General features: G+C 39.5%; 3 long non-coding RNA genes across 7 annotated transcripts; all 3 read right to left on the bottom strand.

Annotated features, from left to right (window-relative positions):
• Positions 1-23,828: 23,828 nt before the first annotated feature.
• Positions 23,829-61,519, bottom strand: LOC120408633. Of its 4 annotated transcripts, none has more exons than XR_005600835.1 (4): positions 61,389-61,519; positions 60,051-60,272; positions 26,383-26,507; positions 23,829-24,750 (listed from the first exon to the last, which is right to left on the bottom strand). It is a non-coding gene; the product is annotated as an uncharacterized LOC120408633 (long non-coding RNA). The 4 variants fall into 4 exon arrangements; XR_005600837.1 differs by lacking the exon at positions 61,389-61,519 and adding an exon at positions 61,153-61,226; XR_005600834.1 differs by lacking the exon at positions 61,389-61,519 and adding an exon at positions 60,815-61,163.
• Positions 61,520-68,719: 7,200 nt separating this feature from the next.
• Positions 68,720-88,084, bottom strand: LOC120407482. Of its 2 annotated transcripts, none has more exons than XR_005600022.1 (3): positions 87,958-88,084; positions 87,225-87,289; positions 68,720-68,974 (listed from the first exon to the last, which is right to left on the bottom strand). It is a non-coding gene; the product is annotated as an uncharacterized LOC120407482 (long non-coding RNA). The 2 variants fall into 2 exon arrangements; XR_005600021.1 differs by lacking the exon at positions 68,720-68,974 and adding an exon at positions 76,378-76,441.
• A 9,307-nt stretch (positions 88,085-97,391) lies between these two features.
• On the bottom strand, positions 97,392-127,738 carry LOC120407481. Its single transcript, XR_005600020.1, has 4 exons — positions 127,698-127,738; positions 104,476-104,654; positions 100,705-100,772; positions 97,392-97,577 (listed from the first exon to the last, which is right to left on the bottom strand). It is a non-coding gene; the product is annotated as an uncharacterized LOC120407481 (long non-coding RNA).
• Positions 127,739-144,179: the final 16,441 nt, after the last annotated feature.

Genomic DNA, 144,179 nt, shown 5'->3' with positions numbered 1-144,179 from the left:
GCCACTTCCCGCAGTGCCCATTGGCTGGGAATGGTGAACTGCAGCCACTGGGAGGTGCGGGCGACCATGCCTGCGGACGGTCAATGTAAACAAACTGTCTCGCTGCCTGCCAGCGGATTACCCTCATGGGCCACGTGCAGCCTGCGGTCCGCAGATTGCCTATCACTGAGCTCAAGACATCAAGGAAAATCAATGGCTGGCAGAGTTAAGGACAATAAGGAGTGTTTTTTAAGTATATCAGGAACACAAGAAATCCTAACAATGGAATAGGCTCATTACTAGATGAAGATAGTAAAATTGTTAATAATGATGCAGAAAAGACAAACTTGTTCAATAAATATTTCCATTCTGTATTTGGAAAGAAGCAGGATGTTGTACTCATTTCACCTCAGAATGATGAAGCACATTACAATCCATTAATAATTAAGGAGGATGTTAAAAACAGCATCTAATAAAAGTGAACATTTTAAAGGAAGCAGACCCAGATAACTTGAACCCAAGAATCCTAAAAAAGTTGGCTGAGGAGATTTCTGCCCTGTTGATGTTAATTTTAAATAATTTTTTTAATACTATGAAAATCTCAGCAGACTAGAAGTTTGTTAACGTCATGCTAATCTCCAAAAGGGCAAGAGGGATGTCCAGGATAACTATAGGCTGGTTAGCCTGACATAAACCATGGGTAAAATAATGGAAAAGATTATATGGGTTTTAATCAATAAAGAAATAAAAGATGGGAATATAATAATTGCCAGTCAAAATGGTTTTATGGAAAATAGATCTTGTCAAACAAACCTGATTTCATTTTTTGACGCGATTACACATTTGGTTGATAAATGTAACTATGCAGGAAGTCCTGAAGCCTCCCCATAGAAGACTAAATCTTAGGAGATGTTAGCCACCAAGATCAAACAAGTCTCTACTGATCATGAGTGAACTGATTTTTTCAGGTTTCAGAGTAGCAGCCGTGTTAGTCTGTATCCGCAAAAAAAACAGGAGTACTTGTGGCACCTTAAAGACTAACAAATTTATTTAAGCATGAGCTTTCGTGAGCTACAGCTCACTTCTTCGGATGCATTCTATGTTCCATTCTATGCATCCGAAAAAGTGAGCTGTAGCTCACGAAAGCTCATGCTTAAATAAATTTGTTAGTCTTTAAGGTGCCACAAGTACTCCTGTTTTTTTTGCTGATTTTTTCAAAGGCTTATAACTTGGCCAGACTTTGGCAGATTTTTACAAGGATGGTAAAAAGCCAGTCTCTGATACAAAGCTCCCCTCTCCCCTTATCCCCTGGTCAAATTTCAAGTCTCTGCTCCAAAGCATAGAGGTGCTAACACTTTTTAAAGAACAGATCACCAGAATTTACATTGGCAAGACAATATATTTCCCCTAGCTTCATTTTTGAAAACAGCTGAACTGTTTGCACTGAAATAATAGTTTGTGATCATGCAATTACAGACTTTCATTATGCATATGCAAAAGAGGGATGAATTAAGGTTGCATAGGAAGCCATAATTCTGCCATTTCCTCATTTGAGTGCTTAACACTGCAACTTTAATGATCTGTTAATGTAATTTTTTTTTGATGCAATGGTATGTACAGTATAATACAGTTCCTAGGGAATAAGATGTGTTTATTTTTATATAGGTACACACTCTGTCTGTCCATAACTACTAAGATATTTTATAATGAAACAATATTTTGAAATCTCAAATCTGAATCTTTTATAACTTTGCACTGTATTTTGATTTAATCAAATCTTAATCTGGAAAGGGCCTATAGGGTGTTTCCAAATCAAATTCACTCAAAATATGTTGTCCTGAGATTTCGATCAGTGAAGAGGACAGAAATATTGCAAGAAAAGTTCACAAAATTTTGATGCATTTTAATCAGAAGCCTGACTCCTAGACTTCATTTGGTGTCACATTTTGGTCCTAATCTGAATCCAAATTTGCCTTTCAAATGTACTGTTTTAAAAATCTGTCCACTGTTCTTTTAAGGAATAAGAGCTTGGATGTATAAAAAAATAAATAAAACCAACCAAACGAACAAAAAACAACCTAAATCACTGACTGCAGAGTGCCACTATACACAGACATTTGTCTAAACAGATTTTAACCTGTAATAGTGCTGAAAAAACTCTCTTATGATTGGAGAATGGAATCGTTTAGCTAGGTTTGACGGCTCTAGAATGTCACTCTTGTACATATTGATTTTAGTTTCAAATGAATCATTTTACCTGAATTTTACTTAAGCTATAAAATAGAACACATTCATAAGTAAGAAAAAGGTGACTATCGCCTTAGGTCAACAACAACAAACCCTGAAATACAAAGGACTAATGAGGCATGAGGCAAGAATTTCTAATATAAATACACATACAGTTTTGTAAATAGCAATACCAAATATATTTTAGAAAATTCACTACTATGTGCTAAACTTCTATACAGTTTTAATAAACAAGTGGTTTTGCTTTTGTTTAAACATGAGAAGAACACTGAGCTTTGAAAAGCATGTTATTGATAACAAAACTGCAGCAAAATCAATAGTAAATTTGCACACACACTTCTCTGCTGTATGTATCCAATAAATGACATTCAACTATAGGGCAAGATTTTGTCCCATATGTATGAGTTCCCTTTGTCCTACCCATTTCTCACCATACAGTACAGTTTGCTGTACTTCGGCTTTAAATAAAGCAGAGAAAATCATGGCTTCACACAGTTCTCAGTGACTTCATTAGAGATGTTATGCTTATTTGTATGAGAGCAGAACATAGCTAAGGAGCATGAGCTTACAAATGAAAATTAAGGACAAGGTCTTCGTTGTCATCTACTGATCCTGAGAATCACAGCTCCACTCACATTACTTGTGTTATGTACCCTTGGCCAGATCTGGCAGGTGCATATTGTGGGGAGGAAAGGAAATAAGAAACAGCCCCATCCTTGCATAGCCCAAGTAAGAGCCAGACAGAATTGCAGTTCCTGTGCTCGTAAAAAGCATGGAGATTTTTTGTTTATTTCAGAAATGATGTTCCAGCTGTGCATCTTTGGGAATTGGTATGTAGTTGTGACATAAGAGCCAATCAGAATGGACAATCAGCATTCCCAGTCAGGTTCTACTTTAATTTCTGTAATTGCTGATCCACAAACATTTGCTTTCAGGAAAAAACCATCATGGTACCATCTAAACTCCAGCTGGGTGACAAAGTCACCATAAGCTAACACCACCCATGAAAATACAGTCAGTAATAACACTGAATCGTAGTAGACTCCACTTGCTGAGAGATTTCCATGGAATGTTAGGCCAACATTTTCAAAAGTGACCTTGGAGTGAGTGCACCTCTTTTTGTGTGTCCAGGCCTGAAGTTGGGCATCCATAAGATAAGGCAGATAAAATCAGAAGGCACTTTTGACAATTATAGCTTTAGTGTATTTGGGTGATATATAGGATAGCAGCAACAGAGTATTCAGAGTTGCCCCCATTTCTAGAACCGGCTGAGAGTAAACAGTTTGCAGCACAAGGGTCTGATCCTGCAAGGTTCAGAGTGTCTTCAGTTGTCACCAGTCAGAGCTGAAGGCACAAGTATCTCATACCATATGCTGAGCAACATGCTGGATTGGACCCTTCCTAAGCCACAATGGTGTTAGTTCTCTTCCTATATCATTCCTATATCATTTACTTCTTTCTTGTAGTGTGCTTTCTATCACAAAACAAATTTTAATTAAAGGCAAAGTAATGAAAATCAGAAACACACACAATAATAAGAAATATAAAACATGTTATTCTGTGTACAACCTTCTAGAGCAGCAGAAATATTAACATTAGTATTCAGATCTATGGAACAGAATGCTATTATTAAAGCAACTGAGGAGTTTTAATATTATAAATATGTATGACTATGGAACAGTAAGGAAATATATTCCGCTCAAAGTTCTCCTAATGCTGAATATTTTAATGAAACTTATTACATTTTTGTACAAGTGCTCTAAATTATCCACTTTAAAATTAGATAAAAACTATTTAAGAAATAATTATGAGTATATGTTCATTAGATTGGAGTTGGAGAACTGAGGGATAAGGGCATTAGGTCAAGTCCTTCAATCTGCCTCCAGATACTCATTTCCACTGTAATGCCCATAAGCACATTGTGGCAATTGAATCTCAATATTTAGAGAATTCTAATTCACTTTCACTTTTCTCCACAAAACAGATTCATTCATAGAAAAAAGCATGTGAAAACACAAAAATAATATTCAAGAACATTCAGATAGGAGTGCTCCTCCTCTCTATCCTGCCAGCCAAGCCAATCAGAATGCATGAGTAGCAGTTTGTAAATGTTGGTTTAGATTGTAATATTTACTTAATAATGGCATTGCTTTATCCTTGCTTTTAAGTTAATCACAAACAACCCTCCTCCCAGTCCTTGCCAGGAAGCCTCCCTTAAATCCATTGCAAATCATCAACATAATCTGTGTAAATAATTAATCTGCTTGAATCTTATTCCAGCAACACCTGCACCAACACTGATTACCAGATGTGTAATTGCATTTATCTTGCATTTAAATAGATTTGCCTTTCCATTCTATTCTGGTGACCCTCCCTGTGATCCAGGACAGGCTTTCTTGACCTCTCTGGTTCCCTGATGGAAGTGGGTACTGAGATAAACCAGTGTTATGTTAAACCACAAGGATGTAAGTTGACCAATTTCATCCAAAGTCAGAGGTCAATGCCAGTCAGTGAACTGACCAGCAGGGGACAAAATAAATCTCTCAAGCCCAGTTAATCAAGAAGCTGGACAATATATGAATTCAACTCTACAGCTTTTCCCACTGTTTCAAGGATTAAGAAACAAATTTACTCAGATAAAGAACTCGCCTTAGAGCTACACAGTTTTGATATCTTGACTAATACCTTGAATGGACAGAGATTTCTTCATAATTTAAAAGCGATCATAATCTGTGCTTCCTACAGTACAAGGATACTACATATGGCATAGGTTAAAAAAAATAAAAAATCCATCCTCATGCATAACTCTTACTTTCTTGGGCTATTCCCCCGCCCTCCACCCCCAACAAGTAGCAATACACCATCAAAGAAAGTTACATGCAAGTTGGAAAATAAATGACTACATAAAAAGCTTGTCTACTGAGTCTACTGAGACTAAACAGCAATTGTTAAAATTTGCCTAGCTGTTTATTTCCCCAAGAAAAGAACATCACACTTTTCTTTCCTTTCATTGCATTAAAGGATATGCTGGTTAAAGCATAGTTTAATGCTAGAGATGATAATCACTATTTGAATTTTACAGATCATATTTCACTAAAGTTTAATAAAAATATGAACAAAGAATTCATGTAAACATAATTCTTTTTCTCAAACTTAAATTATTTGTGACATAAGTTTGAAACTGGTTATCATTTGCTTACAATCATCATTTATACAGAATGAAATTCACCTTGTGCAGAAGGCCAGCACAAAGTCTATTCATGATTAAGAGCCATGTAAGCTCTGTTTTACGCATTTAAGTGGGACTTAAGTAGTGTATAGGCTTCATGCTGACCCTTTGCACAGGGATGACTTTCACCCATACCATCCACGGTGTGTTAAGTGCACTCATATATCTTTTTTGTATGATGGACTCCAAGTACGGTCTTTCCCCGCTGGTGTCTAATCTCATCCTTCTGGAATTAATCAAGAATGAAGCAGCCTCTCTGCTCCCTAGAATCCAATGGAAGCAGGTAAGGAATATTCCTAGCCTTTTATATAAAAAGGGAATAACAAGAAAAATGCACATCATCATATTGGGAACAACTAGCCCAGGTCACATATCTCCTGACACCATTGCTTTCTCCCTTTACAGCTTCTGGAACAATCTAACTAACTTGCTTAGATAAGTTACCTTTGGAAAGCGCTGAGAATTTGCACTGAAAGGCAGAGACCAACAAGGCACAGCTATCTCTCTGTAATAAACATACAACTGTCTTTACTGAACACAGGAAGATTTTAAAAATAACTAACATCTGAACACCCTGAACTCTGACGGTGTTCCAGAAGCAAATGTTAAGGTTTGGGCCCATTCCCAGATTTAACTCATAGTGTTATAAGTTACAAAAAACTGGGAATATAATATCAGTTATATATTTTTCATATTAGCATTGTACATCTTAAGAGTTAGGAATATTTCACACGTATAGTACACATTTTTATACTTGGAGCCTTAAAACATTAGCTACTTATGCTTCAAAATGAGGATGGAAACTAAGACCCATTTTATAAATGGGTAGTCAAAGACACAGAGTGGTTACATGAATTGCCCAAGGTCACATGGTAAGTCTGTTGCAGAGCTGTGATTGCTATTCCAATTCTCAATCACCCCTTCTAACCACAAGCCCACATTCCTTCTTTGTTGCTAACTGTACACACCATCTGAGCTATGTTGGCAAACAAATAAAAAGGAAACTTTCTTCTTTAAAAGAAAGCCATAGAAAAAGGAGATTGGGATAATATTTAAGATCCTCTAAAAACAAGTTACACAAGTGCAAAAATCTTACAGGTAAATTCTTGGTCCCATTGAAGTCCATGACAAAACTCCCATTGACCTCAATGGGTCCTGAGTTCACGGGCGGCTCCAGACCCCAGCACGCCAAGCGCTCTGCCGGTCACCGGGAGGGTGGCGGGCGGCTCCGGTGGACCTCTTGGAGGCGTGCCTGTGGAGGGTCCGGTGGAGCCGCGGGACCAGCGGACCCTCCGCAGGCACGCCTGCGGGAGGTCCACTGGAGCCGCGGGACCGGTGACCAGCAGAGCGCCCCCCACGGCATGCCGCCCTGCTTGGGGCGGCGAAATGTCTCAAGCCGCCCCTGCCTGAGTTTCATCCTACATTGTTAGGAAGTTTGTGTACTCTGTAACTCCTTTCTCAGTGCTCACCCTCCTTTACATTAATGGTATGTTAAAATAAGAAACATAGTACAACTGCCTAGTAGAGTAAAATTGGTATAATTGCATCACTTGAAAAATAGAAAAGCATTTGCAATGAATTACTTGATTCACATCACTTACATTTTCTTAATGCAGTGCAATGTAGACAAACAGAATTTTATACAGCGTGCTGTAATATACTGCACTGGACAGCTCACAGTCATAGACACTAGAAGTCATCAAGTCCAATTCCCATCATGAGGAGAGCAGGATTGAATGGCTAATGCATTGGTATGTGAGTAGTACCAATTTAGTATACTGTAGTGGACACATTATATGTAGGGCTGTCAAATGATTAAACTAAAATGAATCATGATTAATCACACATTAAAAAATTAATCGTGATTAATCCCATGATTAATCATGCTCTTAATAATATAATATTTATTTAAATATATATGGTGTTTTCTACATTTTCAAATATATTGATTTCAATTACAACACAGAATACAAAGTGTACAGTACTCACTTTATTTTTTTATTATAAATATTTGCACTGTAAAAAAGAAAAAAAATAGCATTTTTCAATTCACCTAATACAAATACTGTACTGTAGTGCAATCTCTTTAACATGAAAGTTGAACTTAAAATTGTGGAATTATATACAAAAAAAAACCCTGCATTCAAAAATAAAACAATATAAAACTTTAGAGCCTACAACTCCACTCAGTCCTACTTCTTGTTCAACCAATCTCTCAAATACGTTTTTTTACATTTGCAGGAGATAATGATTCCCGCTTCTTGTTTACAATGTCACTTGAAAGTGAGAACTGACATTTTCATGGCATTGTTGTAGCCAGCATCACAAGATATTTATGTGCCAGATGTGCTAAAGATTCTTATGTCCCTTCATGCATCAACCACCATTCCAGAGGACATGCATCCATGCTGATGATGGGTTCTGCTCGATAATGATCCAAAGCAGTGCAGACCAACACATGTTCATTTTCATCATCTGAGTCAGATGCCACCAACAGAAAGTTGATTTTCTCCTTTGGTGGTTCGGGTTCTGCTTCAGAGTGTTGCTCTTTTAAGATTTCTTAAAGTATGCTCCACACCTCATCCTCTCAGATTTTGGAAGGCACTTCAGATTCTTAAACCTTGGGTTGAGTGCTGTAGGTATCTTTAGAAATCTGATATTGGAAACTTCTTTGTGATTTGTCACATATGCAGTGAAAGTGTTCTTAAATCAAACAACATATGCTAGGTCATCATCCTAGACTACCATACCACAAAATATATAGCAGAATGCAGGTAAAACCATAGAGCAGGAGACATACAATTCTCCTCCAAGGAGTTCAGTCACAAATTTAATTAATGCTTTTTTTTAAACAAGCATCATCACCATGGAAGCATGTCCTCTGGAATGGTGGTTGAAGCATGAAGGGACATATGAATGTTTAGCATATCTGGTACATAAATACCTTGCAATGCCGGCTACAAAAGAGCCATGCAAACGACTTTTCTCACTTTCAAGTGACATTGTAAATAAGAAGCGGGCAGCATTATCTCCCGTAAATGTAAACAAACTTGTTTCTCTTAGTGACTGGCTGAACAAGAAATAGTACTGAGTGGAGTTGTAGGCTCTAAAGTTTTACGTTGTTTTGTTACTGAGTGCAGTTATGCAACAAAACAAAAAAACAAACCAACATTTTTAAGTTCCACTTTCACGATAAAGAGTTTGCACTACAGTACTTGTATGAGGCGAACTTAAAAATACTATTTCTTTTGTTTATCATTTTTACAATGCAAATATTTGTAATCAAAAGAAATATAAAGTGACCACTATACAGTTTGTATTCTGTGTTGTAATTTAAAATCAATATATTTGAAAATGTAGAAAAACATCCAAAAATAGTTAATAAATTTCAATTGGTATTCTATAAAACTGCCATTAATAGTGATTAATTTTTTTAATTGTGATTAATTTTTTTAGTTAAATCACATGAGTTAGCTGTGATTAATTGACAGCCCTAATTATGTGTTTTTAATAGTATTTATTTTGGTGCAAATTGTCAAACCTAATAAATTGTCCACTGTGGTCTTCTGGATATGCAATTAACTGTCATACCAGTGGCCCACATATTATGACTATGTGAACATGATGCCTTTGCTCTTTCAAAGCAGCAAAGAGACCTGTGGCAGCTTATAGATCAGGGGTAGGCAACCTTTCAGAAGTGGTGTGCCGAGTCTTCACTTATTCACTCTAATTTAAGGTTTCACATGCCAGCAATACATTTTAATGTTTGTAGAAAGTCTCTTTCTATAAGTCTATAATATATAACTAAACTATTGTTGTATGTAAAGTAAATAAGGTTTTTAAAATGTTTAAGAAGCTTCATTTAAAATAAAATTAAAATGCAGAACCCCCCAGACCGGTGGCCAGGACCCCGGGCAGTGTGAGTGCCGCTGAAAATCAGCTCGTGTGCCACCTTCGGCACTCGTGCCATAGGTTGCCTACCCCTGTTATAGACTAACAGACTTATTGGAGCATGAGCTTTCGTAGGTGAATGATAGAATTGAAACAGAGACCAGAGCCTTTTCCCATTGGTCTCTGACCTTAAAGTCAAAGACAAAAGTTACACACACACACACACACACACACACCACCCCCAACTTCACTGGGAACAAGACTGAGCCAAATAAAGTGGAAACTGTAAGGAATGACTAGTGAAAGCATCCATGTCAATTGTGCCACAACATATGCCATTTTTTACACCTTGTTATTCATGGATTTGGCATTTTTGGTATGCTGTTCCAAAGGTACAATGTACCAGGATGCCTGAGAACTAAGAGCCAGATCTTGCTCCACTGAAGTCAAGGGGAATTTACCACAAACTTCAAAAGGAGCAGGAAAAGGCTGTCATTGAAGCTGGAAGAGTCTTAAAATGCAGCCCACAGCTATCTTCCAATACACCATATTATAAATATGGAGACACTGTTAGTGGAGAAAAATGATTAAAATTACAGTGTGCACTACAAAACCCATTCAATCTTAGGAGTAATTTAAAAAAAAATATGAAGTCTACATTTCTGATTGCTCTGGATACATCTCTGGAGTCTTAAAAAGAAAAGTAGCATCAAAGGATTTCTAAGTGGATCCTTTTTTTTTTTTTTGGATGGTGGGTAAATTTATTAAGCGGAATTAAGAACCAATCTGTGAGCCTTTTCCTGAACCTTCACTCAAAACTCAAATGAAACCTTTTTGAAGTGAAAAACTAATTTTTCTTCACACAATTCTGCACTTCCAGATTCTAGGCAGGACTAGAATTGATAACATTTCAGTTCTGAGGAAAAAGCTGTTGCCAGGATAGTTCTAGCCTAAATAGAGGTAGTAAGTGATGTCTTGTTCTGAGTACATTTCTCTTTTCAGGACAAACCTCAAGCCTGCAAAGGAATCCATGTGAGGGGACGCTTCTGTAGGATAATGAACCAATTTACTTAGTCAAAGTGAATCAGATAATCACCACCTCAATTTTTGGATGTTTCTCAGATCAAAACCACAAGCCATTTTAGGTTCATCCATCCCCCTACTTGAATTCCATCCATCATCACTTTGCATTTCACTTCAATGATAGCATATTTGTCTTTATTTCCTCATGTGCTGTAGTTAGTGAAGGGTAACTATGAACTTTGCCTGATGTAATTTTATTTTACAGCATACGGAGATTTTAATTACATAATTGTTTAATTTCTATACATCTTAATTGACATAATTAAGTAGGCATTTGGGAAGTGTTAAGATTGTTTTTTCCTTCCAACAGATTAAATTTAATTTTTTACTAATACATTTTTCTTTGATTTTATATTGTACCTTTCACCTCTTAGAATTGTCTCCTTACAACTGTGTATGTACCTATGCAACTATTATGATTTAGTTTCCTAGTACTTCAGCTTTAAATTTCTAGGATTCTGCTGTCTGTTGGAAGCTGCCATTCTGTGTTCATTTCAGATACAGCTTTTTACAGAGTAGATACACTGTGCTCTCTCGTTGATACTTTACTTTTGTTCTTATTTCCAATAAACTAGAATACAAATCATTTTGACTGAAAGTACACTGTTGCTCTTTGTGTATGGAAAACGTCACAGCTATTTGCTAGATGGTTCTTTCTGGTGGTCTTACATATTTCACCTGATTTCTTAGGCATTTTGATGCCAGCTCTCTTCAAATCCTTCACCCATCACATCACTTTTAAATATCTCTCTGGTCTCATTTCTTTACACTCCCCCTCACCATTTCACTGTGTTGTCAATGGGAGCTGTTGGGTGCTGAACGCTTCTGAAAATCTGGCTGCTCATATAGATCTCTAAATTGCTGCTGAGCTCTTTTGAAAGTCTACCTTAAATGTTTATGTTGTTACTTGAAAATAGCATGATTTATCTTCCAAGCTTATTTTCATTCTGCAGTCTGCCGTCTCATTCTGCATAAGATACCCACACTTCATTTTTACAGAGCATTGTCCAACTCCTTCTGAAGAACTTGCTCCAGTTTGTTGTGCTGAAACCTTTTAGGGACGGGGACATCAGGCCTTTTAGTCAAGGTGCAGTCTCATCTGTGTTTTGCAATAAATTAGAGATGGGCTATTGCTGGATTATTGAGTGAGAGACTCTTTCAACTTTGGGGAAGTTCACATCCAGATGAGGATCTAAACTTTGCAGTTTGGGGCCATCTCTAGCAGGAATGATCTGATGCATTACATTTCTGTGCACTTTGAAGCTATACACTTGCTGACAGCCAAGTCAATAACTTTGTGCAGGATACAACTGTTTACAAAGTTTAATGCTGCTTTCCTGCTACATCTTCTTACCACGTCAGCATTCCTGAAGATCTAAGTTCAATTGTACATACAAATTCCTGGTCTAAGGGGAAAGTAACATTTTGTTTTCTGCTTACCAAAACAGACAAAAGCCTTACACTCTGATTCTAAGGAAAGGCAAGAATAACAGGGCTGTTTCTGAGGCACTTTCTTTTATTATCTATTCTTTTTTCACAGTGGTTGCTATTACTTTGAAACTATTGGAATTCTGCAGTGAATAAGATAAGCAAGAGAACTATGTTTGGGTTTTTTTTGGCAACTCCAATATTCCCTTAAATCACATGTTTACTCAGAAAGAAGATGCTTCCACTGTAAGCTAAATCTTGGTCCAAAAGAATTGCAGGGTCACAGGAATTGCAAAGAAGGACAATCCATGGCTTTCATTCTTACTTGATAATAGGTCATAGAATGATGGGATTTATCAGTCACAACAGCAAAACACAAAGCAAGCACACACACACCCCCATTGGAAAAGAGGGTCATTATTGTACAGAAAGTGTTATTCCTTTATGCAGCGTAAAAAGAGCAGTACAACATACGCCTTCCTTCCCCACACATTAATTTAGAGCTTGTCTACACCACAAAAGAGTTGCACAAATATAGTTTACATTGATTTAAAACCAATATAGTTTAACTACCCACACAGCTGTGTGGACACACATTTTGGTACGATAGTGAGGTTTTTTGGTTTATTTAAATTTGTTTCTAATCAATTTAAGTTAAACCAAAATGTCTAAGCCAGCTAAACACATATTTGAATCAAAGATCTTCAAAATAAAATCTTGCTGATGGAGGAGGGAAAAAAATAGAAAAGATTTTTGTGTTAATATCAAGCATTAAACTTGTTACACTAATCCAGCTTGTTACCATTAAGAGGTCTGTGTACTGGCCAGAGCTTTTTAAAGATGAGTTGACTAGCGGTTGTAAGAAGAGAGGTAGTGTAAGAATAAGGGCAGTGAAGAGACAGGGACAGAGGGCCATGCACCCTGATAGCAGAGTGGTCTCTTGGGTGACTATGTAATTTAGAGCAGGATTATGGCTGCTCTAAATTATTCTGAGGATTAAAGGTTTCATTTGCATTTATAAGTAAATATCAAATTAACCACGTATATGTCCCTTTCATTTTCACTTTTCATGGATGCTCAAGTATTCAAGTTTTAAATGATTTTTTGAAATATTTTATAAAACAAATTTTAAATTGTATATTTGATTATAAAATTTGCAATTTGTACTATGATTAGTTACATACATTGCATAGCATGAATTGCAAATATTAAATTTCACAACTGAATATACAGTTCATCAATGGTGCTGTAAGGCATCAAAGTTAATTTAGTTAACTAAATTACAGCACAAGATGCCAATAATAAATTTAATTGTAAACCCTGAATTTCAGTATAAGTGCAATTCACCTTTAGGTATAACATGAGGCTTTTCCACCCCAGACCCTATTTTTAGGTCTTATATGGGACATAAATGGTACATAAGCTATTTCCTGGCATTCTGTGGAATACTGAATTCCATCCAATTTGAACAACCTGCAAACTGACAATTAGTTGATGAGGAAATTTGTGAATTACAAATAATGACTGAAAGAAAAAATGTGATTTGATCATGGGCAATTTGTGAAGAGAAAAAAGGTGAAATTCATCTGGTAAGTTATTTATTGTGACTTATTTGCTCAGCTCTATTAACTAGCTAATGAAAATCATGAGCAAGCAGATGGATAAGTGCTAAATTAATAATGTCCAGAGTCTAACCCCACTGAAATCAATTTAAATTTTAGTTGTGAACATTACAATGAAATCATTGGACTCCTTATACCAGTCAGATCCTCAGATATCAGTCAGATCCTCACCTGATACAAATTAGTGTAGCTCCACTGACTTTAGCAGAGCTCCATTGATTTCCATCAGTTGAGGGTACACCAGCTGAGGATGTGGCCCAATATGTGAAATTCACCACTGTGCAGAGGGGCAGCACAAGACCCAGGCATTTCAAACAACTCCCACTAACATCAATGACCTTTGGTTCAGACACTATGAGTGAGATTGTGTCTCGTGCTTTTAAAAGGCATGGGGCAGAACTCTCAGCCCAAGGGCTGACTTCATTCCCTACTGATTCTGGGGTACTGCAGGGGCTGGAGAGGCTCCCAGTGTAACTTAGACAGGCCCCCAGAGCTTCTAAGTTGAGATCCAGTGCCTGATGGGGCAAAAAATGGCAGATGCCATGCATGGCAATCATGGGAGCTTGTTTGCCGTTTGTGACTCCATGACAGCAGAGATGGTTACCCATATTGCACCCCCCAAACCCTTCCATAAATTGGAACTGAGGATGATCATGGCTACCAGTCCTTTTATCTAAAAGAATCAGTGCTGCCTAATAGGCAAGTGGTGTACTAGAGAACCACCGTATCATAGAACAGAGAGCACAGCTGCTCTGTGTCAGAGCCTCCCCTGTGTGTGTGATTAAAAAAAAGAAAGAATGAGATAAGACACACTTGTTTAGTGAGAAATGAGTGGAAGGCAGCCTCCAGCTGCTATGATAGTCCAGACAGGACATTAAGCAGCTGATGGAGCTCAGCCCCTGTTGCTATGATGATGATGTTTTACAGCCATATTGCACCATCCATCCACCAGAAAACAAGGATTTGTGTGTGAGTGCTGCACTATCGGCGCCTATCTGCAGCATTCAGTAAAGATAGGTGACATGTAAAAGAGTCAGAGGATTGTTTACACTGTGTGTGACCTAGAAGCATTTTTGGCTCAGCCAAGAATGCAAATACTTTCGGAGGCTGCAGGAACTGTGGATAGCTTCAGTCCTCCAGTCCATGAGCATCGCTGCAGCGCTGAGTCCCTGCTATGGCGCCTGTCTGGAGATTTTTAAAAAGGATTCTGAATTTCATCTTCCACGGGCAAGGAAATATTCAAAAGTTTGCGGGGCTTTTTCCTGTTTACCACCACACTGCATCGAGTTCAGATTAGTTATGGCAGCCTCCCCAGGCTGCCTAATGGACCACAGCATTGCCCAGGAATCTCCATAGAGCTGCGTGATGTGGCTCCACTTCTGACACAGATCTCCAACCCCAGCATGCCTTCTATACCAGAGGTTTCAATAGGGTCCCTTGATGTCTTCCATACTGCTAGCACCAGGAGAATTCTGCCCCAGCCAGATCTAGGGATTTTAGGTACCTTTTATGCTGCTACAGTCCTGTTACCCAGTGCAAAAGAGCTGAAGCAAGACTGAGGATCTTACCATTAAGTGCTTGGAAACTCCATTTTAAATGTATGCAGATATAGGTAATCTATGTAAGAAAATGCTAGAATCTGAGGGGCTGGAGGATTTGGGAGACTGGTAGAATAGGTGTTATCACAAAAATACCCAGTACAGACAGAATTCTTATTGGAAGTCAAAACATAGGAACCAAGGATTGAAATGGACTTAGAGACTGAATTACTTTATCCCTCCTAGTAGGTGATCTCTGCAAAACGTGGTTAGGTCACATTGATGGCTGATGCGAGGAAGCCTGAACTTTTGCTGCCCACTTTGTGGATGAATAGGGGCTCTTTTGTTAACTCAGCAACTTTCATAAACACCGAATCCACTTTAAAAGGTAGAAAAATAAAAGCATTAGCTTCTGATGTGGTTTCATTTCCCTCCATTCATCACAAATGTATGGCCTTCTGTCTTTTCAGATACATCACATTAAAACAAGAAGCATTAGCATGGCTCTTGAGACTGCTGCTATAGTAAAAATTCACCACAGGTATTTAAAGTCTCAACCTTAGATTAAGTGGGTTTTTTTATAGGATTTTTCCCCCCAAAGATAGGGTGACCAGACAGCAAATGTGAAAAATCAGGACAGCGGGTGGGGGGTAATAGGCACTCATATAAGACAAAGACCAAAATATTTGGACTGTCCCTATGAAATCAGGACATCTGGTCACCCTGCCCAAACACATCTGTTCATTTGTTTTGAAATTACAAGGCATTAGACCTTCCATAGTTTTGGGGTGGTTTTGTACTCCTAGGACTCAACTGAGATTTTCCTGGCTGTTGCTGATAGTGGGGACATGGATCTTTTGCCACATCCTTCACATTTTAAAACCAGCTAGTGTGAATGCTCCATACAAATATTGCATACTAACATCATACAAGCTCTGCACTACAGACCAAGAGGGCATATAATAAATCATCATGTTGAAGATCCAAATATCATCTCACAAGAAAAAAAAATGTTGCAGTGAAGTGGGTCAAGATTTTTTTATATTTATTTTTTTTAAAAAGGGGCTGGAATTGTTTATCTCTGGAACAGACTGACCCTTGGATACAAACACATGGCTCTCATCATCTTCACTGGGAACCCTGAGCATGCATCAGATGCCAGAATTAGGCCCGAAAGAGGGTTTCAGGATGTGATATTTAGTTCCACTACTGAATCCTACATCTTGTAATTTCAGGCACATTCAGATCCAGATTTTTAGTTCAGACCACTGTAAAGATGGGACCATGTAGGATTTGCATTTCAAAGACCCCTAAAATTCAGGCATGTTAGCATTTAAGGTTTAAGGTTCTCCAGCCTATCCAGATCAGCCTGAAAAATGTGGAGGGGGGATTCCTTAATGTTACATTTTTATATTCTTAATGAGGTATATTTTCAAACCAGGCTACGTCCCTTTCCCTGGGAACAGCTTTAGACCAAAACACTATTGCATCTCATGAACCAGTAATTAGATAATTATAGGAGCAAATGAAAATTTCATTTTGCATGCACAACCTGCAGGCATACGTTTTTGCGGGTGCAAACTGTGCCTGCAGAAAAGGGAGACTAGGCTCTGGCTGAATATACATCCCACTACATATTCCACCTGTGCCTCAGTACTCAGATACATAAGGGATTTTGCCTTCACTTCCTTGCCTTTGTGGCTTCAGATCAGGCCCTTAGCTTTTTGCAGACACATTTTTTTGTGTGTATGCTTTCCTGCCAATGCTATTTTTGCAATTTATCTCAGTTTTAAATCTCAGAAAAGTGAAAGTGGAAAAGCCTGTAAATCCAACTGGCAATGGGATGGGTCTACTATGCTCTTCCTCTTTGGCTGAAATATTCATATATGCACAGGCAGAGACACAAGGACTTGCAATCGTCTCTTCTAGTGACAGCACATTTCAAAGACAGTTAAAGGACAAATTTGAGATTTAGAATTAGTGGTAATATATTAAAACATGTATGGCTCTTTGCCCAGATTTCTACCATAAAGTGAATTGATTATGGTAGTTATGATAACGCTTTACAACAGTTCTGCTGTAATTTTATATTTAGCTAAAAATACAATACAAGAATAAATGATGTCTTGTATAAATCTATGTGCATGCAGACACACACAAGTATGAGGGCATTATTCAGAAGACACACGAAGCATAAAATAAACATCCAAAATATATTGAGGTCTCCCTCTCCATTACCTATAACCAGCTTTTGCTCTCTCTCCTTGCAACTCAACACAGTCGTTATTTATATAGCGTGAGTGTCCGGTACAGCCAATTAAAGGAGATGGGTTTCCAGCTTCAAGTTGCTTACCGGAGGTATGCAAATACTGATTTTTTTTTTAAATCGGTCAATTCACAAATGTTAATGAATATTCACAGATTATTTGCTCAGCTCTGTAGACTTGTGAAAGAGGGGAAGGGGAGTATTGCTAAATAATTTATTTTTAAAATATAGCAAAAATTATTTAAAACTATTCACTGAATATTATTTGACCAACTAACAATCCAAGTAGATAATGGACAGATGAAGAGTGGAAAACGAATGCAAATAAGTAATTGAAAGGTGAAGCTTAATATGCATCTTTTTAGTTGCATTTTTTTTCAGTTTCAACAAACTGGCATTTTCCAGTGAAAATGGTTTGTGGAAAATTCCTGCCCAGTTCTAATCTATACACATTTACCAGTTGTACATTACATTGGTTTAGCCAACTACACTATTTGAATTTGGTATGTAGCAAGGATTCTCTAGTTTAGAGTTGGTTGCCTCATTAAGCATCGGGTGCCTCTGTTTCAGTAACTCTAACTTTCCATTTTATGGAGGGGATGCTACCAAACTACATAATTATTGTGGAGAGCTGTTAAAATGGAGCTGGTCTAAAGCGTTTCTATACCCCCACGCCTCTTATGCTGGATCCCTGAATGGTAGTATAATTAAAGAATTAAAAAACAGGATGAAATATACATTGATTAACGACTTAAAAAGGTTAATTTGGTGGTGGGTGATGTATTTTGATTCAGACTTGTCTAGACTTTTTTCTAAGCAGTTTGTGCATTCCTGATTTGAAGACATACCCATATGTCAGAATTTATTCCTTAATCTGTGTTTATAATTCATGTTTTTGTTGTTTAATTATACAGAGGTAGCTGCATATTCCTGTGTTTAATGTGTCACTGGAGTAGTTCTTTACCCTGTACATTCTAAATAATGTCTACTTTTCCCAGTAAAGTAAGTAAATGTGACAAATGTGAAAGAGAACTGTATTATTTGTATTAATATTATATGTACTTCTGTCTTTCTGATTATTATCATGTCTGCTTCATGGATACAAAGAGTTAATGTAACAAGGGAAGTTACTCAGCTGTAGGAAGGCACACATTCTGTTCAGATAAACCAACCACTGATACTTAACTGAACAGAGCAGGTGTGAAGAGCTGTTGTCCAAAGAGAGACTACCACAAAAAGGCTATTGACCTGCTAATGACTCTTTTTCTTCCTTTGAATGGCAAGAGAGACGATTAGCAACTTTCAAATACCCAAAGACAGATTAATGAACCAGTGACTAGCTTCAGAAGTGGCTTGGTGTAAGTCTGAGGCCAGGTCTACACAACAGACTTATATTGGTATAACTACGTCACATCAGAGATGTGAAAAATCCACACCCCTGAGTGAAGTAGTTATTCCAACCTAACTCCCTGTGTAGACAGCCCTAAGCCTAAGGGACATAGCTACTGCCTCTAGTGGAAGTGGTTTAACTACGCCAACAGGAGAAGCTCTCCTGTCGGCATAGGAGCATCTTCACTTAAGTGCTACAGTGGTGCAGCTGCATTGGTGCAGTGTTATAAGTGTAGACCTTCTCTGACATGCCACCGGCAAACCATTGAAGCAGACACTGATTTACAATGTGGTCTTTAGTTTGTGGAGAGAATTGTCTCTCAATTCCAGAGGTGTAAGAGATGATAGTATCTGTCATGCCACATTCTGAAACAATATCATGTGGACCATTGTTTCTGGGGTAAGTGAAGCATGTCCGGTCAGTAATCGAGTGTTTGTTTTGGACATTAACATTAATCTCAGAATTCTTTCCAGTCCTCCTCAGGATTGAATGAGGATGCTTCAGGAGTTTTAGCCCAATCCCTAAAAGGCTTTTAAAATTTCAGACCTTTTTCAGAAGATTCTGGAGGTCCTCGTGAATTGGTAAGTAACTCACAACTTGCCCATGATTCGACTGTACTCATGAGTTCTGTCCCTCTTTCTCTCCAGATTTCAGGTAGTGGATATATGTGCCAGGGTGGACAACCATTGAACAGGTGTTGATTTTAATGTTCCAGTTATCATTCTCATCATGAGAATTAAGCTGCATGTCCAGATATTAATTATGTGAGCTGCCTGCCCAGACTGGTGCACAATATCCAGCAATTACATATACCAGTACTAAAGTTGGTGTTAGAAGTGCGTGTGCATCAGCTCTAGTGACTCTGATCCACCGTAACAAACCCATAGGAGAGAAGAATGGAAAAAAACCCAGAAAAAGGAAAGAAAGAGACAAAACTGTTAAAATTTGCTCTTAAAATGGAGGCTTACTCCAGAACAAGAAGACAAGACTGGGCAGCAGGAACAGGAGTGCCAAACAATCTGGGACTTTGCAGAAGATGCTAACATAGAACAAAAGGACTCTCGGGAGTACAGTAGTAAGAAAAGTGAGATATGGCCTTGAGTGCAGCTGTTCATTATTTTTCTCTAGATATGTATATCTCTGGTGCTTTATCTGTAGACAAAGCACAAGTGTTTTAGAAGGACCTTTGCAACGTCTCTGCATTACTTGCTTTAACTGTCACAAAGTTTCCAAAGTGTGAAACAGTAATGCAGAGGGTCCACTTCTTTTGAGGAATTCTGGGAAGCATCCATTAGGTACTGGGGAGGGCCAATTTGGTAGAGCCAATACTAGTTCTAAGGCCAGGGTAGTTTGACTGCAGAATCAGAAAGGGGTGCTAGACAGAGGAGCTGCACTCGCAAGAGAGTGCCTAAAAAAACAAAGTTTGAAACTAGAGCTGGGCAGAAATTTTCTGATGGAACATTTTTCCATCAGAAAATGTTGATTAATCAAAATTGACCCTTTGGCTTGAATCAGTTGATTTTGACAAAATTCTGATGGAAACCTGCCTGGGTTTCTGTCTTCCCAGCTCTTAAGCAGCCTGGCTGGCTGGCTTCCATGGAGCCAGGGGTCCCAGGCTCCCAACTCATTTGCATCCCAGAAGCACTGGGAAACCTGATTCCCAAGCTCAAAGGCTTCCTGAGCTGCCCAGCTTCACATCTGGAAAGTTGTCAGGGCTCTGTGTAGCTGTGTAGGACCCTTAGAAATTCCTGAAAAGGTTGAAACAAAATATAATTTCAACTTTTTCAAAACAGAATTTCTTCATTCCCATTCTGTGGGAAGTTTTGCATTTAAACATTTTTGTTCTGTTTTGGAACAACATTTTTATTTATTTTTAATTTCAGAAGTTCCAGACCCAGCCAACCCAAGCACGTGGGATTGAAGGTCTGGGTCTATTACAGCAGCCTGGTGACTATCCACAAGGGGGAACTCAGCCAGGGCTGTTACAGTAAGTTTTTACTGTTTGTTTACTCTTGTTAGCTATACAGAATCAATACAATCATGACAGAGTGAACTGTATCCTGTTCTAGTTTAGGTGTAAAAACTGTTTATAAATTTTCGTTGACATTGAACAGGAACACCATACCTATCTGAACTTTGTACCTTTGAAAATCTCGTCCAAAATTGTTAGCTAAACTCTGAAAATCCCAGAAAAATATCTGAAGATAGAAGTACTTAAAGGAGATGGATCCCCAACTTTCAATGGAAACTTGGCACCTAGCTCTGGAAGATGCCTTCAAAATTCCCTGCTTCCATTACGAGTGGAAGGCAAAGCTAGAAAGAACTCCATTTGACTTTAAAATCCCAAGGTGAGTGATCATAGCTGGCATTTATTTAACCACTGTCTCCTTCATCTTTTTCCTTGTAAATTGAAAAAGTTGAGATATGAAACCTCTCAATGCCAATCGAGACTATAACCACACTATTCCACACAGAGCATTATAAGTACATGAGTTTTCTTCACACATACTGTGCAATGTATCACAGGATTGGAGAAATAATGTATTATCTGCAGTCTGAGATATTAATCTTACTTTTCGTCAAGCTTCATATAAGTGCTTACTTTCAGGTGTTTGGTGAACATACTGTGCTGTCCCATAGAAGTTAAATTAAAAGACAAACGGGGGTAGGATATTCAGCACTACAGGTGAAAGGCTATGCTTTAATTTGGCAAAGTGAGTTTAAATTAGGTCTTAGTCTAGGTTGGTTCCCTATTATTTTGTACCATTATCTTGGCTTTAGAGAATACTTTCAAACACCTATACTTGTCAAATCTTCCATAGCAATCTGATTGTCTCCTTAACAGAAAATGAGAGAAGCAAAATGTCAAGAAGAGCAAGGATTATCTTAACCTTGTACTACACTGATCAGAACTCTGTGCTAAATCAATGATTGCAGAACTTGTTCAGAATAGCCTGATGACTCAGTCTCCCAGAATGCTAATCTTCAAAATCAGTGCAGCAAGAGGCAAGAGGATTAAAGTCACATTCACTTGTAATGAGACCCATCATTAAAGGCAGACCACAATCCATTGACATGAGATGCCTAGAAGGTGTAATTACTTTTACTTTAGAAGTCACTTTAATATCCAGAATTTAGAATCATTGTTCTCTCATTACTTTTTACCTATTATTTCCATTCTATTCTCTTACAATTTGGCTAAGCTTTCACTTTGCTGCAGATACTTGATTCATGGCTTTATGTTATATAGAGACCTTTCCCCCCCCCTTTAAATGAGATGAGCAACTTGGTCATCATACAGGTTCACCTTATTCACCAGATACTTTTTAATAATCAAAATGAAATTACTGGGTTATTCTAAAACATGTTTTTTCCACTTTTTTCACTTATAATTCCCTACTCTCTAAGAATACTAAAAAATGGGAATTATCCAGACCTACCAAATATTTGTCCTGTTTTTCTTTTCTCTCTCTTTCTTTTCTAATGTTAGTGTATTTTACCCGCAGCCAAACAAACTGTTAATTTATTTGAGGGCGGGAATAGGATAGGACACTCTACATGATTAATTAGCCAAAGTATATGTGCTAAATGCAAATAAAGACAGAAAGAACAGTGCCAAATTATGCATGCTTCACATTCACTAAGGCTGAGCTGAAAAATACAGTCTGGAAATGTACAGATTTCTACCAAGTCCTTCTTTTATACTCAAGGGACTAATTCTCATTTCAGCCACACAGCATTTTATTTTTATCATTGAAACTGGGAAACAAGCTGGCAAACATTTCTGAATCTTAATTAACCCGTTTAAAAACATTTCACAGCCACACACTTGAAACATGTTAATTCTGGATTTTTATTTGGTCTAATCTCTCTCTCTCTCTCTCTCTCTCTCACACACACACACACACATTTCTGCTGAAATGAGGATCTTTTTGTCTTCTAAAAATGAGTAGTTATGGCTCTTGTGTGAATCAACGGGAAAACAGGAGCAATATTCTGAGAAATCATATCTAACTTGCATTAAATACTATATAATTAAAGTAATGAAGAGAGATTTCCAGACGGATCATCACACACACACACAGACAGTGTATTGTTTATCAGAAACTCTGATATTTCCATATATGCAGGTTGGTACACAAACAAAAGTGAAGCCTATTAATTCCTGTTTCTTTTCAGACCTAACTCTACTCCAGTGTGTTACACTGCAATTCTGGATTTATTACCACTAAATAATAGTACAAAATTACTGTAATTACAATTACCTTCGCTTTCAATTTTTCCCTGTCTCTCAGAAAACTCCCTTGAAGGCTTTAAAGCAAGATAGCTAATAAAATAGATATCTGAATGCTTTAACATAGATGTCACAAGACAGGTCTGTAAGCATCAGCAGCAAATTGACTATTGGGCTATATGGCTCTTCTGATATTCAATGGATCAGACAGTTTGTCCTGAGTTACCCTTGATAGAAACATACACAATTCAGAGTGGTTTTGGGAGGAGAAGGTTGGAAGGGAGAGGTGGAAGACTTAATTGATCATTATAAACCATAAGTATTTTTTCAGTGTAAGTCATAGATTCAAAAGAGAATTATTTCTTTTCTTTTTGGTACTTATTGGATTTTATATTTGTCACGAAGTCTACTCACAACTGAGAACTGCGGTGTCAATTGGGGAAAAAATAAGAAGCACAAGAAGGCATATGCCAAATACTCATAATGCAAAACAAAGGCTCTTGCAATAATGTCATAATTATCAGCTGGAAACTTGCCACACAATGTGTAAAAATAGCCACGCACCATCTGGTAATCATTTTTGAGGCAAAATGGAAATTAAGGGCTACAACAAAATTAAAAATTCCTGTGAGCAGGAATGTGGCAGCATCACCATAGGGTGCACAGACCACTTGCTGTCGTAGCTGTTTACCAAGCATGTATATAATGCATAAATAACTGCTACTTTCTATAAGGTGCCTTGTTTAGGTTTCTAAAGCAGTTTACAAATTAATGGAAATACATAAATATTTTAAATAAAACATAACAAGACACACACTTGACTTACAGACATGTAGATATTTCTTAGGACACCAGCATTTATTCTCTGCTTTTTTGGAAGATACAGTTATGAGGACATTAACTGTTACTAAGTATATAAAGTAGTGTGGAGAACTAAAATGCCATTTATTAACAGGAAAATCCTGAGTTTCAAATTTCAGTGCTCCTTATTTTTAAAGATACTAATTTGATGATGTTAATATATGCAAATTACTCTCTATAGTTCATGTTTATAGCACTGTATCTCATACATGTTCCACTATATCTAAGCAATAGGCCATTTCTTCATTTTATAATAATACACACCCTGTCAAAGTATCTTTGTTTATATTTACACATTTAACAATGCATGGGGTATTAGAATTTGATTTGTACACTAATTGATTTGTACATTTCTCTTTCATTTGTATTCAGGTGAATAGAACATGAAGGCAGGCATGAATAACAAACAAGTGATGCAATATTTCTTTCATTAACAATACAATTTATTACCACAGACTATGTATAGAATGCACCAGAAAACCATTTACCAATGTGTGGTAACCCTCAAATAATGTATCGACAAAATTTTCCCTCTGCACAGGACAAAAGTTTTCAAAACGTTCACATACTACATTTGAATAAGTAATTGCCATGATTACACATGTAAATGGATGCTTGTTTGGGCGCTCAATTAATGCACAAACTATGTGAAGACAATTTTTTAAAAATTGGCCCCTGTTGTCCCTTTGACCTGAGTGTTAGGCAATATTTGGGCCTTGCGAGTTTGATTCCTTTAGAAGGAGAAAGTGGTGATAGGAGTAGTGCATTTTTCTGGTGCAATCGTGCTTATTTACAAAGTATGTCCACCAAGTCCTGTTTCCCTGAACACAGTAGAAGCAAAAAAGAACAATCAGGCAGTTTCCTTGCTCACAATTTTCAACCCTGCCATTCCAGTGAGTCTTCTGCACCAAGGATCTCTGTCTCTGTTGTTCCCAGGGTTATTCTCACAACTGCTTCTCTCATGCTTTGCTGGCTTTCTCCTCTAAAACACACACACACACACCTCTCCCATTAGTCCTTTTGCCCTTGTATTTACAACCAGTCCCAAAGAAACCTCTCAGAAGGTAGATACCCTGTCCTGACCCCTTACAGCTTTTGCCTTGCACAATAGCTGGAGCTAATTGAAACTATATTGTTCCAAAAAGGGGCTTAGTTGCTTCTTCCATTTAGCCTGAAAAAGTGTGATGCACACCCATCAGCTTTAGTGACATCTGTGATAGTCTATAGATCAAAGACCTGTTTGATGGTAGCCATTAAACACACAAATGTCTGTATGATCAAGTGAAAACAGTACTTTACACTAATTATTGCCTTGTATTTCTTCCTCAAACTCATGTCATTAAAATGCATTTTACAAACATGCACTATGTGCAAGATAAAATCCTCTGACATTCACATATGCTGAAAATATTTCATGAGTCAGACAATGATTTACAGGTTCCCCATGGGGGGAAAGGGGACCCAAGGAGGACTGTAGGAGTCTTATTGCCCTCTTTTCCTTCCCTGTAACTCTGCATGTCAATGCGATTTGTGGGTGTTTCATCACTCAGGATCAGGCCCATTTCCTGTACTCAATCTTTTGGACCATCTAGGACACAGTGCTGCTTCCACTGATGTCAGGGACAAACCTCCGTCTTCAATTAATTTAACTGATATGGACTTTTGTCAGTTTTTCTACTGCCTCTCTCCTCTATTTCTTTACTAAAGTACATTAAAATCGAAACTGAAGAAAATATTACCACCTACAAAGATATCAGTGGGATATTGCGTATCTGTGGCATTTCAGATGGTAATACTATAGTAGGAACCAGTTTTTCAGGCTTCATACATTGTAGCACAAGCCAAGGTCCCCACAGATCTCTCTGAAGCTACAGTTCCATGCTCTGCTCATTTTGAAAATCTCACTGTTGGCTCAAGTTCTCACAAGATGGCAACATCATCTGTTATTTGTATTATGCATTAAATGAGTACCAATAACTGCTCTTTGATGTTCATTTGAATAACAACAAAGTTAATTACTCACATCCTAAAACTGTGTGACCATTTAGTTGGTTGATTGGTAAACCCTGAAACTTCTACCCCCAAATGCATTTTACAGTTGTTATAGGTCAATGCACTGAAAACACTGGAATACAATATGGGCTTCAACCAATGCCCATTGAAGCAAATGGAACAACTCCTATCCCTGAACCTTAAACAATAGACACCCCTCACACACATACTTTCTCTCAAATATGGCACTATTCCTATGCACAGAAAGACATGTCTATCAGCAAAATAAAAAAGGATAGAAATTTATATGAATAAGAATAATTGAAGGTACATTAGTGAGGATAAAATTACAGTCCTCATGCTCCAAGGCAGAAACTAATCATGAGCTGGGTTCAGGAACACATTTCTGTCTCCAAACTATAATAGAACAACATTGCACAGTTAACTTGATTATAGGTGTTTTCTGCCCTTCTCTGATGTATCTGCTTTGGCCACAATCAGAAAAAGGTTCTACAGCTCGATAAACTAGTCAGCATTTTTTTTTTTAAAGGAGTGAGCTAGTATCTCCAAGGATAATACTAATGGTGCACTATTGGGATTACTTTTTATCCGTCCACCTTACCTTGATGTGAAGACGGACATTTCTTTTTGCAGCCTTAGTTCTACCCAGCAAGGCAGGGAAGGCACCTCATTAACTCAGCTGTTTCTGTGCGATAGCTTTGCCACTAAGCGGAGGTATTAGTAGTTCTAGGCAAATAGATGCATTCATTAGTAGTACTGTACTTGACAGGAGTTTTTCAGTGAAATACTGTTTTAATCAGAAAGTGTCAATTCATTGAAATCAAAATTCCCTGCAGGACTTGGTTGATTCTGACAATTTCTTTTCCTTTTGAAAAATACTGAGAAAATAGTTTTGGAATGAAACATTTCTATTTTTGGTCTGAAATGACTTTGTGTTTCAAATTTTTAGTTAATTTGCAGCTTTAACAGTTTTGCAAGAAATTGAAAGAAACTGAAATCAAAACAAAAAACTCTTAATTATCAAAACAAAACATTTTGATTGACCTGAATGAAAATTTTTCATATAATCCTTTTGTGAACATTGTCTAGATTTCAGACTTTTTTGTCCTGGTTCAGGATAGGCAATTTTGTCAAATTCTCAAAAATCCTTCCAGGACAGGAAAAACGTCTCCTGCCCAGTTCTAATACATTTTGTGTCACAAAGCAAAACAAACATATTCCATGCATTTTATGTAAAGGGGTTAATTTGGGTCAAATTTCTTTTGGCATGCATATTATTTTAGTTTTGAAGAAGTGTGTGTAACATGCTAGGAAGTGTTTCTTTGTCGCTCCCTGGTGGTAGAGCCACATATACAAGTTTATGAGTCTGTTGTTATCAAGGTCATTCATCAAATGCAATAAAGGCTCATGCTTTTACAACCAGAGGCCCAGGGTTCAGTCCTTGCAGAGAATATATCCAGGGCCATAATTACAGTCAGTGGCTTTTAAAGGGCTTTGACCTGTTGTGGACCTCTGAAGCTCAGGGAAAACTTCCCCACCAGGGAGAGTGTGTAAAACACTGGCAAAGTGATTCTTTGTTCTTATTCTAATTACTCTTTGCTGACAATGGGATTTGTGTATTCAGAGACCATGAGGTATCCTTGGAATATGTCTTTTTATTCAGTCAATAGCATTTTTAAAGTTATGATCCCTAAGGGTACTACAAGTCGGGGCATATATACAGTAATTAAACTGAAAGTCATGGATATACATCATAGTACCCCATTAACAATTACAATTAAAGAAACCTCTTATTACAAAGCAGTAAAGTTTCCTTATTCTTTCAAGACAGGGTATCTACCTTAGTATGATTCTCCAATGCTACATAATTTAGTTGAAATTCTTATACTCATTTGTTTAGTAATGGTAACAATATATAGCAAGCAGAAGAGTCAGAATTTTGGAGTTAGACATTTGTACAGAGCCGTAATTAGGCTTTAACTTATTAGTGGCTTAGTTTTGAACACAAGGTCACTAGTCAATGATTTATGACCAAGTTAGTACAAGAATTAGAAATCGTAGCCTGAAATTTGCAGAAGGACAAATGGCTATAGCTTCCTGGCGAGAGAAAACATAGAAGCAAGGGAAAATCCCTTTGATATGAAGACACGTATTTGTACTCTTCATGGGTCCAGTTCTGCCACCTTTTCTCTTACTGATCTGATTCATAGATTTTTAAGTCCAGAAGAACCTTACTCTTCAAGTAGCCACACAGAAACGGAAAGAAAGGTCCATTGGTGTAAACCTAATTTCTTAATCCCAGTTCTGCCACCCTTACACATGATGAGTTATAACTCATCACATGAATAGTCACATTGATTTCAATAAGACAGAGTGAGTAATGATGGTAGCATTGAGTCCTTAGTGCTGTGAAACACAACTAAACAAAGAAAAGGGGACAAAATTAGATTTTTCAAAAGGAATAATGAGGCTCGGGAAGTACATTACTATCACTTTTTACAAGGTATTTTAGTTCATACAGAAAGTTGTCAGTCACTAAAGGGTGCTTTGAAGGGATTTGGGTGCACATAGGGAGAGAAGGGAGTACACTTTCCTTTGAGGATTTCATCCAGTCTGAGTGCTGAAGACTACACCACACTGGTAACAAACCATATGCTTCCCAAAAATAAGTTTTGTCTTTCTCCCCCCACCTCCCCAGCCTTCTCTTGCTCTTTTTGTTCAGAAACTGCATCAAAGTGCTGAAGAGCTTGAAGACTCAGTTTGAGATTAATGACTATCTGTTGGAATGGTTTGAGAGATCCGTAGAATCGAACATAGTATCATACTGCAGCAGTATCACTAAAAACATAGTATCCTGATGTGAAAGCCTGTATTATTTTAAAATACTTATGTAGGTCTTAACTTTGGTTCACAAACAATCCTTCAATTTAAAGCACACATTTGAAATGCTAAAATCAAATTATATAATTTCTATTTCTGAGCATATTGAGAATAGAACAGTATAGGCACTCAGAAGTCATGATAATAAGCATTCTATTAAAAATCCTAGATACAGAGAACATCTTTATTATATGTAATCATGTTAAGAGATATAGGCAAGTCCCCAAATGCCTGGTACTAACCTAATACATTAGAAAGGTTGTTTACACCAGATAATTTAATTATGGCCAGAGAACAGTTTCTATTGCATTTCCCTTCAATAATGTGGGGAAATTTTAGGTCTGCATGTTTATGAGGAAATTATATGAACAAAGTCATTCTGATCATGGAACAATGGAAAGTCAGACATGCAATAACCAAAACTAAGGGCTTGATCTTGCATGGAACCAAGCAACTTGAATTCTCATCTCATTCAATGGGAGTTGACGGTGATCAACACCAGTAGGTCAGATCTAATTTGGACGATGTAGGCCTCTAAACAAAATCTCTGCAAAGTTTTGGGGGCACCTCTTGATATTAACTGCTGCTTCTTTACCCCTTGCATAATTATTTGTAGCCCAGCCTGTTTATATTATTTTCCCCCAAAAATATTGTTTTCGGTCTCAGTGGGCATCTTTCCCGCTATCTTTTTTTCTTTATTTAGCTGGCTATGCTTCAGTGGAATTGCACCAGTCTGGTCCTTTGAATTCTTGTTGCAATGTCTCAGGCTCTTTTTACGTTGCATGAATACAATTTACAGTGCACACCGATGTAGTTACACTGATACAAAACAGTGATTTATGCCAGTGCTGTTTACTTGGGTAAATCACCAGATTAAGATGTTCCAGCATAAACCCCACCTTTCACTGGTGTAGCTAGGGGGTTGTGTTGGTGGTACTACAATAATACAGGTACACTGGTGTGAATTTCTTTAATGAAGGCATGGGCTGGTAGGCTATTCTGTACTTATCTCAATATTGAAACAAATGTTTACACCTGCACCCACTCACTGACCTACATAGTAAAAATTCACACACGTCAAATCCAGGCACATACTAAAGAAAAACCCTATGAAAAGCATATAGTCTCTCATGCATGACAGCTATGGCAAACACTTTGACACTGTGTACTGCGCATGCTCATATAAAAACAGGGCAATCTGGGGGTTTCTGTCATTTCTGCTTTGTGTATTCAGAATACAAAACCAAACACTACAATTTTTTAAAGATGCTGTGTCAGATCCTATAGCTGTCTGTATCTGAAATAACAGATTACTAAGGGTCCAATCTAGCAGTCTTTTCTCAGACAAAAGTTCCATTGAAGCCAATAGTCATATGGGGAATTTCATATGAATGAAAAAGAATAGGATCAAGCCCCAAGTGAACATTATCACCTCCTCTGTTCCTTAGAGTCAAACACAAATTAAGAACATGCGAGAGGATTCAGCAAAAGAACTCTAATATTGACAAATCCACAATGGATATCTGGAGACTACACTGTAGTTGTGCCAGATAAGCTCGGAAGTCATTTTAAGGTTGGATCATCAATCACATCTTTCCTCAAGTGTTCCTTTTGAAAATCATCCAGAATACAGTACCATTTTATACCTGGTCTGAAACTCCCCCATTGACCTAGCATTACCGATTTTTTAATATTTAAGGTGACAGATAGAGTGTTGGGATCTGAACCAAATACTGACCTTCTGTTCTCATATGACTAGTTCTGCCTTCACTGAGAGAGTTATGGGAGCAGCTCAGTGCTGGTCAGCTACTCTGAGACACTGTTATACTTTATCAGCTCAGAGGAATGGAAGTCATTTCCTCAGCATTCCATACCAAACTCCTAAGCGTTACCTATAATAGATTCATCATCCTCTGAAGAGATTTACATGATTATCTAACTAATGCATCATTATTTGTATGATCACTAAAGGCCAGTCTGGAAACCCCTTACTCCCATTAGTGAGCTGTTACTGGCATGAGTAGTCCCACTGAAATGAGTTGGATTATTTGAGGAATAAGATACTACTCAATGCGAATAAGGCTACTAGAATCTAGCCCACAATGACTTTTTAAGGGGATTAAAGGAAAGGTAATCTCTATAAGGACAAAGAAAACCTAAATAAGCTTTTGCTTAAGGTGAGTAAACTAGAACTTCAGAGAATATTTCCTGAAACTTGCAATAGCAAAATGATAGAAACCATCATGTTCCAAATGTATCCCTAGTGCTGTTCTTTGATGTCTCTTTGAACAGACAGCTAGGCAAGAACCCCTTTTGTTATCATTCATCATATTCAAAATGTTCCAGGTGTCATGCAAAACCTACAGAACTACACAGTCAGCTATTTGGAGCCTAATAAATGACTGTAATTCCAATATTTATGAAGGCTCTATGACATAACGGAAAGGAGCTTATTAAAACAATAGCTGGAGAGAGATAAAGTGGCTGGCAGCTAGTGAGCACTCTACCCCTCTCCCTCCCGTTTCCTCTTTCCCTCGCCTCTCATAAGATGTGTGCCGAAAGGGACGAGTGTAAAAGTAGAGCAGGGAAGCTTCCTAAATAAGGACTCAGCACAAGTCTAGGGGCAGGGATTTAATTCAAGGCTCCTTTTGTTGATAGCTGCTCACAGTACACTCTGAGCATTTAGTAACTTCATGCCTGTCATCAGTCCTTTAACAAGATTGCAGAGCTTTAAGCAGAGCCAGACATCAAACTTTAACAGCATCATAGGATGTAGATTAAAACACTCAAGTCTTTATTTATACTCAAGAAACAGACACCTAGTTCTTCACCTACATGAAAACAGAAGTCCCTCTTACTGGCTTTATAGATGCACTTGTACTCTTGATTTTCCCACAGATCTTCTGTATGGGTCAAGAAGAGTGTGCTAGTGCTTGTGTATTCAAACAGGGCAGGATGGGATGGTTTTATTTACATGGTACACACTAATGGATTTTAGAAAGATGGCCTACAGGGTCTTTTCTGCCCCTGCAGGCAGAAAGGGAAGAAAATCCAATTGATCCCCAGCCTAGGGATGTTGAAGATGAGAGTAGCCCATCTGTGGGTATCTATCACATTCTAGGGTGCAGTTCAAACCAGTGAAGGGTCACCATCTGCCCTGCCACCTTGAGTGCCTTGCAATGCTTTGCTGCTGTTGCTCCCAGCCTAATGTATGCAGGTCACACTGAGTGTCTATGTATACCTACAGCTTTGACCCTAGCAGCCTACTAGCAACACAGCAGGCATACTCGGGCTTCCAGCAGCCTTGGCTACTATTTGCAGGGTGACCCCAAGACACTCCCAGTCCTGAATTTTCCCCCAAAACATGTGTTCTGCAGTGTCCAGTCCTCTCCCAGGGCAGGCAGTTCAGACGTTAGGGGTCTGTTGCCCCTCTAAGGGATCAGTATACAACAGTTTGTTTCTTTAATTGGAATTACCAAACAGTTCCATTTAAACACAACACTGGCTTAATTTTGATTAAACAATAAATCATGTTTATTTAATGACAAAGAGATTTTAAGTGAGTACAAGCACAAGGTATTGAAGTCAGAAATGGTTACAAGAGAAATAAAGATAAAATGTTTTCTAGTAGCTAACACTTAACAAGCTAGAGTTGGTTCAAGGTAAAATCCGCACCACAGATTCCCAGTAACATCATTGACCAAAATCTAAGGGCTGGTTCCTTTGTCATCTTTGGTAAAAAGAGAGAGAAAAAGAGAAAACCTGGAGTGTTTTTGCCCCATACATTTATAGTCCAATCACCCTTTGAACTGCATTTTCCTGAGGGTTAACCCTAAATAAAGTTCTTTACCACTGTGAGGACAGAGACATGGAGTCTTGTACAGAGGTTCCATGTTGTTGCTTGCTAAAATACAGATCAATCTGTTCCTCCCCTCTTTGTTGCCAAAGAATGGCCACTTAACAGGTGATTGCCAATCAACTTTGATGACACCAGACTTGAAGCATCAGCTTGTCCTTTGCCTTTGAGAAACCAGTTTACCTTCTCTTGGGGCTTGGCTACTTGCATGCGCTGCAGTGGCAGCACACACAAAAACACACCTGCTGCAGCGCTGCTGGCGCGGCGCAGCGCCCAGTGTGTAGTCAAGCCCCAGCGCTGAGCGCGGCTGCTGTGCGCTGTCCGCCCCCACAGGGACAGGGGAGGGACAGCGGGGGGGAGCTTTTTCCCCGCTGGCTGGGCTGACACACTTTAGCGCTTCAAAGCGCTGCCGCGGGAGCGCTGCCGCGGCAGCGCTTTGAAATGCAAGTGTAGCCAAAGACCTTGTTTACTACGTATATGTAAATTGAAGTAAACACACATTTCTTTGTTTAGGATAGACCTGTTGAACAACTTCTGCTTAGGCAGAGCTATGAGAGTTTGAATATGTGCTAACAACATCATGGGGAAATCATAACTTTACATATAATTTATCTACTCATCTTTCACCACTAAATTATTAGTTTTCAAATGGCACCTCACAAGGCACATTTTGTACAAAGATTATTACAATAGTGAATAGAGGGGTGCATTGGGTCATTGTATCATTTCCTCCTTCCCAAAGACCATAAGGAAGCTCCCCTCTGGAGATCAAATTCTGCAAGAGGGGAAAAGGGTTGGGCTAGCAGAACAAGTTCTCCCTCTACAAACCTTCCCACACCAACCCTCCAGGGATTCCACTCAAGATGTAATACTAACAGAATCAGCATTAACTATGGTGCATACACCTGCCATGCTGTGAAATCCCTGGTTAGGTACAAAGGGAAAAAGTGAAGGTCCTGGATGTAGATACCCTGAATGCAGTGACCTGAAAACAGTGCAGGCACGGAGAGCTTTTGTTGAGACATCCCTGGTCTCTGATGGCCCCGCCTCAGATCTCTGTGTGTAGGGAGCTCAACTGTGTTTGTTTTGTGAACTTGTGTTGGCAGGGAAGGGTAATCCTACTTCTCTTAAGGAACAATCTGGTGGAAATTTTGCAAAGGAGAGCTCTGTGAATTTTGAGTCTCATAAGTGTGTGTTTCATGTACAGTCAACAAAATGGCTCATGGATAGACAGTCCCTATTTTATTACCATGTAAGCCTGAAACATATTTTTATGCTACTATTTTAAAACCAGGAGGAAAAGATATCTAAGTCAGGAAATCTAAGTCCTTCACAGGAACTGCTGATAGAGGAAATGGTGTAGCATCTAAACCTGCAAAACCAGAGGGTTTTTTGTTTGTTTTTTAATTGAATATTAATAACCTGCAACATCAGATACTATTGCTAGCATTTGAGCCCCATAGCAAAGTGGTGACATTCACACCAGCGAAGCTGAGCACTTCCCAAACTGAGAAGCAAAGCATAGGTTGTTAGTGTTGTGATTTTTTAAAAAAGCCTCCCACACACCCTCCTTATCTACTGAATAAATGCTTCTTGGAGGAGAGAACTATGAGGTGTATAAAGCTGAGGTGTTTATTCCCATAATGTTTGACAAAAATTGGTTGAGCCACTTTTGAGTGATGCAAGCATAAAAGATGCTACTTTTGAGATCATATAGCAGAAAATAAGCTAGATACTAGTGCAAGCTAGAAATTTCAAACCTGACTTATTCTATAGTTCTCACTGGCAAAGAAAAACAATTCAAGTTTGAAGAACGTTGATTTGGTATTTTCAAACATATGAACACTTTTGCATTCGGCATGTTCACCTGCATGTTAGAACATTTTCTATTTGTTTTTTGGCAGTGGTGTAGTAGTAAAAGAAGAAGTGGATAAACTAATCTAAACTCTACATTCCCCAAATGAGAAGTGGGTAAGCTCGGTTTACCTGAGTTTACTCTTGAATGTACTACTGGCTTGCATGTCACTTTGGAGCTAAAATAGTTTAGAATGTTGAATGCATATTGAACCACTTCAGCTTGAATGTTTTGAATGTCTTCAGCATTTTGGCTCAATCCTGCATCCACTGAAGTTAATCTGAATATTGCCTTTGACTTAATGATGCAGTAGAAGACCTTTTACTTATTAAGGTATATTTAAACGACTAAGATCACCTTTAAGCTGTATGCTTTCTTCATTTCCTTGATTTTTCTTGAACCCCTCACCCCTCTCTCCCACAAAACCAGAGAACGTAAAATGCAAAAAATAAATAAATCTCATAAATGTCAAAATAATCCCAAAGTTAAAGACTAATTCGAGTACTATATAAAAATACATATGATGTAGGTGAGCTAGTATTCTGAAAACCATAGCTTTAGACATTTTCATACTTGTGTTCTTAATTTCTTGATCTTAATATTTTAATGTTTGTTTTGGCAATGAATTTTAGTTTGCTTTAATTTTGTGATCTCCACAATTAATAGTGATGAATAAATCATAACTAGGACTTTATTTTAATTTTTCCTCTTTTCCTGTTTATAAATTGTCCATAAAAACATCACTATTTTCCGGAATTAGAGATGGCTAACAGTGTTTTATTCAGAAATGTTCACCAAATTATTTCTGTAGAAAATTTCAGGCCTATAGAGTGTGTCATTTATTGTGAGTGTGCAATATTTGAAAATTTCTATTTGATGGTTAAGATTTGATTGATCACCTTGTCTGTGTCTCCTCTTGACTGGAGAAAGAGAACTCTTAGAATTAGTCTTCCAGTGTGAATGCTTACAATTAAGTAAAAAAATTCTCACACTTTCCATGATAGTCTCGAATATTCAGTTGAAATTCACTGTTTCAGCAACTATTTCTCATTTACTAGAAAGTCTGCAAAAACTGCAAACATGGGCCAAATTAATTAGTATAAAAATGTGAGTGAATATTCATGGACAAAGTTTTCAGCTCTCGAGGTGCATCTTTTGCCACAACTAACGATAGTAGCATGGATCCATTGAGTATGCACTTACTTACTTATGCCAAGGGATATTTGTTATCCCTTGATCAACATTACATAACATAATCAAGGTAACATCCATATCATAGATAGCTATGGCTCAATGTGAAAAAAAGTTTAGACAAATGCTGCCTTGAGAATGATGAAGTGAACAGAGACATCCACTTCAATGAAGAGCACTTTTTTTTCCATAAGGGGCTGTCAATGACTTGCTATCACTTAAGATAGGTCTCAGGAGGTAGCTGGTGGCTAAGACCTTAAGATTCACAAGTTTATTTTCTCCATCTATTAGAAAGAATTTAAAAAAGAATTAGTATGTGATACTATAGCTGACACATTTGATTACATGATAACCAATCATATAAATCCTCCTGATTGAACCTGGTCCTTAAGAAGTTCATAGAGGAGTATGGACTTAAATATTATACCAAGGAGGTAAATCAGTTATTATGTATATGAATAATTATATGGACATGACTCCTTATTTCCTATATGTCTTTGAACCAAGCTATTATTGAATTATTACAGGAATTTTCATGGCAAGTTTGATCTAATTTAAGAACTGAAATTTGCTTGAAGTTACAGAATCCAAAGAGTTTTCATCTAGTGGATTTTAGGTTTTTGTGGATGACTCATACTTATAGAATGAATTGGGGCTTATTTTTTGAAGTTATTTAATTCTTGCTGAGGGAAAAGTTAGTCTTCTACTTAAATTACTTCTTTTTATAGGCCCACAGAACAATAAAACAACCAGGTGCTTGCAAGCCTTCCTCATAATCCTCCTCATGAAGGAAAAACAAATTAGAAGCTGAGGCACCAATTCTGAATTTGATAAAGTGTCACAGCTAATGAAAGTAATTAATATCACTTTGAAACAGAGTCATAAAATGGGTCAGCTGACCTTTGAATTTAAGCTTCATTATGTTATTGTTCCCTCTTTAACCTGCCATGGTACTTGGTTGAGATCCACAATTGGGGTCAAAAAGTCATATTTCATTAGGGTAACAAGGCATCCTAGAAAGGTGGAATTTTTTTTAGAATGTTCTTTATGGGAACTTTTAATTCATTTGATGTTTGGCAACTGGAAATGGTGACCAGCAAGGAGCGACAACACGTTATGGACATCTTAGGTAGATATGATTGAGACACACTGGTATGCTGAACAATGAAAACATAAAATACTATACAAAATGTTTCTCAGATTCTGTGGCACTGATAATTAACAGTGAAAAGGTCTGAAATCAGTGGGGTATCTTTTGTTCTGAAACTGGGAGTTCTGATTAGGTAAAAGAAAAGCCAGTTTATTATCAGGAGCAATGCTCAATTTATGGCTAGAAAAGGATGTATACTGACATATTGATCTGCCTGTCCTCTACTGCCCCAAGATTTCAGCATCCTTCCACAGATAGGGCCCAGTCCTGCAAGGTATGAGACCCCTCAACTTCCACTGATGTCAGTGGACTCTACAGGCACCATCACTGTAATTTCTGAGCACCTTTCAGGTACCTGTAAGTCCCTTTGCCGTTTAGAGCCCTCAGCATCTTGAAGGACTAGGCCCATCATGGGTACACAGATTTCCATTTCTCTTTGCCTCTACTTCTGGGTGACACTACACAGAATATCAGGGTTGGAAGGGACCTCAGGAGATCATCTAGTCCAACCCCCTACTCAAAGCAGGACCAATCCCCAATTTTTGCACCAGATACCTAAATGGCCCCTCAAGAATTGAACTCACAACTCTAGGTTTAGCAGAGTTGAGCCAATGCTCAAACCACTGAGCTATCCCTCCACCCCTTCATATTATTTTTTCGAGTAAATGGCGCCAGTATATGGTAGGCCACAAATGTAATAACAGGACAGACTGCTCACAAAAAAAAACAAACTTCTGTAGGCCTCTGGGTACTTTTGTGGACGGAAATAAGCTCAGTTTAAAAATTAGTTCTGCCAGATTCTAAAACAGAACAGAAGATTTTCCATAGTGAAGAAATTCAAAGTTCTCCTCTCATTAAGAAATCATTAAGCCTCAGGTTCTCTTTCGGAAGCCAGGCTAATTAATTTAAAGAAATCTTTGTCATATGCAATACAGATTTCAGCAATTGTATAGGTGGGTGAGTTTGCAAGATCTGGGGATGGGTGTGAAGGAGAAAGACTTCTTTTGAACTAGTTTGTGATTTTAAAGGACAAAACTAAGCATGAGTCTCTGTTGCAAGAAAATTAGTGCAACTCTTTTGTGCTTTGATTTGCAAGTGATAGGGAGTTGCTACTGCAGATAATGTTTTTGCCTTTAAACCCATAAGAACTACTGTGAAAGCAAGCAGAACTCATGACAGACCAGGGGGTTGAAGTGGAGGAACCCTTGCAGTGAAAGGAATCAAGGATTGTCTTTAGAACCCATGCTACCTGAGCAATCAGGTCAAACAAGTTTCCTATAATGAAGATCCATCCATTACCATGACATGCAGGCTGGAGGTGTAGATCACTTTCATGGTCTCCAAAGAAGCTGAGCAGTTATCAGTAACATTCAAAAATCCACTGGAAAGTCATTCATTTCACTTTATGGTCCTAATTAGCCATTTGTATAGTTCTATAATTAAATATGTTCCTTTCTCATCAAGTTTTTCACTTTAGTAATGATACCACTGTGCCACAAACAGGCCCCATGCTGTTTGGTTTGGGACTTATTCATAGCATTTAATTGGTCACCCAGTGGTTAGCCAATAACCCCTTCTATGGGAAGCAACACTCTGAATGCTGTTAATGGGCTGGAGGCACAGTGATTGCCTCCTGGTACCCAGCAGTACTGGGAATAAAGCAATTTCCTCCACTGTGTTGTGTGCCCAATAGCTAATCCTCTCCACTCCTGAAATGCACACTATTTGGTTATAAGTATTTGTGCTGGCTTACTTACCGCTGGGTTGTTAATAGGCAGTGATTCTTCAATGCTCCTTCAGTGAAGTTACAGTCTGCTTGCTGACTGCTAATTAAAACAAGTTTGCACTCTAAGACTGCAACTAAAAGGTAGCAAGGTCATATTATTTAATGCTGCAGTCTTTCATTTAACAATGTTTATACAGTTCTCATATGTGCATAATTTTGCAAACATGCATGGCTATTATTATTGAACACATCAATGTAGCCAAAATCAGCCACAAACTAATCTCCTAGCCTTTGAAGTGTCATTGTTAAACTTTCCCTTTCTCTGAGACTGAGCAGCAAAGACAATTCTTTCCTCAAGAAGTCTAGTGGTGTCTATTTCTTTATCTTAAAAACATTAAAAATAAATAAATAAAAAGGAACAGGTAAGCCAAAAATGTTCAAAACATTACACTGATCATTTGACTCAATTTACCAAGTCACCTTTGTCCGGCTTGTCCTCGTCCGTCCCTCCACAAAGGCAAGTCGACGCCACACCATTCTATTTTGTTGTGAGCATGTTCTTTTCATTTCTGGCCAAAGAGTTTTGTCATTTACCAAATATTTTCTTAAACGTATAGTGTAACATTAATTAGAATTGCAGCTGTTGTAAAAGGTTGCAAGTTTAACAAAGCAAACGGGTAGATGGCAGAACCAAATCATATGTATTATATACATATTTATTGTATATACTCTGTTTAAAAACAGATTCTTATACAGATACCCATCACCATGGTATCAGAGTGCCTTTCTGTAGTGTACTGAGTGACATGACTATCTGTCACATGTAGTTGTCCCTTTCTTTTTCTCTCCGCAGGGAGGAAACATTATGTGTTGCTTTGTTTTTTTTAATTGCTTCCTTTTTCATTGACTGCAAGTTTCAGAAATATTCTTTAGCCATGATTCTCCTTGTAATATCAATAGGAAAGATAGAAAAAAGAAGTAAAAAAAAGTTGTTCAATTATGTTTTGTTCCTAAAAGCTTTTCATTACTTTTTTTTAATTGAAAAAATTGTTTTTCTACAGCCTTCAGGATGATGTAGGATTCTGCAGCTTTCAACAGGCTACACCATAAAGCTTGCATCAGTGTTAACCATGTAGATTCTGCTGATCTATTCCAGAAAAATGCTGTACCTTGGAAAGGAATGCAATATTTCTGAAAAAGCTAGATATTAGATCTATTTCCCCCCTTACCCAGGGTAAGCAAATTCTCAGCTGGGGTATATTGACACAAGTCCACTGAAGTCAAAGTTGCACCACTTCACACTAGAAGAAAGGCCCAAAGCCTTCAGTACTCAATATCAGGATAAAAACAACAAAACACCATGAGGGGCGGAGGGAGAGGAAACTGAACTGATTTTGTTTCCAAAGTGCTGCCTTCTCTTTGACCTTGTAGTGAGGCAACTTCACTTTCTGCCACAGTGTGTGCAGTTCATCTAAGAACTGCTTTTACAGAGTGGATTCATGCTACCAAACATAACAAGAGGGAGCTTTTCCTTAGGCTCTGAAGAGTGGATATTTACTTTAATTTATACGAATTAGCTCTTATTGAATATTTGGTATATTTGAGCATTTAACTTCAAGAGCGTACATGAATGTAACAATTCTTGTTTCTCTCTCTCATTTTCAAGTTCACTTGTCTGCATTTTTTTTCTCCTCTCTCTTAATTTGTTTTACAAACCAGCAAGACCTCCTTAAACTGAAGTCCAAACAGAGCAAATATTGCCTGACCTTCAAGGCAGACTGGACTTGATGACTCCGGAGTTCCCTGCAGTCCTACGTCTACATTGCAATAAAACACTCATGGCTGGTCCATGTCAGCTGACTTGGGCTCACAGGCTATAAAATTGATGTGTAGACATGCAGGCTTGTGCTGGAGCCCAGTGTCTGAAGGTCCCAGAGCCTGGACTCCAGCCTAAGACCAAACATGTGCACTGCAATTTTATAGCCCTGCAGCCTGAGCCCCACAAACCCAAGTCAGCTGACACAGAGCAGCGGGGGTGTTTTATTGCAGTGTAGGTGTACCTTAGTGCTCATGTACCTCTCAGGGCTTTGGGTGAAAACTTGGGTGGTCAAATGGATGTATGTCCAATTGACTGACTTGTATTTTGTTGGGTGGGGCTATATATTGCGCCAGACTTAATGGCTCTGAGAGTAAATTTACATACATTGAGTCCCATTCACAGAATTACACACATGCATAGGTGTTTGGAGGCTCGGTGCCTGATTTTAAATTGGTATGTGGTATGTAGTAAATTCATATACAAGTGTCTAGCACATCAGGAAAAATATCCTTTAAAAATCAATTTGAATTTAAAAAATAAAAAGCCCTTCTTCTATAATTAACACTGCAGGATATTGCAGATTTGTATAGAATATGATATATATGCACACTGTGTGTGTATATATATATATATATATATAGTACATAGCGCACAGATATGTATTATAACAATGCTATTATGTGTGTGTACAGCATTGATCATATTATAGAAACCATAATTCAGGGTGTAGAACACACATATGCATAAAGTCATTCTGATAATTTGTATTACATGTGACAAAGTTCCTCCTCTACCTTGGTGGGTCCTGTGCTTATTGGCGGATTTGCTCACCTCAGAGATCTTCCCCTCTTGGTGGAACCCACAGTCCAGGTCAACTCCTCCTGTGTCTGATCAGGAGGTGAGAGGTTTGGAGGGAACCCGGGCCTGCCCTCTACTCCGGGTTCCAGCCCAGGACCCTATGGATTGCAGCTGTCTATAGTGCCTCCTGTAACAGCTGCATGACAGCTACAACTCCCTGGGCTACTTCCCCACTACCTCCTCCAAACACCTTTTTTATCCTCACCACAGGACCTTCCTCCTGGTGTCTGATAATGCTTGTATTCCCCCTTCCTACAGCAGCACACTCTCAGCTCCTTGCGCCTCTTGCTCCCAGCTCCTCACACGCGCAACACAAACTGAAGTGAGCTCCTTTTTAAACCCAGGTGCTCTGATTAGCCTGCCTTAATTGTTTCCAGAAAGTTCCTGATTGTTCTGGAACCTTCCCTGTTACCTTACCCAGAGAAAGGGGACCTATTTAACCTGGGGCTAATATATCTGCCTTCTATCACTCTCCTTTAGCCATCTGGCCTGACCCTGTCACATACAGTAATGGCTAATGTCCCAAACTCAGATCAGTGTCCTATTGCATTAACTACTGTACATTCACACTATATGGTTCTTGTCCTGAAGAGCTCACAGTGTCTAAAGACAAGACAGATACAGTGTTGGAGAGAAAAAGAGAGATTAAGCAAATTGCACAAGGTCACATAGCAGGTCATTGGTAGAGCTAGGAGTAAAACCCAGATCTCCTGATTCCCGTGCCCTATCCATAGACTACACTCTCTCTCAAAAAGAAAAACCTAATTCACCATCTGCAGGCTCCTTGTACTTGTATTGTTTATTACAATAGCAAGGTTATTCTTCTAGTTAAATTTATTAAAAAGTGCTTATGCTGAAGATCTAGGCACTTGTACATATATTTACAGTAAACAAACTAATCCCAAAACAACTAACTTCTGCAGATCATCTCACAAAGTATAAACTGGACAAAATGTCCCCTATTCCAAACACAACAAATAATACACACACAAATAATATTTAGCACTCGGAGCTTGATTCAAAGCCTATTAGGGACAGTTGGAGTCTTTCAACTAATCTTAATAGGCTCTGGAGCAGGTTCCTGTATAGCACTTTTAATTTGTAACTGTAAACCTCTCTCTGCAGAAGAGGGGGGACATTATTATATACATCTTAGAGCTGGAGAAACTAAGGCTCAGAAAGGTGAAGTGAATTTCCCAGCGCCATGTACAGGGCTTCAAGAAGAACCCACAAGTCTAGTGCTCATCCAGCATATACATACTTTAAAAACAAGTATTTTCTTTATTAATGCACTCTTATACACATTAAAAGTGTTACTGTAATAAATATTGTTAGGCTGGAAGGTGTCAACAGGTGCCATCAAGCAGGTTTTTGATCTATAGATGACAATTGCTGACCTGTTTAAAGTCAATGGGTGTACTAGGCACCTTTAATTCAGGCTAAATAGAAGGGGCAGGTAACCCCTTATTATATAGTGAGGGCTGGAAACAATATAAGTCACTATCCAAAGCACTGGGTCACATGGCACGGCCTGAGTAAAGACTAAAGGAGGGAGAATAAGAGAGGTTTTCCTGGGACTGGTTGCAAATGCAGGGGCTAAGGGATTGTTTGGCAAGTTGTGTGTATGGAAGAGGCAGAAAGCCCAGAAAGCCAGGTGAAAACCAGAGTAGCAGTTGTGAATGTGGACATCAGAGGAAACAAAGACAGAGTTCCTAGGGTACAGAACATGCTAAAGTGGCAGACAAATTGGAGATTTTTGAGCAAGCAATCTGCCTGATAATTTTTATTCCTACTGTGTTCAGGGTAACAGGACTTTCTATATATTCTTTGTAAGGAAACAGGATTGCACCAAATAAATACCTGACTTGAATGGTCAATTTCTCCTCCTAACAGAAACTACCCAGCAAAGCCCCAAATAATGGCTAACTGCTCAGGTCAAAGGGGAAAGAATAATATAACCACTTGTTTGGAAAAGATAATCTAATATGCCCTGAATCATGATTTAATTATTCCTAACTGATCCTTAATAGATGGATGTCAAGTCTATCCTTGTTCTGCTTCAACTACAGCAATTTCGCAACCTCTCTTTGTAGTAGAGCTGGGCAAATCATTTGTAGCAAATAATTTGATGAATTGTGCCTCTTTTACTGTTTTTGTCCAAGCACGTTAAGATTTTCTTGAATGTTACTAGAAACTTTTATGTATTGTATAATTTCTGCAAATAATTTTGCATAGATTGTGAACACTCCATTTTATACCAGTATTCAAGCTGTGTTGGTTAGTTTTGTTTGGATACGTTGAGTCAATTGATGTTGTTTCTGTTCTATGACAGATTGAGTGTAGCACAGTCAGAATAATCAACTTTATGAGTTCAGTACCAATTCTCATTAATATTTTCTAATATTTGCTTACAGGTGACCTCTACACGGAGAAAAAGTAGGTTTCATGTTAATTTTTGCTCCTTTTATATCATAAAGAAAGGTCTGAAATGTTTGGTTTTGTGTTATCATGCCTTTAAACCCCCCCATCTCCCCAAAAACAATCCAACCCAGTTCAAAGGACATATCTAGGTTGGTTGGTTCTAAGATGATAGGAACACTAGTGATATAAAATGCCAAGATCCAAGAGAGGGAAAGTTGAACAATTGAGGAGATAAATGATTTTAGTCAAACTATCTAATTTTGTTTTTGTCAATATCAATTTAATTTCACTGCTTAATTAACTTTTTGGAGAAAGGATTTCTTTGCTAAACATTCAGCACTCCTTAAAAGCATTCAATTTAAGTGTCAGAGCTAACAGTATACATTCTCCAAGACCTCCAACAGTACTGTGCGTGAAAAAAACTAGACAGATCTGTGTGTTAACCCTCCATTTGTCCAGCTGCTCTGCAACACAAAGGAGCTTGTCAGACAGATTCAGCTATGACCAATGTTTATTGCAGCCAGCTTTCCTGCAAGTGTTCTCTAGATATAAGAGAGAGAGTGCTTCACCCACACAACACCCTAAATGACTGTCCTGGTGTAGCTGCTGTAGACCGTTCTAGTGCAGTCATTTGGAAAAGCCTATTTGTATGTAATCTTTTCTATGTAGAGTTTCATACCAAGTACAATCATAACAACACAATTCAATAGTAGTTCAACATATACTTCATTATCGCCTTTGCAATAACAATACTTTTGTTGAGTTTAAAAAAGCTTGCAAGTGATATTTCTACTAAGACAAAATTATTAAAATGCATTAAACATATTTATAACCAAGAAGCAAAATTAAAAGAATATGGGATGGGTTTTCCTCTTTGCTGTTTGATTGCTAAGAAATGTTTTAGGAATCACCACTTCTAAATTACAGACTCCTCCTCATAAAAGAACAAATATAGCTCTGTTTAATATACAGAGTATGAATTCTTTCTCCTTTGAGAAAGCATTTCTACCATAACCAGAATGATGAAGGATGGGAGGAGAAGAAAGAGATTATAGATCTACACCTATACCAGAGAAGGAGCTTAGCAGAAGACTTCACAAATAAGTACTCCACCAAATTTACTAGGGATCCTGCCATGTATATCTAAATTTACTTGGGAAGCACTACAGTGACATATGCTACAGAAACCCTAGAAAATAAAGACACAAACCTCGCTTGTTCTGCTGCCAAGGGACCCTCCATGGCTGTTAAGGAGCTGAATTTGCCTCTCAGTGACTCATTGGCACTCTATGTGCAAAGTGCTTGCAGGACCCATTTCTTACTGTAATATATAATGCACATTGATTGCTGGGGCTTTTTGTGTCTGTGTGTACACTTGAGTAGAAGTTGGTCACAAGAACTGCAGTAAATATGCTTAAACATCACCATAATATGACATGGCTATTCTCAAACATTCCTATTACATTCTTACAAAGCTTTGTATCCTTTAATATATATTTGAAACATATCAAAGCTAACCCTCAACACTGCAGGGTTTTTCCCTATTATATTCATTATGCCAGTGAATATGAGGTCTGTTGTATTATAATTACAATGTGTGTTACACTTAAAGATAGCCATTACAGAGTGGGTCCATCAGCTGATGATGCTCAAAGATAGGCTGAAGTACCTCCTTACCCAAGCATCACAGTGCAGTGGTTCAAATGTGATCTGCACCCACCAGCAGACAAACTCCCCCGTCCTCACCTCCTTGTCCCCCCATGAGCATGCTGTGTATCTATTCTTGCCCCCCCCAGTGTTCCCTCCTCCTAACAGCTGTTTGGCGGGGCCTAGGACTTTCTGGAAGGGACGGGAGGAGCAGGGACACAGTGCACTCAGGGGAGAAGGCAGAGAAGACGCGGGGCAGGAGCATGGACTTGGGGGAAAGGGGACGGTAAGGGGGCTGGGGTAGGAAAAGGCAGGGTGGAGTGGGGACTTTGGGAAAGGAGTGGAATGGGGGTGGGGCAAGGGCGGTGCATGGTGGGAAGAGGCAGGGCAGGGGCGGGGCCGGGGTGGAGAGGGGATTGAGCACCCACTGGGCAGAATGGAAGTCGGCGGCTATATCTGTAATAATGGCTCAGTATGTATCCTCTTCATGGGTCACCTCAAAGAAGACATTCTGGACAAATGCACCATGAAACCAATGATATACCTGGGATGCATTGATGATATTTTCATCCTCTGGACATGTGACCTAAACTCCCTCACAGATCTCTACCACAACTACCACCACCACCCCCCATCAACCAGACTTTCTTTAGAACATTCCCACACCAGCATCAGCTTTCTGGACACCATGATCAGTTTCAACAATGGAACCCTTCAGACAACTATATACAAAAATTGCACAGATCACCACACCTATTTTCACAGATCCAATAACCACCCTAAACACACCAATAATTCTGTTATCTACAGCCAGCCACTCAGATATCACAGAATATGCTCTGAGGAGAAAGACTGAGATACACACCTTAACACCCTGAAAACCACCTTCACCAAACAAGGACACTCCACCAGAGAAATGGATCGTATCAATTAATGGGCCACAAATATACCCTAGGATAACCTGCTTCAATACAAGAGAAAAATAAACCTTTTGACCTCACACCATAGTTGTCACCTATCACCCCAACAATCACTTAATATCTGATCTTTCATGGTCTCTTGCAACATGTGTTAACTCCTTATCTGTTTGACCTTGTATGACGGTCTGCGTATCTTCCCCAGACCTGAGGAAGAGCTCAGTTTAAGCTCCAAAGAGCATCTCTTTCACCAACAGAAGTCAGTCCAATTAAAGATTTTACCTCACTCACCCACTTTATCGCTCCTGTGTCTCAACTACAGCATTTCTAGGAATTATGTCACAATATGGTGCATTATTATTCCCTCATCTACTACATTCAGAATTACTATCTGTAGTACTGATGCCATATCCGCTATGCAGATGCAAAAGTACAGAAAACAGATGTTGCAATGTTTGTAGATCAGAGTTTAACAAAATGTATTATCAGTACTGCTAACAGAGGTCTACAGTGGCAGAAAATCTGTTTAAGGAGGAGAAGGAGTGCTTTGGGTGCTGGTGGGATGTGATTATTCAGTATATACACAAGGCAGCTTCAACCAGCAGAACTCATCTGGAGCTTGTGGCAGAGATTAATGCAGCCTTTCTGTAGGTAGCAACCTGCCCATCCTCAGGTAATTTTGCCTGGAGCACAGCAGGCCAGGCTAGTGCAAGGTTCTAATCATTTGACACTTGTTTCACCAGCACCTTTGTCCCTTTGGCTTAAAGACACAGGGTTTTCTACATCTAAGAACTAGCGGGATGAACTATAACGCGTGTGTGATTTAACTAAGATATGATGCTTTCACTGAATATCAAGTTACCTGACAGAAGCATAATTATCAGATCTCTTTGGAGAAGGGGAGGATTATAACAGGAGAAGGGCAGACAATACATGTCCTTTTTTTATTCAAGTTTCATAAGGATTTCACTTGAGTATTTGCACACATTGCATCCAACAAGACTTCAATATTTTCAGACATGTGGCATTTGTCATTGCTGAGAGCAGACAAGTTGCTTAATGCACTTCTATTGTTATACTGCCAGAAGAGTTTATATCTGAAAGAACGGCACATACTTAACTAAAAAAAAAGCCAAGAAAACCTCAGCAGGCAGTGCACTCTGGCTGTCAGTGAATTAAAAAAAAATGTACCAGAGCTGAAATATTGCAACCTGTTTGCACCTGAAGGTACGAAAAGTGATTTACAGTTGACAGGTTTACCCACAAATATTCATTTTGAATGTTTACTGGGTACTGTACTAGTGCTAGCACGTCTCACGGGGGAATAATCTAGCTAGCAATGCCACATAAAACAGTGACTGAAAAGCAGAGTAGAGGCAAACCCTCCCTTTTCTAAACATGTCCCATGTGAAACAGCGTTAGGAGGCAGGCATCTGGCATGGAGGGATTTGCCATTAATAGAATATGAAGAGACATTGGCAGAAGAGATACACTGTCTGACAATTATTCTTTTTATGACTCTCCCTGCTACAAACACATCCTGCTATGTTGTTGCCTTGCTCATTAATTACTCTTTATAACCTTTGGGTAAGATAGGAGAGACAGTGCTAGTACAGGGCACAATTCTGCTCTGTTTTGTGCTAATACACGGGGCCACACCCAAGAGGGTTCAAGGAGTTTCTTCCCAATGTTCACATAGTAGTAGAACCAATGGGAGGCAGAGGTGTGGGGTGGAAAACATGCTCTCCTCACCAGCTTGTAGGTGTATGTGTGGCACCTTTTCAAGCCAATAGGTATAACTAAAGATATCACCACCAAGGACCCATCATCTCTACCAACCTCCACCTGCGGCTCTGCCACTGCTTAAAACCTGGGTTTGTTACTCTATTTGCATGCAGGGAAAGAGCAAAATACAGCCCTGGCATTCTGCAGAGTGGTAGATTGTGGGGGATGGTGGGGGTTGGGCTAATGCAGCCAGTAGCATTGCATGGCCTTAATAAAGTTGAGATCCTGACTGACCCAGGCACATCAAACTTGATGCAAAGCCCATTACAGTCCGTGGACAGACTCAGGGCCATACTGCAATCCTGTAGCGTGGTCTGGAAGGGAAATGTGGGAGGATGAATGCACAATGATCCTTTATGGAGCAGCTATAAAGAATGCTGCTATAAATGTTGAACCCAAATCTCCTGAGCCATCGTGCAAGCAGGACTTGGGGAAAATAAAACTGTAGGCAAACATCTCGCATTTCTATTCATTTTTTTAATTAAGAAAAGTGAAAAATAAACAGAGGGAATTCCTCCCCTCCCCCAAGTTAATTTTTATTGACCAGAGCAGACCTAATATGAAATCCACAGGCAGAGTCTTATTGCTGACTAGCATCTTGTTAGTACCCAGAACCTCTGTCATAGGGAACATAGGACTTGCAAGACTAGACCAATTATTTATCTCCTCAATATAATCTTCCTACTTCTGACAGTGGCTAGTACTGGAGATTTCAGATGAATCATATAACTCCATAATTCATCTAATTTGTAGTACTATACAATTGCAGGAGGGATTCTGTCCCCAGTTAGCAATCAGCTTACGCCCTGAAGCAGGAGGATTGGTAGAACAGGAGATAAAAGCAGTGGGGAAAAATAATGTAACTTATTGGAAATATTGCTTTGGACTGTCTCTCTAATGGATTCCCCTACAAGCTAATTCTTAGTAGTACAAATGACCTGTGGTAATGTTTTGTAGTGCAGATAGGCATATGCAACTGTACATACCTGGTACCCAGATTTTAGCTTTAAAAGGGATTATTTACTAGCTAGCCAGATGAAGACCATTGTTTAGGGATGGGTGTAGAGGAGAGGTGGGAGAATTTATCTTTGCTTCACAGGAAATAAGGGTGCTTTCATTCTTATCTCTGCCTCATTTTCACTCCCTGAGCCACTAGTTGTTCTGAGCTTCAGACCGCTATTCCTCCTCTAGTCTCTTAATCACCCTCAAATTATAATACCAAAGGCATCTCTGGAGCCGAAGTGGTTATTTTTGTTGGGAGTATGCAGGTTCAGAATGGAAATATCCAGTATTTCTTTCTATCTACTGGGAGTTCTTTAACAGGGCGAGAGGAGAAGGCAAAGGGAGGTAGAGTGGGCTCTTTTAGTATTGTCCAATCATATCACGGGCACTTTCAGACTGATAACCATTATGCTCTCCTTTAGGCAGTCATTTTCCTGGATGGTACCGCAGTGGTGCCAGGCACAGCAGTAAACACAGTACCAGCAACTGTATGCCCCTTACCATCTGTTTTGTTTATATTTCAGAACCAGCAGACTGACAGAAATAGGTTTGGCCATTAGCTGGCTCTTTTATCATGCTACCTCCTTTATTATGTTTGAGAGATTTTTTTTCCCAGGCTGCAGCAGGTAGCCTATAGCAGTAGCCTGGGGAGAGGAGACTTCACTGAGATATGGGCAACAAAGATGAGTGACAAATTGCAATGACAAGTTTGTGTTGACAGTATCTTGTGAATGTAGTGATGAGAGGGAGGGGAGTCATTGCCTACTGCGCTTGGTACCCAGAGAACATTTGTCCTGAGGCAGAGCCTGTATTCTTACAAAGAAAGGCAAGGTGAACAACATGCATCCTAGAAAGCTATCCACTACAACAACTGCTTTCTGTGCCCGAGCTCCTGAGCTAATAATCCTTTATAAAAGCAAACTGCTATCAGAAACAGAGGATAACAGAACAATGATAAAAATATATAACTATAGGAGATGGGGGGGTGACATTAGAGATTGTGACTAAAGACTGTGGAATGAAAAATACCTTCCTGGTCTTCCCAGAAGGAGGACACTATCTGTGCTACTGCACTTTGGTGGACAGACAGAGACTTTGCTGCACTGCCAGCTGTCTAATCAACCCTTTAAAGCAATGTAAATAAAAGCATAGAAATACTGAGCCTACAGGTCAAGAATGCAGTATGCAATTTTAGTGTCTCTACAACTATTGGATAATATGCTGTGGTACCGTGAATGTCAGGCTCCACCTATTCACAGCCAGCGGCAGGATCAGGGCCAGCGTGGCCTGGGACATGTGATTATAGTAAGGACAATGAAAGGTAATATATAATTGTTAAGTGAAAAATATTTTATTTGTCCTGATACTACCAGAGTTACACAAAAGGTGAATTAAAAGATGACTTGCACTATGCCTCGCTGTCCAAAGGCTGTACTGTCTTCCAGTTAGCTTCATGGTACAGCTGAAGAGGTTGACTTTAAGCTAGAAAGCACTTTGTGGGTTGAATCATGAATCTTCTATAAAGACTACCTCTCCCTTTGTGGGGTTTGGTCCATCAAAAAAGATCAGGTGGGATACTTGATGGTTCCATGGTTTGTATATGTGGGAGCTTGGTGAGCTATATCCTCTGATGGTGTAAATCAGCATAGCTTCATTGACGTCAATGGGGGTATGCAGATTTGCACCAGAGAATCTGGCCCTGTGTTCTCAGTGGAGGGTCTTGCACTCTAAAATCCACTACTCCCTTGGACAAAATGGAGGCCTCTAATTTAGGTTATCTGAAAAATTAAAGGGCAAACTTTCGAGAATCACATTCTCTACCAAATACTGTCTTGCCTGTCAATTAACTAAACAGGATTTCACCTCTAATGTACATTCACCCTTTGTTTTTATTCTGATTGATTGAGCCTCTGGTCATTGTAATCCAGACAGAGCTATTGATGAAATTCCAATTCATGTCCATGCTTGGTTTTATTTGTGTTACATTCTGCACACTTAGCCAATGCTTGAATCATGGATGGGAGGGAGTATATATATGAATATACCACTCTCTTTACCTCACAGTTGCTGGTTGGGGAAAAAAAAGAATAAAGCATCTGGGGGAGGTGGGGTGGGGAGGACTGTGAGGGGAGGAAGGCAGAGAACAAGGCAGATGGGAGAAGGAACATATGTTACCTACACTTTTCTCTCCCCAGTTAAAGTATTGATTTCCCCTTTGGTTTCTACACTTCTGAGATTAAGTAGGAAATTGGAATGAACTCTCTTCCCCACTGCTACTCTCCTATGCTCTCTCATGGCTGGAAAAAAGCAGATCCTCCCAAAAGCTCATTTTCCTTCTTTTTAATTAGACCATTAAAAAAAGATCACTGACAAGTGTGTGGTTTTGGTGGTTTGCTTTGTTTTGTTTATTCATCAGCAGCTTTGAATAATTTGAAAGCTGTTGAATTGTAAAATATAGACATCCCCTCATTTGAGTCTTCCTCCACCAAACTCTGTTCTCCATTTGATACATGTGTGAAATAAAACATGATAACCATGGATAAATCTAATTTAGCTATGAGTGAGAACATTTTAACTTCAGTTATATATTATACACTGTCTCATGCCACATTTAAATCACTTCCCACTACAGCTGGTTGACAATAGGTCAACAAAATCTTTTTTTGCCAGGAAATGCTGAATCATCAAAAATTTGCATGGAAATGTATCTGTTTTGATGCAATTTTCATCAGGAGATTTCTCCGATCCAGGATGGAATTTCTGGTCAGAGAGAGAGAAAGCAAGAGCTACCTATCATAGCCAATAGCTAGGTCATTCAGCTGGGATATGGGAGATTCAGATTCAAGTTCCAGCTGCAATTCAGGCACATCCCAGTGACTTAACCAGCAGGCCACCGAGTCAGTCTCTCTCTCTGCCCTAACTAATATTTAGTTATTTATACAACATGGAACAGTTCCAACAGGAGAGACTGAGATACTGACTCTATAGCCCAGCTTCAGTCCCTGCTCTGAATAGGCAGAACAAGGACATGAACCCACCTCTCCCACATCCTGGAAGTGGTTAACTGCCCTGGGCAATTGGTTGTTCTGGGGTGGGGGCGTCTCTCTCTCGCTCTTGTGTTTTTCGTTCTGATATAGAATTTCAAATCCTCAGTTTTTCACTAAACCAAATTCTTGTTTTCTAGCAAGTCCTAGTTTCCACAGACAGACATCTCTTTCTCGGCTTCAGTATGGATGGCAATTTATTCATATCTCTGCCCATATCTGGGATAACAACTATTGTCTTCTCTAAGATGTCATATTAGGAAATAAATTACTCCCTTCCACAGTTTTGGTTTTTTTAAAATTACACCTAGTAATCTTGTTGCAAGTATTTTCTCCAGGCTCTAAAATACATTTGCTACATATCTCACATATCACCTTATTGAAACTGATCCTGGAAACCAATTTTTTTGAGGGTTTTGTGCAAGACGAATGTTATGATGATACTCATTATCATCATGAGACCCAATGTGCTTTAGAACCATCTATATAAAACAGAGGGAGTTCTAAATGAAGGGTTTTAAACAAAGCAGTTTATTCCCTGAGATTACGATAGGAGATCATTTAAAAATGAATTAGACATAAAAGGAGTGACATGTGATTTAAGAAAGAATCTAATGTAGTAGAATACAGTAGAAGTCAAATGGAGGTAGTTTGCATTATTCAATATGCAGCTCCTCACATTAATCAATGTTGTTAAAACGAATTGAAAAATTAACATTTTTTGATATTCTTTCATAACAACAAATGTCAGTGTGAAATTCACCCTTTTACAGAGTGTCAGCACAAGACCCATGCATCATTTAAATCCCAAGTGTGCCTTAAGTTAAAGGCTGAAGAGGTACATAGGGTTGTGGTAGTCCTTTGTTCAGAGGCCCAGATCCACAAAGAGACTTAGGTGTTGCAACATGCAGTATTGCAATGCCTATCCTTTAGCTACCGAGAAAAATCACTGGGAAAAGAATGGGGTCCACAAAGACTGGGTTAGATACCTACAATGTATAGGGAGGGATCGTTACCTAAAAAGGAGATCCACAAAAGCCAGCACGATAAGCAGTGTGCCACCTAGGCTAGCCAATAGGAGATGCTGAATACAGGTGTGTATCCTAAGCCGCACGCCTCTCATGGAGCTAGGTGTCTAAGTCTGGGCTTTAGGGAGGCGCCTATCTCTGCTTGTGATCTATAAATGAGAACCCCTCTCCTGCAGTCAGATGGCTTAGGTGCTGATGTTTCTGAATAAGTTAAGCACCTGCCTCACTCCACACAAAATGTGCAGAGGAAGTGGTTGCCTTCTAACTTTTATCCCAGTGGTTACAGCAGTCATTTGAGATGTGGGAAGCTCAAGTTCAATTCCCCCTCTGCTTAAGAGGGAGAAAGGATATAACAGATGTCTCCTACACCTCTCACATACATGCTCTAACCTCTGGGCTACAAGATAGTCTAATGTGGGTCCCCTTCACTCTGTCATTTTGAAGCTGTTCCACTTGGGATAAATACTTAAATAGTCACTGGGTGAGGGTCACAGTGGGAGAGAGTCTGGCACTTAGCTTACTGACCTGGGATGAGGGAGTCCTAGGCTCAAGGCCCCCAACTCCTATGACTAATTATATAAAAGTGGAACAAACTTAACCGGCGAGATTAAGGAAGCCCTATATCAGAATAGGCCACAGCTCAGTGGTTAGAGAACTAACCTGAGGCATTGTGGGAGGCCTCAGGTCAAATCCTCTCTTCCCGTCAGACAGAGGGGGCCATTAAACCTGGGTCTCACACATCTGGGGTTTAGTGCCTTAATACCTTTCTGGATCTGGGCTTGAGTGAATTTCACTCAGAAGTGATAGGTTGTCTTCTAGTCTGGTAACATTATAAAGTGAAACATATAAAAATCTGTTTCCCCCCACTTCTTATGGGTCTATTTATTTACCAAATGCAAGTAATTTATATGGATAACTCCTATCAATGTGAATAAGAGTTATGCATATAATTATCTCAGAGAACAATAAGAATATAGCCTCACATTCTGTGCTTCCAGTTCCTCTAATACTATATTAAAATAATCAAATGTCATTTCAGTGGGAAAAAAAGGTCCAGAATTTGGCCTATTAACACATTTCTTCCATCTCCAATCTCTATGATTCTACAATGTCAATTAAAGATCATTTTGACAATGTGACTCAGCTAATAGATTACTTTCCCACATGTTGACTAAGAAAAAAAATCAATTTTAAGTTGAAAACATATTAGTCCTTGGAGACAAACTGATATGATAAACTACATGAATGTATTCAGCTGTATGTGCTCTCAAAAACAGTTCTACATTTAGAAGATATTTTATAGAGATTCTGCGATGCAGAGATTGCTATTTATTAGTACTCTCATATAGGACCTGATTTACCATTGCACACACTTTATACTGGTAAGATGGGCAAAGTGGCTATAATATGCTGATTTGGTAGCACTTTTCACAGTCATAAATGACTACACAAGGTGCCAGGCAATGGAGAATAAGGTCCATTGTCCACTTGTGGTAATAAACATGAGAATTCACAACTTCTGAAGATCCTACTTTATTTTTTCTTTTAAAAAAATAGAAAGCACCATTTCCTGAGCATGGTAACTTTCCCTCCCGCTTCTGTACTTATTCACGAGTGTTACAGAATGGTCAACATATGTGAAAATTTGATAAAGAATCTGATTAATTGAAATAATGTAGACTTTTGTAACATGGCCACCTAGCTACTAGGAACTTGCCTGACAGACTACCAATTCATTCTAAGTGTAGTTGAGCACCAACTAATCATGGTGTGGTAATGATTTCCATGTATTACCTGGAATGGATTCATGGTAGTGACTTAGAGGTGAAAGACTACGTATTCCATTACCAATTTCCTGAGTCATCCAATTCCCCATCTGAGACACTAATGTTCCTCTTTTATTGCATAACTAACAACGCAAGTACATTTTTGAATAAACTGTTCTCCATACAACTAGAGGAGCCTAGGGATTAAATACAGGTTTGAAACAAAACTATGTTGAGGCAAGCTAACATTCAATTCATATGGTATATTACTTTAAATAGAAGGAGTTATTGCTTATATGAAAGAGGCAGCTCTAAACAGCTATCCTTTCACCACAAATAGGTTGCTGACATTAGTAGAGTCAGTGGAAACTACTTATATTTCAAAGGTGAGAAAGTGAGAATGAGATACAGTAGTTATTCACTACTGCTCTCATTTCATTTGCCTCAAAATTGAAAACATCAATAATTGCCCCTTATGTAACCACTGATTAACAGGTCGCTTGAGAGGGTGTAAGGCCTTGCTCCAAAGAATTGTTTACACATAAGTGAACAGATGCCCCCCACCCCACCCCAAAGTTCTAGAGACTTATATGAAGGACAACGCTCTAGCCCATGCACAGAAATAGGAGTTTGAAAACTGGATTGCTCTAGTGAGCAAAGAGATGCATCTTTCTTTATACAGTATGTTAGGAATTATTAACTTTAGTTACACTTCTCTTCCTGATACAATTTTATAAATGAATCATTTTGCATATAGCCCTTGCTGTTTGCTTTGCCTCATAATTGTTACTTTATAGTTGTCAGCATTTGTCACACCACATTGCCAATGCATTGCATTCCTGACCTGGAATAATAACCCTCTCATATGATCAGGGGACGTTTAAAGTTCCTCTCCTCATATAGTTCAGTCTCTTATGAACAGAACAATCAAAATTCATTGCCTAAAGGACCTTCTATTGTTGGACATTCAGACTCATTTGCAGTCATCACTGGTTTGGGCTAGACTTAAGTGCTACAGTATCCTAAGAAGCTACAGTTGACCCTGGTCTGTGTATCATGCCTTGTCCTTTGGACATTGGAACATAAAGAGGATAAAAGCGCACTGCTGAGAGCTTCATTTGCACAAAGTACCATTTTGCTGCTATGAAATGAGGCTGTATTGTAACTGAAACATACTCAACTTAATAACCTCTGTTACATAGCACAATATTTCATTTTCCCCAATTAACCTCCCCAGAAAATGGTGAATATTCAGCATAATTATTTTCAAGTTAGCAAAACATTGCCTCCATAGCTAATGCTAATGGCATTCAATGGCTAACTATTTAAGAAGATAAGTCATGAAGCCAGTTCCCCGGGCCATACAGTAGAGTACATCTTGAAACTAACAACCTGATGAACCCCATAAACAATAAGGCAATATTGTACATTTCAGTTCACTTGCCAAAAGCATAGAATATTCAAAAGACTAAACTATAGTTCTTGTATATTCCATATCATTACCTTCATTTCCTCAGCATGCAAATAGTTAATTTTGGATCCACTGTACCATATAAAGAAAGGCTTCAAGACTTTATCTGCGTATAGAAGCTGATGGGGCTTGGTTGGTGTCACATGTGGCTCTCACAGAGGCTCTTGTAACCTACACAAGACTATGAACACTATATGTATATTAAGCTTGATTTCTATTGAAGGGTTCCTTCTTGTTGCACTGTCCACAGTTACCTAGGGATAGCTCCATTAACGAGAGAAAAAAAATTACAGTATAAGGAGATTCAGGCATTTCTCTTACAGTTGTTGCTGCTTCTGAGGTTTCTTACTAAAAGAAAAAGTCCTGTTTTCCTTCTGATTGTCATATGATGTGACTGGCCTAGAAAACTAGAGATGGAGCCTCTTGTCTGGATTATTTTTTGACAGAATCAGGGCTGGCCTTATGAGTGGGCGACTGCCCAAGGCACCGTGGTCAGGGGGTGCCATAGTCCAAGAGGCAAGGAGTGTGGTGGGCACAGGGTGTAAGGTCGCCAAAGGGAGCTTGGGGCAATGAGAGGGTGGGGAGCCTGGGGAGGCAGTGGGTGTCAGGGGGTCTATGAAATCTTCCCTGTGGTAGCAGCGGGTGTCAGGGGTCTATGAAATGTTCCCTGTGGTAGCAGCATATCCCAGAGGCATATACACAGTTTAATAAAAGTTTATCATCTTTTCTAAGTGCCAGGCTTGAAGGGGAAAAAATGGAACTTAACAGCTTCACCATGCCCTAAAACAATGGTTTCTAGTGTTTTTTATTATGTGGATCAGACTCTAGCAGGGATATCCTTTTATGATCACCTTCCTTCCAATTTGCAATTATGCAGATCCTTTGAAAACCACCAGCAAGTGCTTCCAGAGCACTATTTGGGAACCACCATCCTAAAGATGATCAGACATGAGCTCTGTCAGACCAGTGCCAAGAGTCAATTCTAGGCCAGAAAGGACACCCCACTGAATACTCTCTGGCACCAATGCTGAGATTTTCCAAGATATCTAAAGGATTTAGATACATATCTTCCATGTATTTTATCATAAGACAAGAGTTTAAATCCACTAGATTGCTTTGAAAATGTCAGTATAGGAGTTGAAATCTGGGGCCTGGTGATTTCAAATACAATAATATATACCAGAAGCAACCTGGATGCCAGTGCAATTCCTGAAGAACAACATAGCAAGTTCTCTATAGTTAATAATGCCTAATGAGTCCACAGCTGACTGGTTTCAAAGGTAACTCCTGGTAAGTTCATTGCAATATGCATTGCAAATGTAGAAGTCACAGATTCATAAGATATTTAAGGTCAGAAGGGACCATTATAATCATCTGGTTTGATGTGCTGCATCACATAGGGTACAAAATTTAATGATGTGATTCCTGAATCAAGCCCCAAAATCTCTGGTTGAGCTACAGCAAATCATGCAGAAAGTCATGCAATCCTGTTTTAAAGATTTCAAGTGATGAAATATCCATCATATTCTTAGATAAATTGTTCCAATGGATAGTTACTGTCATTGTTAGTTTGAATTTATGTACCTTTAGTTCAGCTTCCAGCCATTCCACCCACATGCATTGTAGGTACTTATAGACAGTGATCAAGTCATCTCTTAACTTTCTTTTGATTAAACTAGACTGAGGTTTTTTAGTCTCATTCTAAGGCAGGCTTTACAGACATTGAATCATTCTTGTAGCTCTGCTCTGAACCCTTCACCGTCTGTTAACATCCTTTTGAGAAGCACAGACACCAGAACTGGGCATAATATTGCAGTAACCACCTCATATCATACACAGTAGTACCCCCCACCCCACTTCTACTCAATATTCCTTTGCTTGTACATCTAGGAATCACATTTGTTCTCTAAGCCACCCACATGCATTACTGGGGTGAGGTCTAAACACAAAAGTCACAAAAGCCTAGCTAGGCAAAAATGGCAAAAGATGCTCTTGGCCACTAATGGCTCCAGGGATTCCAGAAGCAACCAGAGTTGTAAGAGTAACCTCTAGATTGACAACTTTAAGAATGGGTGTACATTCCCTCAGTATACTAGATATATGTGAAGCTTGTATCTTCATAAGAGCTGATATCTTGTGTTTCTGTTAAATGCTTCCTGAGATGGCCAATGCCAACATTATCCCTTATAAACACTATAAAACTTTAACTTTGTCATTATTTTTCATTAATCTGAGTGTGGTATGGAAAGATGATTTGTGTGCCATGGCCATAGTGTGACAAATACAACAAGTAGTAGTGATATTCAAAAGTAATAAAACAGGTTAAGTACTAGTTTAGAAACCTTTCTAATGTGTTTGGAAGGTAGCTGTCTTTCCAGATGAGCAAGGCTTTGGGCCTGATCCTGTTCTATGTGGATGCACTACTTTAATAAGGTAGCCACATGGAACCATCCACACAGAACAATTTGCAAGATCAGGGTCTTAAATTGTAAGTGGCTTTATTTTTAAGGGGTGTCCTTCACAGTAATAGACAGAATAAACTCCCAGACTAAGATTTTCAAAAGTAAATCTCAATGTGAACTGCTGGGTTATCATGACTGTTGAAAGCCTGGCCACTTAGTTGTCTAAATATGGATTTAGGAGCCTAAAATTAGGCTTTTTTAAAAATCCTGGTCATGGTGTTCAGAGTACCAATTCTCTTTGGCCCCATTTATACCAAGTTTGAAAAATATAGTGAAGCACCTTTTTAGCAAACCATGCTTAAACATGTTGTATGTCACCTGTAGGTTGATTTCCACTAGGGAATAGAAATAGAGTCCATACCAATATTTGTAAAATATCTAAGCAAGCCAAAAAAACAGAGTTTCCATCTTTGTATCAGAAGATGTGTTTAAGTACAATTCTCTAGAAAGGTACTAATCAGGGTTTCCAAAAATCCGTGTAGACAGATCACTAGAGTCAAAACAAATCAGTGAGTCTGTTTGTATTGCTGGCTTTAATATACAACATTCTTTCAAAATCACTGAACAAGTAAAGAGAGTGTTCTTTCTTTTCAATTTTTCTAGGAGCATCATTACCTGTAACGTGGGATTTGTCTTCTCATTTGGAAAACAAAATCAATAAAAGATGGAGACACACCAATAGTTTTGCTTATTTAGCAACAGATTTGGGTATATTAAAACATTTTAAACACAGAAAAGGAAACATACTGCAAGCTATGAATTTCAATATTGAAAAATTCTGTTTCTCACTCTTAACACTCACTGAAACGTTTGGTATAAAGGATAAGGGATCTTTTCACTAATGTGTTGTCTTGAACATCAGGTATAGCAGAGAATTCAAGAATGTACATAAGAAGTTGAGTTACACAGAAAGATATATTAAAAAAAAACTTAATATTTTCTTATTCACAAAATCCTACCTCTTCCAAAACAACAGTTTTCCCACCATCAGATATAAACTTAATGGATGAAAAGACTAACAAAAACACTCACTTCAGGGAATATTCTACAATTATTCATGATAAAAACACGGCAATATATTTTTTCCAGAATGTAGGTGGATAAAATATTCCAGCTATTGAATGTATCAGTGTTTTTAGGGAAGACACTGGTTAGGATTCACAAACGGATTATAGCCACATTTTCAATGAAGTCTCTAAATTTGTGGACACACCAATTAAGAAAAAATACATAAGATATATCTCTGTGTGCTCCCAGATATGTGTATATAAATACCAATTTGCATGAGGGAGCAGATGTGCTCATAGGTTTTACTTACACATATTCAGAGGTCTAGCTGAAACCATGACCCTATTCTTGCAGTTGTTACAACAATATATAGCAGTACTTACCATTGGTGAGGATTTTGCTGTTCTATTGCTCCTTTTTGTTTTCTTGATCCACCTTCTTAAACACTTCCTCATGCAGTTCATATGCTTGAAAGCTCTCTGTTAGTAAGGAACATTATTCCACCTTTCTGAGGTTTCCATCCTTTCATACACAACCCTCATCCAGGAGAGAATTACATGTACTTGAGATTTAATGTCAATTCATACTTGGGAACATTTAAATTCCTGAAAAATAAAGAGTAATTTTTTTATGAATGATTTAATGTTATGACATTAAAACAGGTGTTAACAACAGTAAATACAAATAAATTCACACCCAATGTTTTTCTGTATTTTTGGCAAAAATTTGACCAGTTTCACTTAATAAGATATTACAATCATACAAGGTACAGGTTTGAACAAAGGAGATGCATTTCCAGGGGGGCAAATCTGTCCTCCTAATATATGTGCAGAGCTCCCTGACATGGCCCTGGATACTTACAAAAAAGTGAAAGGAGAAGACTTTGTGACTTAAAAGCATGCAAATGGCTTTTGCAATAAACTGTTGAGCTTGGGCAGCTGTTTGTACAGTTATGGAATGTTAATCATCAATGAAAGATCATTCAGATGGCCTCAGAAATATAGCAATGTTTCACTTTTCTATTCAGATATATTATTGTGTACAATGATGTTCTGAAATTTCATAGTGTTTGGAGTAGGGCAGCCAGCTGCTTTGTGAAGAGATTTTCTATTCCTCCTGATGTCTGCACTCATTAGGAGATAATTACCTTGGGCTAGATCAATCCCTTTAACTTCCCAGGAGAAGAAGGGGTCTGAGATCTAGTAGTCCCCTATAGAGGGAACAGAAAAGTCTGAGCCATGGCTAACAGCATCTTCCTTTTTCCCTTGGACACTGAAGAAGCTGGACAAGCTCTTTTCTCTTCATTAGCTTAGGAGGATGTTTAAATTAGGAAGGGGTGGAGCTTGGATCCAACAACTTTTCACAGTATCATTCCCAGGCAATTCTGCAAATATCTGATCTAGAGTTAATACTGCCGGATACTTCTATCTGGTCCCTTCCTCTTAGTAACCCCTTCCCCACCTCCAAAAAAACCACTCCTCCCACCTGAATAAATGATCATCTGGAAACACAATGACATCAGTCTCATTCCTGGCCCTTCTAACTCTCTCTTTTAAAGGATTTAGACCCAGATCCATAAGAGGACTTAGGCATCTAATTCCCACTTTAATGCCTAAAGCCAAAATGTAGGTGCTCTCAAGATCCTCAAAACCCCTGCTCAGCTGCTGCCACTTAACTCTGGAGGTGTAAATTTTCACTGTAAGAGTCCCTGAAGTACTTACCTTTCTGCCTCTAGGCATGTGCACAGCAACCTCAGGCAGGTACCTGGACACCTATCTCACACCTAAATCCTAGTGAGATCTTCAAACCAGGTGAAGATATGCAGGGGAATGCCTGTTTTTCCTGAAGGGCCCAGTTCATTAGACATTCTCAGAACATGCCTGATTTCACACAAGAGAGCCAAGAAGGGGGCAGTAGCCTGTGTAACTTTTAGCCCAGTGATTAGGGCACTCTCCCAATTCCTCCTCTGCCTGATGTGGCAAGGGGCACTGAACAGGGGGTTTCTGCTTCTCAGTTGAGTGCCCTAACCAGTGAGACAATGGAATAATTTGGTATGGGCTTCTCTCAGGCAAAAGCAATTGATATTTCAACAGCAGCCACTCTGCTTGTCAATACAGCCCTTCAATTTGCCAACAATCAGGGCATAAAGTGGGCAGCAAGCAATGTGCACACATTTAGGCCTCATATCTGCAAGTGCTTCAGCATATTCATAACTCGTGTAGCCCTATTAATCTCAATAGGATCCCACAAACAAAGTTACAAATATGCTGAAGTGTTGGCAGGATCAGTCAGACCCTGATCCACAAAGGTACTTAGACACCTAAACCCTGAATTTACATGCTAAATCTCAGTTTAAGTTATTGTGTGCCTACCTCATTTCACAATAAATAAATCAGAGACCTAAACTGCCTAACTCCAGGTTTGTGAATCACAAGCAGCGATAGGCACCTCTCTGCAGTCTGTGCTATGTACCTAGCTCCATGAGAGGGGTGGGGCTTAGGACATACTCCTCTTGTCAGCATCTCCCACTGGCTAGCTTAGGAAGTTCCCTACCTAGCATAGTGGCTTTTCTTAGATACTTATCTCCTGCCATTCACTGCATAGGGAACCTGGGTCCCTCACTCAGGTTTTGTGGCTCAGAGTGTTATTCCTGTGATTGACCCTTTGTGCTTTACTGTCCCTGAGAAAACAGGGAACCTCACAAGCTCTTATCTTTCTTTCAGCAGCTCAGGGAGAGGTCTTGTCTACACATAAACATGCACTGGTTGAATTAAATCAGTTTAAAAACAGCATTAGTTAAACTGGGTGCAAGTTTGTTTATAACCAAGGCCAAATATGACCCCTCTTCATTTTGTTGCATTCACTTTTGACCTCTAACCCAAAGCTATTATTTAGACTGAGCCAGTAACAAGTGTTACTGTTTACACCAAAATACTGATGTATTAATCATTATAATGCAGGAAATATTATATCTCCAGTTAGATTCTGGAGCAGGATGATTCACAGTGTTTTTTTCAGTTCAAGAACAAGGCTTATGGTGCAGAACTGTATAGGGATGCTTGCACAGTATTTGACTGGGTTATAGCTGACCCAGGGAAATACTATTAGCCCTCTCACTTTCCTTATACATTAAATGAAACCATAATTTAAAAAATAAACAAATCCCAAAGCAATACATGTTTTTCCTATGTAGGTTGAATTATGCTGATTTACACATGATAAGAATCTGGCTCATATTGTGGAGTGTTAATGTATAAGGGATTATTCTACTGATTTTTCTTTCACAGCTGTAGAAAAATAAAATATTTTTAAATGTGCTACTTTTATTTTTTTTTCCTCTTCCTTAGTAATTATCTCTAAAATGACTACTTTTAAATATAATTTCTTTTCTGGTAGAGTTTTCACTACTCTTTAAACAAAAAGTCTTTACAGTGAATGTATATTTCCAGAGCTTTGGTCCTAAAACCAATTAGGAATGCTATCCTTTTCAAACAATCTATATTCTTTTAAATGAAACTAGTTTTACCCTGTATATAATACTACTGAAGACAGCACCTGAATGCTCTGTGGTAAGTCCTAATTAAATCAGGGTAATCTGTAATGTGATTCAGACCAAGGTAAATTAGGTGCCATAGTTTCTGTTTGTTCTAGATTCATGAACCATTTCAAAACTTATTTTCCCCTCCTAATGAGCTAATGAATGTTGCCTCATCATACATCTTTAGACTGAGTGTGCTTTACTTTGAATTATTTCCATATTCACTAAAGAGAGGTTAGGAGCAAAGTTTTATCTTTTTTTCTTCTTTGGGAAAGTAAGGCATGACTGATGATCTAGTTAGAAATTATCTCCTCATTTAGCAACACTTGAAACAGCCACAAAGATATCTGGTTTTAGCAACAAATTACTATGGAGTACATTTCAGGGAGAAATAAAGAGACAGGACAAATGACAGAGCTAAGAGACCAAGCACTTTAGACAGGTAGCTTAGAAACAAAAGCAATTAAGTTTCTAAATGTGCCTTTGCCGGCTAAAATTCTTGAATTTGCTATTTGTTGAATGAAATCTACTACTCTGATGAGATTCAGTGAGGTGCTCAGAGTTCTTAGTGCACTGAGGTGTTTAGAAAGGACACTGCAGGGTTAGGCAGAGCAAGGTTTGGCAATACACTTATTTATATAGAGATTGTCACCTATTAACATTGTTTGAAATACTGCACAATGAATAAGTATCTTTATTGTTTTCTTACATGCTGTAACACTAATGTGGCAGTGAGAAGAAGTGGAGGTGAGTTACAAAATACACACCACCTTCGCATAGCACAATCTGTCTAGTACGTGCAATGCATACCATTAAAGTTAATGTGAGCCTGAATCTCTTTGACAGACAGATACCAAAAAAGAGACTTAATATCCACAAACATGACTTCCAATCCATGCACCACTTAACACTCTTGCACTTGTGACATTTCCCTACCACACCTTTGTATGCCCACATCATAGCCTATTGGCCTTATGTTCATGCTCCCCTGGCCTTGTTCTAGTGGTTGCTATATGGGCTAGAAGCTCACCTGCATAAGTATCTTTCCACAGTCCGTTAATAAAATATCTAGGTGATGTAGATATGTGTTTTAGGATGAATTCATTATCGTGTCACCGGTTGCTTTCCTCCAGTTCCAAAAAAAATGTATTGTCTCCTCCACTCCTCCAAAAAGCGATAAAGAACAAGAACTAAACCCTTTGCAATTTCCATTCATACAATTTCAAATGTGACAGCTGCTCTCTTGACTGACACTGCAGGCACTGAGCCGTGGACTTCCAGAGCTAAAAGTTTAAATTACAACAACTTGAGCTAAAGCGCTCCTGTAGGGCTGTACCATTCTCATATCCTCTATATGACTGGGCATAGAGTGGGATCTGTAACACGTACTCACTAATCGGTTACATCTATTAAAAGACTCTCATCCCAAGTCGCTGAGGCCAACAGCAATTTGAAACCTGGATGAATATTCATTATTTTGGCCCAGCTTACAGGGACTGAACCAGGGACTTCCAGAGCTGAAACACATCAACTACTGTACCTTGAGCTAAACTTTTTTTGACATTACACATTCATATAATCTTCAGGTCAGGCACTGACAGGAACCTACAACACACTCACCAGTGGGTTACACAAACACTTCCTGAAGCTTTATGAGTGAGTTAGTGCCTTCTCTTTTTGAGCTCTTTCTCTCTATAGTTGTGAAAATTGTCAAGCAATAGGGCTAGATTCACAGGGAGGGGAAAAATATAAACTCAGTATGTGGAATTTATTCTCCCCCAGCATTTTTTCTCTTCTATGTAAATCAAATATTTGTTATATTTTATTAAATTAGGTCAGCATTTTAAGGGCTGGTAATGATGCAACACAAATTATAATATAGGTAAAATTCTAGAATCCCAAGAATATGAGTGTCTGAGAATATGGTAGGACTGATCAGATTTTGTTCACTGTGCGATATTATGTTTCCTCTAATCCTTACTTTTTCCTTTTTCATCTTCTGTCTTTTTCATTTAATCTTTCTAGGTTTCTTCAATTTATGCAATTTTTTAAAATCAGTCCTGTTTAAAGTTATGTGAGTGAGAAGCTAATGTCTGAAAATCAATATTTCTTCAGTTTGCTGTTTTTGTCATTTTAAAATAAAACTCCCCCTCTTCCCTTATGTACTTCCCTGTGCCATCCAACAGTTTTGATGCAGCAGTTTCATCTCATGAAGTAAAACTCACTTTTGCTCATGAAAATCACCTATCATTTGAAGGAAGGGAACAAAATTGCATTGGAGTATTTGTGCTTCTAGCTACTTGATTTTTGCCTGAAATTATGACTTGATCCAAAGACTTGCATTGACTTCAATGGAATTTGGATCAGGCCTTTGGCAGAAAAAGGCACAGTTACTATGATTTGAACAACATTTGAAGTGTGGGAACAACAGTATGTGCAAATTTTGAAAATATAAATTGCTCCCATAATCAGAGAGGTTGGGCCTTTTGAAATTCTTTGTGTACGAAAATTTTCCGTGAAACTCTGAGGGCTTGTCTACATGAGAAAACTGCACCAGTTCAATATAAGGTGTGAATTTAAACTCCTTGTTGACATTCATATTTCAGTTTAGGAATCACTTTAAATCAGTTTTTAAACAGATTTAGTTAAATCAGTGTAAACTTCCCTGTGGATGCTCTTCTTTTGCTTTAAGAGTGGTTTAATTTGGTTGATCCTAAACCTGTTCCTCATTCACTTAAGCTTGGTTTAAAATCACAGACAAAACACTTGATTTAACATTCATTAAAACTTCTCTCATCAGAAAACTAAACCACAAAAAAATAGAAAAAAAAATTGAAGGATGAAAAAGGATTAAAAGGTTGCAAAATCAAGCACACTCAGGTTAGGAAATGCTAGTACAAATGTTGCCCAGGCAACCTTAATATGGATCTCTTGTACATTACAATACAACCTTTAATTACATGCCAAAGTCACTATTTGTGAAAAGTTTGGTATAAGTGACTTGCTAAGAACCACATAGGAACTTGGTGGCAGATGCAGGGATAGAATCTAAATCTCCAGGGTAGCAGACAACTGCCTTAATGACAAGACCATCCTTTCTCTTCCAGCTGTGCCCTGCCTCATTTACTACATGCCTTCAAGCTTCTGTAAAAAAAAATAAGTCAGGAGTTCTATAGACAACAGACTCTTTCATTACACAGCTCTTATTCATCCCCAAAGCAGATGAACCAGGGATCCTGTGTAAAAATAATATGAGATCATGTAATTAAAGACTATGGATAATGCATATGCACAAGTGAGCTGAATTAAAGTTACGTGGGCAATGTTCATTCTGGCATTTTCTAACTTGAGAGTTCTTGTCTTTGCAACCTTTTTAATCCTTAACTTTGTGCTTCCTAATTTTGTATGGTTTATTTTATTGATGAGAGCTACCTTAACTAATGTTAAATCAAATTTCTTGTTTCTAAATTTCTGTAGGTTTTTGTTTACTAGAAAGAAAATCTTTTATACATATGCTGTTTAAATAATAAATCACTTACACACTTATTGTATTTAATGTATATTTTACTGCCACTGTTATCTTTGTTAAGCTCCATATTTCACCATTCAATGCCATGTCATCTAATATATTGAAAGTGATTAAACTGTATTCAAACAAAACATATTTCAACTTTTAATGAATTTTTTAAGATTATGTAACAGAAAACTGATCAGGGACTCATAGCTATAATTTCCCACTGTTTTAGAAGGTAACTGTTCAGAAAGCCATAGGCCCCAGTTTGTAAGGAGCCTATAAACAATATACATGAGAATGAGCTGGAGTTCTCTACCTTACTGTCATGTAATCTTTTTTGAGAAAAGTAACAAATAAATTGCCCTTTGAAAAGAAACAGAGTAACTCACCCCAGGACAAACCCAAAGGAGCACAGCAGGAACTTATCAGTACACAGGCTGCTTTCATTGTAATGGCTCCTTTGTAATAATAATAGTCATAGGTAAATCGGTTATCAAAGTTGATTGCCATGACAACCCAGGGAATAGTGATTCTCCCCAAGTGTGCAAATGAACTGGAGGGAGGAAGTGACGAGTGGCTGATTATCTCTGATGTCACAATTTTACTGTTCACACAGCAGCACAGAACACCAAATATATACCATATGGGGGGAAAAATAAGGCTTTTCTGGTATTACGGTTTCCCCAAATTTCCTAAAATAACACAAAATACACATTGAAGATCATTCTACTCCCATATTAATTAATGGCTGGAATTTGGTTCAAATCCCTGTGGCAAAACAAACAAACAAAAAAAGATGAGACATTTATTGAAGCAACCTGAAGTATGCTCTTGCTACTGTGAAACCACAAAGAGACACTTTTAACCCAAACTATGGGTGTCCACATAGTAGGGTTTTTTTTTAAAATGATTTTAAACCAATGCAACTTTCCTGTGTAGACAGGATCTAATAGAGAATGATGTAAGAGGTAAAAAGACACAGTTGTTGCCCTTAAAAACTTTCTAATGTTACCTTTGCAGCCAGTGAATATTATCATGGTATTCCCTATAATTTAGTGCAGGGAATATCTTAAGGATGCATACCATGAACAATGATGTAATTTAGTTGCAATGGGAACAGAAATGTTTCTACAGGTGATGACTTTAGGCTCTCACTTACACCCTTTCTCTCTCTCTGTCTCACCCATGAGTGACCCCACTGCATTTAGTGTCTATCTGGTTTGGCTGAGTCTCCATGATGTGTAGAAAATACCTGGATAGGAAAGCATGCGCTTTCTTATACCATTAGTGAATGTCATATCTCGGCAGGTCTAGGTCTCTTCTTATTATGTACATCCCTACTTACAATACTACACATTATACCAATGTTGTTTTTGTTCCCATTAGTGTTAAATTGATAGAAGCCTAGTTGGTCTCAAAGGCTGCATCAGATTTTATTTTTAACTCTCAATAATGTTATCATCTGGCTCAGTCTCAGGGCAAAATGTGTAAAAGGCATTTACAAAGAATCTATAAACAACAGTCCTATATTCTTTAATTAAAAAAACCTGCTGCATGAGCTCTACAAAAGTTTTGTCAGTTCAACTGTATTAAACATTTGATGAATTTCCGTGTACAGATGGATATTTATTATCAAAGTATTCTTCAGTATTACCAAAGGCAGTTAATTCTCTCTAGACTACCTTGGTGCCTGCTTTGATGCTGTGTACATTTCCCAGGGGTTTGGATACACCCGGAAGTCACTCTAGGCTAAGAATGAACACTATCTGTAGATGATCTAGCCCTTTCTGCAGCCACTGAATTTCTCTCTTTCTGTCTTGAAAAATACTAAAACAGGAAAAAGGAAGATTATTTCTTCTTGAAAGGATCATATGTATGTATTCATTTTACATACATTTTACACATAGCACCTTTCATCCTGAAGGATCACAAAAGCACTTGCAAACTAAAATAGCCTCTGACAACATGTGACTATTCAGACAGATTCTTCAATTCTTGCTCATGTTGAATCAATGGAACTAGTCAATATGAGTGAGGGTTAGAGAATGGGGCCCATAATGATGCCTTTAATTTCCAGCAGCATCCTTGATTAAAATCAAGGACACATTTTAAAGTTGCCTCCAATTTGTCTTACATACTTTTCTTATTGTCCATCTAAGATTATATGTTCCTTGGCTTTCTTGGATTTTACCAGTAGTTGAGAAAACAGAGGGTGGGACTGATTCTTATTTGGTCTTCTTCACTCCAGATAGAATCTAAATAAAAGGCAAGTAAGAAGAAACTAATAATAAAACTAGCACTTTTCTGCCAGCCCAGAAAATAATGTGACACCTATATGCGGGGGAAACAGGGAAAATCCCAAAATTTCATTGGAAGAGACAGGCCCTCTGCCATTTATTTCATCCAAATAACATCCAGAAGCCCCGTCAACATTTTCCGGTGGACTAATAAAACTTCACGGGTTTGGTCTGAACTTTCTCAATTGTGTGTGAGTGAACTGGGTACATGTGTGTTCTCTGAAACTGCATTTTATTTATAAACAAACAGATAATCCAGCACCAGATTCTTCTTCAAATAAAAATGTTTGTTGTTAAAATCAGCCCCCGTGACTGCCTGAGTTGGATAATGGACTGGATGGACTACAGCAACTCAAGCTAGACAAGCAAAACAAATTTGGGGCCCTCTGGATGCAAGTTAAGATGCAGCACACTGGCTTGAGGCTCACTCAGAAGAGTCCAGTTGTTTCTGAGTGGAAACTTGCATTGGCTTTTAGCTAACCAGAAAATAGTTTTTTCATATAACGATAAATTCTTAGCTTAGTGAAAACAAAAATATAGATATATTTATTCATACATAAATATTGGGACAAAATCTGTGAAACCAAATGCATTAATGTAGTATACATTGTATAAAACTCTATGACATGTAATTTATTATTGCTTTGAACTGTATAAACAGATCATTGTGAATGAACTGCAGTTCACTTTAGACAGTTCAAAGCAAGAGTCTATAGCCAAAATTATGACTGATTTGGCACCAACATATTTTGTAAGCCTTTTGAAGCCAAGGACGTCTTGAGGATCAACTCCAGATTGGATGTTAAGATATGACACTTCATAGTATATGTATTGTTAAACAGTATATTTTTATTCTACAAACTATATTTTTATTCCAATAATTACATACTTGTGGTCATCGGGAGAATGCTGATTTTAGATGTCAGGCAGAGGTCACTGTATTTGACAAAGGCTCTGATTATCAGAATGTATTGCACATTAGTTTCCCACAGATCTAGCTTCAAGGTACTATATGTTATAGCCTCTTGAATCCAAAGGAAATGAGACTGCAACCTACATTATATTTGTGGATCTAGTTCTTTCTCTCTGCTCAGAAACACAGGCTGGTCATATACCGTTTGCCTTCAAACAGTTTTTCATTTTGCGAGTTTGCATACTGATAAGAATCCTGTCTTTCTTTAGTTTTTCTGTAATACTGTGATTCAATAAGTAAAACAAGTGTATTTGGCAACAGTTTGAGCACATCTGAAAATACTGAACTTCAGGAAAACAAGATACACCTCTACCCCGATATAACACTGTCCTCGGGAGCCAAAAAAATCTTATCGTGTTATAGGTGAAACCGCGTTATATCAAACTTGCTTTGATCCACCCAAGCACACAGCTCTCCCTGCACCCCTCTCCCCTGAGTGCTGATTTACCGTGTTGTATCCAAATTCATGTTATATCGGGTCACGTTATATTGCAGTAGAGGTGTATATGTGATGGATGGATTTGTTAAAAAAATCTTTGTTGAAAAGTGGGTTTTGACCAACAAAGCTTTTAATTTTACAAACCTACAAAGTTTATTTGAATTATTTTTTTCCCTTTAAATGTTTAGAACCTGCAAAAATTTGGAACAGTAGTCTGTGTAGGAATCTTTATGAGGTTGGTAAATTCCCATCTTAGGTGCATACAGGACACAGTTTAAGTTCTATTCAAAGCAGCTTTGAATATAGAGAAGGCTGAATGGTGAGCAACTAGAGACATGATGGGCCAGATTCTCAGGGAATCGAAATTTCCACATCACCTCAGAAACTAGAGACACAGCAGAACTGGTTCCTATATCACTCCCCAATACTGTTGCAGCTTCCAGCATAGTGGGTAGTGATGGGTAAGATGGAAACATGACTATGGGCGGCAAGTTATATACCTACATGGTGCCTGGGCACCAGCAATATTCAGAGCCCAGGGCCCAGCTCCACCAATGTTTGGGGCTGGGTTCCCCCCGGCCCCACCTGCCACCCCCTTGCACCACCCCAAGTGTCCCCCAGCCCCTCTTTGCTGGCCCCGGGCATGTCCCCAGGCCCCGGAGGGAGCAGAGCATCCCTGCCTCTTCCATGCAGCTCCATGCTGCCTCCCTGCAACAACTGGTGCCGCAGGGTCCTAGTGCCCCCCATATCGACTGCCTGAGCCTGCCCTTCCACCTCAGACCCTTCCCTTTTCCATTGGGACCCTCCACCAGCACAGACCCCCCGCACCCGCAGTCACCACTCCTTCCCCATGCTGGGCAAAGAGGCAGCCCCATCCCCCACCCCCAGTGAGGCTACAGTCAGGGGCAACAGCAGGGGAGGAAGCGCACGCAGCACCCCCTGGCACTCACCATGGGGGAGGCGAGGGAGATTCCTGGGCCTGAGAGGGGCCTAGGAGCACATGCAGTGACAGTGGTGGGGGTGAGTGTGCTCCCCAGGGGGGGAGGGGAGAGGGGGCTCCTCCCCCGGAGCTCGCTGCTGCCGCCAGGGAAAGGGCTGGGGGGAGTCCTCCTCTCTGGCTCCTGTCCTGGAGCAGCCTGCCTGCACCCCAAACTCATCTCCAGCCCTGCCCCACTCCAGAGCCCTCACCCCACCACCACAACCACAGTCCTCTACCCTAGCCCTGAGCCTCTCCAACACCCAAAACACCTTATCCCCAGCCCCAGCCAGAGCCCTCACCCCACACACTCCTCCTCTTGCCCTGAGCACCTCCCACACCCCAAACCCCTAAGCCCCAGCCCCAGACAGAGCCCTCATCCCCCCGCACCCTAACGTCTGCCCCAACTCTGAGCCCCGTCCTGCATCATGAACCCCTCATCCCCATCACCACCCCACAGCCCTCACCCCACCCCTCTGCCATAGCCCTGAGCCCCCTCCCACACCCCAAACCTCTCATCCCAGCCCCACCCCTGCACCCCCTTCCATCTCCAAACTTCGTCCCAGAGCCTTGGGCAGGTGGGGGGCGGAGTTTGGGGGGGCAGAGTTTGGGGGGGGGCAAGTTCTGGGCACCACCAAAATTTCTACAAACCTGCCGCCCATAATTGACTAGACTGTGCTGCAGTCTGACTATTCCCAGCTGGCAGCATGGCGAAAAATACAGGTCTGTATACAGTTTTATGGTAAACTTCATTTAATTTAGCCTGTAGATTGATATAAGATTAGCAAAATTTAACATGCCCCAAATTGAAAACGTTTGGGTTGTAGATTGCAATAAAGTTTGTTTTTCTAGTTTAATTGAACAAACTGCTGCTACTTTCTTAGTAGGTCGCTTACGCCATACGGATATGTATGTATTGGGAGATGGAGATCAGAAAGGGCTCATGGCGCTTAGCCATCTTTCCAAAACTAGTACAATTTAAGAAATGTTCTGTTGTAACTTCTTGTAAAACTAATACATTGTTCACTGTGTGTTCTCATTTAATGTCTCTCAGCTTGCCTGCATAAATTCAAAAGGACAGAATTGTGGGGCTCACTATATTCCAAATATTTGTGCAGTTCAGAATAAATTCACATTTAACTTAGAGTCAACATACTCACATTTTCCATTTGAATTGGATATTGGTATAATAGTTCCAGTGAAAGAATAAATTACACCTAAGAATTTCTAAATGCATTAGTTATATGAATGTATATAATAGCCACACACATATGATAAAGAAATATATGGAAAATATATTCTATATATTCTTAAATAAAGATTCTTGCTTATTCACATATAATCAATTGTCTACATGGATATGCATACTATCCATGCGTGTATATATAATGTGTGTGTATGCATGTGTATTTAAGGTGGTATATGTGTTTTTGACACTCTGTTTAAGACATATGACTGGGTATCAAGACTTCTGGGTTTTGGTTCTAGGTCTGTTACTGACTTATCTTGTGTGCTTCGGCAAGACACCTACCATCTTTATACCCCCATTTACCCATCTGCAAAACGGTTTTAATAGTATTCATCTACCACATAGAAGGGAAATGTTGAGAGGTTTGTTGTAATCCTCACAACAGAGACAAGGCAGGACTCAGCTGTAGCAAATACAAGGGGGAGAGGGTGGACAAGCAGAAATACACTTTAGTTCTTAGCTCACAGACAGAGGACCCCCAGACTATTTTGCACAATATTGTGACATAGGTTCTGACAATATCTTGGCTGGAATTCAGTTATCATGAAATGGGTTGATGACTATACTAGAGGGTTAATTCACTAATAAATGTAAAGATCTTTGAGAGTCTTGAATGAAAAACACTATCCCACAAATGCAATTTATCATGCAAACAGGGATAATTAATATTTGCTTAAAATAGTGTTGTGCCCCCTCGCCCCCTCTCCCTGTCACATTCTTGGCAGTAAAATTGTCAGCTTCTATGTTTGCAGAAAGCAAACGGGGTGCAAACACAACTGAAAATTTGTACATGAGCCAATATTTGCAGAACATTTTTAGAGATATTCACTCAACTCTGGAAAAAGGTTTGGTTCTGATTCTACAGCTGGACAAAGATTCAGTAGGATTCTTATTTTATCCAAATTCTCCCTCCTTATTATTGACAAAGTGATGTATGCATAGAGTTGCTTTTCATAAAGTACCACAGCTCAGGTGAGAAAAAGAGAGAGGAAAACTAATAGCAGGTGAGAAACAAATTCATGCTGTTGCCAAGACTACCTAAAGGATCCTTATTCAGTGTTTCCAAGGAGGATCCCTTTCATAGCTACAGTCAGCACAATAAACAATTGGCAGTGCTTTTGTAAGGATTGCTTATCTCTTGCACCAGCCACTTAATTCCTTTAAATACTGAAAATGGGCTCTCTCTTCTCAGCCTGGGAAGAGGCAAAATCTGACTATTAACCTATTGTCTTCCCTGAGGATCAAAAGAGGCACCAGAGTTTTATAAGTGATGGCAGCAGCTTTGTCTTAATTTAGCAGCTGCAGTATGTGTTTCTAAAGGCAAAGCAGTGGCAGACACAAGCACAACTAATCTTTTACATAACATTGTTTTGGGGAAAATATCACTTTGCACATTAAACATATAAAATAGCTGGTTCTACAATCTTGTATTGTTTGTAAAAAAAACCAGGAGTACTTGTGGCACCTTAAAGACTAACAAATTTATTTAAGCATGAGCTTTCGTGAGCTACAGCTCACTTCTTCGGATGCATAGAATGGAACACACAGACAGGGGATATTTATACATACAGAGAACATGAAAAGGTGGAAGTATGCATACCAACAGGCAGAGTCTAATCAATTGAGATGAGCTATCGTTAGCAGGAGGGAAAAAAACTTTTTGAAGTGATAATTAAGATGGCCCATAGAAGGTGTGAGGAGAACTTAACATAGGGAAATAGATTCAATTGGTGTAATGACCCAACCATTCCCAGTCTTTGTTTAACCCACAGTTGATAGTATCTAGTTTGCATATTAATTCAAGTTCAGCAGTTTCTCTTTGAAGTCTGTTTTTGAAGTTTTTTTGTTGCAAAATTGCCACCTTCAAGTCTGTCACTGAGTGGTTAGAGAGGTTGAAGTGTTCTCCCACTGGTTTTTGAATGTTACGATTCCTGATGTCAGATTTGTGTCCATTTATTCTTTTGCGTAGAGACTGTCCGGTTTGGCCAATGTACATGGCAGAGGGGCATTGCTGGCACATGATGGCATATATCACATTGGTAGATGTGCAGGTGTACGAGCCCCTGATGGCGTGTCTGATGTGATTAGGTCCTATGATGGTGTCACTTGAATGGATATGTGGACAGAGCTGGCATCAGGCTTTGTTGCAAGGATAGGTTCCTGGGTTAGTGTTTATGTTGTATGGTGTGCGGTTGCTGGTGAGTATTTGCTTCAGGTTGTGTGTGTGTGTGTGTGTGTGTGTGTGTGTGTGTGTGTGTGTGTATCAATAACTGTATATCTACATGGAAATATATACAACCACATTAAAAATATATATACAGCACACAAATGCAGCATATGTAGTTAAAAAGATTTTTCACTTTTTACTGGTAGGTAAGATATTTCCAGCAGTATTCCCTATTATATGGACAAGGACTACCTGCTCAAACTGGCAAAAACTCACACATATAGATTTTGATCTCAATTACATAGGTATAAATCCGTGAATTAAGAGTTACGCGGTATGTACTCCAGTGTAACTTGAATCAAATATCACAGCTACAGTGTATATAGTCTATTACATGATACTGTACTACTCTATATGAGTGAGCTGTATGATTATTTAAAATTATTTGTATGCAGAAGCAGATTTTAGGTTACTTGTCCTGTAATCTAATATAAATATCAATCCTGCAAAGAGATGCTTCTATGTAAATAGGTAGTTACTTTAGCTCCTTTCCAGAAAGAGTTCCAATTCTCATTTATGTCCATTTATAGTTCAACCCACAGCAGTGGAAAGGGGTTTTAGCGTATATGAGAATCAGGATCTATCCTTCTATAATGCACTACAGCAGGAGTTCAAAGACTAAAAGTTCAAAACCACAAAATAGCCAAGCAAAAAGGAAAACTATTTTTTTATATTTAGTGTTTCTGTTGGATTTTAAATGATGCTCCAATATCCTTCCATGCTTTAGTTACATAAGCAGTCCAAATAATTATTTGAAAATAATTCATAAATAGTCAAGTCAAATGACTGGGTGATTTTAAAATATCTTTTCCAGATATGAAGTAGTAAAGTAAAAAAGAATGAGAATGTACAAGCAAGTAGAAGTAGTGGTGGCAACTATTTAAAACAATAAATTCAGGACATGGACTTAAAGAAAAGCCTATATAGTGTTACTTCTTTTGGCCTGAGCATTAGCTGAATTTGGGGGTCTTGTGGGTTTTTTCAGTTGGGATGATAAACTGATGATGACATTTCTTTGCTACAATCCTGTTTATTTGCAAAGAATGTACAAAATTCTGTTTCCTTGAACATACTAGGAATCAAACAGCCTGGAGTTTCTTTGCTCACAATTCCAAGCCTTTTTCCAGACAGCACTCTATCCAAAAGCGCGCTCATCTTTTTCTCAGGATCACACTACAAGTGCCTCGCTGGCTGGCTGATGGGCTTCCTTGTTGCTTTTTCTGTATGCTTCTGTGGTGTTTCTGATGTTTTCTTCTTAGACAGAGACACAAAGGTGTAAGCAAATCAATTTCTCCATTCCTACATTTGTTATCAGACTCCTGGGAAACCCCTTGGACTGCATGGGCCATTCACTGCCCAGGCTTGCATGCAGTCTAGTCCTCGGTGATGATTAAACAAAGGAGCATTTATTTGTTCTCTCATTTATCCTGAAGAGAAGGCAGCTGTCACACCCAACAGTTTCAGTAAGATGGTGCAATTGTCCATCCCCCAGAAAAACAGAAGAGGAGATCATGTATAAAACCCAAGCAAAGACTTTTCCATAATGCTGAACTGCAGGTGTCTATGTTGGAAAATTGGATCCAAAATACAATTAATAACAAGTAAAAGAGGATTCAAATTAAAAAATGTAGATAAACTCTCCCCGGGTTAGAACTGCTTTGTGTCAGTTACTAGTGTAAAGCAGCTAAGAAATCAACATGGCCAATTATGTAAATTAGGGCTGTCCTCCCATGGCTGGCTATTGATCTGGGGAGAACAATGACAACTTAAAAACCACCTTTGAAACCTTCCAACTTCTCCTTCTGAGTTGCACTGTGGACTCCTCAACTGCAGTCAAAGATCAGGGCTATTATGTTGATATAGGAGAGAACCAGTTATATTTTTATGTCTTTCATCCCACCATGTAACTTTACCTCTGCCCCATTTCACTGCCACCGTAAGAAATGCCTCAAGGTGATTTTGGTGTCAGACTCCTCTTTAAGATATTTGAAGGTCTGTGGGTAGGGTGAAAAACAGTAATGTTGGGGCAATACAGAAAAAGTTTTATGAATTGCAAACATGTTGCTTATTCCATTGGGGGTGAAACCCACCTCCCAAAGTAGACCGGAGTGGGGAAGAAGAAGCAGAAAACCTGGAATGAAAATGTCATTGAGTGAAGCTTGGATTAGACGACATACATTTGCTGCATGTGTTCATTCAAATATAAAGTGAAGTTGCATCAGCCTTCCTCAAATTTTTGTCCGGATGATAATAGTTATGTTCCTCCAATCAAGGAAGAGAAAACTGTATCATGTGATTCATGTGACCAATTGCAGCTAACCAACAGTGTGAATTTTGCATATCAGATACTAAATATTTTCAGAGTAAAACTGTAAAAATGGCTCAATAAATTTGAATTATGAATACATCAGAGGAAATTAGGAGCTGCACAAAAATATTCCACAAGCAGAAAAAGAGGCTAAATTTATTTGGTGAATTATTTGCTTTATATTATTTGCTCTGCTCTATTATTTGTCACACATTTTTAAATAGTAATGTGTATAAATTCTGAAGGAGAAAACACAAATATGGTGTTACTTTGAGAGCTTGTAACCATGTCATATTCACCATATGTATTTTTATTCAACAGTTGCAATTACATCATGAAACTTAATTTGCTCTACACATGAAATATCAAACGATATTTTTGGTTGCCTGGTGACACTGCTTTCTTATTTTACATACCACAGAAAGTCTTGTATGGTACATATTCCAAATGTAGCTTTCTTATAATTATTATGCACTACCAGGGGGTTTAAGATAATTGGTCACATGACTGATGATCAAATGATGGATGGGAGGGTGAGAAGTAGTAGTGCTCCTCTTCTGGTCTTTTTTTACTTTATATCTCCTATTTTCTCATGTTTTTATATATGATAGAGGTGCCCAGAGCTTTGGATGGGTGCTTTTTTATTTGGAGTTTGCATCAGACTGAAATCCAAATAAATATATTTATATATAAGGATTAGTGCATTGTATACACTGAAGTTTTAGATGCCTTAATAAAAAGAATGAGTCTGTGAAAGTTGGGGGATGCTTTGGGGTTCAAAAGTTGGGATTATTATTTTTTTTTTAAAAAGCTCATTCTGTGCAACATATATAAAGGAGAGCCAGACCAGAAAAAATGCTTTTTAGCATTTTGCACATCAGCAGTTACCCAGCATCAATTTGATTCTTTCCTCCACATGTTGAAACACAGCTCAGAGCATTAAACCCATTCTCCAGTGATTGGGACAAAAGTAGGTTAGTAGAGTGGGTTGCTAGGAGACTGGTGTCAGCGTCATCTATGACCTTGCAGCGTACAAAGAAATTGTATAGATTTATTGAGCTCTGTGACACATTGTCTAAGTCCTCTGCTCTGGCTGTCTTACTCCATTTCTATCTGCCTCAGCTCACACACACACAAATTTACACACACACACCCCCTAGCCACACACAAGAAGATGCAACTCCTCTTCTCAATCCCCCCCAATGCCTCAACATTATTACTTTGTTTCATTTAACTCCAGTATATACTCTGAGCTAACAAGCCGCTGCAAAAGCAGCATCAGCAAAACTTCATCCTTTTAAAAGCCTATTTCTTCATACTGTTGCTGTAAGAAATATAGGAATCAGTTCTACTGGGAACAACATTATGAAAAATGTATAAACATCACAAAGTAATTTTGCTGTCACATCCAAAATGTTTTCTCAAAGTTGCACACACCGTTTTTACAGCTGAAGTGGCTTAAGGTTAACCAATCACATACTATAGGGAGCTCTGGCATTTTTGTCATCTTTCTGGCTTTTTGGTAACAGCTGAAGTTATCAAATACAAAAAAAAATAGTACTTGCACAAAAAAATGAATGTTTAAAATTTCTCCTCAGATGTGCCAACCTTTTTGTTAAGAAATTCCCGTCTTGTCACGCAGATTCAGATGCTTACTGCTAAATGTTATTCTTTCTATTTTTAAAAAATGATGGATAATAAAATCCATGGAGGGCTGTTTTTGTGAGATTTGTATTTACACTTGGCAAAATGACTGCAAATAAGAATTTTAATTAAAATTTATTATTTTATGTTTTTAGATTTATAAAAGGAGCCTTTGCATAGCTCAAACCACACATGTGTTATTTTTTGCAACAGATAGACATACATATACAGTAAACTTAAGTTCTTTCAGGAAGGAAAGGATTACCTCCTATAAGTAAACAATTCCCTATATCCATTCATTCCAACTCTCTTGGCAGGTCCCTAGTGAAAAAGGTAAAATCCTGCACTGTTCCATAAAGGCCAATAAACTCTGGTTGTATCTAAGGTGACCAGATGTCTTCATTTTATAGGGACAGTCCCGATATTTCAGGCTTTTTCTTATATAGGTGCCTATTACCCCCCACCCCCGTCCCAATTTTTCACACTTGTTATCTGGTCACCCTAGTTGTATCAGACCAGCTGAGAAAGGAGTTCCAGAATTAAAAGCCCCTCACTGAGAACTTGTCTACACCGGGATGTTAAATTGGATTAATGTTTGTTAGTTCTCCTTAAAGTGCCTTGAATCCCCACACAGCCTTTTTTGAAGGAAATTATTTGGCATCTGAGGTCACAATAAGTAATTTTCTCTGGAAAAGGAGTAACTCCACTTTGCAGTGAATTTGTTTGTGTGGATGCATTCCTAACTATTCTATTCTGGCAGTCCTCCACCTACTATCCCACACTGCATTGCTTCATACATGGATCAACTTGTCTTTATACCTAAGTGCCCCACACTGCTCCAGGGCTATCTTGACCAGATGTCGCCTCTCTGTTTAAATGCATGATTTCAAGTAGGAGTGAGTTCACATACACATTATAGCAGTCATTCCTCCCTGTGCTTATGCTTGGGCCGCTTCATAGGTCCTGAATTTGACTGCTCTCTTTAGAGAGCTGCATGTTCAGTCTCATTTGGAAAAGAGTCACCAGAATGATATCTGCAAGACAGACCAGGTGGGTCAGGTAGTATTTTTTATTGGACCACCTATAGTTTAATTGCTGCATTTAGAGCAGAGAAAATAATCTGACCAATCTTTTGCTGGTCCAATAAAAGATATTACCTTACCTGCCTTGTATCTCCAATATCCTGGGACCAACACAGGTACAACACCACTGCATATGACATCTACAACACACTGTCAGAACAAATAAAGAAGAGTGGGCATTCAATAAATCCCTATGCAGTTTAAGAACCTATCTATTGAAAGCCATCAATAACTCCTCTCCTGTGCATTGCCAAGCTTTAGCCCACGGCATAGCAGCACTTTACTCTTAGCATTACAAACCTCCATGACAACAGCCCCAATAGTTGATTTACCCACACCAAACTGTTTAGCTATTGACAGGTAGCAATGAAGGATGGTGAACTTCCAGGTGGCGATGACAACATGCTTCTCCATGCTGAGAGGAACTTTCATGTTAGTCTTCTGCTACTGCAGCTCCAGGGTGAATTGTGTGTATATTTCTAGGAAAGGGGCCTTAGTCATTCTGAAGTTCTGCTGACACTGCTGGTGTCCCAGGTCTGCATCTCTACCCTGCCCCACCAATCCATTGCTAATTGGCTGAGCCCAGAAGTAGCACTCCACCAAGCACAAAGGCTGCAGATAAATGCCCTGCAGAAGTAAGTGCTTGATTTCATCCTCTGCCGTATCACCATGGCATCAAACAGCCTATGAAACTGCAGAGCCAAATCCAACCACCTGCATGATTGCAAATGCATGTGCATCATCCTGTTTGCATGAATGACTGACCACATCACTCAGCACTGGATCCTCCATGCTGCTGACAGCAGGTTGAAAATGGCACTGGCAAAATTAATGTATACCGGGAGAGGGATCATGGGAGTTTGTTAGTTTGGCCACCAGCCCCAAAATCCTTTTAGTTCCTGGTAGGCATTTCCCAATACAACATGAGAATAATCACAGAGCATACAGCTGAGTGACAGAACATTGCACCTCTGCCCAGAATGCTGAGTGCTTAATTTAAACAAGCACAGAGCTATGCTGGTACCATGATTAACAAGGAAAGTACCTTAAACTGGCACAGTAAAGCAGTGTGGATGCATGTCAGTTCCCTATAGTTTAATTGCTGAACTTAGAGTGGATAAACTAATCTGATATCAACATCCCTGTGTAGACGTGGCCTGAGACTACCTTGCCATTAGCCATCTCACATTTAAATCTGTGGACTGTAAGCTAGAGCATCTCAGCTGACTGCAATTGTCATAGAGACACTGACACTATGGTGAGGACCATAGAACTGAAAACTTATATTACAGGTGGCACACACAGTGATGATGTCTATAGTTAAGGTAGCTTAGACATTTCCAATATAAAAAGGGATTTTGAATTGCTTGCTATTTTCTCAAAATTTTACCGTTTTGGCTGAAAATCAGTGTGCTTGTCCTCAGACTGGAGGCACATTGTTTGAGAAAGTTTCATTAAAAATGTCTGAGCCATTTTCAAGCATAAAAAGGGCAAAGAACTGCAGGTTTTTTACAATTTGTTTTTTAAAAGATCTCTATTCCCTCTGCAGGTGGTGACAGAATCTTGACATGAGACAGGGACATAGTTCCTAAATTGTTGAATTGTCTTCTATTGCCCTGGTGAAAATCCAACTTGATTTGGCTGTGTTAAAAAAGGTTTAGAAAATGTACTTTCACATGCCCATTTGATTATGTTAAACAATTATAATGAGAATCTTCCAGGATTCTATTGGCCCTACATATGCAAGCATAGGTACACTGAGTAAAAATGTCTATTAAATAGATAATGTCTCAGAATTTCCCTAGGTATACAGGGCATGCTTAACAAAGTGAAGTGAAAGTTTATGAAATATGTTGTATGAAAATACATAGGAAAAGAGGCAAGAATCCAAATGACTCTAAAATCTTCCCTCCCTGAATGGAGTAAATGAATGTGGTCTAGAAGAAGCCATGTGATATATGCGGGTATATGTGGAAGGCACTGAAATGAGTCAGATTAAGGCTACGATTTTTTTTCATGGAGGTTGCGGAAGTCACGGAATCCATAACTTCCAGCAAGTTTGTGAATTCATCCCTATCGACCAGGAGCTGCAGGGTCCCCCCGCAGCTCCCAATTGCCGTGGGCAGCAAGGCCACAGCTCATGGTGGCCATGGCCAGCAGAGGCCCTCCCGCAGCTCCTGGATGGTGGGGGGCTCTCTGCAGCTCTTAGCTGCTGCAGGCAGTGTGGCCACAGCTCCTGGCCACCTCAGTAAGCAACCCCCTCCCCCCGCCCCCCGCAGCTCCTGGCCACCGTGGGCAAGGGAGACCCTGGAGCTACGAGTCGCCACAGGCGATGTGGGGTCCTGAAACTCCCGGCTGCTATGGGCAATGGGGGTTCCCCAAAGCTCTGAGCCGCTGCAGGTGGTGGGGCCCCCCAGAGCTCTGAGCTACCACAGGTGGTGGGGGTGCAGAGGTCAGAGCAGGCCCCCACAGTTGCTCAACCTCTGCAGGTATTGTGAGGATCTTGCAGCTGAGCTCCCCATTTTGTCAAGGATATTTTTAGTAAAAGTCATGGACAGGTCACAGGTAATAAAGAAAAATTAGCGGAAGCCCGTAACCTGTCCCTGACTTTTACTAAATATATCCATGACCAAATCTTAGCCTTAGTCATAGTTTCTTCCATAGGATCTAGAAATGTACATCTAGAAATGGAAGGAGGCAAGAGCGCCTGCTGCACTGAGCGCACTTATTGTGCAGTGCAGAGTGTACTACTGCTGTCTACCAAATAGTAGCACACGATGGAATTTTTTTGTTTTATTTTTTCCCTCACAAAATCACCCCTCAAGGGAACATTTAGGTTGAAAAATGGAATACTCAGATTTTACAAAATGACAAAGTCAAGGTTATCTGCAAACTTAACTCAATCTAATGATTAGAGCTAGCTGGAAATATTACAGTGGAATAGTTTTCTGTTGTAAAATGCCATTCTGGTAAAATCTAATTTCATGGGTACCTGTTGATTTTGACTAAATTGTTTTGATTTTATTGTTTCACTTAATTTTGTTTTGACTTATATATAAAATCAATATTTCAATGTTATATTGACATTGTTAAAACAAAACTATCAAAATTAATGTTTGGATTTTTCCACCTTTTTTTAAATTATTATTTTATTCTGCCATATTCAACCTCTGCTCTGAATAATGTACCTTTTGTTTTTGTGGGGTTTTTTCCTCTCTACAGGCTTTATCATCACAAACATTAATGGAATTATATACACAACACCATTGTGATGTGAAGAAGTAGCATTATCACCCTTTTACAGAAACAGAACTGAAACAGATTAAGTGACTTGTCAAAGGACTTGCTGAAATTCCATGGCAGAGGCAGAAATAGAACATAGATCTCTGGAAAGATCCCACTGACACCAATGTGCCTTGGTGTTCACACCCTGACTGTTCATTGGAGCAATGCTCATAGTATGAGGTAGGCATCATGGAGAAAATAATGTAAATAAAGACTACATCATAATACATACACACAACAGGGTAGAGTTAAGGTTGAACAGGCAACCTTAACTGTGTCATTTCCTAACTTCTGAATGTTTCACTTTGCAACCTGAATGATCATTTAATGACTTTATAACGGAACAGATAAAGTATATGAAATAAGACTAGATCAAAAGGGAAGAGGCATTTTTTTCTAACACCCAGTGCTCCAACCTTTAGAAATAAGAGTCAGCAGCATCAACATACTTATCAGAACACCTATTATGTTAATAAAATAATTAGAAAAGGGCCTAAAGCAAAATCCTAGGTCCTCGCCCTCTGAAAACTTTGAGATAATCTGGACCTATAGAAATATAGCAGGATGTTAATTTAAAAATGTGTTCACTGACATTCTATTTGATTAAACATATTCGATTAGGTCCTCGGGGGATGTAAATCATCATAGCTCCATTGATCTGGCCCACCATTTATTAGTAGTGGATGAAGCTCAAATGATGGGCTTTGAGTAGGTTTGTCCAATAAAGATGAAAATGAGTATAAGTTTTCTAACTTATTTTGAACATCAGATAAGGTTCTTATTTTATCTGAACTGGTTTTCAACCTCTCTAATAGTAAGGGCCTTGTACAACCAATCTGAGTCAGACAGGGAAGTAAGAAAACTTCTAAATCAGAGATATAAATATGGCAAGATTTTTTATTTTCCTGCAATTTAAGTTTGTCACTTAACTTTGGAAGAAAGTTTTTGATTTGCTAAGCAAACACTGTGCCACAAAGAGAACTTCCTTGCAACTGCATATCACCAGAGGCTGTAGCTTATATGCAAAATCAAGGACTATATTTTCCCCAGAACTAGGCAATATAAAGACACACATGATTTAGGAATGCTGATTTATAAGCAGAACAATGAAGAGTCTGAATAGTGCAGTTGTGCTGCTGCTGGTCTGCTCTGTGCTCCATTGCCTTTTAAGATTACAAAAAAAACCCAAAATCCACGGTACTGAAAAATCAGTATTCCCCTCTTATTGTGACAAATTGTCTTGCAGGGTAAAATTAATTTCAGTGTAGAAGTCTAGTCCAAGACCCATGCACTGCTTAAGTCCCATTTCAGATTTATTTGGAGGGCTGAAATGGTGTCTGGTGCTCTCTCGCTGTACAAAGAACAATTTTACACTATCCCCAAATGTGCAATTTAAAATATGTGGAAAAATCCCTGCACACATTGTAAATTGCAGGATCAGGGTCTAAACAAGCACTCTGTGGTAGGTCATAATGAAGCAATGTGGAAACAGCATTATTGGCCTGATCTAATAGCCATTAGTCAGTCAGTCAGTCTTTCCACTGATTTCACAGGGTATTGGATCAGGTCCCATATCGACCCCAAACTTACAGCCCCTATTCAGTCAAAAGATCCATTTCTCTTCAAAGGGAGAATGACTGCTTTCTATTATTGTCTTACCCCCTTCCCACCAAAACAGAGAAATGATACAAATATTCACAGAGCTGAAAATACACTTGGCCACAGTATCTCACTCCGAGGCTTACTCTACCTGATAAATCCAAACCAAAGCTTCCATTCACTTCCCACCATAACAATATATAAATACAGAGATTTTTTTGTAATTTAACCAAAAGTAAGTGAACACACCTAGAGGAAGAGGATGTGTTTTGTTGGAGGGGAAGGGGAGTGGTAATATCTATCTTGGTTTGACAAGTGTTAGCTATTGATTATAGTTGCGGTCCCTACTAGAGCTGATCAAAAGGCAGAAAAATAATGTAGCAAAACATTTCTAAATTTCAAAGTTGTTTCCATTGCACATGGATCAAAATGCACCAATTTGTTTATTTTTGTGAAGGTTTCCACAAATATTTTAACTAAAATGTTTATCAATGTGGTTGTCAAACATTTTCATGTACCAAAATGTTTGCTTTCATTAAGAAAATAAAATTTGACTTTAAAAAATGGTAACATTTTAAATAAACAAATCACAGAAAATGTGGCAAACCCCAGAAAATGTAGGTAATAGATACTATTGAAACATTTACCCAAGCAACTTAAGAGCCTAAATCATTTATATACTTTTGAAAATGTTACCTACTGCCAACAATTTTGCACTAAAGGCATTTTTGTACGCCATTTTGTAATGAAAATATGTATTAGATGAAAATAGGCTTTACTATTGCAGAAGGGAGTTAGCAGTTAGAAATGGAAGAAAATCCATTGAGATCATGGGCCTATGACATAGGACTATGTCAGTATAAACCAGCTAAGGATTGGGCCACTGAATTCATCTGCCTTCAGAAGCATGATACAGTCCTTCAGCACAGGATACATCAGATATTACTGTACTACACTGATAGCACAGTGGATATTTGCTGTGATTACATGGCTCTGCTGTTCCCAGATAGCTAGGATGAAGCAAAAGTATAGACGTTCTGCAAGGTGGTGGTGGTGGTGGGTATTTTTGGCTGGAACTAGGAAGTATCAAAAATGTCTCCTGTGAGTTTTCTAGCCTGATTTCTAGACCATGGGCCTTCAGATAAGCACAGATAAGATTCACAAGGATGATTTCTGTGGGTATTGCAGTATATTCATAGAAAGAATATCTGCACTACAAACCTGATTCTAATACTTATGCTCATCCAATCAGAGAATAGAAACATTCATGTGGCTCCTGTTTCCTTTAGAAAAGTCACATTATTATGATTGAATCTAACAATAATCTCCTCATAAACAGGCTAAAAAGTTATTCACAGAAATTATTTGGTGAATAATTTTGAATAATTAAACTATCTGAGAAAATTGACAAAATCACAGACATTTTATGAATAGAAAAAGATGGTAACTTACTCACTCAGCTCTAAATATATATAACATATGCGGACAACACAGACACACACACACACACTAGGGGCCACAATCATTGGTACACTCTGCTTTGGGCCATTCCAGTAATCCAAAGCAGTCATAAACCTACCTAAACAGATCACTTAATTAAGCCAAGTTTACTGAGGTATCTCACCACCAGAGTGGTGCAAAATAATGAGAGTGTTTCTACGGATCTGGCCCTAATATAGGGCCCTAATATATATGTGTGTAAGTATGCATATAGGTATGTATATACATGCAAATATATACATGGGTAGAGGCCTCTATACATAGAACATGTATAATATCATTCAGTTAGATTTCTAGAGGCATCTACATGCACAAATATTATTTGCATATATAAGTACTTATACATACATATATCATAAAGGCCTATACCTACATATCCAAAATCAAGCATACCTGAAATTTTCCTAATTAGAATTTTATATATTATTTTGAGAGAGATCCACACAAATTCTAGAATCCAATATGCCACATTTTTTAAGATATATATTTAACAGCACTATCACTGTTATCTATCAGCATCATCAGCTTGCTGTATCAAAGCATCAAGGCCATCAATAAGCCATTTTTCTTTTCTCTCTTTCTTTCATTTTTGGACCTGACATAATCATTCTACCTGGAACAATGCTAGTGCAGCTGGGCTGCTTTGGAAAGCAGCATTAGCTTGAAATGTGCAGCAGCATGATGAGCTCAAGATGGATAAACAGAAAAGAGCACTGATCTGGACAGCAGCTTTGAGAGATCCAAAATTCTGTCCTTCCAATGTCATTGTTAGCAAAATGTAGCTGAGAGTTTACTGGTTTGTTTCCTTCTGTTTCACCATAAGCACATTCAGCCCTATGCAGTTGGGAAATTGGCTAAACTTCAGCTACTCTTCACACCTATTATTGTGGTCAAGCAGGAACAAAGTGCAATTTTCCAAACATTACCTTTGGCAGGGGTTCCTCTTGGAAATCTATTCTCCTCCAGAAAAGTAAGTCACTGCAAGGTTTCTCTAAAGCAATTGGATCAGGATAATTCAGCTCAGTACTGGAATCTGGGCCACCATCTTTAACAACAACACATTGACTTTTTTTTTTTTTTGGTGGTATAGTATTAAAGCCCCCAGGGTGCCACACATTCCATTTTGGTTACATGAGCATTGTTAAATAAGCAAATCAGTTACCTGTAAGCAAAAGAAATAGGTTGTGTACATGCAATGCATTAGCACCTTTGCTTTAGGAATATGTAGCTTTTTTGCCGTAGATTTGTTTTATATTAGACAATTAGTTATACTGAAGATATATAAAGTTATTATGAAAATACATTATGTCTGCAAATGTAAATGACTTCAGATTTGTTTTAAGCCAATGCACAAAATTTCTATCTTGTTTTAGGGAGACTAAAGATGATAAAAGCATGATCTTACCCTGCACTGTGCAATCCATGGCCCATAAATATGTATTGCAATGTACAAAGAAACAGAGACTGGGCACAGAGTACCTTGTAAATGTCTAATTTGAAGATTACAAGGAGGAGAACCATTGAAGTAGGGGAAAGCTACAACAGTTCTGAAATAAATTTCCATAATTTTGTTGCTAAAGTAGCTGAGGCAAGCAGTTTAAATGTGCTAGAGCTAAAGTTTAAAGAACTCCTTCCATTTCACTCACGGAGCTACATTACCTATTCAAAAGGTGCTCAGAGTGCTATCCATGGAGAGCAGTGTAGGAGAACTGGTCCAGGGCTCAGCCTTAAAATGCTCCCAACTTAGGAAGGAGTGGCACTTGCATTGAGAAGCTCAGGCTAGAAGCATTTTACCTGCAAAGTCAGCTTGTTAGTAGATTTGTGCTTTCATTAAGGAATCTGGTATCAAAACAGCCTCCCAAACATTTACTAATCATCAGATCCCTCTGTTGGGAAGCTTAACCAATTCATGTATGTCCAGCACTTTGACATCCTTTGATGAAAGGTGCTGTAGAATTGCAAAGCAGTATTCTTCCTGGGTCTGATCTTGCACCAATTAAGTCAGTGGAAGCAGGAGGCGGCTCATTATTAACAATAACAATGAAATCTAGACAACCCCCATCACACACAATCAGGATAGATAAGTGAAGTCTATTAGGAAAACTAAGATGTTCCTTCTTTTGGAATAGCTTATCCTTCAAACCACTTTCTTCTAGGCATGAAGTTTAGTAATGAAGAACACCAGTGAGGGCAGGAACCACTGATGAGCCAGTGGGATTCAAATCTGCCAATGCCAGGGGGATAAGAGCCAACTAAACCTGTGGCCAGTATAACCCTCTAATCTGGAGAACTGGGGAGGGATCCTGATTCTCTCCCCCAGCAAGCCTGTCTAACCCCCTTCCCCACTGTGGAAGAGTAGACTGCTTTTTCTGTGGGGGGGGGAGGATCAGGAAAACAAACAAAAGTTCAATTAAAATAACACAAAAAGAAAAAATATGCAAGGACTGAAACACCAACAAGTAGCAATTAATAATGAGGTCAAATAAATGTAGGGGTAATACCTTACATTTTATCTCTCCCTCCCCCCTGCCTTTTTTTTTTTTTTTTTTTTTTGTAAAATGTCAAATTAGACCCTGATGCTGCAAGGCCTAATAATGCATGTGCTTAAACTTATGCCCAGGCTAACCTCTTTGAGGTAGAGTCTGTGAAGCACTTTTGGGTATTACATAAATAATAATAGCAGTAACTATAATAAAGTTTGCTTCATTAAATAACTCAGACAAATGGCAACGTTACAGAATTCCACTAACATTTTCAGTTTTACTGAGGACATTTTGTAAAGTGAAAACAAGATATTTCTCCCCAGGTTTTTTGTTTCATTAAAATTTCATTAGGGAAGCAGGTACTAAGCAGGTAAAGGGGGTACTGCTTACCTGGACAGCCTTTCATAAAACACGTTTATAAATAAAAGAATCAAAGACAGAGAAAGATGTCAGACTGGTGTGGTAATAATGGGTGCATGGGTGAGGACGGAGGTGTTGTGCTTAAGAATACAGAATGTGAAAACTTGTTTTATGAGTGTGGTAACTGAAGAATATTACAGAGCTCAACTTATTTACAAAGAAGACAACCGTGGAAACAGTTAAACTTATTTTACTAATATAGAGCCTACAGAACACAGACGACAATGCTGATGATGTAAATCTGCAGAAGAATGTCACATAAATAGGAGCAAGAAGGAATGATTTGAAATCCAATAGAAATGTAGTATTCTCCCCTAATTCCATTTTAGATATAATGGATATAGGTATCCAACTTGCCCTGTGACTTTTGGCCACCAACTATCTATTTTGGTCAACACGGAAAAACTCTTATATGCAGAAACAGGGATGGTACTACACCGAGCACTGAACACATACTTAAATAGATACCATTTCTTTGGCTCTTGAATTTATAGCATGTGTGTGCCCTATTCCCCCTTTCTAACATTTCTCTTATGACCTATCACCAAATGAATTAATACTCTAATATATCTTTCTCAGGGAAATAAATATATATATCAGTTCCCTTAGCATTGCATACATAAGAACAGCCCAAATTATATGCAAAGAGGAAAATAAGATATTGGAGTTACACTCAGCTTTATTCTTGAACAAATTAGCAGCTTGTAGCTAAATATAGACTATGGCTTCCAATAAGACAAGATTTACATTTAGGAAATGGCAACACAGTTCTTCAGCAGCTGCAGTCTACTCACTTGGCACTATATTTTACCACTGTTGGCTCTGTGGCACATGGCTCCCTTCAGCCTTACCCCTTTTATCAGCTTCTGCTCAGGAACTGTGTCTACAGAAATGGTCGGGTAAGCATGGAGGATGAAGGACTCAGGTGGCATTTTGGTTTGCATTTCCCCAGCAGAGACACGTGGGTCCTTCATTTGCCAGGCTCTCTGTCCGCTTCCCCCAGTGAGTGACCAGTGAGTGAGTTTGGCAGAGACAAGACCCTGGTGCCCTTTGGTTTGTTCTGCTGCAGTAGAGGCATCTGCATCCATAGTTGACCTTTTCTGGCTCTGCTGTAGGCTATTTAATGCAAAAATATGTTAGAAAATTGTATAAAAGATCATACCCAGAAAGGGAAAAAAATTCTGAATGAAGGCTGAAAATCTCTCCTTACCTCACCCCCAATGGGCCAAACTTTACTCTCACACCAGTATAAATCTGGAGTAACTTCCATGACGTTGGTGGAGTTACTTTGGATTTTATACCAACGTAACTAACAGATGAATTTGTCGAACGGTGTGTAGTCATTGCAGAGTATAATCCTCTAGAAGGAGTCTCTGAAGCACTGCAGGACCTATAATCTTACCTTTATGTCTTAACATGTAAGGTTGTGTGGCTGATAAGCCAGCTTTACAGCCCCTTTGAACTAAAAGAGCAGAGCCAGAGAGCTTTAGAAGGAGGACAGGATCTGGCCAAAGGAGTTCCCATAGTTCCAATAAGCATCCATATTTTCACTGTCTGGGCCAAATTTTTTGAGATTCGTCCATCTGAATTATGTGTGGTGGAAGAAAAATCCAGTTCATCCTTAAATCTACATACATTATTCAGAGAGGAGATTCACACGGTGTCAGATCGGTACACAAGAAAGTTTTTCATTGTGAAGGGTGGAAATCACATAATAACTATGCAACACAGATAATACATAAAAAGGTAACAATCCTTAATCTTGCTGTCACTTTAAATTTAAAAATCAAAACAAAAATATTACTTCAAAATTAATTTGATGTCTTACAGTGTTATACATATTACATTAAAATTTGTGAATATTTCATACAGTATTTGATTAAACTACAGTAGGCATGTTAAAACTCAGTTGTGCCTTTAAGTACCGAGTCTGTATTTGGGGCAGTGAAGAGCTGAGTCCCCATGCAACCACAATCTGGTTCATGATATTTATTATCTACCTTAAAGAAACACTACAGGCAATATATATGAAGTTAAAGACATGAGAATTAACAAGTACATTCTGACTTAAAGCTCAGAATGTAATAACTTCAACAACAGCTATTGAGCCACATTTACAAATTAGAGATGTCACTTGAAAACATGCCCATTACTGCTACCATTCTGCTTTATCAGAGCTCTTATTAACACTGCTTTGAAGAAAGAAAGGGGCATACTTTAAAGTGACTAGTCTAAAGTGCCTCACCATTTCAAATTAAAGCATTATTTTGAAGGTTGTGCTGTGCTCTCTAGTCTCATCTGTCTCAATAAATTTATCAAGATACTCCCACAATACAAAGCTTACTCACAGGAGAAAAAATGAGAGCTTAGCAAGATATAACCAGGATAGAAGCCTGATTTGGACACACCATTAAAAATCCACCAGATTTGGATCAGAACGGTCAATCCACAGGTAAAGGCATATGGAACTTTTAAGCTCTCTCTCTCTCTCTCCCTCCCCCCGCCTCAGCTCTGGCTTGGTCTAAATGTCATTTCCACTCTTTTAATATAGGATTTCCCAAAGCTCTCGGTGTTGGCCTAACTTGGCTCCATTGCTGATTGTAACAGGAGCACAGTTAGGCCAATGCTGGGTGCTGTTTTAAAATCCCACCTGTATTGCTTGTTTTAGCAAGAGACGAAGATTGAATAGGCTTGGAAACTGAACTCCTACATCACCTTTAGGCTAGACTGCATAGGCGAGAGTTAACACATATTAGTGGGTAGTATGGACAACATTGAACTACAGCTTCTCATCCATAAACACAGGTACCCTTTGAATTTGTCATTGTGACAGACTCCTCAGGACACTCAGAGCTGTAAGCTACTGTGTTAGCCCTCTGCCTCAGCAAGGGAGAGCATCACTGGGCCATGAACTGTGTGTCACCTCACTACCACACCAGTCTGTCCTCCTCACCAGCAAACCTTAAGACTGATGTCTTAACCCCGCCTTGCATGTAGCAGCCAGTCTGAACCCTAGTCCCCAAGGTGTCTCCCTGCAGCGTCCAGTCCCTTTCACTGGACATTCACAGAAATTGTTAAATTCATTGCCTCCAAAGAGACAGAGCATGCATCAGCCAGCTAAGTTAGCTGACGACTCACTCTTTACTTCAATACACCACCACCAAGATCGTTTATAGTAAAACTAAGTTTACTAAAAAAGAACAGAGATTTATGTGATACTAAGCAGGATAAAAAGAGACAGGCATGATTACAAACAAAACCAAAATAACACACTATCTAGTGCCTAAAACTTATTCTAGCAAGTTATGTCTTTGCCTAAACAGCTTTCCCACTTACAGCATACCCAACCCTTCCTGGTAGGATTCAACGTTCACAGAATCAGAGGGTGCTGCTCTCTTCATTCCTTAAGTGATGGATAACTAAGGGGTTCTCGCCTCTTCTTTTTCTAGTCCAGTAACTGTTTGAAATGTATTCTTTTGAAGCATATCGCCAGATAAAGTTTTTCTACCCTGCTCCTTGTACTCCAGGAAGCTGGCCCCATACTGTTTTCTCATCCTCCTGATAACTGGTGCTTACCTCAGATGAAAATGCATTTCCATTGTCTCTGCCTGACAAAGCTGGACCCAGGCAGACTGGCAAATCCACATTCCTTTGTCTAGGTCAAATTTGTTTATCAGCTTTCTCCACAAGGTATATTATGATCATATTTCCAACATACATACACAACTGTTTGTACATCATCCACACATACATCACACAATGATATTCATGACCAGCATGTCACCAGCTTTCATGAAAGATCTTACTCAATACACTTTTTATAGTACAATAATATTGTATACTATCAGTTGATTCAATTGCTTATTCTTTGGTGTTCAGATTCCCTGTTCTCCTCCAGTGCTGTCTGGACCTCAATTGCCACGGTCACCTTTCACCAACTTTATACTGAACTAATAAAAGAAGCGGGAGGGGCAGGCAAGAAAAAAATGGATTCAGCTTTTCATTTATTCATTAAAAACTTGTGTTTCTGGGGCTGGGAACTTATTTGGATATCTGGTAAAATAGTTACTGCAGTTCCAAAGGCCCAAAATTGTACTGCCATGAAAGTTATACTCTCTGTTACAAGTATTATAGAGCATGGTGTCTATTTCTCAGGCTACTGCTCCTACACTTAGAATGGGACTGGAAAAAGCACTTGACAATGCACAGTGGGGAAGAACTATACTGAGCTCTGAGTAAATTAATTTTTTCCCATCCCCAAATTTTAATTCTATGGCTAATAGCAAATATATTTTAATAAAGATATTATCCCTCAATATTGTTTGAATACTGACTTTTAAAAAGCACAGGCAATTGGCTCAGTCTTGGAACATGTTCTCTCCCAGTGTATCTCAGGGAAGAACGTTGGTGGAGAATGGATAAAGGTGTTCTTTATTGACTACCAGGCAAGAAAGACACTTCTGAGTGACCCTTGAGTCTTCTCTTTATTTCATGAGAGAACAATATCTCAATAGAAACACTAATACCTTGATTGAAAGCTCGTTAGTCCTAGTTGCACAAAGTCATAGATGTAATGGACAAGATGAATCATGCTTCGAAGGACTTCAGTGGGCTCAGCAGCAGTCCCAGTATACATATATGTAGGAGGAGTCACAACAAATTGTTTCTTCAATTCTATTTTACTAAAAGGCTAAGTGAAAAGACAACTTACATATGGATTCAAAAGTACTGAGAAAAAAATTCCACAAACAACTGGCCTTCTTTTAAATCTTATATCTCTTTGATATCAGTTTAATGTCATTGAGTTCAATGGAATCACTCCTGATTTAGATGAGTTTAAGTTAGATCAGAACTGGATACCTAATGTTGAGGTTTGTTTATTTATTTTTAAAACTCTAAGGTGGAAAAAAAATAAGGGAAAATGTACAGTTTGCAAAGGAAACATGGTTGTCTAGTTTAAAGGTTGATTTTAAAATCAAATACAAATATAATCTTAGATAGTTTATTCAGCTAGATGTATCTTCCAGGATTCTTTACTTCAACAATCAATTTCAGCCTCTGCTTTCTTTTTGGGGTTTCAGTAGCCAGATACCACTGGGATGGATGGTGTATTAGAACAACAGAGGGACGTAAAAAAAACAGATTAGATGAAATAGAGTGGAGGGAGAGAAAGCACAACCCCTTGCCACTGAAGCTAATGGAAATCTTGTAATTGACTTCAGTGGGAGCAGGATTGGTCCCAGATGGAACAGGGGGGGGGAAAAAGTATTGTATAGGGATTCTTCTCCAATGAGTGACAAGAATCAAACTGAAACTTAATGGATAATCACATATCTCATTTATATCTAGGAAACTTATCCTCAGCTATGACAGTATTTGCACCAAAACAGAAAGAAGGTTATAGGGGTGCCAGTGAAAGGGTTAACAGAGAGCAGCATTTATACATTTCAGTCCATCTGCAAATCCCACAAGCCATGCAAAGAACTAGTGTGCAGCCCAAAAAGTGGATTCTCCAGAGGGCAGTAAGACCCATATTACCTTTGGAGAAATGATGGCAGTTAATAAACTACTCAGTTTCTATTGTGGAGAATCTGGACTTGAGATGATTGATGAGACCATTAAAGCTTTGCTACCTGCTCCCTTTCCACATGTTTGTTTCAGATATGATCCCATATATACTAATACTAAAGACAGGAAGCAAATATTCATTTTCAGTAGATACATTGACCCAGAAAAAAAATCACAGTCTTTTCTAAGTCTCACAGCCCATTGGATCAATCCAGTTTCAGAAGAAGTTGAGTGGCTCTGCATTCTGCAAACAACACGCACGTATTAAGAACCATCCTAGATGCTTTTTTGAGAAGACTCAAAAACTGAACCATTTTTGCATGGAAAGGTTCCTATTTTGGAAAGAAGCCAACATAATTTTCAAAACTTTGCAGATACATGCCAACAAATATCAGCCTTGGCACTAAAGCACATGCCATTTTTAAACGAGACATGTTGCAGTGCAAACAAACAAAAAAAAGAGGAACTATTTAATTTGGTGAAAAATTAAAATCTTGAAGCCATGAAATGGTCCAGAAGCAAATGACATTTTTTCATATGTCATGAAAAAAATATTCCTAAATTTTGCATAATCTTGCTGTTAATAACTTTAGCATTACACATGTAAAATAGAAAATCAGAGGTACATGTAAATCGGTTTGTAACACTATCAGCATTCCATATTATACAAAGTCCACTATGTCATTCACCAGTCAAAGTAATATTCATTTACAGACAAGTTTTAACTGTGCTGCTCAGGTGATGGTGTTTGACATGTGATGCTATATACTTCCCAAAACAATGCAGATAGGACTTTCTTCTTGACAGGGATTCTGCTCATAATAGATTTCCAGTACAAGGAACTGGTTCATCTCTCTCTGATCCCTATGTGGACAAATCTTTCACACAGAAGTGGAGAGATCAGCTGCTTCTGCAGTATGCCAGCCCTCATCCTGATCCTGGCAAGTCCCTCTTCATGGGTCCAAGTTCTGCATTGGTGTTAGGAGAGGAAACTGGATGGACTGGTGGAGAGAAGTAGACAGGCTGGAGATCTGTGGCCCTGTAACCCCAATGCAGATTCTGTTGGCTGCCATGACCTCAGTGGAGCTGTGCCATCAGAGAGCTGGGGCATGCAGATGCCAGGAGACATAGGACTTATGTGCCCTGGCCTCCCATGGATACACAAAGATCTGCTGGATTTGGGCAAGCATCACACTATTGCCCCCAACAGCATGAGGGGTGGGAGGAAGAGAGAATCCTTGGGGAGAATTCTCCCTCATTAGCTCGTTCGCTAGCATGGCAGGGGACTAATCATTTGAGTAAGTACTGATGGATTGGGCTTTTGAATATATAGTCTCAAAACGATCTGTCATTTCATCATCAAAACATTCCTAAATACATTCAATAAAGCAAACCCCAATGTTCCATTTGCCAAAAAAATTAATCCACAATAATCAAGTAATCCACAGAATGGAGATCACAAACATTTAATGGTGTTTTACCATCTATATTGTGGTTGTGCCCATAATGGATTGAGGGTTTTCAAATGTATAGAAAGAGATATGAATCCCACCCCAAAGAGCTTACAATCTAAAAAGACAAAAGACAAATGAAAAATTAGGGGAAAAGAGACTAGAGAGAAATGGTGCAGTGACAGTGATGATTAGATGCATTATTATTCATATTATAAAAATTGGGGGATTTGGGAGAATGTATGTGAGAGTGTTAAAATGGGGGAGAGAAAGGCACTGTGGGACCAAAAAGAAGGAGTAAGTGAAGGAAGAGGGAAAACTGTATGGGAGGGAGTGAGAAATGGAAATGCAAGGAAGTGAGGTGAGTGAGAAGGGCAATGGCCACTGAGAGTGAGGATGGGCAGCTGCAGTAATAAGAGAGGAACAACCAATGACAATACAGCAAATGAGAAAAAGATATAGAGAGTCAAACTTTCAGAGCTGCTTGATTTCATGTGACTGAAGACCACCTGGCTGCTATTGTTTTCCCCCAGGTAGATAGATAGGGAGGGGAAATCTGCTGATTCTGATAAATAGAAGAGGACCCTTCTGGATCCAGTGGGAAGGGACAGATTGACATTCTCTGCCTCCTGTAACATTAGCTGTAGTTGGTGCTGGTGGCTGTGGGGAAAGTGGCCTGGAATGTGAAGATTTTTGCAAGCTCTTCCCAGCTGCTGCTCTTGTTTCCCATGTGGCAATCCAATCTATTTTGTTACCAGTCACGATTGAGATGTAACTAGAAGTTTAGATGTACAAAACTACTTTTGGACTTCTTTGAGAGCTTGCAGGCAGTTAAGTGCCAAGCTATGTCAGATGATCATTCAATGTGAATAATCTGAAAGGCCGTTGTGAAATAGGGATGGATGAGGGTAAACATTCAAAACAATCAAGCTGTCTGCTGGATTTGAGCCTCCACTAGAAAGAAGTTGGCTCTTTGAATTTTCTGAATAATAGCAGCTCTTATCTCCTGACTGTCTAAATCAATTGTTTCTTCATGAACTGGGTATAAAAGACAGGATAACGTTCCACTTCCAGTGCTAACTTATCTAACAATATGAACTTTCAGAAACAGCAAGTAGCTAAAGAGAAAATACTAAAATAACTCTTATTGTGTGAAAACAGAGGGTTCATTATCACCTCTAAATGGCAATTCCTGTGTTGACTATAGCTCTATGTCAAGGACAATTTGTTTTAAACATGCTTCTCTTTGCCAGCAGAGAAATTGCAATGAAGAGTTGCCTTAGCTTGGTAACAATCAAAGTCCTGTTTGCCTTTGTCCAGCAAATCCAGTAGCAGATGTTAATATCCTGTTGACCACCTTAAGAAAAGAAAAAGAGTATCCACAAAGTAACAAAACCCCTTTTAGCAAAACTAGACCCAGCAACCACTCCAGAGCCAACTCTCTCTTTGTGGATGTCTCCCAAGAATTTCCAGAGGCAGATGAAGAGTTACATTCTATCCCATCAGCCATTCTTTCTGATATGTCAACTATACTTCCCTCGGAATTTTGAAGTATGTTAGAGCTTCATTAGAGTGAATATATATATTATCCTACTTAGCCGGATTATTAGTGTAATTAGCATTGCTGCTGTGCTGCTTTAGCTGTCGCTAGGCATTGGTGTCAGAACGGAAGTCTGGGAATTCGTTTCACATTGTGATGTGTGCTGACACTAGATGAACTAACACTTAAAGTTCTTAATCCTCACTACAGGAAAAGTTTCTGAGTGCAGTCTTGGCACCCAGCTGATTATTTAACATTGCTGGAAGTTGACAGTTTATGCATATACCTTATGAGACAAAGCCAATTTCATCAAATTCCTCTAACATAAAAAAAACCTCCCCACCACCTGCCACTTTCTTCCTTCGGTTTAAACTGTGTTAATTTAGGGCTAAATCCTAAATCAGTAGTTTTGTCTGAGCATGAACTGAGCACTACAGCATTTGGCACGTGGTGCTTATCATGAGCGGTGCGACAAGCAAATATGACTTTAACAGAGCTACATCATGAGGGAGGTATCTTATTGTTACAGCAAAAAAGTAAATCCAGATTCTACCATGACTACTACACCAATAGGTTCCTTTGTCCTATATTACTAATAACAACATATGTTGAACTCAGTGAGATTAGTTCAAATGAGTAAGGAATGCAGGACTGAATCCATGGCTAGTACTTAGTATGTGCACTCAAATTTTACTCATTTAATTCAGTATCTTGAACAACAAAAATATCTTATTTATATTTGCCTTAATTTGGGTCTGCTTGTGTTTATAAACTGCCTGATAATTATTGTAATGGCCCCTGATAGCACCACTCTAATTATAGTTATATAAGCAGTTTCATTAAACCATCTAGTTTGAGGGTGTAGCAAGCAAATAATTTTTAAAAGTTCTCTTCAGGCTGACACTAGAACAAAACAGCCTGTTTTCAACGTGATGCATGGGGGCCTTAAGGACATAACTCAGAGTAGTGGGAAGGGATATTGCATCGACAAATTCCTACCCATAAAGAAAGGAGGTTATCCTAAAGCATTCACCACAAAGCAATATTTGTTTAGTAAATACCCGAAGTAACCCTTTTTGTGAGTTGGGTGAGGATTTAAAACTAAATGAATTTACGATTGTTTCCAGATCATATTTTGCTTTCAGATAACATACAAAACCATTTTGTCATAGGGCAAGCCTCCCTCCCCCACCCCACCACACCAAGCCTTCTCCTGGCCAGCCACAGCATGACAGGCACTACATATGCATCCTGCCTCGGTTTCCTCCCTCCTTCCCCAGAAATAATCAAACCAGGTTCAAGTGTGTGTGTATACACACACACACAAACTATAGCTCTTGTAGTGTTTGTTATAAAAATCCTGTGCACATAAATCATAACAAGAGTCCCACAACTATAATCCAGAACTCCTCTCGCATAATCCCGACAGTACATGAAACGTATTGCCTCAGCATCTTTCACCATACCTTGGATTTCCAGCATGGTCCCAATGTTCCTCACTGGACCCCAGCTCTCCAGCACAATCCTCTCCTGTCCTTATATTAGGACAGTCACTCCAGCCCTTTCTACCTAGAATGCAACCCTGCTCTTCCCAGCAGGAACCCCCACAGCTTCTCTGATGAGGAGCCTCTTTCATTCCCCCTGGACCTCTCACAGTTCTTCTGGGTCTGGCCCCAGAGATGTCAGAGGGCAAATTTCCCCACTGCTCCTCTGCCTTCAGCTCTCTCACACCCTGGGCTCTGGCTCTCCAATTCATAGCCAGAAGGCAACTCCCTCTGCTGCTCCTTCTGCCTTCACTCCTTTCTGACCCTGGCGCTCTGGCTTGGGGACACTAGCCAGCAAACCCCACTTGCTACTCTCCTGCCTTCAGCTTCTCCCAGGTCCCAAGCATAAAGTCTTCCTCTGGCCAATTCCTCCCTCTTCCCACAAACGGCCTGTAGAGAGCTTTCTACTCTCCGCAACTTTCCCCCAGAGATCCCCTCCAGTGTCCTGACTTACTTTTCCTGACTGACTCTCACCATAGCTCTTTCTCACTAGTCTCTCCCTGACCTCCAGATGATATCCTACCCTCTTAACTTTCCAAATGGTAGCACTTGTTCTGACACAGGGGATATGGACCTGCTTTGGGGCCAGCCAACTTGTGACATGTTTCAAATCATCTTTTGAAATGAATTAATCTCTCATGTAAATTGAACACTTTTGTTTCCTTTAAAAAACCCTAATGGCTGAGCTACTGAACTTCAGTGAACAGCTAGAGTATATATGCATCATGCAATTTTCCCCACAAGGTATGAAAAGGGTCTTTACAAGATTATTGGATATTATAATACTGTAATTACATATATTACCTTAATTATGTACTTAGACGTAATTATACTATACATGACATTTGACTAAATATTACTTTGAAAAAAATCTAAGGAAATTCACTATAAAACTAGCATAAGAAGGATGGTAAGGTCTTCAGACAGACACACAAAAGAAGGAATTTCAAAAGAATAACCTCCATTCCTCAGACACAATGAGGGTGCCATCATAATGGCATCCTGCTGTGCCTCATTGTGTCCCAGTATTGTTTAAATCCTTACTTGTGAATGTCTCACTTTTGTGAATCTCTCTCTGGCCATCTCAATACTGATGTGGTTTAGGTTTTCTGAATTAATTTAACTGGAATTACTAATGCCACAGTACTAGAGTCTTTATAATTTAGTTAACTACAGTATCACTCCAGTATTTCTGATAAAAGCTGAATTGCCTACTTGTTACTGAACTTCATAAAGTCTCTTTCTATATTTATATTTTAAGTGACTAGCGCTGGTGAAAGATGGCAGACTGATACCAGTGAATGCTGAATTCCTCTGCTTAGCCATACAGACAAGAACAGCATTGGCAACATCAGTGTAAACCTCCCCATGCTACCACACCAAAATCCCTTAATGCTGACCTGGAGGGCCGATCTTCTACAGGTGAGATGGTAGTTCACTCTTCTTGCCTGGCCAATCCTTGGCTTCTCTTAAGGAAATAGAATTATAGGAGTACAGCAAGTGCCATAGCAGATTAGACCAGCAGTCCATTTCATCTGGTATCTCTACCAGTGATGAGTACCATATACTTTAGAGAAAGGTGCAAGAAACTCTGTAATAAACAATTATGTAATAACCAGTCTACAGGGGAAGTTTCTTCTTAAATCCAGGCACTTAATAGATGGGTCATGCCCTTAAGCATGTTTTTTTTTGTTTTTTTTGTTACCATTTATACATGTTTTGTCTTATATCATAGAATTACGGAGGTTCTCATTATTCATATTAATGCCAAATCCTTTTTATGAATTCTGTTGGATGTCCACTTCAGTGATATTCTGTGGCAATATATATATATGAGTTCCACAGATTAAACATTGTTTAAATTTTTTATCACTTCCTCTGTAAACTAAACAAAGCTTTAAATGTCTAATTATACAGAAGTCTCTTCGTGTTCCTGATAATTTTTATCACCCATTTCTGAACTTCTTTTGTTCCTGCAATATTTTTAAGATGGATTGACCAGAACGGATCACAATATTCAAGATGATGATGTACCAACAAGTGTGCCAGTGGCATTTAAAAAATGGATTTTTATTCACAAGGAACTGGGTTGAGGGCATGTCAGTTTACTTTTTTTAATCTTATGTAAAAGTTTAATCTTTATCTAAAACTAGCTCAGTTATTTGTAGGTTTGATACCAAACAATTCTTTGCAATTTCAGTAGAATTTTGTCTTATTTTGTATGCAGACACCTTATTTTATGAGATAGTTATAAGAGTGTGAATCTGTTGACCTTTCTTGTGAAGTTATTCATTATAATAAAAATATTTTTAACAATGCATTTTCATTTTGCATGGAAGAATGAGGGATGAAATTCTGGAATTTTTTTACTTCAATCTTTGGATGCAGAATTCAAAACTGATTTATATCTGAATGCATGTGTTAAAAATAGCAGCACCAATGTGTCTTTAATCAGTATGTTTAAAGAACCATTCTAATATCAGCTCATCAGATATTTGCAGCAGCAGTTGATAATCAAAATGCTAATCCACAGAGTCCATTCATAATCGAGTTGCGCTCAAAATAAAGAAAAATAATTTGTACATCTGATTTTCAGATATTCCTTGTATTTATGTTATTGATGCTATAGAAATAAATGGCTTTTAAATGTCTCTTGTAAAACTAAGTAGCCCCTTCTCCTTGTTTGTATTCTCGTCTCATAAATCCTAAAAACACCTGTTGTCAGGTGTATTTGTCACTGTACAAGCTGTCTCTTGCCAGTTTTTTTGGCACGTTGTTAGACGTGATTTATTGTGTGCTGTCAGTCCTGGAGTTTCTCTACAAAGAAGCAAATCTGACAACTGTTCCTGAATAAAGAAGTCATCGGAGTAGTAATCACAAGTGTACAGAATTTATCTTGATGTTTACTTGATCACTGTTTTATTACTCAATTCTCCATGGCTGGGCACTTTGGGTTAAAAAACAAAAAAACACATACTATAGTATTTCAACTTGAGGGAGAAAGTTATCACATGGTTATATACACACACACTCACACACACACACACCAATATTCTGTATACTGCTAAATAAAGGCTGCACTTTTATTGTGTCTTTTTAATGCCTTTTATAACAGTGGAAGTGAATCTCCTCAGGCTATCAGAATGCAGAACTACTGTCCAATTATCACATCATGCAACTGTTCATAGGATATAATACATCGGCAGTGCATAAATCCTGAGATTATATTCATTGTCACTTCATAAATCCAGATCAGGCAAAATAAAACAACATAGTCTAGTTGTTCATTACACATTCACAGTGAACAACTGTGTTCCTTTTACATACACACCATCTAGCAAAACCAAAATAACTACAGGAATACCAATACCAATTCATACAAGATCAATAACTTACCACAAGAAAGGAATTTTGTGATGTGTTCACAACATTTATTTCCTGAAAATCTTCAGTCCCCAGCCCTAGGGTATATCTCTAGCTCCACTGATAAACAATGCTGTGCACTATACACGTTCCCTATGATATTGCTATATCTTAAGTATCCAATAAAGCAAACCCACTTCAATAGTTCAAAATACTTTTCACAACTTTGTTATGTAAAATGGTCATATACCACAATTTACATTAACACAAAGCAAATCAGTACATATTTATGTTTATAACACGATAGCATTGTACTTGCATACAGTATATAGTTCTCTGAACCCTTGTAAATACAGAATCCACTGCTATGGGCCTGCAGATGACTAGGTCAGAATGATGCAAAGAGCAATACAAATATCACTCATGTCTTCAAATGCTCACGGTTATACTGTGAGGAAGTTTCTGCATTTTAAAATTGACAAAAGCTGTTTTATCCAATTACTTAATCTTTCATGGCTGCTATCTTTTTCCACTTTCCTCTAGGAATTCACTCCAGGGCTCCTTCAAAGCTAAACATCCCTGTCTCCCTTTTTTATATAGAGTCTTCCAAGCTTCACTCCAATAACCCACAGATGTCAAGGGACAAGAAAAAGGCAATGGTACATGATCCAGTGTCACTTATTCTCACCACATTGCTTCACTCATTCACATCGCATAGCCTTGCCATCTGCACAAAATGTTAGGCTCCTTTTCAATTTGAAATCCATTAATAAAGAAAAACGAGAGACAGAGTGACTTACTGAATAAGTACTGATCGATCCACTCACATATATTACAGGTGGAGCTGGTAGCACCACCTATTGTTAGCATTGCCTATGTTGTTTTGCCTAGGTTAAAAAGGGAAGAGTTTGAGCAAAGTGAAGGGCAAATTTGGAAGCTAGTTCTTATTTTGGCTGACCTGGTTTCGCTAACCCTATTGTTTACGACATATTAAATATGGGGGCCTGATATATTTGGACCAAAGGGCTAGTCTTATCAAAGTTGTTATAATCACATTAACATGATTGTTGACATTCAACTTAGAGGTCAATAATATTCTGTTAACTACAGGAAACAATTCATGTCCCCTTAGTGCTCTCTCATTACAAACCAGAGAAATGTGTATGCATATATGTATTTATTTGTAATGTATTTACCTTCCAGTACAAATCTCTGACACAGCATCTGCTTTCGAGGTTAACTACTTTCCTGCTGTATCCATTGCCAAGACAAGAAAGAAACTGCAAAAGCATTAATTCAGTGTCTATTCATTGCCCTGCCCTTGGGAGGTTATACTGGCGCAACAGAGAACACTTCTTGAATGATCAAAAAATGCCCATTTTCTAAAAGGAAGTGCCCAGATTTGAATGGCTATATGTTGATCACTCATAGGTGTCACACAGATTCCACTTGCTGGATGGGCATACATCCCAGAGTACTTGAGGAGGCATCATACATATTTCAGAGCTCAGGGGATGAAATCCTGACCCTATTGAAATCAGTGGGAGTTTTGCCATCGACTCCAGTGGAGCCAGAATTTCACCCAAAGAATTACAAGCCTAAAGTGATGAAGTGCAAAGGGTTGGTTCAAATTAAGAAGAACCTGGGCTGCTAATTTCAGTCTCCCAATCCTACACCCTAACCACTAGAAGAGACTCTCTCCATACAGTTAGGGCTTGTCGTCACTACAGGGGTAAGCGAACCTATGTTACGCTAATCCAGTTACATGAATAGCATAGCGGGAGTTGATGCATCTTAGGTCGACTTACCCTGGTGTCTTCACTGCACTCTGTCAATGGGAGACACTCTCCAGTCGACTTCCCTTATTCTTCTTGGAGAGCTGGAGTACTGGGATCAACCAGAGAGCGCTCTGCTGTTGATTTAGCAGGTGCTCACTAGACCCACTAAATGGATCACTGCTGCATTGATTGTAGCAGCATCGATCTCCCTGTAGTGAAGAAAAGTCCTAAATTGTAAATTACACCATCTGGTTTTGTGCAGCTTCACTGTTGGTAGTGTCCAATAGGTCTATACCAGGGCAAACTTTTTGGTCTGAGGGCCACATCGGGTTTCCAAAATTGTATGGAGGGCCGGTTAGCGGAGGCTGTGCCTCCCCAAACAGCCAGGCGTGGCCAGGCCCCTATCCGACTCCTCCTGCTTCTCACTCCCTGATGGCCCCCCTGGGACTCCTGCCCCATCCAACCCCCCCCCCCTCCGTTCCCTGTCCCCCGACAGCCCCTGGAACCCCCGCCCCTGACTGCCCCCCACCACCTCATCCAACCTCTCCTCTCATTCCTGACTTCCCCACCTGGACCCCTGCCCCATCCAACCACCCCTTCTCCCTGACCGCCCCCGGAACCCCCACCCCTGACTGCCCCTCGCCACCCCATCCAACCCCTCTTCTCATTCCTGCTCTCTGACCATCCTGCCCACTATTCACACACCCGTCCCCTGGCCACCACCCCGAACTCCCCTGCCCTCTATCCAACTCCCCCTGCTCCCTGCCCCCTTACTGCGCTGCCTGGAGCACCGGTGGCTGGCGGCGCTACAGCTGCGCTACCCTGAGCACCCAGACAGGCAGCTGCAGTGCCCAGCTGGAGCCAGCCATGCCACCGTGCAGCACAGAGCACCAGGCCAGGCCCGGGCTCTGCAGCTGCTCTGCCTGGCAAGAGCTCGCAGCCCCGTTGCCCAGAGCATTGCGCCAGCAGTGCAGTGAGCTGAGGCTGCGGGGGAGGGGGAACAGCAAGGGAGGGGCGGCTGGCTAGCCTCCCAGGCCAGGAGCTCAGGGGCCACAGGCCGGATGTGGCCCGCGGGCCATACTTTGCCCACCTCTGGTCTATACACATATAATCCTAAGGAAAACAAGATGGTGACATTTAATTTACAAAGGAACAAACTAGATGAACAAATAACACGGCTATAAAGTCCTCATGAAAACAGCGAGAAATAACAGTAGATTATTAGTTAGCCCAGGTGGCCTGTTCCATGAATCTCTGGTCTCCATTGACAACAAAAACAAAAAACTTTCATCCTTTTTAGTTTGCTTTTGAATATTTTGGACTCCAAATGCTTTGTATCTTACTCACATACAAAGCAACCCTATTTAATATATTTAAAAGGTCCTGTCACATCTGACTCTGTTATTTTAAAAGCTTCCAAAGATGTTTTTTGAAGTTTTGTGCAGCTAACTTAAAAGATTCTGCCAGCAACATCCTAATGAGCTTCATGTAATCCTAGCAAAGGAAAGGAAGATGAAGTATAATTTCACGAGTGTCAAGTACTGCATCCAACTGCACATATGCAGCTGCAGTGGAGTTGGCAAAATAACAGAAAAAAATATGCATGACCAAAGTAATTCCAAGTGACACTCTGTGGCAAATCCAAGTAAAAATGGCTTGTTGGTATGCTGGGAAAGAGAGAACTACTGAGGAATGATTGACTAGAGAATGCTGTTTGGCAGTATATTCAGCTTGCTGCACTGACAAGAAGTTCTGTGATGTGTGTCAACTTTATTTTGTAAATTATTTCAAGAGGAAGCAGGAAGAAAAGCTGAAGTTGCATTTTGCCCAGTACATTAGTGAGCCTCCAAAGATAGTAGCTGACTAAAAGGTGGGAGACTGTTAATCTTTTTTTGTTTTAAACATGGTTGTTTAGATTGTGCCTGCCCTAATTCTGCTCATTCCCCTTGAAAACACTGGGGCACATCCTCAGCTGTGGTAAATCGGCACAGTTCCATTGTCTTCATTGCAATTCCAAAGATTTACACCAGCTGAGAATCTGGTCTACTGTGTGCATGTTGTCACCTATCATATTGTCTCAGAAATAACACTTTGCCAGTAAACTCTCTGTTGTTCTGAATTCCGGTTATTCCTCTGTATCCCTAATAAAAATACTTCTTCCTGGTAAGTCACGTCATAGAATCATAGAACTGGAAGGGAGGTCATCTAGTCCAGTCCCCTGCACTTGTGGCAGGACTACTTAGCTAGACCATTCCTAACAGGTGTTTGTCTAACCAGCTCTTAAAATCTCCAATGGTGGAGATTCCACAACCTCCCTAGGCAATTTATTCCAGTGCTTAACACCCCTACAGTTAGGAAGTTTTTCCTGATGTCCAACCTAAACTGCCCTTTCTGCAATTTAAGCCCATTGCTTCTTGTCCTATCCTTAGAGGTTAAGAAAAACAATTTTTCTTCATCCTCCTTGTAAACAGTTTTCAAGTATGTGAAAGATTGTATCATGTTCCCCCTCAGTCTTCTCTTCTCCAGACTAAACCCTTTTTTTTTTTCAATCTTCCCTCATAGGTCATGGTTTCTACACCTTTAATCATTTTTGTTGTTCTTTTCTGGACTTGCTCCAATTTGTCCACATCCTTCCTGAAATGCAGTGCCCAGAACTGGACACAGTACTCCAGTTGAGGCCTAATCAGAGCACAGTAGAGTGGAAGAATTACGGTACTTTTCATGTCTTGCTTACAACACTCCTGCTAATACATCCCAGAATGATGTTCGCTTTTTTTGCAACAGCATTACTATTGACTCTTATTTAGCTTGTGATCCACTATGATCCCCAGATCCCTTTCCACAGTACTCCTTCCTAGGCAGTCATTTCCCATTGTGTATGTGTGTACCTGATTGTTCCTTCCTAAGTGGAGTACTTTGCATTTGTCATTATTGAATTTCATCCTATTTACTTCAGGCCATTTCTCCAGTTTGTCCAGATCATTTTGAATTTTAATCTTATCATCTAAAGCACTTGCAACCCTTCCCAGCTTGGTATCATCTGCAAACTTTATAAGTGTACTCTCTATGCTATTATCTAAATCACTGATGAAGATATTTAAAGAGAACATGACCCAGAACTGATCCCTGTGGGACCCTACTTGCTATGCCCTTCCAGCATGACTGTGAACCACTGATAACTACTCTCTGGGAATGGTTTTCCAACCAGTTTTGCACCCATCTTATAGAAGCTCCATCTAGGTCGCATTTCCATAGTTTATTTATGAGAAGGTCATGAGAGACAGCATCAAAAGCTTTACTAAAATCAAGATATATCACGTCTACTGCTTCCCCACTATCAACAAGGCTTGTTACCCCGTCAAAGAAAGTTATCAGGTTGTTTTGATACGGGATCTTAACTACCTTCCTGAGTTTTCTAAAGTCTGCCTTCTTGAAATCCATTCTTTATTTTGCTGTTCTCCCTCCTGCCATTCCTTAGAATCGTGAACTTTATTATTTCATGATCACTTTCACCCTAGCTGCCTTCCACTTTCAAATTCTCAACCAGTTCCTCCCTATTTGTCAAAAATCAAACCTAGAACAGCCTCTCCCTTGGTAGCTCTCTCCACCTTCTGAAATAAAAAAAAGTCTCCAATACATTCCAAGAATTTATAGAACAATCTGTGCCCTGCTGTGTTATTTTCCCAACAGATTTCTGGGTAGTTGAAGTCCCCCATCACCACCAAGTCCTGTGCTTTGGATGATTTTGTTAGCTGTTTAAAAAGACAGCTTCTTCTTCCTGCTTAGGTGGTCTGTAGTAGACCCCTACCATGACATCACCCTCGTTTTTACCCCTTTTATCCTTACCCGGAGACTTTCAACAAGTTTGTCTCCTATTTCCATCTCAATCCCAGTCCAAGTGTATACATTTTTAATATATAAGGCAATATCTCCTCCTTTTTTTCCCTGCCTGTCCTTCCTGAACAAGCTGTACCCTTCTATACCAATATTCCAGTCATATGTATTATCCCATCAGGTATCTGTGATGCCAACTATGTCATAGTTGTATTTATTTATTAGCATTTTGAGTTCTTCTGCTTATTCCCCATACTTCTCGCATTAGTATACAGACATCTAAGATGCCAGTTCTGTCTTGTCTCTCCTTTATCCCTGCTATAACAATCTATGCTCCCCCTAAATTCCAAACCTTCTCCCAGGTCTCCATGTTCTTGATTTACTTGTGGGTTTTGACCACCTGCCCCTTTTGAACATAGTTTAAACCCCTTCTCACTAGGTTAGCCAATCTGTATCCAAATATGCTCTTCCCCTGCCTTGATAGGCCGATCCTATCTCTGCTTAGCAGTCCTTCTTCCTGGAACAGCATCCCATGGGCAAGGAAGCTGAAGCCCTCCTGGTGACACCATCTTCGCAGCCAGGCATTCACCTCCAGGATGCATCTGTCTCTGCCTGGGCCCCTACCCTTGACTGGAAGGATTGAAGAGAACACCACCTGTGCTCCCCAATCCTTCACCCTCACTCCCAAAGCCTTGAAGTCACTTCTGATCTGCTGAAGGTCATACCTTGCGGTATCATTAGTGTCCACATGGATTAGTAGCATGGGGTAGTAGTCAAAGGGCCAGATGTTCCTCGACAATCCCTCCATGATGTCTCAGATACAGGGCCCTGGCAGGCAGCATACCTCCCAGGATGCCATGTCAGGGTCCTCAGAAGAGAGTCATGACACCTTGTTCCATATTGTTCCTATCCAACAGGCCTCACCTTATAGCCATATTCTCCATAGGGTGAAGGCTGTGGCTCCATTTTAAAGCTCAGCTCACACATGTTCACAAAGATGAAGAAGATAGGACTCAAACTCACGTATTCAATGAGGATGAACATGTTGCCGGGGGCTATTTCTCCTGACAACTTTAATGTTTAAATAAAGCCATTTACTGGTGTGGTGGGGTTGTAAAAAATAGTCATGCCTCTCACACAAACTACCAAAGAGGAAATAGGGAATGGGCCTGTAGCGATGTGAAACACACTGGCACGGCGCCTCCTGCTGGTTGTCCTGGGAATTAGATCTTTACCAGCTCTGGAGTGCCCTCTGCTGGCCGGTGGCTCACCTGCCTCAGGCCCCCGTGTCCCTCCCGGTCCCTGGTGCCCTTTACTTCAGGGTTCTGCCCCAGCAATATCCCCATGCTCTGGGTCTCCCCTCCCTTGGAACACCCAACCCTCTAAACCCACCTTGCCTCAGTGGCTAGTGCCAGTCATCATCTAGCCTCCACTCCCTGGGGCAGACTGCAGTCTGTAATGACCACTCATCATTGGCAAGGGGTTAGGACCAGCTGCCTCTGCCTAACCCCGGACTGCACCTCTGCAGCCCCAGTATCTCTGTAGGCCTTCACCACAGCCTAAAGCCTGGGGTTTTACCAGGCTGGAGCTCCCCAGCTCCCTTTACCCTTCCCCAGCACTGCTCCACCTCAGGTACGTTGCTCCCAGACAGCTAGCCCCTCCCACTCCAGGGCTCGAGTGACACTCCTTCAGCTCCTGCCCCCCAGCCCTCTTATAAGGGCTAGCTGGGCCCTGATTGAGCTTGCCACAGCTGTGGCTGCTTCCCCAATCAGCCTAGCTTGGCTACTTTAATCCCTGTTCTTCAGGAGTGGGGCAACTGCCCCACTACAGGGCCTCCCAGATTTGTAACTATATTGCTTAGCCACATGCACCCAATAATGATTTGGAAACTCCATTTGAGGCAATGCAACTTCAGCTTTTCCTCCTGCTTCCTCTTGAAATAATTTACAAAATTAAGTTGACACACATTACAAAACTTCTTAGCAGTGCTCTTGAGATAGAGTCCTTTATTCCCGACAGATTGGTACATGTTACAATGACTTGAGACTCTCACCAACTCATATTTAGCAAATTCCGTATTCTGTCCCATATAAAATAATGTAAAGCTTAAATTCATTGTAAAGACAAATATTAAAATATAAGGATACAAATGTATATAAGGTAAATTATTTAATTTCTATTGACAGTTGGATACATTCAGTTTTTTATGCAAACATTATCACCTGCCTATATCATCTGGCACTTTCAATAACAGTAGTTATATAACAGTTACTAGGAAATATGTGAGAAAATAAATAAATGTCTCCATTACAGGATTTTTTTAGAAAATAAACAATAAACATTAAGTGTTTCATTCCGGCAAATGTAAAGTCATACATTAGGAACGTATCATGCAAGCTTTACTTAGGGGATGGGGAAGCCATGACTCTGAAAAAGATTTGTGGGGTATGGTGGATAATTGGCTGAACTTGAGCTCTCAGTGCACCTAATATGATCCTTATATATATTAACACTTGAACACTGAATAGGAGTTCTACCTTTGCATCTGGCACTAGTGCAACTGCTGATGGAATAACTGTGTCAACTTCTGGTAACCACAATTGAAGAAGGATGTTGAAAAACTGGAGATGGTTCAGAGAAGAGCCATGAGAATAATAAAAAAAAGATAGGAAAACCTGGCTTAAAGTGATAGATTCAAGGAGCTCAAATTATTTAGCATATCAAAAAGAAGTTTAAGGAGTGACTTGATTACAGTTTATAAGTTCCTCTACATGAGGAACAAAATTGATAAGAGGGCTCTTCAATCTTCCAGACAGGTATAACAAAATCCAATGGCTGGAAGCTGAAACTAGATAAATTTAGGCTAGAAATAAGGTGCAAATTTTTTAACATTTAGGGTAATTAATCATTGAAATAACTTACCAAGTGCCATGGTGGATACTCTCTCACTTGGCATTTTTGCAACAGCTTCACTGCAAAGTAGGTGAGTGGGGAGGATCCAGTTCCAAGGATCAAGGCGAAAGCAATAGATATTTGGGGAGATTTTCAAGGGCAACAAAGGAGTGTTAGATGTTCAGCTTCCACTGAAAATCACCTTACTCCCATTTGTGCCTTTGAAAATCTCTCCCTACACTACTTCTTCAACTCACTTATATCCTGCTGTTAGTTGCCTGTCTTGCTACATTCTTTCCTCCTAGTTCCTTGGCATTTGAACTAAATGAAGTTAGATTTACTTAAGGGTCAGACTCACCTCTGAATGTGACACACTGTCTTGCTCCCTAATCTCACTGTCTATGTTCCACCATCCAGGGCCTTAATATCTTCTCATATCGGACCATTCAAAGCATATTGCACAGCAGCTGCTATCACGCTCTATGCCTTGTTTTGTCTCCCAATGTCTTCTGTTTGCTGCCACCTCAAACTAAGTGTCAGTGGAGAAGTCTTCTGTGGTGGAAGGTCATAGCCAAGAGATGCACAGAAACACAGAATGCCTGCTCCACTTTACAGATTACCGATATTTGATATCTGAACTCTCTTCCTCCTCCCTTTTACCCGTGCTGTGACTCCACTCACACTGAAATATATTTCTCCTAGGTTGCCAATGCTCTGCTGGGCCAATGTCATATAAGAGAGCTATTTTCTTTCATAATTAACATTTTAATGAAACCAATTTTTCACTTGATATTTGATCATTTATGACAACCATCAGTTCACTACTACGACACTTTGCCACCCAGGTATCCACCTTTATAGGTTTGGCTTGGGGGGGGGCAACTGTATTTGCATGCAGACCCAGAGGGCCCCCTACTTCTAGCCAGCCCATCCTGCTCCCCCAGGGCCAAATCCCTCTTGGCAGTTTTGCAGGAGATCATTCTGTCTCTCTCTTTTTCTCCAAGTCCAGAAAACAAAAAGGTTTTAAAAAATGTCCTGATATCTTCCATAGAAAGAACTAGAAGTTATTTAGGGATCCAATAAAAAATGTCCAGCAGAGGGAAAAGAATTCACCAATTAATTAAAGAGAAGACTGAAAATATTCCTAGAAAATCAACCTATGTAGCTTGAAACAAAGTCCTATGAAGTTTGGTTTGCTTCTTCTCTCCTTTGTCGACGGTAGCTATCTTTCACTTTTGATTTAATTGTTCGGAACACAGCAGCATGATAAAAGTTTTTTTATGGAAATTTCTCATAGCAACACAATCAATCATATTTCCAACTCATGCACCGTCTTGAGCCCCTGAGCCTCAAAGACTTTTTTCTGTGGAGCTTACTTGTTAAATTAGCACTGATCAAAGGCTAAAACATTTATCATGCTTATTAGTGAATAAACCTAGCAGCAGGTATCCCAAGTGAGGAAGCAAATCCTCATTTCCTGCAAGAATGAATTGGAAATTATCCAAAGTGCTTGCAAACATTTTTCAGGAGTGACGAATTGTCAAAAAGAAAGCAGCTGCGAGATGCGGCAGCTCTAGGGTTAGAGGATAAAAAAAAAAGAAGAGCATTTTTCGAAGGTATCTTCAAACTACCCCATGGGGATATTCTACAGTTTGATTTACTGTAATTGCCTCTGAAATCCTGTATCAGCTGACCTGAGAACCAAGTTACAAAGTAACTGTATAAACTATTGTGGTTGTTAACGTTCAGATAAATGGGAAATTCTTCACACTTGCTCCTCAAATGCCTATCTTTTTTCATTTGTAAGAATGCATGTTGACAAGTTGGAGGAGGCTCTTTAATGCTGGAGATACATAAATCTGCCCTCCCTAGCTGAATAGAATGAGTATAACATTTCTGTCTGAGGCTCAGTGGCCAGTATTGGTTCACTGAAGCCACTTTCTACTCAGAATAGAAGTATTTAATAGGCAAATTAAGGGCTTACTCCTGCTCCCATTGACTTCAGTGGAAGCTGGAGCTGGCTCTTGAAATTTGGCAAAGTATATGTAACCATGATTCTTTAACCTTTACTAAAATGAAGGAAGAACAGTTAAGGACTATGTTATCCCTGGGCCTGACACTGGTGTGCGTGGGAGGGGAGAAGGGTGAATGGTATCTCATATTCCCCCACCTTTGCTCCCCACCCCTACCAAGAGAGGTCAAGGCACAATTGTAGTCCCTGTGACAGACAGCACAGGGACTGGCTCCTTCCTACTGTGTCTGGGTGTGCAGGTCAGTCTGAAGGGACAGGGAAGTGGCCTGGTACACAATTACACTGGCCAGGAATAGAGAAGGGGCATGTTGCAACATCCAAAAGGACCGTGCAGTGTGTGTACTCTCCCCTTGCACTCCCTGGAGCAGTTTGGTCCTGCACTGTCCCTTACTCCAGGCTGTGTCTTGATGACACTATTCAACCCTAAACATTTCAGTGTTTTCTCCCTGCCCTCAGCTCTGCCTTCAGATTTTAGTACTATAACTTGCAGTCTCCACACAACTCCAGCTTCAGATGCTACCCAGGAGGATGCATAACCCAAGACAGGTACGGTACTGAGTTATCTATATAGAAATATGTATCAGTATTCTGTTATTTCAGAGATGATAGGTGTGCATGTTCATTTTGCCATCTGAATCTGAGAATCAGCATCATAAATCATGTTATTTCTGAGGATAACTCAACCACAAGCTAGACTATCCCAGAACCTCATTATCTGAAAATGATAAAAATTAGAAGTGGGAAAAACACATGCATGCACCTTTGTATTGCTAAAATGTTGTTTAAAAAAGGAAATGAAAGTGAAACTATAATGGACATTTCAGACGCAGTGAAAGGTTCAAGAGACTGTTCTTGATGACTAAGTATTTTTGTGTTTACTTTAATAGGGAGATTCATGTTTTATGATATTCTGTTGTAACAGACATGTTTGGAAGGTGGAAGCTAGATCGTGGCTTACCAAAGATAAACCAATGCACAGTGACCTTAAACCTCCCTTAATAGTGGATTGCTTTAATAAATTGTTCTTTTTTCTTTTCACGTGAGTTTCTTCTCTGAAAGACAATACAGAAGTTCTTCTAGCAGTGCTGCATGCACCAGCTTAGTCATGCAAGATGCATCAGACTCTCACCTCCCAGTTGGAAGTTGCTCTGGAGACATTTTCATCTTAGAACTGACAGATCTGAAAACTCCCTGAAAATGTCCTTGTTGGTCAATATCCCTGATGGCAAGAACTCCCACCATTTGAACATTTATTTCTGTGCTAAATCAAATTTCCTGCACTTGGTTAGAGAGTAATTATTATTCTTTTGTTATAGGTGTTAGAATCCACAGGCATTCAGCTATGTGTATTCCCCTGAATCATGGGAGCACCACATCAGTCTGAGTTTCATCTTTGCTCCCATTGGTTTCTCTTAGTAGCCAGCTCCTATCAGAGCACCTCACTTTCCGAGAGGTGCTGGAGCTGAGGCACTGAAGAAGCAGGTATTCTCTCTTTTCAATTTCACTATAAATAATTCTGAACAATAGGAATGTCTGTGAATAGCACAGGTGTCTCCCCCCGCCCCCATGTCAGAGACAGAAGTGTAATCTAAGTGGCAATCATTGGACTTCTGCAGTAGAGCATAGACTTTTAGCTACTACGATGACAAAGGACTACATAAGTCAACAGGCAGATAGATGTAATAAAGAAAAATTTCATTAGAAAATCAAAAAACATGGAAAATTCATCTGGTTGAATACAGCAAATCTTGGCTGTTCCTTCCCCCCACCCCAAGTTTTGGGTTTATTCAAACCTGAGATTCAAAATGAAACCCAACAGGTGAAAAACTATACAGAGCAAAACAAAACAAAAAACAATTAGCATGAGCCCCCTGAAAAACCAAAACTACTGAGTTTCATACAGCTCCATTCATCAGGTGTGAGGGATACTCACAACAACACCCTAAACATTTCAAAAGTCCAGAGGATGACTGTAGTACCATGAGATGGGCCTAATAACAAAACTAATAAAGCAATTCCCAGACAATTCTGAGGGAATTCCAGAGGATAGTACTGTGATTCTAGGGGGCAATATAGTAGGATCCCATGTTTCCAAGATACCAAGACAATGGAATTTGTCACAGAATCCACCCAATGAGTTTCTCCTTGAGACCAGTTTGAGGCCCAGTGGCATGAGGCCCTAATACACAGGCACCTACAGAAACAATAGCCAGATTCTGAGGCGCTCACTATCCACAGCTGTGACTGACACAGTGAACACTACCAGCATTTCTGAAATCCAGGGCACTTTTTTCAGTATATAAATAGATTTAGATGTCTAATTTTAAGCACACACATTTGAAATTTTGGTCTAAGTTTCTAGCCCCTATAGATGCAGAGAAAGCCCTTCCGAAAGAGAACTGACTGAAAACCAATATGATGCTGTTTAACTGAGTCTGCAAACACATATATATGGTGTGAACAGCCCACTTCATCTCAGAAATCTGTTGATCTTTATACCTAATGATACCAAACTAAACAGCAACCATTTCACTGCTGATGACCATTTTAGTAGAAACAACCAGCGCTAATGAAGATATCCATTATTGTCGATGCAACAACCATTTCCCAGGTGCCAAAAACTCTAAGAGCCCACTCTTCAGTGGTGGAAAAAATGACTGCAGCTCCACAATCCTATCTTCTATAATATGGTCATGTGTTTCAACACAAAACTCAACAGCACATTGAAAATTTTAGGCTAACCATACAAATAATTAATATCCAACAAATAACATAAGGAATATTTATTGATACATCATTCCTTTGCAATCTAGAGAAATATAGCCTAGACCAACCTACTATAAGGTGGGTACACAACTGGCTGGAAAACCGGAAAGCAGTTATCTATGGCTCACAATCAAACTGGAAGGGCATATTAAGTGGAGTTCCACAGGGATCTGTCCTGGGTCTGGTTCCATTCAATATCTTCATAAATGATTTGGATAATGGCATAGAGAGCACAGTTATAAAGTTTGCAGATGATACCTGTGACTGGGTGCCGGGAGGGACCACACTGATCAAGCCACATTTAGGGCAGACTTCAAGAAACAGGGCAGGCAATCCCCAAAACCTGGTTAGATTCACCAAGCAAGTAACAAAAAAGCCTCTGCAGTACCACACTGGTTAACCAGACGCCAAACACAGTCCCCCTTAGGCATTCCAGCCCTTAGCTCCCATACAGACAAACAGGTCTAACATAGTAAGAGGTTATTAAATATGCAATTCACCATATGTGAGGTTCTTACTATTCCCAAAGGATCAGACAGACACTTACCCCCAGGTTGATATGTATCTCAGATCTTACCCAAATATCACATCGTCAGCCAATCCTTAGATTTATTAATTAAAGAAAATAAGTTAAAATGGTTAATAGATCATATACATACAAATGATCGCAAAGTCCTTATATCAGGTGTGTAGCAGTGATGGAATAGACTGCTGGCTTGCAAAAGTCTTTCTGGTAACTTCCAAAAGATTGGAAGATCCTAGGTCCACAGTTCAAAATACTCCTTTTAGTTGTAAATCCACAGTCCAGAGAATTTGGAGCAGGAAAAAGGAGATGTCTCAGGTATGTGCATGGAAATTGACTGTCCCAAACAAAGCCCACAGCCCCTGTGTCTGGAAAGTTACTGGCCCAAGATGGAGTCCAAGGTCACATGAGCATATCACATGCCCCTCCATGTTTTGCTGAATCACAGAGGGTGGTCATTGGCTCTTTGGTGTCTGAGGCATCCACAGGAAAGGCCTACTGGGTAGAATGAGATTCCTCAATTGCTCATTGTGAAAGTGGAGTGTCCTTAATGGGCTAGCCCTAATGTAAACGCAATCCCCAGATATAACCCAGGAATACAACACACGTTTAAGATACAAGTGCATAGCCAACAGGAGCGGCTCCAGGCCCCAGCACGCCAAGCGCGTGCTTGGGGCAGCAAGCCGCGGGGGGCACTCTGCCGGCGCCACGAGGTCGGCAGGCATGCTGCCTTCGGTGGCTTGCCTGCGGAGGGTCCACTGGTCCCGCGGCTTCGGAGGACCTCCCACAGGCGTGCCGCCGAAGGCAGCCTGCCTGCCGTGCTCGGGGTGGCAAAATGCCTAGAGCCGCCCCTGATAGCCAATATTCATAACTTCAGATACAAAGATGACACATGCATGTAAACAAGATAATTTTACTTAGCAATTCATAACTTTTCTATTGATACCTTACATGACATACTTTGTACAAGATTTATGATAATTGTGTAACAGCAGTAAAACAGTGATATAAATGGTCACCTTTCTTATACACAGCATCACAAGATCGAGCTGGGAGGAGCTGACTAACTGGAGAAATGGTCTGAATTAAATAGGATGAAATTCAAGAAAGACAAATGGAAAGTACTAAACTCAGGAAGGAACAATCAATTGCACAAATACAAAATGGGACATGACTGCCTAGGAAGGAGTACTGTAGAAAAGGATCTGGGGGTAATAGTGGATCACAAACTACATATGGGTCAACAAGTTAATACTGTTGCAAACAAAGCAAACGTCTTCTGGGCTGTATTAGCAAGAGTGCTGTAAGCAAGACACGAGTAGTAATTCTTCCACTTTACTCAGCATTAATAAGGCCTCCGCTGGAATATTTGTCCAGTTCTGAGCACCACACTTCAGGAAATTGGAGAAAATCCAAAGGAAAGCAACAAAAATGATTAAAAGTCTAGAAAACATGACCTGTGATGAAAGATTGGAAAAAATGGGTTTGTTTAGTCTAGAGAAGAGAAGACTGATGGGAGACATAATCTTCAAGTACATAAAAAGTTGTTATAAAGAGGAGGTGATAAATTGTTTTCCATAGACATTGAGGACAGGACAAAAAGTAATGGGCTTAAATTATAGCAAGGGAGATTTAGGTTAGACACTAAGAATAACTTCCCAACTGTAAGGGTAGTTAAGCACTGGAACAAATTACCTAGGGAAGTTGTTGGATCGCCCTCATTGGAGGTTTTTAAGAACAGGTAAGACAAACACTTGTCTGGGATGGTTTAGATAATACTTAGTCCTGCCCCAATGCAGGGAACTGGACTAGATGACTTATTGAGGTCCATTCCAATTCTACATTTCTGTGATTCTATGAGTATCGCAGAGGCTATCAAATGGCATTGTTACATAGTTTGACATGTACTTTTTCTTATTGTGCAAGCAAATGTTTAGTCATGGAAGAGATGCTGTAGTATTATTGGTTTCTGATGCAGTTCTTTGGGAGAGCAGTGGCAAGCAGCAAAAGAGTTTGCTCTTTGCCTGAATCTCTCCAATTAGAGTAAATTCTCAGGGTTGAGTTGCTCCCTGGGAACCAGGAACTGGTGTTTGGGTTGTGATCTCTGGAAGAGGAGATGGCCAGTATGCTGTTTGTGATCACCTCTGTTCCAGGACTGGTATAAATAAAACAAGTTGTGATAAAAATATACCCAGATGCCACATCACTAATTTCTCCTCCAATAGAAAGCTGACCTGTAAGTTTCCTGATCTCTTACCGTTTTGCTTGATCTGTTCTTGTTAAATATATTAACTTTCCACACACCATTCAGAACAGGGTAAACAAACACTGCTCAGGCATAGGATAGGAGTATTTAGTCCTTTCTTGGACGAGGGGGCTGGACTAGATGACCTCCGGAGGTCCCATCCAGCCCTATATTGCGATGATTCTATGTTTCATTCAATAAGACCCTCCATTTTGAACTCACATGAAGCTTCTGTCCAATACAGCACCACCACAGCCACAGAAGTCAAGGGACTTTTTCACAAAAATAAGACCCAGTCCTGCAAAGATTTACAAAAATGCATAACCTAAGGTATGTGTGTAAGTCTCTGAAGGTTCTGGGTATTATATGGCTCAGGTTGCCATTACCTATGTGGGGTCAGAACAAGTTCTGTGGAACCACTGTTTGTTCCTGAATGCAGTTTGAACTTGAACAAAGGTTGCATTTCTATACTTTGGTGGTATATGTCAAATATTTCACAAACTGTTCTTAACTATGCAAAATAAATGTGAGGTTTCCTACATCTATTTTTTTAGTATTGAGATAAAAGTCAAAAATAAAAATGCATGTTGGAAGCATATTGGAGTTATGGTCTGCAGAACAAATAAATAAAGATGTGCACATATGCATTTGACATTTTTTTAAAAAAAGCAACTTGACAGTGAGCTCTATTCAATTGAGAAATAGCCTCCCAAGGGAAGTGGTGGAAGGCTGCACCATCTCTTGGGACCTTTACAACTAGATGAGACAAAGCGCTGGTGAATATAGTGTAGGGAACAATCCTGCACGGACAGCAGGCTAGACTAATAGGTTTATCCCCATCTCTAACCTCTATGATTTCTGTAAGAAACATGTTTTATTTACTCAACCTAAACTTTGCCTTTGCAGCTCCTACAGTCTACTACTCATATCTAACCCAGAGATAATTTTAATGATCAAATTATATATCCCCATAAAACAAGAAATTGGATATACAAAGGTGTACTGTACTGCAAACAATAAATAGGTTGTGGGCATTGCAATAATATATACAATACCAGTCCTTTCATGCTTACACAACATGGTCACATGGTCTGTTTACTTGGTCATGCCATGAGTCATCCATCTAATATCCTACCCTCCCAGTCAGCCATCCAACTAATTTCCTTCCCTTAACTGCTTTATGTTGACAATGAAGCACAAGGTGATTTTATATAGGCTATTCACTGCTTGTGGATTACTCCTATGACATCTGATAAACACAGCATGAAAACACGCTTGAAAATGACCAAACAATCAGCAGGAAATATGTTTGTTGTCACGTCACAGCAAATAAATTAGAACTTAAATAAAGAAGATTTTCATAGTTCAGACAAAGCTGTCTTTCAGGTGTTTCACTTATCTCATCACAGGAGTTGAAAATTCCCAATTTTACTTGGCAATTTTTTCCAAGTTTGTCTGCAGGGCAAAATTTTGTCATTTTTTCCCTTAAAACAATTTTCTGCAATTTTGTAAATGATGGGTTTTGTAACTCTGTTCCCGTCTGTGCTCAACAGAACAGATACATGAGCCTTGTAAAGCTAAACTTAAAGAATCCTTGTCCTTTTTGGGTGGTGTTCAGATGAGCAGCTCTCTTGTTTCCTCTCTTATCCTGCTTGAGGTCCTTGATTTCCTGGTGAGCTACTAGGATGTTCAGTAGCATTATTTCATTATCCACTCTGACTCCTGGGATTTATTGTTTTCCTCTTTGTATATCTGTGACATATCGAGGTACAATCCACACCGGTGAGCAGGTGTGTCACCCCGGCTGTAACCTGGGCAGGGCAGCCCAGAGGATTCAGGGGGCCTGGGGTCTTCGGCGGTGGGGGGGCCCCCGCTTTGGCAGAAATTCGGTGGCGGGGGGTCCTTCTGCTCCAGGACCCATGGCCGAAGTGCCCCGAAGACCCAGCTCTTCTGTGGCGGAAGGACCCCCTGCTGCCGAATTACTGCCAAAGACCCGGAGCGGAAGAAGCTCCAGGGGCCCGGGCCCCACGAGAGTTTTCTGGGGCCCCCGGAGCGAGTGAAGGACCCCGCTCCAGGGGCCCCAAAAACTCTCGTGGGGGCCTGGGGCAAATTGCCCCACTTGCCCCCCCCTCTGGGTGGCCCTGAACCTGGGGTGCCTTGGGAATGCCTTGCTGCTTTAGCCTCCAACTGGGCTGCTCTCAAAAAGCCACCAGCATGCTGGTCACTCTGAGACACTTGTGTGTACTGCAGCCTGTGAGCCACATCTTGGCTCTCACCAACATTGTTTATTACCCACCCCCCGACCCCCCCCCCCCCCCAAAACCAAACCCCAGTATGTCCTGCTGTGTCCAGCCTCCCAGACAGTCCAGACATATTAGAAATATTATTTATTTTAAATAAATAATAAATACATATATATCATGATACATGAAGTTACTTAGGGCTAGTCTCCACTAGATACGCTACATCGGTGCAGCTGTTCCAATACTTCTGTGTCACTGTAGTGTACCTGGTGGAGACGCTCTATGCCAACAAGAGAGCTCTTTCCCGTCGACATAATTACTCTGCTTCCGTGAGAGGCAGAAACCATGTCAGTGGGGAAGCGTTTCCCACTGACATAGACCTGGGGTAGACAGTGCTTAGGTTGCTGTAACTTATGTTGCTCGGGGGAGTGGCTTTTTCACACCCCTGAGTGATGTAAATTATATTGACATAAGTAGTAGTGTAGACCTGCCCCCCAACATTTTAATTTAAGCACACTGAATTAGATGAAACAATCTTATTAACTACAAAGCTTTAAATGAGAATAAGCATAGCAATACAGTCAGAAATGTTTACAAGAAAAATAGATGAAACTCTTTCTAATGCTAACCTTAAACAATATTAGATTCAAACAAAGATTCTCACCACATGCTTCCACCAGCAATAAACTCTTCAGGTCAAGACCCCTCCTGCGGAGTCCAACAGCTGCTTCTTTTGTCTTTTCAGGTGCCAAAGAGTTAGATGGATAGGGAGAGAGAGGAGGGGTATCTTGGGATGTTTGCCCCTCCTTTTTACAGTTTCAGTCCCTCTTTAAGAAGCATTTCCAGCTGAGAACCAAGACAGGGGGTCTGAGGGAGGAATGAGACCTCATGCTGTTTTCTTGCTAAGATGCAGATAACTTTGTCCCTGCTCCCGCCCCCCAACCATTTCTTGTAAAAGAATGAGGTGATGGCACTTGGCTGGGACATCAGCTTGCCCTTTTCCTTTGAGAAAATGATTTAACCGCTCCCCAGACTTATCTGGGAAACATACTTTAGTCATGATTTTAGCTTATATTAATAACTTTATACACAATGTTGCTATATGCATTTTACCATGATATCACTGAGCAGCAAGTTATGAGTTTCCAAATGATACCTCACAAGGCATACCTTGTACAAAGATTATTACAAAAGCATGCAAGGGGTGAATACAGGGGTGCATTCTGTCACCATATCACCTTTAAATTCTAAGTACACAGAGTTCTCAGAGTTCTATTACAGCTCTGCTCTCTCAGAGCCTGATCTAGCTGCCATTAAAGTCAACAGGAGTCTTTCAACTGAATTCAGTGGGAGTTGGTACAGAACCTCATATGGATTTTACTTTTGTTCTTTCTTGTTGTTTTATCTGTTCTAAAATAGTCACTTTACGCACATAGCATAGGGTATATGTTTTGCTGTCTATGAATGAATGGGTAAAAATACAATACCTTTCTGGCTTTTGGTAGCAGGGATACGTAGTTCACAGTTTTGAGAGGTGTCCTGGAAATTCAGGATATGCTATTGGAATAAGCTATTTTAGATTAATACCTCACAGACACAGATGCAATAGCATTTCTTCCACTTTATTCAGCATACCAGCTGATTACAGTGGCTTGGCTTCACTGCTTAATAAAGTCACATTGTGCCCTATCAAATCTTTCGATTCTCTTATCCAGACATTATAGTAACTCATTTGGAGAGAACCAGGTAAAAGACCCCCCTGTATTTACACAGAAGGGGACCAGGGGTAGGGAAAGGAACACAGCTGTCTAACTCACTTGCCTCTGGGTTCAGTAGAGCCACAATGTGTTGATAGCTGGACCATCATGCAAAACCTATATGTTTTCGCAGAGTCTTTCTGAATAGGTGAAGTGAAGGAAGCATTTTCAATTCCAGTGGGTGCGGAAGATTTTAATGTTTATGTTAGATTAATCTGATTTTTTGTATGCACATTTTTTTGGGGAGGAGGGGGGGGAGCATACTTGCACTAGAGGCACATTTTTATGAATTAAATTAAATCAGTAATTGCAGCAAGTATGTTCTAGCAAGTCAGAGTTTACATGCTATAACCAGATGAGAGTTACAACTCAGAGAGAGTGGGTCCACCTCCCACCAGGCTAGAGAATCATCCTGACAGTGTGTAAAACCAGACTGCATGACAACTTCCAGCGGTCACTGTAGTCTCAATGAATTCAAAAGAAAAAATGGTGGCCACTTCTCCTGTCTCCTGTAATTTGTCCCACTGGATGGGGGCAACCTTATGTTTCTGTTAGTACAGGAAACAGAACAGGAGTACTTGTGGCACCTTAGAGACTAACGAATTTATTTGAGCATAAGCTTTTGTGGGCTACAGCCCATTTCATCAGATGCATGTAGTGGAAAATACAATAGGAAGATATATATATATATACACAGAGAACATGAAACAATGGGTGTTACCATACACACTATAAGGAGAGTGATCAGTTAAGGTGAGCTATTATCAGCAGGAGAGAAAAAGAACTGTTTGTAGTGGTAATGAAAATGGCCCATTTCCAGCAATTGACAAGAAGATGTGAGGAACTGTGGGGGGTGGGGTAGGGTGGGGGAATAAACATGGGAAAATAGTTTTAATTTGTGTAATGGCCCATCCACTCCCAATCTTTATTCAAGCCTAATTTAATGGCGTCCAATTTGCAAATTAATTCCAATTCAGCAGTCTCTCATTGGAATCTGTTTTTGAAGTTTTTTATTGTAATATTGCAACTTTTAGGTCTGTAATCAAGTGACCAGGGAGACTGAAGTGTTCTCCGACTGGTTTTTGAATGTTATAATTCTTGACGTCTGATTTGTGTCCATTTATTCTTTTACGTAGAGACTGTCCGGGTTGGCCAATGTACATGGCAAAGAGCAGGGGCGGTTTGAGGCAGAGCGCCCCCAGTGGCTTGCTGCCCCAAGCACGTGCTTGGCATGCTGGTGCCTGGAGCCGCTCCTGGCAGAGGGGCATTGCTGGCACATGATGGCATATATCACATTGGTAGATGTGCAGGTGAACGAGCCTCTGATAGTGTGACTGATGTGATTAGGTCCTATGATGGTGTCCCCTGAATAGATATGTGGACAGAGTTGGCAACGGGCTTTGTTGCAAGGATAGGTTCCTGGGTTAGTGTTTTTGTTGTGTGGTGTGTGGTTGCTGGTGAGTATTTGCTTCAGGTTTGGCGGCTGTCTGTAGTAGAGGGGTGAGAATACAGAGGAACTGCTGCACTTTCCCTCTGCTGGTTTGGGGCTCAATTTGCTGTGATTTTCTGCCCTCTACACCATGTAGTAGAGCAGTGGTCTCCAAACTTTTTTGATCACATACCCCTATCAGTAAAAAAATGTTGAGCACGCAACCCCAATATATGTATATTTATTTATGTATAAATTATATACATGTACTAATATATTATGTACATTATAAAACATACAAAAATAGAAATTAGAAAAGGATGAGATAAAGATGAAATAAACAATATTTTAAAATAATTTGTATTGTATTTTATTTATGAACAGTACAAAAAACCTTTTTGCTCTCACACAAAAAAATATTAATAATAATATTTTTAGCGAGAGCAATGAGATTGAATATGCTTCATTATTTCTGAAAATCTTGGTTTAACATTTTGTGATACAGTGATTCAAAGGTCTGGATTAGTGTTAGGGTGCAGGAGGGGGTGCAGAGTGGGGGTGTGGGGTCTGGGAGGGAGTTAGGGTGTGGGAGGGCACTCAGGGTGGGGTGCAGGGTCTGGGAGGGAGTTAGGGTGTGGGGGGGGGGGGCTCAGGCTGGGGCAGGCAGGAGGTGCAGAGCACTTACCTGGGGCAGTTCCTGTTTGGTGCAGAGGGTGTGCAGGTGGCTTTGCGCAGCGCGGCACCGCCCCCATGGTTGCAATTCTGGGAGCTGCCCCCCACCCCGGCCAGGGCCACCCAGAATGCAGAGCCCTGGGCTAAGGGGGCCCCGGGTCCCTGGCCTGCAGCTCTAAAGCCCCTTTCAGAATGAGGCCCTGCAAGCAAGGGCTGGATGACTCACGAGGAGCAGGGGAAGCCACACAGCCAGCGGCTGAAGAGAAGTGCCACTTCTCTCCAGCCAGTTTTGAAGGGGAAAGCGTTGCTTCATTCCAGCCTCTGGCTGCGCAGTTGCCTCTCCTTCTCCATGGGCTGGAGGACTCAGGGCCACATTCTGAAAGGGGCTTTAGAGCTGCAAGCCAGGGTCCCGGGGCCCCCTTAGCCCAGGGCACTGCAGCCCCTAAAGCCCCTGCGTTCCGGGTGGCCCTGCCTGTGGGGGACAGGGGGGATGACAGCTTCTCCTCTCGCTCATTCCCCCCCCCTCCGGTGGTGCTCCTCCGGCCGCACCCCCAATGGATCGTCTTGCGCACCCCACTTTGGAGACCACTGTAGTAAAGGGTAATCTAAAAGCCAGCATATGCAATATTCTGTAAAACCAACAAAAACCCAGCTGTTCCTCATATAGGAGTTTATGACACCAAATATTTGAAGTGTTATTGTGACATTGATTGTAGTAAATATATGGACAAATAACCAAGAAACAACTGGCAAGTTTTGGATGGCTTATAATGTAGGTAAGAAATACGCAAATTGACATAAAGAGTGGGTGTGATTTGTCTATATTAGTCTGAACATTAACCACTCTTTATTCACAGGGGATAATTGTAAATTGGCAGGAGATCTGATTCAGCTGATTCATGAACCTTGTTTTTGTTTCACTGCACCAGCATAGGATAACTACAAACACAACACGCTGAAACATGAACTATAACTGAATGCCTTTGGGAAGTTGCAGAGGACATTTTTCAGGTGTGTACATAGAAAAAGGCTGAGGAGAAATATCAGGGTGTGAGGATCTAATTCCCTAGAAAGGCACCCAGAATCATGATACTTCAGTAAGTATGTTACTGTTTCCACAATGAAAATGCATGCATCCGAAGAAGTGGGTATTCACCCATGAAAGCTCATGCTCCAATATGTCTGTTAGTCTATAAGGTGCCACAGGACTCTTTGCTGCTTTTACAGATCCAGACTAACATGGCTACCCCTCTGATACTTGACACAATGAAAGTGATGTCCAGCACAAGAGAGTGACGCATGGTATAATATTGTTTTTTGTTTGTTTGAAGTGATTTACATTTCCTGTCACTGGTTCTGATCCAACTCCTGTTGAAGTCATTAGAAGTCACTCCATTGACTTCCAGGGGAAGTTGATCAGGCACATTACTTTTGCTATAACTGTGTCAGAAACCATGATCTGTACACTAGTCTCCTTCAAACTCTATGGCTCAGTGAGACATAGCAATGTAGAACACCTGAAAAATATGTTAGAGTGTCTGCTACCAGGTCCTGCAGCAGTTAATTGAGACCAGGTGCAATTTGTTACTCTACAGTTTTCCTTTTTACAATGAATGTATTCCATTTTCTTGTTAAATCCTCTTTATTCTTTACTGTGAAATAATGATGATGTAAACTTACTTACCAAAGTGGATTAAGCACAATTACAGCTGAATGGGATGAGGATTGGATTGAGTCAAATTTATAGATAAAAAGTTAAAAATAACCAGTGGGGGGAAAATCAACATTAAAGGGGGAAGTTACGTTTGAAATAACCGAGTCTTGTTTTGTGTAAAGTTTATGCCAGTGCTGAAGGGACTCTTTTAAACATTGCTAAGTAAAACAGAATTATAGTTGAAGATCAGCTAGAGGCAAAGAATTAATGAAAAAAAACCTCCCTGTTGAGAGACCCAGCAAATTAGGAGCTATAAAAGGGGTATTATATTTAGAAGTGTTAACGCAGTTTTGAGTTTGCAGGTTTCAAGAGGGGAAGTGAACTGAGATGCTTCCATTACTGTGTGTCTTAATATAGTCAACACGGTGATAACCTTTAATATCACCGACAGGGATACAGCAACACTACATAGATACTTTTAAAGGCAGTCAAAAACTGATCAAACTTAATGGTTGAATTAATTCTCTTTTGTATTATCACTTACATTTTTTTTATTTTCAGTAGGAAAAAAACATCCACTTGATACTGCTACAGACATTCTCCTTGTGGCAAGAGAAAAAGAGAGGTTCATGGCCCAGTGCCTCAGGGTTCACACTCAGCTACGGCAGGGACAGTGAGTAGTTCTATGGCACACAACATCCAACAAATTAATTGCCCGGGGGAACTTAGAGGAGAGGAAAAAAGGAAAAGAGCAGGAGGGAGCTTGACTGTACATATCTTCAACCATCATCCTTGATAAGATCAGATTCATTAAATACAAAGTGCTGGAGTAGGAATGTGAAAGGGCTAACAGTTGAACTTTCCACTTCTCCCCCAACCCCCCTAAAGAAATATTTAAGAATAAGAGTACATGGATGACTCCCCAAATTAAGAATGAAATTTCTGCAGAAATATTGCACATTGAATTTACATTTCTTTCTCACCCTAAAATACCTCTGACAATTGCTATGGGAATCTCAGGTACATTAGGAATACAGAAATGGGACCCACTGATGCCCTATTCATATCTGTTGGCACTAGCAAAGGATATTGCATTAGAAATTTCTAACTCTCAGAACCAAAAGTTTAAGACCAGATTCATTCAGTCTATGTCAAATATTCTATAGTACTAGCGTCCAGCTAAGTATGGACCAAATTCTGCTCACCTTAGCAAAGCATGGAGTCCCATTCCTGTCAATGTGACTACCTGTGTGAATATGGTAAACAGGGTTTAGCCCCAAACTTTTTATTTAAAGAGTTGCAGAATAATCACTCATTGGGAAAGACATTTAGGAATTAAAAATTAATAATCCTTAAAGTGCACATGATAGATGGATGTTTGCTGAGCAATAGCCTCAGCTGGCGTAGCTCCCCTGAAGCTAATAGAGGTATGCTGATTTACACCAGAAAGGATCTGGCATAAATAACTGTATTTACATTTACTCTTAAATGAACATATTTACCCATTATATGACTTCGTGTTTTTGTATGAACACCTACCAATATACTTATACACATGAGAATTAATTTGGTATTTTCAAGTGTTTTTCAGTGCACAATGAAAACAGAAAGCTTACAGATAAATACAGAGACAAGTTTTGTTTATACTGATTTGTTTGAGTAATTAAAGAGTAATAAATGGTCACAGTTAATTAATTTTCATGAGAGATAAAATAAATATGTTTATATTAAGTTCTTGGAAGGCAACTAGGACATTGAGCTTTTTAAAGTTTAGTCTGAAGTAAGACCCTAGAATATGCAGCAACATTAAAGAACCTTTGGCAGGTTTACATCCTTTTAGAAAAATATTGCTGACAGCTAGATATCATAGAGTTGCTGCTTTCATATGCAAATCAGAGCTTGTGCCTGGTTCCCGTCAATGATCCAGAAAATAAATTGAATACTTTTTTTTAATTAAAATGTTTTAACAATAAAACTGAGAAAAACAACCCTGAAATCCCTTTGATGTAACAGAAGATAAAATATAATGCCAATTTTGCTAATGGATTTGAAAGGAGAGATTTTTTTTCCCTTTCCAATAATTGAGTTTAATGTCAAATCACAGACTAGAGCATTGTCAGACAGGGCTAGAGGCTATCTCACCCACTTGGATGTGATTTGAGCTGAGGTGTAAATCTCAGATTGGGTTGAATGGTCATGTTTTTCCGATAGTCACGGGCTGCAAGTCACAAACTTCACTTAGAAACAGATTTATCTGAGCAGTGTAACAAGCAGACTTTGATAAATAAACTTTTCTTTGTAAGGGGAATAATTGCCAGCAACCCAAGTTCTAACACGAGGTAGGGGTTTGATCACTCAGCTAATTTATTTAATCAAGCAAAAGTTCCTGAGACAAAATTACTGAACTTTTTAAAGATAGCAGCCTCAGGAAAAGTTACATGCCAGACATATAAAACTTAACAGATCTGAAATCAAGTTGGACAGCTGAGCTGCAGAAATAGTACCAATCGTTCAATATGTATATGCTAGTTTGATATATCCAAACTCTTATTTTCAAAAGCCATTTGTCAACAAGCGAGTTTTTAACAGGTGTCTACATTCTAAGAATGAGGAGACACAGCCTGGCATAAACTATTGTTTTACAGACCTGCATCAAAGGGTAGGTGTGGGCATTGGCTGGTGTTGTATATAGTCCCTTCCAGAGAAATATAAAACTTAAAATTAGCACAAGGGATTTTACTGCCCTTGATAAATTGAAACTGTATACCCCTCACAAGCAATAATCACTCAACATTTTGATACCCTTAATATTTTCTAATATTTCCCAGCTGATAACAAAAATTCTGAATCAAACTGGTAAGAGTCCCTTTTGCATCCTTTTAGCACATTAACAAAAAATCTTCTGCTTTCCCAGTATAGTTTTATACATGTACATTGTATGTGCAATATAGAGGGAGCAGAGAGGCACAACAGGTAAAAAGTTACTGGATGTATCACCATTTCCAATATCAGAATATTTCCCACAATAATCAGCCAAAACAAGAAATGGAAAGAGGTAACAAGGAGTCTGGAGAAAAATTAGAAGCAAATGCACAAATCAATTATGCTACATTTTGCAACCACATTTCGCACCAGTGGGTTCTTACATGAGTATTCCCATTGACTTTGATGGGAGTGTGATCCCCAAGGTGAGTGAGGATTGTACAATGTAGACTTTATTGTATGGGGTTTTGTTTTGTTTTTTTCATTTCCAAAATACATTTTAACTGTTTAACATTATAAACATTTTTCCTCCCTTCTGATGGGGGAAAATTGCAAAGTCTCGTTCATAGTAATGATGAGAAGGGATGTTGTTTTGTTTTAAAAAGAGAATGAAAGTGAACAATTAAAAAGAGGGAAATGGTAGAAATCAAACTTGCCATCATTTGTTTAGTCTCTAAAATTTTAGTTCCTTTAAAACCTCATTTAGCCTTGTCATCTTTAATCCATGGCCATGGTAGGAGACTTTTCACTGGAGTGTTGACCAGAGAATATGCTGAATCAGTGAATCTCCTCAGGATACTGGCTGTGCTCCTCTGTCTCCAGCCTATTTACTGTTCTGCAAAGGCTAGATTAAGGCCTGCCAGTAAAGACATGGTGGTGAGTATTCTACACTGCTGAGACCTCTTTTCCAGGTGTTACCAGTAATCTGAAAGCTGGGTTTCCACCAGCAGAAGGCAGGAATAAATAAAGCCCAGTATCTAACCTGTGGGGTCTTAAGCACTCCAGGTGAGATGTATATGAAGTAATGTCACAACCTGGGCAAGCAAAAGAGCAGAGGCTGAGATGATCAGTGACAGAGCTGGCAAGGTCACAGCTAAATGCATTGGTAGAGTTATTACAAATGTGTTTAGCACATTATTCAAAATTTAGAGCTTAGTGAAAACTCTTGTCAGACAGTCACCTAGAGAACCAGACATTGGAGGACTGGAAGTTGAGCAATTAAAAACTGGTTTGTTGCCTTAGGCATGTTTCAGTTCACTGTTCAGCAGCTCTGTTTCTCTTACCGTTCTACTCCTTGGTTGAACTTGGTTGAACTTGTGACCAAAAAAGAAAGAAACAAACATACTATGCAAAACAACAACAAACAGCACGGTTTTCTGAGAGCCCATTGGCTGCAAGTTGGAAGCCCCATTGTGACAGCTACCAATGTGCCCTATTAATTAGTTTACAGGCACATACAGATTTAGAGTGTTGTTTTATTTACTTACTTACTCAGGTTACATTTATTTTTTGGAACTTAGTTTCAACAGCAGTTAGTATTAGAACCAAAACCAGCTCTTCGCCCAAGAAGTTAAATTTTGGGCTTGCTTGAGCTCACTTACACTGGTTCTGTACCATTGATTCAAAGAACTTACTTCTGATTAGCACCAGTGGCAGGGGGAATAAGGCTCCACAAGTTTAACTTCTGTCCCCGCTTTAGACTTCATCATCACCTGCATGATTCACTTTCAAAATAGAGTCGGTCAAACTGATTCAGAGGGAACTGGGATTCTCACTTTTTTACCCCAAACTCAACATCCAAGAGCCAGTCACATTTCCCTCACTCTCACCAGTGTGTCAGGAGTCAGTAGAGTTCTATCAGTGCAAAACAGATGAGAGACCCCAAGAGACCCGTCTTGAGGTGTGAAAAAGTTCAGTTAATTTGTATTAAGAAATTCATTATCTCTCCCCCACACTTTTATCCCCACTCTCTCTCTCTCTCTCCCCCCAATCCTCCTTTCTGGGTCCTTACAGCTGGGACTAGGCAGGCCAAAGTACTGTGACAGTGGCCAGTCTACTAGGATTTACAGCCTAAACAGAAGTAGGCAGTATTATAGATTTTATGATAAAGCCATCCATCGGAGATTGCCAAGCCAGGTTTGCAGGATGAAGAGATCTAGACAATTCAAACTGAATCTTTAAAGGAGATTCACCATCACAGTGTAACAGTTCTTAAATGAACAGAATATTCTGACTGATAGCAGCTTGGTCAAGTAATCATATTTTGTGGGAGACAGGCCTTTGATGTTGCAATGACATCAGGGCCGGCTCCAGGCACCAGCTCAGAAACCAGGTGTTTGGGGCGGCCAAGGGGAAGGGGCTCTTCGGCAGCAATTCGGCGGTGGGTCCCTCGTCCCTCTCAGAGGGAAGGACCTGCCGCTGAAGTGCCGCCAAAGAAGAAAGCGGCGCGGTGGAGCTGTCGCGAGCGCGGTTCTTTTTTTTTTTTTCGCTGCTTGGGGCGGCAAAAACCCTGTAGCGGCCTTGGATGACATACAAGTATGAGTTTATGTTTTGATGTTTGTACTGAAGGGGACCATTTTGCTTGAGAGTATTGCTTGATTGCTTTTTAGACTACATTTGGTCACCATGTTGATGGTACTGGTTGTGCTGAAGCACCAAACAGGAAGGACCATGTGAGAGTGTCATCCCTCTCCATCAATTGGAATTATATTATTATTGCTAATAACCCTGCCTTTTTGCCCCTATGTTCCCTGCTTCCCACAGTGAATGATGACCATCATACTTACCCCCATTTAAAGGGTGGATTTAGGATTCATCATGCATGCTGAACATAAGATCAATGGGTGGAATAATGTAAAATTTTAAAAAGAAAAAATAGATTCATTGTCTTTCATTAAAGATAAAAATATTGTTTTGAAATTAGATATGTACTGTGATGAAATACACATAGAACTTAAACACACACAAGGTACCATACACAGTACTATGCAGTGGTGAATGGTGCTTTACCGACATACAAGACAAATGTCCTTTCCTGAACCACTTGCAATCTACGGGCTAGCCTCTACCTTTTGCTGACAGAGGGGAGTACAGTGGATGTGGAAGACGTGCGTTGCAGCTGGGGTCTGCAGAAGGAATTGTGGCTGCGTCAGCCAGAAAGAATTTTGAGGGCTCCTGCACCTTGGAGTGGTAACTGTATTGTCCTTGGAGAGGACACTGTGCTTCCCCCAAACCCAGTCAGCTCAACTGGCCAGTCATGGAGAATAAGGATGGGGCTATAGCTGTGCTCCACCTCACCTCACCTCACCTCACCCTACCCCAACCTCCTTCATTCCATTTCAGACAATTAGCACCTGTAAGGAAGCTGCACAATTTACATTCCCAGATACAGCCGTCCCTGAAGGAAGGCACAAGAGGTGATATCTCTTTCACTCTACCCTCTTGCAGAACCATATGGGGTATGTCTTCACTGCAGCATTAATATGGGTGATCAGAATCCTGGCTAGGACAGCCCAGGTGTGAGCCATTATATTACAAAGCCACATCCAACTTACTGAGTCCACAGTGGTGCTCCAGACATTCACGTAAGGCACTAGGACTTCTGGGGTCATATCCCATGTTCTTAGCATTGAAGTAAGCTGAGCTGCTCTATGATTCCTTCCCAGTGACTTGTGAGGGAACTTGTCTGTTCTTCTGGGAACACTGAAGGAATTGTGGGAAGGTACTGGAGGACTATCAGCAGTCAAGTAGTTTAACTTGCATCCTCACTGCAAAGTGGTCAGGCTCTAGCCTGTAGCCCAGGACAGACCAGCTAGCCCAAGTGTAAAACACCACCATGCTCAGGCCAGATGGTTTTCTGTGTGAATGGGAGCCGGGTTAGTGGCAACACCACCTGAGTAAGATCCCAAGTTAACTCTGCAGTGAAGATAAGTCTGTATGGGTTAGGCACAATGTGGTCCTAAACAGCAGCCAAAATGGAGGAGGAAAGGATGCAACATAAAAGTACAGAGAATGAGTATTTGGCAAACATATTGTTAGATCCCTGGGTTTGTCTGTTTTTTAAAAAAAAATCATTATTAATTTAGTTATTTTCAATCTTCAAATTGTAATATGAACTAAAAAAAAAAAAAAAGGACATGAGAGCCATAAAGGATTGTTTCTAAAAAAAGGCTAGCGAAAAGAAGTGAGATTTTATGTGAGACTGGGTGGACAGTGAAGTGGCTTGGGGCACAATAGAAGGGGAGCTGTTCCAGTAACACAGCTCACACACACAAAAAAGCACAGAACAGAGGCCAAGAGATCGTTTGGTGCAGTGGCTTTTAAAGAGATTTGCAAGTTTCTGGGAGCAGAGGGAGAAGAATGGAGAAGAGTGAGGGGGTGAAAGATATGAGCAGGGAGTTAAAAATAGAGACGAGATCATGGAGACATGGAAGGCACAGGCCCTAATAAGCCAGAAGTCAGCACTGATGTGTCTCTGCTCTCACTGAAGTCCATGTTAGTTTTATCATTGTAAATGGTAGCATTTAGGCTAGTGCTTTAGCACTTTAGAAAACCCTACCCAGAATTTTTAAACCAGGACTTATATTTGAATGCTGAATAAATAAGAACACAGTCTAATTAGTGTATTTAGAATATTTATTTCACAATCATTGATAATTTATTAATCCTTGATTGTTTGTTTTATCTTTGGCTTTAGAAATCAGTACTAAGCTCTCTCTTACATGTTTTATTAAATGCTTTCCTCACAGTTATATCTTTGCACAGTATAGAGGATCTAGTTACTATTTAAAAGTTGTGAGCTCCACTCATATATTATAGGTAGATTTCCATGGCTCAATATTCTCAATCACTTATTGATTCAAAATTATTTTTCAGCATCTAGAGTGCCCATTATATTGTTGAGTGACTGCCTAATGCTTATACGATGTATGTTCTTCCTAACTATTCAAGTATGTACTTTTTACAGTGGCTAAATAAATCATATAACAAATTCATCAGCCAGATAAAAGATGTACCTATATTTAAATTCCTTATCAAAATAACACTGATATTTAGAAGTAAATTGGCCAGCTCTGCGGAAACATCATGGTTGGCTGGGGTTTCAATTTTCGTTTCAGTTCTAGATGGTATTAAAGCTATAGCATTATTTTAGTATCATCACTCGTATCGGCTGAAAGAGAGTGAGAGATGTGTAAATACATGCTTATCTTTGATACCTCTTTCAGTGCTACTAGCAGGAGGGAGCCTTAGGTGGCCAGCTGAGAAGCCAGCTCTCTCCTGGAGGGTTTTTATGGCTACATGCTGTAGCTGGAGGGGCCTGTTATATTAACTTCTAAGGGTAACCCAGTGACTGGTTTCTCTTTCAAATGGTGATCATGGACTGATCCATATGTGAGTCATATTTCATGCATCTCTTTAGCAGTCAGAAGTTTGATTTCTCTTACTCACATGCCAACATCATTGTTTGAATTTTCAGCAGTTTAAAAACTATTATCAGCTAGTCTGCTTGGAGCTTTTCATGTCAGAGCAATGCTCTGTTTTGGGTTTAGTCTAACTGCATTTAGTCTCCATATTTTCTCTAACTTCCTTTCCAGTTTGTGGCTTTTCCTGGAAGAAAACTGGCATTTTCTTTCTTTTCAAGTGAAAAACTATAAATAGACTTTGCAATGGTCCAGGCCATTCTCTGGTTGTTCATAAGCTCATTTTGTTAACTCAGGTAATTTTCAAAGTCACTTGAATTGTACCTATTTTTTTCCCATTGGTCCAAATACATGGAAGATGTGCAGATTTTCATTTTTGTGGGCCAAAGAACACTCTCACTTGGAAATGTCTATAGCGGGGAGCTGTGAGGGAAGAAAAGCTCTGCAAGGTTCTCTTCAGGAAATTGTCCTCAAGTCATTCTTCTGGGCATTCTATTCTATTGTTCCCTCCCATAGTGGGAAGTGTTTCCATCCACAGACCACAGGGGAAATGCAAAAGAATGGGTCAGTCCCTGCAGTGACTCTGCCTCTACCCTTTTCTGTCTGATCCCTCTACCACCCCCCCTTGATCTCTCTAGGATTCCCCTGCCATTACTCCCTCTGGGCCTTCTTTCTTTGGAGCTTCATGAAGTAAAGCCTGTCATTTCATATTTTTATCTCTGTAATGTATTTATTTTGATGTATTTATTAAGTGTTAATTAATGCACTATGGGAGTCCCCCTTCAGCCCTCTGTGTAAATTGATCCCCTTCCTTCCATATGTTTTGCCCATAGGGTTTTCTGCAGCCCTAGGGCAGCAATAATCCCTGTGCCTTTGCAATGGAGTGAGGAAAGGAGACCATGGGTTCTCAGTTTATTTGATTGCAAGAAGAGTTATCTTTATGGGGGTTGTATTTTTGAACCATTAAAAACAGTATTGAGGACTTGTTATCTTCCAGCTTTTAGCACCATAGAGCAGCTATCACTGTTAACCAGATTTTCAAAGGCACCTAGTGAGATTTTCAAAAGGAACCCAGCAGGTTAGGTTTCTAACTCTCATTGAAATCAGCAGGAATTATGCACCAGCTTTCTTTGGTATTCTTGAAAATCCCACTAGATGCCTAGCTGTATCTTTGGTACCTAAATACTTTTGAAAATCTAGCCATGTGCACAAGACAGAAAATTCAGACTCTACTCTTGACATGGAATTTGACAGCTATATAGGCGCTATGCTTCCTCCCTAAAGTATCAGTTAAACCCTCAGGAGCCATCTAGGCCTCTGTAGCTGGTCAGAAACTAGAATTCCCATTTTTTAGGAAATTTTGAAATAATAAAGTGTTCCAAAAGGGAACAAAAAGAAAATCTTGGAGTCGCCCATTGCCTGGAAATTCCTTAAGGGAAAAAAAAAAAGTCAAAGCATTTTATTTTGATCTTTTTGAAATGTTTCTGAGACACCCAACACGTCCCAGAGCCCCAACAGCCTGCCAGGCAGGGAGCTGACTAGGTAAGGGAGCCTGGAAGCTAGGGCTTCTGGGATGTAAGTAGCTGTGAATCTGGAATCTGAGAGAGCTCTGGCTCTAGGACAGACCACCTGGTGAGCTGCCCCAGAGCCAGAGAAACTGGAAGCCCTGGCTCCCTGCTAGCCTACAAAATGGGCTGCTAAACAGTTGGGCAGGTCAGCTAGCAGGAAACGGGTTAGGTAGGATTTCATAGGAAACCCATCTTGCGTCCACTGGAATTTCATAGAAATCCCATGTTCCCACGGAATGTGTCTATTTCAATGACTCAGCATTTCCCAACAGAAAAACAATCAGAAAAATTCCAACCACTTCTACTGCTGAGTCCAAGGCAGTAGGGCTAGGATTTGTCCACCTAGTGGAAATTTCATCAGGAAATCGACAAATTGGATCTGAAATGTGAGGCTGCTCAGTGTAATGAGAGGTACGGCAGAAAAAAAGAACAGCATATGGTCATAAAGCAGGGTTAGTTCAAATTATTTTAGAAGAGCAAGAAACCATAGAATTAGATGATTTTTTCCCAGTTTTTACCCATTCCATAGAGAATGGTGTCAAAATGATGGATGAGGTTCCACGTCCCAGAATTTGTTTTCCGTAGTATTAATGGCAAGCCATTAGATTGAGGGGAAATTTTTCAAAGTGGTGCACAGGGATTATTGTGTTATGCAATTCCCATTAAAATCAGTGGGAACCTTGAGGCTAACCCCCTCGCCCCGCCCCACACACTACTTTGATAATGTGCTCCTAATGTATCAATAATTTCCATTTAACTGCACTTGAATTAACCAGATAGTTCATCATGTTTTATTTTTTAAAATATTATGATTACACTTTTGAGTACCAATACATGTGTATTTAAATTAAATAAGTGCCTTGTAAAATCCCAAAGCAAGCTCCTTTTTATTTTTCATATAATAAATCTAATATACAGTATATCCACATTTTTCATTAATTATATCAACTAATTACCTTATTACAAAATAAATGCTAGAGAAATTACAGTTATAGAAGGATCAGTGTTCATTGATTATGCATGAATTACTAACTTCTAAATAAAATAGTTATTATGAGCTAATGTGAAACCTTGATAAATTAGCTAAACTAATAGATATTAATTGTAATTCACGTGAATTACTGCTGCTAATTTTAAAGTATTAGTGCATCAGATTAAAATGAAAATTTTGTTATTTTGAACACCTGGGAAATATTCCTTTGGGATTAATTGACAGAGGTTGCATAGACAATTCAGAAGTCTGGGCACTAAAGTCTCAAAAGGGCTGGATGGTGTATGGACATGCTAACACACTTAGTTAATTTAAGTGGAATATTTCATTGTAGATGTAAATTGAGGAGGAAAAAAAAAGACTACAATGGACTATTTTCATACTTAATGTAGTCTGTTTTCCTCTTACAACCAGTATGCGTACTCATGATAGGCTACTTGAGTACACGGTTAGAAATGAACTCTGTGCATGTGTGTGTGCGTGCTTGCTATGAACATATCAATCTAATATGACCCTAAGAGGCACTTTGTGAAAGCTGTGAATGCCTTCTAAACATAAAAAGCAGAAGTACATTAGATGAGCAGGACTATTGGATATAAATTCCCCTTCAGATTCAGCCTTGAAAGTTTCTTGATGATACTTAAGAATCAAGGTTTTGCTTGGCAACAAACAACATTAAAGAGCAAAATGGATGTCAGTAGATTCAATGAAAGTGATCTGGCAGATTTAGATTCAGAAGTTTAATAACCTTTGGAGATAATTTCAAACCAAAGCCCTGGATCCAAATACTCATGAAGTTAAGGATGTTACAAATCTAAATCTAATTCAAATTGTGTGGGTTGAACCAATCTCTAGTATCATTTTTTTTAATTCCAACTTTTAGAAGTAAAGATTATATAGGCCAAGGACCAAAATTCACACAGTTTCTTCTATGCGCAAAGAAAGTGCACTGTTGAAATGTGTATGTATAGGTGGAATGTGGGTGTGAAGGTATGAATGCAGATTTCAGAAGAACATTATATATGTATATATATGAGCAAGGGAGAACTATTTATCACATCATAAAGGGGTTGATTCTGGATGCACACCCTAAGCAGAAAGCTTAAAAAAAAATCTGTATACATTCTTGAAAACCTCAATAAAGTCAAAGGAAATGGAATCCAGCAGTAAGACAGAAGCAGCCTCCCCCTTGTCAGAGCCAGAAGTAAATGTGAAGCTGACAAAACACAGGCCCAAGGAATCTGCTAAAGAGACAAATACCAGAAATAATCTCTTTCATATTTCACAGTCTGAATCTTTATTATGGCCAGGCAAAAGAAAAAGGAGAATAAGATAGTAAATGTCAAAAACCATGCCAAATCCTCGAAAAGGACTGTTTGAAAAGGCAACAAAAGTAAGAAGAGACATCAAAACCATATACTTGTAAGAACATAAAAACTGCCCACAGAGCATCACTCCTCTTGCATTGCTGTATAACAATCCTAAAAAATGTTCCCTGGATTTTCTTTGCTATGTGGACACCTTATGCAAAATGGATGCCTCTCACTTATGTATTCACCTGTACTGCATCTAGCTTATTTTAAACCAACACCAATGGATGACACTCACGCGTCGTACTCATGAATATTGGACTTACATGACAGGTGCCTTTAAGTGAGAGTTTGCATTCCTGGAAAACAATCAGCTGATAAGTAAGAGGTGTAACTTACTTTGATTTTATAGCTTTCAATTTATTTTCCATTTAAGATTGTGTGGTAAGAAACACTGGTAACACGCCAGAGATCAATATTCTTTTTAAATACCTCTCCCATATTTCTCTTTGGATGCCTTACAGCTACTGCCAGAGAAAGGTGTTGTGCTTTAGTTTTCAAGCTAAGACTAAACTTGCTTCTTCTCCCAAACTCTCCTTTCTTCTCTACCAAACTTTCTTTGCCATCATCCCAGCTCATCTTTGCTTGTTTCCTAGATGTAAAGCAGTGAAAAAGAGTTTTGGTAGATGGCCAGATGGCTGAGTTCCTTTTCCAGTGACCATTTTAATACTGCTGAAATTTAATTATATTGCTTGTGTGTGTTAGGGTACCTAGGACATCAGCCTCTCTTTAGATCTTATTTAAATATAAATGAATACATCTTTAATTATTCTCTCTCCTTCTCCTGCTCCCCAAATACCTCAGGCTTTCTCCTCTCTCTCTCCCACATCAACAGAACTGCATCCAATGCACTGGTACTTTCTCATGTTGGTTGGTGCCATGTCTTTCTCTATCACGGCTCCCCACAGTAGCCAAACCTTCTGCCAAATTCATCCTCCTTTTCTGCCTCTTGGATCATCTCTCACCTACTCCTTGTGTTTTTGAAGAAGCAGAGAAGTTAATACAGAGCACAAAAGAAGTTTCTTCTCACTTTCAAAACTAGGGCCACCCTGAAGATTCAAGGGGCCAGGGGCAAAGCTGGGGAGCTGTGCCACTTGTACTCACCCAGCGGCAGACCAGGTCTTCGGTGGCATTTCGGCGGCAGGGGGCCTTCAGTCGCTCTGCGTCTTCGGCAGCACTGAGGGGCCCCCCGCCGCCGAAGACCTGGACCACTGCCAGGGCAGGGCTCATGGGACCCCTGTGGAGCCCGGGGCAAATTACCCCACCTCTCCCCACCTCTGGGCGGCCCTGTTCAAAACACCAATCCTGCCTTCAACTCCTCCTCTAACCCCTCCCATTTTCTATGTCCTATTCAAGCTTCTTTTCTCCCATGTCTTTCATTTTACTCTAACACCACTGATCTGGGTCTAACAAACATCTTCTGTGTACAGATATGAGGATATATACATTATTATTAATGTTATTAATAAAGACGATCCCAGACATTGGGGAAACTTGAAACTGATCAGATCTGGGTTTTTGGTTCTGGTCCACTTAGTGCACCTCATTCTTTCAGTGGCTCATTCCATTTCCCCAAAGTAGCTTTATTTCTCCTTCAGGGATTCTTGTCCCCTCTGGTAATTAGTGGGATGTCTCACAGCAAAAACTGCCAACTGCTGTTCTTCTGACATTAAAAAGAAAAAGTAGATCATTACCAAGAAATTTCATATCATGGCTAAATGCTCTGATATTAACCAATTAATGGAGGGACACTGAAATCAGAAGATGCTATTTTCTCACCATGGCAGCACCACAAAAAGGTCTGTGGTCATTCAAGATGGAGAGTTCAAAGTAAGTAGAAATCTAATTCCCCAGGAACTATTCTAAAGTTTGTAGCAACATTCATCACTGTACCTGAGTGCTTGGCAAAGCAGAAAAATGTAAATTGGGAGGACATTCCCTACTGTAGCTGAAGGGGCTGGAGAGCTTTAGGATCATTCTCATCTGATTCTGTCTGGAATTTGAAATGGGCTCATATCAAAGTTATATAATAAATTTCCCTCAAGTTTTTCCAGAGTCCAGGGGAGGCCGTACCTGGGGATACATAACTGAACCATAGCTATACTGTGAGAGTATACAGGTAGGAAGGTACAAACCCATACTTGGCTGCCACTGAAAAAGGCCCTTTCTGTACCCACTGAAGTCAGCAACAAATTGTTATCTATATCACAGTAGCACATTGCAGCAAGTTTAAGATGATTGGCATTTCCATTATTAATCCCTTTGTCACCTAGCAGAATATATGATAAGTTGGTTGCTTTAATTCACTATTAGCAAAAAACTATCATGCAACACTGTTTAAATCATGTTTATTTTTAAGGGCCATATTGCAGGCTGACTACAATCACAATCCATGTGCTCCCTGACTGCTCCCTGCTAATTACACACCAATGTAAAGTAGCCTCACCAGACCAGAGAATCCACCCACTGCCTCCAACAAAGACTTCTGCCCAGGAGGCGCCCCCAGGAAATGGAGGAAGAGTGAGGCTATGGCTAGAGGTGAGCTAGCACGCAGGTGGTGTCTGGGTGACGAAGTATAAATGGCACCCTCCCTCTTGCTCTGAAGAACTGTAGCTAAGTCATCCTGATTTCCTACAGAGTCTCCTGCTCCAACACAGCCAGTGGCTTAGGGTAACAATTTGGTTCTGAGCTTTCATTAGACACTTAAATATTTGATTGTATATTTGTGTAAAGTGTCCCTTATTGTAAAAAAAAAATAATGAATAATTAGAGGACATGCCTCCTTAAGTCATTAAGAAGAATTTTTTGTCTGTGTGATGGCCTATATGCAATGCAGCATCTCGCACTGACCTAGGCACAAGGGCATGGTAAGGGTAGAATGGCCTCTTTAGCCATTTCTTTGCTTTTATCAGTCAGATTCTATTATTATAATGCAATTAAAATAACTGTCCCTTTTCTGTACTGAATAGAATTAAGTTTCTTTACCAGAAAGGGAGAAATCATGCTTGGACTTTGATCCTTATTTGTGTCCCAAATTGCATTTAAAACAAACAAACAAACAAAAACAAAACCACACACACACAAAGAGCGAAAAGCTCTGAGAACAGGTTTTTTAAATAAAGGAAAGTCCTGAAAGTGGCTTTTGTAGCCCCATTTGCTGAAATTCACTCCTATCCCTTTATATATAGCATCTTTCTTGGAATCACAAGGTATTCGATGGAAAACTTCTCTCTTTGGGAGAGAACTTCTCATTATGGGACACATCTGATTTACCCAAATGACATGATACTGTTGCATTAGTAAGATGAAAGGCTTTTATCTTGCTCAGAGACACATATTATAGTCATTTCAAAAGATGAAGTGTCAAACTGCTTAAGAGAATCAGTTTTGACATATATACAAATAATTGCCTTGGGAAACTCTAAGGTACTGAGTCTAAGATACACAAGGATGTGGAGCTGACTAGTGCAGATGCTGCTTTTTACAGCTATTTTGGGAAAACAGCACTTTTAGTGATAAATAAGGTAAAATTGTGCCTATTTAGAAAAGCTAAAAACCCTTCACGTTTAATCAGAAACCTCTCCTTTCTTCACTCTCATCCTCATGAGATTGGTCTTACAGGTAAATATTTAATCAGCTACTATGAGCACGTCAGTCTGCATTCCTGCATATATCTTTGACCATCCAAGAAAACGTATCTTACATATGACACAGAGTAGTCTATTACAATTATGCAATTGGGTGAAAATCTCAACATTTAAAACTTAAATTCTCCAAAAATATTCCTTATTACAATAAAAATATCTGTCATTAATGGAAAATATGTACATTTTATTTTTAAAATGTTAGTTGTGAGTTATAGTTTTATATTCAAAGGATGGAATTTAGAAGGTGTTTTACTCTGCATGCATTTACTCTTGTCAGCATTGACAGGGCTGCAGCTCTTAATACCACTTCATTGGCTGACATGATTATTACACTTTTACTTTAAAATATAATGCTCCAAGACACATGGGATGTTGTACATTTAGTGATGGACTTTCTTCATTAGTAAGCATTATGTTCCATGATTGAGTGCCACTGAGATGGTAAATGCCAAGCAACGTCCAATAGTATAAATCAAACAAAAAGAAGAATTGTATTCCAGCCTTTTGAGGTAATGTATTGTCCTCCATAGGCATTCTGCTCCAGATCCCTTTCTATTTCAGATCTCTTCACATCTTTCCCAATCAACAAAAGGCCTAATTCAGTTTCCATTGAAGTCAATGGAAGGTCTCCCATTTACTCCACTGGGAGTTGGTTTAGCTCACTTAGAATAAGGCAAACTGGCATACTCTGACCGTAAGATCCTTTGGGGCAGGGATTTTGTCTTCATCCTGTGTGTAATGTGCCATATATATTAGTGGTTTTATATACAAATATTAAATACAATTATTGTCAACAGTGATAATAAAAATATCCTGAGACATCTTCAATATTTAGATTGTAAGGTCTTGGGAAACAGCCTTTTTTTCCCCATTATAAGCGTGTATAGTTACTAGCACTATACTGATCCCTAGTAGGGGATTCTAGGCAATACCACAATACAAATAATAATGATGACATCACAAATCAAGAGCTATCCTGGACATCTCACTCTCCTAACTGTATTTTTAGGACAGGATTTTTTGTAAGACCTAAACCAACACCACGGGTATTATGATCAATTTCCAAGATTGACAGAATTTTCACAAGTAAAGTCCATCTTTTAACTGAATGAACAGGTGTGAATGCACACAAAAAACTGCACCTGTTATAGTGGACCTAGATGAGATTGCACTAAGATTGGGCCACAAAGCACTAATGGTGGTAGAAATAAATATCAGTCATTCTGGAGATTCATAAGAGCATCAAAGCATGTCCATATATTATTTGTATACAGTACTATAGATGTGCAATGCACTTTACATACGGAATACGGCCCATGCCCTGATAAGTTTGTACTACAGGTATTTCATTGGCAGTTGTCCCATTGCCTTATGCTGTATAGCCTTGATTCTGCACCAATGATGTTTAAGGGCACTTTGAAGATGACTTCAGTGGGCACAGTATCAAGTCTTATGTCATTAGGGCTAGATAGAGTCAGATCATCACTGGAGCAGAACTAAGGGAGATCAACAATGAGTGCATGTGGAGCCGAATGTCTAATGGAGTGTTCTATAACGTACAAAGGATTGAATAGGTATATTCCCTCCCGCCCCCAATACTCCTGATGTCAGCAATACACCTGATAATTTGGATAGAAAGTAGAACAAGCCAAAATTTCAGGGATGGCGGGGAACTCTGAAAGAAAGCTAACACTTTCTTTTTCCCCTCCCTTTTTCAATGAAAAAAATCAAACGAAATTTACAAAACCCTATACTATATTTTAGCCTTCAATTTTCAAGGTGGTGTGTAGAATTTTAGGAGGCATAAGGAAATGCTTTGGCTAAAATAGGATCCCATCCTGTGTCCTTGCTCTAAACTTCAACTGATCTGTTGAGGTTAAAATAAAACAGTTTTATATATTATAATACATAAAAGTGGATGTGGGTAT

Source organism: Mauremys reevesii, linkage group 6 (assembly GCF_016161935.1).
Source record: "Mauremys reevesii isolate NIE-2019 linkage group 6, ASM1616193v1, whole genome shotgun sequence".
NCBI classification, from domain to species: Eukaryota; Metazoa; Chordata; order Testudines; family Geoemydidae; genus Mauremys; species Mauremys reevesii.
This window is presented reverse-complemented; position numbering and strand designations above follow the sequence as displayed.